The sequence below is a fragment of the Haemaphysalis longicornis genome, unplaced genomic scaffold (genome assembly GCF_048455015.1).
Source record: "Haemaphysalis longicornis isolate Haplotype H1 unplaced genomic scaffold, Haemaphysalis longicornis Haplotype H1 scaffold_13, whole genome shotgun sequence".
In the NCBI taxonomy this organism is placed as follows: Eukaryota; Metazoa; Arthropoda; class Arachnida; order Ixodida; family Ixodidae; genus Haemaphysalis; species Haemaphysalis longicornis.
This window is the reverse complement of record NW_027526233.1, coordinates 75,772,070-75,885,527: the sequence shown is the minus strand read 5'-3', so window position 1 is coordinate 75,885,527 and position 113,458 is coordinate 75,772,070. Positions and strand designations below refer to the sequence as shown.

The following is a 113,458-nucleotide window of genomic DNA, read 5'->3' as shown; positions in this document are numbered from 1 at the left end:
TTTGGACCAATAATTTGAAACGAAATCTCGAATATCGATCTTGTGAATCGGCGTTGTATTTCATATCTTACAACTCTACGGTAGTGTAGAACTTGAAACGGATATGTTATATAGTGATGTTCGCAGTAAAGAAGGACGCGATTTGGAATTTCATCAGAGCGAAGTGCTGAGTTTGGTTGTATGGTTTGAAGAAGCTTTACCATCTCGTAATCACCAATGATAACTTCAGTCATATGCTGAGATATTGCCTGTTCGGAAGGTCGAAATTGCCTAGGCTAAGATTTGGTAAAGATAGATTCTAAACACTTGTTAAAGAATTTTAACTTATCAACACAATTACCGATAGAGCTGTTACTAAAAGTGGGCGGCTATGTTGCTCGCAACACGTTTCGCGAACCGGCTGCTAGAAATAAAGATGCAGTTCAGTCAAAAAAATACTTCTTGGGGCATTTACAGCAAGGCTGGAACTTTTATTGACGTAAGCGTTGTTCCACTTTTAGAGAAATATATTTTTATTGGGTGAAGACGGAAAACTGAAGGAGAACGAAATATTGTTTGTTGCCCGAAATGTCAGTGTGCATGTCAAAGAAAATGTCTCGCTAGCTGTTTGTTGAAACGGCGCTTGTCCTTACTTTTGTTCCTTTGTCATCGTGTCGCTGGAATTTTTAGTAGATGGCTGAAATAGCTTTATTAAATGGCTTTTCAGGCAACAGTCCAACGCTGGATATTTTTTCGGGTAATAATAGAAGTAGCACATAGTTGTGGTAATAGATCACGCACGTGAAGCATGCAAAAAAAAACTCAGTGACCATGTGAAGCGTAATAGTATCTTGAGAACAATAATTTTATGGAGAATTGATTTGCGCGTTGCTACGGTTATATTATATATGACAATCTTGCGGCGACAATCTCCCCGGCTAAAAAGACGGATATTTTCTATTCATGTCGCGGTAGCACCAATGGGTGGTGTGGTTACTGCCTTATCATGGTAAAAAACGGCGAAACGAGCGACAGTACTTCGTATGCATGTGAAGAGCAATCCCGCCAGTGCGACCATCCTAGGCTAGGGTAACAACAAACCTTGCTCGCCTAATTATCAGCCTGCCATGTTTTACTGTGAGCCGGTGACTGATTTTGCGTGCACTATGGTTCCTCCAATATGGGTGACAACCGGCAGAAAGGAGTTGTGTCATGTATGGGAAACAATCTAGAAAGCAATGATGTTTGCGGGAGCGGTATTGTTGAACGTGTGCGTGGTACTGTCGCTCGTTTCGCCTGTGTCTCCACTTATAAGTGACTGCTGCACCCGACGATAAACTTCCCCACAAAATTACTAAAATAATCACCGGCATTTCTAACTACGCATGCGAAGCCATCCCCAAAGCACGGTACCGTATCTGGGCAGTTCACCCGCACTCTTTCGTCTTTGCAGAATTCGCAGAAAAAAATTCCTAGCAGTTAAAGGTAGTACATAGGCGTAGATATACTGGTGATGATAGTAAAGAGAATGACTGGTTTACTGATGATGGTAGTAGAAATTATAAAAAACGTGAAACGTGCCGTGAACCCCCTGCCGCGGCTATGACGCAACGTGAAGCGGCTAGGACGCAACGTGGCGCGACTATGACGCAACATAATCCAACACAATCCACTTTAATCCACTCCAATCCAAATCCAAACCAATCCAATCGAAGCCAAGCCACGCCAATCCAAGCCAATCCAGTCCAATCCAATCCAATGCCCCTCGCGAGAGAGTGTTATAGCGCCGAAATCGCGCCACCACACGACGCGTGATGTTGACGTCACGATCACGCCACAGATGTTAGCGACCGGAGCGCGCACGAACGACAAATTGGGCCCATCTCCCCGCGAGGGGGACTCGAGTAAATGCGTCGCATAGGGGGTGGTTGTATTGCGTTAACGTTTAGTGTTTGGGAAGTTGGTTTGTAGTGAATGCGTTGTATCAGCAGCTTCTTGACGTAGTTTGAATGAATCAAGGAAATTTCGTCATTCTTGCGTGTTGCGCTTTGTTTACAAACAAGAAACGCAAATGATTTCGGAGTTGCTAACTAACTAACTAACTAACTGACTGACTGACTGACTGAATGACTGAATGACTGCAACGGCTTACTTGCACGAATGCTTTGCTCTGTGGACAGCCAATGCAATCGCCATTTCTACAAGTGCGGCACGCACACCTGGCTGGCGCCGCATCTTTTCAAAGTGGTACGAGTTGTGCCGCGCCTCCGCCAGATGGCGCCACGGGTCCCGCGACCGAGACAAGACGAAGTGAAACATCCCCCTCGCGAGGGGCACGATCAAATGCAGAGCATTTCCGGGGGCGCACGACGTTAAGTAGTTTGCGTTACGTTAATGTTGTTGCACTTGTGGCAACTGCTGACGAGAGAGCGCTCGTCAGAAGTAATTTGAATGAGTCAACGATATAAGGCGCGTTCTTAGAGTCCTATTCTGTGTCGGCTTGGTGGCGCAGTGGGTAGAGCACCATGTACATTGCGCTCTGCCCGCAGGGTCGAGGGATCGAAACCGGGCGCCGGATAGTATTTTTTTATATAGAAGGGACAAGGACGTTGCGGACTACGGACGTCAACGCGGATGACATCGTGAGTTACAAAATTGCTCTGCATTTAAAATTCCTGGAAAGTGGCCGTCACAGCAAACCTGAATGCGAGCTTAAAGCGATGATAGAGCACAGAGTTAATTTGGGGGCGCAAACGAGAAAGGGTAGCAATACCCTTGCGAAAAACAAAAGCAGGGCTAAACAGAAACTTCAAGCCATTTCAGCGAGCATCGGTGCTGGGCAGCGGAATTTATTTTGAATATTGTTCTTTGCACTGTGATCCAAACATACCGTTTCTAGCCATGCCTCAACCTACTCCGTGACTCCAAAGACCTCACCCTACAAAACTGACATGGGTGCGAAATGTTTCTTCTGACTACACCAACTAACTCGAATTATAGCTTACCCCTCAAGAAAGAAGAAAAGACTCAGGCTGGGATGAGAAACGATCGAAACGTGCTGTATTTAAAGGGTATACGATGCGAATGACTCTCTATTTATTTGTTTTTTACATCTCAAATATTCCTCGACTCCTACACTACAGGAAGGTTTTTCTACCGAAAAACGCAATGGGATGATGATGATTGTGATGATGCTTAGTGGCTTATCCTTTGTAACGGAGTGGCGTTGCACAGCGGCCTTAGTCGCAACGCCGCTGTAAAATCACCTCGCCAAATATTACAAACAAAACAAATAAAAATATTATCAAAATAAAAAGAAAATACTTTTAAGAAATTCTTGTGCTAGTCTGACTTCGTTGTGCACATGTCTTCCCAGATTGGTCGGTGCTCTTTTCCCACCAACATTCTAACCTTCTTTTACTAACCTTTACTGCTGTCCAATTCACTTTTCCGCTAACCTTAAATCCAAGGGTTTCCGGAAGCTGGATGGCTCCATCACTGAGGACTGGACGAATACTTTTGCACTCTGTTACAAAATGTCGCATGGTTTCTGGCTCATTTGCGTAGCCTGCGCATAGTTCTTCCTCTACCGGCTCGCGGGTAAACGTTTTTGTCCGCAAGCAACCCCTATGTGCAAGGCTGTAAGCAGCGCCATCCTGCGGTTCTTAAATAAATTTTCAATTCGTGAATATGTTGCGGTTTCACGTAAACCAAGCGTTTTCTCACACCCGCAAGCTCCAGATCATATTTAGGCCGAGGTATTGTAGATGTCATAGGTGCTATTCATGAGGGTGTACCAGTAGTGGCCCTGTAGCCTTATGATATTTGTTCACATGTTTCGTTGGAGGTGTCTTCAATCCCTGTCGGAAATTTCTGCCGGATCTTCAATGATTTGTACCAGTGAATAAAATAGTGTTCTTCACCCTTACCACATTGTGTTCGGGGTATTCAAAGACTCGGCGAAGAGCAATCTATGTATTCAACGACGTTTGTGTCAAAGAGACTTTCAATCCTTATCTGGTCACGAACTCCGCCGTAACGCTATGAGAGGAGTTTGTTATGTGGCTGAGGCCGGTGCAGGGCGGCGGTGGTAGGATGGAGGGGGCTGGATGAGACCTGCACGCTGCGTCGACAAAGACTGTTTCCCACAATATGCGGCCGTTCCGGCAGGTTGTTTTGGAAGTTTTAAGTAAACAGTCGACGTCACACCAATTGTCATACTATGCGGTGACACGGGGCGGAAATGTCCAAGAATAACTGCGTACTGGGTTGTCACTCTGGCTAAAGAGGTGTGAGCGAGAAGGTCTTGTTCTGTTTACCAAGTGACGCCGATTAGCGCGAGCAGTAGAAAACTGCGATACCGCGACAGGAAGCCGCCGGCTTTTCTTCTGAATCACAACATGTCCGTGTCCGTGTAAACATTTTGACTCAACCGACGTGGCTTTTTTTATGGTGTTTTTACCGCGGCATGGTGGCTTGTGTTTCCAGCTGAGTGCGAATCCACTACTTCTATCGTAAGCGACCCCAGACGGTCTTCTTTCATAAGAAAAGGGTGTACCATGTCGTCACTAATCCAGACTTCTTATCTCATCGACAATGTTCTCGGTCTGTGTAAAGTTTCTGGAAAGAAAAGCACTCGACACAAGATAATTCGGCAAACTTTCCGGCAACCAATTCACCAACGCTCGAGTGGGCAAGTCACTTAGCTGACTGTTTCTGTGACGTTTCCTCTCTTCTCGCCCTTTGCGAAGTACACGTTCGCTCCAATGATCCTTATTGCTTTCGGGTCCCTAAGTTGACCTTGACTACGTGAAATTACTACGCTGTTCTCTTTATGCTTTTATAGCTTACTATGCAAAACACCAAACGGCTTTATAGTTAGCGACCTATAAAGCCGGCGCCGGAGATAATGGGAGCAGTTGTACGCCAAAAGACTGCCGTGTAGGGACTGCGCGCTCCGTCACATAGGGCTAATTTTAATCCCCAAACTCGCAGCTTCTCTTCGCTGACAGTGCGGCCGGCGACTCCTCGCATAAAAAGTAGCGGTCGTACCTATCAATGCCGATTGTAAAGGTCGCTGCCTATAATACCATCCAAAAACGAGAATTCAAGGTTAAGCCGACGGAACCGTTTGCTTGCTTTGCAATGGTCAACGCATACATGTAAACTACACTGCTAACGTTTCCGCCTGCGCGACTGGCATTCTTTATTTTCCGGCATTTTCTTTGATTTATGCATGCGGAAGCTTTGTAGACTTTCGATTAACGTCGAGGAACCTTCTTTTGACGTAAAGCTCGTCTATGCACGTTCAAAAGTGCACAGATTTGTATAACCACTCCAACAGGGCCCATCCGTGGGTGGAAACACTTCGTTCTAGCCGAAAAATATTGTTTTAGATGCAAAGCATCTCTTGCTCTCGGCTCCTTCGTTCATCGTCCGTCGTCCGTCCATCCACCGGCCCAGGAAGACACCCGCAACTCTGCCGCTCCAGGAGCCCTTTAAGGGGGAGCGTGCTCGCCCCGCTCAGGCCCAGGAAGACACCGGCAACACTGTTGCTCCAGCATCTCATGGTCGGGGCTATGTCCCTCGCTTGCTGTAGCGCCGTCCACACCCCCACTGCGCATGCTCGACTCATCTCGGGCAGGCCCAGGAAGACACTGGAAACACTGTCGCTCCAGAAGCCATTAAAGGGTAAGACACCACCGGGCGTTCAGCAAGCCGAGCATGCGCAGTGGGGGTATGGATAGCGCAACAACGACAAGGGAGGGACATAGCCCCGTCGCATCAAACAAAATTACACCATCTTCCCGTAGGGGGAACCCTGAGTAGTGTGCGAAACAGCCAAGGGCTCAACGCAATTTCCCATTTCGTAGTTCCTGTCAGTGAAAACTGTGGTAGTTACCATGAAAACCAAACTGTAAATATAACGGTAGCTACGTACCTTAACCTAACGGGAACGACGAGTTGAAAACTAATAGGCACTTGAATCGAAGCCATGGCTGCTTTGCATACTACTCAGGGTTCCCCTACGGGAAGATGGTGTAATTTATTTTTCAGCGACGGGAGCGCTAATCGACGCAACCTTTTCAGAGGGTGCGGCGCTTTTTCAACGGAGCACCGCGTTTCTAGTAGCTTCGTCGGGGTACCTAATAAATGGCAAACTTGGGTATGGCAGCCGTCTCCGCTAAAAACTTGCGGTGAGAATCATAGTTATCTTCCGGATATTTTTTGAGCCACTGCCTTCGTACCGAAGGGATCGTAACCTGTACTTTTGGCTAGGTTTGTCGCCGCGCCTCGTGACACGGCCGCGCCAAGAAGGACGCACTCGCGCTCTCATTTAGTGGCCGTGCTCCTCCTCAATTCGACTAGAACCTACCACCTCGGTATCAGACTACCGGAAGCGACGTTTACAAAAAAATCCCTTTTGATGCTACTGATACGCACCCTGCATAAAACGTGAAGTTCTACCAAGACTGCGCGGAAAAGTTTTAACGCACACAGCCTTTTTCTTGTTAGATACTCGGGCTATGTGTCGTAAGGCAATGGGAATCGACCGTGGGCTGAGTGTTTCCTATTCGTGTTTTTCTTTTCTTGCACTATATAAAAAAGTGCGGGCAGAGTCCATCTTCTTGTTAATTTTCTGTTAATGTTTCTCTGTTGAAACGCGCTGAATATTTTAGGCGGGTTTAAGCCCGAACCACATGGACGCGCAATCACGCGTCGCGCGCACGTCAGCGTCGTTCGGACGAACCGCGCGGCCACGCAGGCGAGGGTGAGTAGCCGCATGAGACCGGCGAAGTCCGGCGTCAGTCATTGCATTTACGTGCGTTGGTCGACACATTTGTAAAAACTCTGCCATGAATTTAAAGTTATTTTTGGCCATTTATGAGCACTTGTTTTTCGATTTATTAACCTTAGTGTTCAGGACCCTAGAGGCGCCATAAAAATACACTTGCCTTACTTCATTCATTGCTAAAAATGCTCGCGTGCCAAATTTCAAATCCTGCTAAATGTATTTTAAGTTATCACCATCAAATCTGAACTAAATAAGAGAGCTTGATAAACTCGATATTAACATGGATAACAATCACACAGACCAGCCTGTATTCACGCGAAGAGAGCTTTATCGCTAGCACTTCAAAATTTTGCCGAAGCTGCACGCAATAAGCGCATAGCACTGAAGGTAACAACAGTAAACAGTAACCATGGGACATTTATATGTTTATTGTTGGTACCGCCGCTGCGGCTAACACCAGCCGCGTAACGGTCAGATTGCATATTGCTCGTGCGACCGGCCTGTCCGCAGGACTCGCTCCGCGGCCCACATTTGCGAATTTCGAAATCTCAGGCTTCGGCAGTGTCACAAAACTGAGTAAATACCCTCCGCTTAAAAACGAAGCACAATTTTAGGCGGCCCTAAATAGATATAAAGAAATTCTGCGGCAAAACATACATGCACCGTTGCTGCATATGCCCTATTCGTTCTAATAAAGCGTTGATATCTTGCAAAGGCAAGCGAAAAAAACTTTTCTGCAGATGAATGCAGACACCCCATTTTATGTGAAGCTAAGTATGGGTGACAGCACAGTATTCTCTGGGTTATCAACAACTGCCTCGAACGGGCAGCAGCTTCAGCGGAGCGCCGTCCGCGCGGGTGGTGCGGGCGCAGAATGTACCCTCTCTGTCAGCGGCGGCCCTAGCAGGAGCTTTTGTACCTGCATGAAACGGCGGCCGGGTTTTACTAACCAGAAAAGCATTGATGCACTCTACTGTCAATTGCTAAGTAGTGCTTTCTAAAAATATAATCGAAATTTTTAAGGCCTAAATCCAACCACAGGAGCAGCTGCATCATAGAAGCGACCAGCATTCTTGCTACAACCAATGCTACATTGTACGCAGCTCGTGTAGAAGGACCCATGAGGTCACTGATTGGCAAGCAATGAACTTGCGGGATTTCTAAGGGTTGCTCTAGAGGCCAAACTCATGCATGCTGCATTTTAAAGCATGTATATTGGGTCTTAGTTACGTTTGGAAAAATATATTTACTGAATTTGTTATTTTGAATATGCGTTCATGTTGATCTAAGCGATAATTTAGATTGTGAGTTTATGCGGGAATATGGTAATAGGAGTCTTTCGATAAACCGGACACAATTTCGGCAAGTAAATTTTATTCAATCTCAAATATTCAGGAAAAATAAATGTACTGTGTACGTAAACCAAGGGACGCAAGAGTTCCAGTAGTGGCTTTTTAAAGACAAAACATTATTTAATACCTGCCAATTTTAACTAGAAATTTTGAGACTGTTTTAGTCACAAATGTTTTTTTTTGCTGTCGTGTATATGGTATCGTTTTTGGAAGATGCTGACCACGACCGACAATACTGAAGTAAATTTGGAGTCCTTAAGCATACTTGTGAATCATTCCTTCGCTTGAAGCCAACATGCGACGACTGAGACGTCGATTTAAGAAAGTTTTGTAGCGACATTTGCAAAAACACCAGCGAAGAAAGTCACGCATGTGGGCAAAAAATTGCTTATGCTTGTAGTTTTCTTGACACATTTTTCAGCGAGGGATAGCTGCTCTCGGGGAAAATTGTTTGTGGCATTTCAACTTTCTGGGTTTTAAATGGCGTGTTACGGGCATTTTGTTGCCTAGAAGACGTCTTACAGATGTAGGGTTTATTCTTGCAATTTTAGTACCCTTTCTACCATACGTTCTCGCTCATAAACAACATATATAAGCGCTGCCTTGGGAAAAGGCGATAGCAAGCTTCTAGACACTGCACTATTCGGTGAGGTAAACCAACTAATCTTGTAAAAATCAGATAACATCTTGTTGTACTTGTTGTTCAGTCGAGGTCGCAGTTAGCAGAATATTACTTACGAGCTGCTGACATTATTCGGAGGTTTTAAAACAAGTGACATCTTTTTGAATTAATCAAATACCGGTTGCGGATTTTTTGGCAGCTCCTAAATATATATATATATATATATATATATATATATATATATATATATATATATATATATATATTATCGCTTAATAAGGCTTAAGTGTTGAAGTACAAACCCGATGGGCTTACTTGGCAGCCAAATAATTTTGGAATGCTACAGTGCAAGAGGTGGTCTTTAAAACTGCAAAAAATTCATTCAGTGATAACAAAATGGTTTGCAGCAAAGAAACGTAACAAAGCTTCACCCGACAATGCATCGTATTTTTGAGACTTTCTTGCGTTTTATTTATAGTAGGCAAAATTTATCATAAAATGTATCAGAACGGCTTTTAAACAGCACTGAAGGGGCACGATACGCTACCGGAACGTGTAGGAGTTTTACTTCCAGGTATCCCTGTCGTGTATAAAAAATTAGTTTCATATCAGAATAAAAAATCTGCATAAATACCATTTACCCTATAAAGAAACTTCTGTCTCTTTTTTGCTAGTTGCAAGTATTTATGCGACGGCGACCTCATTTTTTCGTATTATTTAGTTATGCACCAAGAACTGACCAGCTTTCGTGAAGGTTACAGTACGCGTGCACAATATTGCCGGTTCCAGACTGCAAAGAAATTACACGGCATGGAAGTTGTTAGGTAATTCTGAAGAGGAAGCTTGTTTGACATAAACAAATGATATCTGTGAATATTTACCTCATGTCTAACATAACATTTGAAGCCTCTCGCTTATTCAAGCAACGGCATACTTCAATCATGCTTGATCAGTTTTCTGAAAGGTTTCTAACGGGTTCCCGATGAGTTCGTTTCTGAAAATTTTTGCTTTATGTATCCTTTTTTGCATATGAGAGGCTTTCGTAGCCCACAGGCAAATGTAAATGTTTTACTGTGAGTGCTATGAATGCCGGAGACGGTCGTTTGTTGCGTGTAGGCTTTCAGCCTGAGCTCCAGAACCACAGATCAGCTGGACGAATTATTGGTATAAACAGGGCACATTGGATGACTTATAATAGTATAAAACTCCTATTTCTTGAGGAGCTTTTATGACATGTTTGAGGTGCGTATTCTGGAATCGCCGGACATTGGGTGGTAAAATGTGGGGCAGGCACAGGGGTACTTTTTGAAGGCGGCGCAAACCGCATCTTCGCACGTTAGCTGTAGCACATGTAAACATTTAGGCTTCCCGAGATCACATTTGCGACTAACATTTTCTCGGAAGTTAACATAACTGCATGAACAGAAATTCGTCCGTGCAGAGGAATGTTTACTGAAGACGATATTAAGTAGCACGTTCGTGGCTCATGTGTTCTGACACAAAACGACTGTACAGTCACACGGTTTTAAACTGCCGGGCGGAAACAGTTCAAAAGTTTGGGGATCAAAATAACAACGCATTAGACATTGCAAGGGCGTTGAAGATAAACAGTTTTACTTTACATTTCGCATTTCTTAAGTAACACAAAAAAAGATTTCTACGAAAGAATGTAAACGCCCACAACAGTCTCACGCCGGCCTACCAAGGAGAAAGAATCATATTTATTTGCCTAAAGTAAAACGCCGGAGAAACATTAGGGGACAACAACGACAAAAATATGGACGCTGTAAATTGAACGGGTACAACCTCGCAAAGTCAGTTTTTGCAGTGCGGCACACTTAAGGCCAAGAAAAAACCCGTGTCACACTTCAAGACAACATACATCGCAAAGATCGCCAGAGTGGCTGCATTTTGTGCGCGATAAAATCTCAACTTACAGCCATTATAACCAAACGAGCCTATATATTGTACCTAAATTTCCAGTTCAAATATCAAAAAGAACATCACAATAAAGAGAATTAAATCGTCGACATAAGAGCAACCATATCTGCGCAGGAATATTGGATAGATAATGCACAGTTAGTAACAGGGGATCACTGGTAACATGCAAACCCAAAGTTGTATAGGAATTCCAATTCATACTCTGAACGCAATTTATTAAGTGGATAGATATTCCAGTTCCTACACAGAAGCGCACACCTTTTTTGAGAAACAATACGTAAAGCCACAGCTTTGCAAGAAAATTAGAAAAGTGTGAACGATTTCTGGAATCTACTCAATAGCTTCTCTCACTATATTCATATTTCAACAAAGTTACGGCGTTTTCGCAGGGTTTAATTCAAACAGAGATACAAATGCTTAAAATCACAAGTTCATCCGAAACAGTGTTAAAACAGTGTTTTCCCCACCAATCGCCCAACTGGAACAGCAAACAGTAAGCAAGGAGTAATAAATTCAGGTTACAAGTAAAGTACCCTAATCATTACTCCGTCATGTTTCGATTCCAAATTAATTTAGTTCGTGTTCATTGAGCCCGAATCTTTGGAGGAGACGGCCAGCAAATGCAACAAGATAGCCTGCGCACTTCAGACTGATTAGATGCGTTGGGGAGGGAGGAGTCCTGCTCCAGATTTTCCCTTTTTTTCAGTTCGGCTATGTGGTCTAGGCAACTTCCACCTACGATGTATGCAGTGAAATTTTGTTGATACGCTTTTTGGCGTGAACCGGAAAACAAAACATATTATATGAAAGTCGAATTATCACGAAGCCAAAGATGACGTAGTTGGCTTGAAGGGAAAACACGTTTATTGGAGCGAACTTGTGCTGCCCTAACCACTCGAAAAACACAAGGCGGTGAAGCAGCTGTCAACAACGTGACGTGCGTGGACGAGTGTCGGTGAAAATAATGCCGCGGCGTCAGCTGTCCGGCTATTTAATAAATCTTTCGGTGCGAGGGCCTCTCTAACCGTCAAATTATCTGGAGTACACTGTAGATCAACGAAGAATATTCTAGACTAGTGACGTAAGGGCGAAACACTCTCACTGTCAAATGAGATAAAACGCGCGGCATAAAAAATAAAGAATGGAACAAGCTCTTTACTTGTAACAGAGGTAATTATTCTCGGGCGGCAAAAACAAAACATCAACAAACAGATCCAATTCATGGTTCGTGCCATTACTCCTACCCCACCCCCTCTAAGATGGCATTGACCCGCTGCTAAAATAAAACGACTCTCCGAACAAACAAAAATAAAAGTAAGTTATCTTGCGTAGTAAGGTTTTAGGCAAACCACGCGCACGGCTTCGGGCCACCTGCGTCGTCGTGATGTTCGGGAATCACCCAGGGGGAATGTTTATACGCTCCTAGTTTATGCTAACCTTTTATTACAATTCTGTACAAATTTTGAAAAAGCATTTGCAAAGTGGTATTTAGTTATGTCTTGTGGCATTCCCAAGTACTCTTTACGTTAGCAAACAATACTACACTACTTCCTGGGTTGGCGCTTCATTTTGTTGTATGTACTCTCTGCTGAATGCACACATTACGTTAATACCTACATATTTTTGTTAACGTTCCTAATCGGTTTTTGTTCCAGGGAAAATGTGGCTACCACCCGCTATAGCCAAGGTTATTTTCTTTACAATCGCAACAACAATGGGACTCTGGATGAAAGGATATGTTGAATTTCAACGGATATTGCACGGCGACGAAATCTTCATTCCCAAGAATAGAACGATGCCACCTGAATTTGGAAACACCACATTTGGGAGTCACCACTTTGTAAACATTTCTGTACGGCATTGTTTATCTTTCTTCTTGATTTATGGTGGTTTGACGTAATCGGGCTCGGGTAGCGTTTTTCAATTATTCGATTGGAGACGACAAGTTCTTTTCGGTATATTTCCAGAAAACAGTTCTCGTCTCAAGCTGTGACCTACTGCTTGTTGCGAATAATAATGCTAAATGTCTATGGGAAGCATTTGCAGAAATCCCCTTCCGAAATCGGTGGGGGGGATTACAAAGTAGCGTAGGGCAAGTATGAAGTCTGTAAAACAACATTGTTGTGAAATACAGAATTGTGGTATCAGGCTAGCACAAAAATACCACGCCAAATAACGTCAGACATTCAGTTTTTTATCAAAGGTTGAATTCTCCTCCCCAATTCACAAGCCACTTGATCGTCTCAGGTGCACCGACGGCCGCAGTTTCATCACCGCAGATATTTGTTGCAGGCATTTTGCCGCTTTTCAAGGACGCCTGTGCTAAATTCTTTTTGCCTTACTTGGATAAAAGTTTAGAGAATGTGCACACCCAGTTAGGGTGAGGGAAACGTAGCGCCAGCCGTTACCAGAAGAACTGTATGATATACCAAACAAACAGTTGCGATGTAGAAAACACAAACAACAATATTCTAGGCATGCAATTAAAATTCCCTTATGCGCAAGCCGGCCATTTGCCCCAAGAAAACTGCTACTTTGATTAGGAGAAACCGGAATCACCGCCAAACAACTGTTGTTGTCACTTCACGTAACACAGGGCGTCATGAAGCAATGACATTTTATAAAAATTTTGTTACAGAACAATTTATACACCCATACCTTCACACACGTTTGCAAACAGTAATTTTTATTTGGGTCCTGATGGCACACACTACAATATTATGGGCAAAACAGCAATCACCGCATACCCGTATTGCAAGTGGCAAAAAAATGTTTGAAGCGAACGTTTTGGGGACACCAAGGGCTGGGTACTTAAATGACGCTTCATTTCAGCAAAGCATGCTCCCCGGAATGTTTCTATAATGATTTTCTTTTTTAACTGGCTTTTCTCTCGCTTCTTTGCGTCATATTCTTCTAAAAACCACATGATTATGTCACTGCAAAGCTGCCCGCAAGGCAAAAGTTGGCCTTTGCTGCTGCAAAACAACAAAAATAGTGCAACCTATTTTGATGTCGATAGTAGACAGCGACGATTGCTTGAATTTGTGAAAGTCTGAAAAAAATCGTTGATGGCCTTTTTTGAAATGGCTTTCAAAATATACTATAATTCGCAGCCTAGCTACAGCTGAGTGCTTCTTTGAAACGTACCCGTCTTGACGACCTAAACCAAAATTCCCGCGCAAATTAACCAAGAACAGAAGAATAACAAAAAAAAACTTCAATTGCCTGTCTGCTTTAGTTGCCGAGGAAAAGGACCCCACACAATCGCAAGTTTCAGACATTTTTCGAACCAGGCAAATTTTATTTCAAGACATTTGTTCTGAACTCTTAACACGAATACGTTAAGCTATTTGAGAGTGCGCAAAGTTTTCACCTTATGAGAACTAGGGCGATAGCTGCAGCAGTTTTTCTTTTACGGTGGTAGAAATTTTGCATTTTGCACAAGTCGCTCAACGGGCCAGTGTCCCGATCGGACCCTATGATTTCTTTGGGGAACACAAATTTGTTTTCACAAAATAACTGCAGATTTGTTTCCCCTGTGGAGATAAAGTTATACATAAAGTTTTCGTCAAAATTAAAAATGTCCACCAGTCACACCCGTACCATTTCTCGTGAAAAGGCTCTGTGGTGAACGTTAGTGTTTAACTGTCGCGTTCACTGTGGTGAAACGTAGCATCCGTGGTTGTAAACTGCACTCCCGTTGGCTGCAGTAACGTTGAAACATAGTGATTAGGTTTTCCGACACCGGCAACTTTTGTGGATTACCTTGTGGTTTTAAGTATTGGATTATTCAAACTACAGTGCTTTAGCGTCGAATGTGGTACACATGTGCACTATATGTAGTTGTACTTCAACATTTTTTACTCGCCAATTACATTTTATAATAATTTTTTCTACAGTATATAGTCATTTATTTTAAATTGGCAAACTTAGAAAACACATCATTATATTAAAATGCATTCTGAATTTGTAGTGTTTGTCTTTAAACAAAAAATAAACCAAAAGAAATGAACCAAATAGTGTTACCGTTATTAGGCTTCTATTTGAAAAAAAACATCCGAATTTTAAATGTGCGCCTGGGATAATCAACTTGTGCTTGACATTTTAAAATTCCGGATATTGTTTTAACCAGAAGAGTATGTACTAGTGGTTAGTTATCGGGGTCAGGGACCATAATATTTTTGTAATTTTGGACAAAGCTACATGTTCACACATCTGATTGGGTGTCTGCTGTGGATATTTATTGTTTCTAAGGAAAGTGAATTATTTTTAGGTTCTGCATTAAAGCAAGCGTGCCTCTACAATACTGCATGACCAATGTATAATTTCTTGAAATCGGTTTGTTTAAAATATAGGAGAAATGGTACGACTACCTCGTATAGCATTAGACCAGTTTTATGAAAACATAAAGGTGGCAGAACGTCTGAGAAAGAGATTTCGAAACACCTTTATTGCAGCCGAATTCATAGAACTGAAAGCTACACACGTTTCGTAGTCTTCGCAGTTGAACGAAAGATAATCCTCACAGAAACTTACCCTATATTGGCGTTACTTCTGTAGTGGCGGCTTAAAACCCATCTCTCAATACGAGTTGATCAACTGTTTCGCTCGTGACAAACGGGTAGCCTTCTCTATATCTCGGATGGTAGACCGACAGCTATAATCTTGCCCTGGTGCGGATCATATCCTCGATAAGAGCAAATACTTACTTCAATAGGAAGTTTTTGAGAATGATGTATTGGTTTCCTTGGTAGCCATCGGAGTCCACTTTAGGTGTATGTGGAATTCTCTCCCGTTCCAGGTGGATTTCAATATTAAACGGCGTGAAGTTTTATGCTCAATTTGGCCATTTTTAGCAATATGTGAGATCCGCGAAATACACTTACAATTGAGAATAATCGCAAATGGGCGTTCGCACCAGCACTTGCTTTCATAAAAATTCGCGTAAACATACCCCCAATTGTGTGTGTTTACATCAACCAAATCAGAAATTACAGTTGAGTGATGTGGCATAGCGTCGTTTCAACCTTTGTAAACATTTTTCTCACTAAGCCGATGTTCTCCCGCAGGATAAGATAGCGAAACAATCGTTCTGTACACCTTATAAAAAGCGCACACAGAAAATGCACTGCACCAAAATAGTACAAACAAAACACACGCATACGCAGGCATCGGCTCCAGGTTTCGTACACTCCTGCGAATTAAAAAAATGTGGCAAATAACGATACCGAACGCAAGCAAGCTATCATATTCATAATCATCATCATCATCATCTACGCCCACTGCCGGGCAAAAGCCTCTGCCATTATGCTCCAATTACCCCGGTGCTGTGCTAACCGCGACAAATTTATCCCCGCAAACTTCTTTATCTCATCTGCCCATCGAACTTTCTGCCGCCCCCTGCAACGCTTGCCATTTCTAGGGATGCAGTTTGTTACCCTCAATGACCAGCGGTTATCTTGCTTTCGCATTACATGCCCTTGCCAACGTCCATTTTTTCTTAATTTCTACTAATATGCCCTTAACACGCGTTTGTTCCCTGACCCACTCCGCTCTGTTCTTGTCCCTTAATGTTACACCTATCATTTTCCGCTCCATTGCCCTCTGACTCGCCCTCAATTTAAGTTGAACCTTCTTAGTGAGCCTCCAAGTTTCTGCCCCGTAGGTGAGTACCCGTAAGATCGGTAAGATGCAGCTGACATACACTTTCTTCTTAAGGAAAAAGGGCAGGCTGCCATGCATTATCTGAGAATTCCTGCCGAATGCACTCCACCCCATTCTTATCCTTCGAATTATCTCTGCCTCCTGGTTGGAATTCGCATTCACAACTTGGCCTAAGTAGATATATTCGCTTAGTACTTCCACGGCCTCGCCACCTATCTCAAACCGCTGTGCTGTCCCGAGGTGATTGATTATTACTTTAGTTTTCTGCATAATAATTTTCAGGCCCATGGCTGTACTCTGTTTGTCCAGTGCGGTAAACATGCCTTGCAATTCCCCCCTTCCCCGAATTACTTAATTAACAAGGCAATGTCATCAGCACATCGTAGGTTTACTTTCATATAATATATTTTGTTTTCCGGTTCCCGCCAAAAAGCGTATCAACGACATTTCACTGCATACATCGTAGTAGGAAGTTGCCTAGACCACATAGCCGAACTGAACAAAACGGAAATTCTGGAATCTTTACTCCCACCTGTTCACAATCCAATCTTCTGAATACTTCTTGTCAACATGCTGTCAATATCATTAGGGAGATTGGGACTTTTTGACTGTGTCCCTTCCTTATAGGTATTTTACTGCGCTCCCTATGGAGGATGATGGTAGCTGTAGACCCATTGTAGATATTCTCTAGTATTCTTACAAAATGCTCATCTACACTCTGGTTTCGTAGTGCCCGAATGACTGCTAAGGTGTCGACCGAGTCAAATGCTCTGTCAGAATCTTTGAAGGCTACATATAGGGGTTCAGTATACTCAGCGCACTTCTCTATCACCTGATTGATCGGGTGAATATGGTCCGTTGTTGAATAGCCTTTACGGAACCCTGCTTGTTCTTTAGGTTGACTGAAATCTAAGGTTGCAGAATACGGATAGAGAGGACACTTTTCCTTAGGGTTGCTAAACGGAATCATTAAGGATGTACATACGCAGCTTACTGTTGGAAATGCTGACGGAGTAATTGTAAATCGTACAAATGGATAAGCAGAAAATGCAACTGCCCGTGCTTCGTTTTTTTATTATTTTACACGTTTCGGTGGGCATTCATGATTAGAACAGGAAACCGTACTTTATGCCCCCCCCCCCCCTCCGGACGCGTGGTTGAGAACTATTTCTCGATAATTACAGCGTTTCCTGAAAATAAAAAAAAATACTTTCTTGACGCCGCGGAATAATATTTATTGGAGCTGAATGAACAACAACTCATAAAAACTGGTAATTCACATCTTGGGTTTAGTTCATTGCAACTCTAGAAAATACATGTCCGCTAGGCGTCGTTATTGCAGACGTTTTTTACGAAAATGATTTATTTATCTTCAATGGCTGCTCAGCAAAAAGGTGCAAATCTTTGTCAAGATAAATTCATCGCCATCAGATTATTTTGGGTGTGTAGAAACAACGTGACCAAAAACGAAGGCAATTTTTAACGAAATACGTGTTTTACACAAATATATATATTTTTTTCAGAAAGCGAAAATGTGTTTCGGAGGGTTTTATAATTTCTTCTTTGGTATTCTAATACTATATGATTGGAAATGCGTCATCCTGGTAAATCTAAGCACGAAATGCGTGAAGTGACTCGGGTTTGGTTTATAATGACTTTCGTAAGCACACGCCTCGTTTATGGGGAGCTAGAAGTCAGCACCGTATAAAAAAAACTGGCAGTTTGCATTGGTGCGTAAGACCAGGACCTATGAAAAGGTATGCGTACTGTAATTTCGAAATGGGTATATAATTTAAATACACCGAAGTGAATTTAGGGTTCGCTAATACCCCACTTTTTGTCCACGCCAGCATGACAACATCACGTACTGGTTCGTCGCCGTTTGTCCTCTAATAAGCCCCATTCATACTATAACTTCGCAAACTTGTGGAAAACCATGAAAACAGCGCCCAGCTCAATAGTGCCGCCAGGTTATGCCCCTGGTGACTATGTGAGGGGCCCTAGTTAGACTAAACCAGTAGCTAAAACACCTAATCTCCTTATATTAGTTTTCTAGGAATTTTAAGGTCACATAAATTACTGCTTTCTACTACCCAGCTGTACCTTGTATTTTCCTTTATAGAACTATGTCGTACTTACGTTTCAGCTGTTTGAAATTATAATTATTCAGTAGAGATTTGTTTTATTGCAGAAAACTCGCGTTGCACGAAAAACTGTTTCGACTTCCACCAGAGCCTTAACGTAAGGAACCCACCATAATCTCTATAAGTAACTGTTGTTTAGAAATTTTTCTGTTTGAATGAATATGCTTCACCAGTACGTCAAGAGCGTTCAGCAACCAATCCAGATCTTGGGCATCGGTAAAGATGATGTGGGAGGAGCACTATTTGTAATTACCCTAATATCTTTTCTCTTTACAGAATATTACCTTTCATTATGTCAAAACAGGCTGTGATAAAAATGACACCCGTCCAATGATTGTTTTACTGCATGGATTTCTTGATTTCTGGTATATATGGAATAAGCAAATACCAGAACTAAGCAGCAATTTCTGGTAATATTTTACTGTAAATAGACCCGCATTTTATCACGCAGTTACTGGTTTAGTATCTTGAACGATAGCTGGGGCGTACACACACGAGGAAAATAAGTATTAATATTCGGTGTTTCATGCATGCAGTAATTTAAAATTGAAATGTTCGAAAACATATTCCCAGTGTTCTCTTTTATATACCTAACTTGCATTTTTTGTTGCTCGGTGTTAACACCAGTTCATGTTGACTAAATTCGCAATTGTAATTCCAGTGTTTATGCAATGCCGGGAACAAAAAATTCTGTTGTTCACAGGATGTGACACAGTTTGTTGTTTCTGTTGCGCACTCGTTTACATGCTTTTGTTTTTGTTTTGCGTGAAAATTGTAAACAACTGCACCATTCAATGCCTCTACAGCTCTAGGGTGGCTTGGCCCAGTTAAGCATGGTTTACCATTCGCAATATCACCCAAGCCATTTGTGTAATTGTTTCAAAAGATATAAAGAAAGAAAGATATGTGATGTAATGTAGCCCTGCTTTATGATGCGAGAGCACGGCGGTTTGGCCGCAGAATGCAAGTTTGGAGGATGGTTCTCATAAATATTTTTGTCATAAAAGCGCCGTCTTGTATTTTTCCTCTCGTGTCGGTGTCTACTCCCCTCCTATTCCGAGTGCTTATACTTTAATGTACATGTATTTACTATATCTAAATTTACTCATTTTTAAATTTCGCCTAAAAGTACTTCTGCTGTCTCTGGCCATTGCCTCGATGCAACGTGAACCTAGCCAGTATAAGCTTTAAATGCAGAGCATTTTAGGGCTAGGCTTTTCGTCCTAATGCTATGCGGTCGCTCTATCTGGCGGCCGCAGTTTCCGGCGTAAGGAACCAAACCAGAGCAGCCCTGCTGCGTCACCAACCCAAACAGAGACTTTGAAAAGACACCCGCTCTTTTTTTGACTCAGCCTTCCGTCAAAAAGTCGAGAGGAGGCTTAATCAGGATGTTTATAGAGTGGAACCCCGCTTATGCGTTCCTTCTCTTACGGTGACCCGGTTCTTACGATGGAACACCGCGGTGTCAGCATACCCCCGATAGAAACAATGCATTAAAAACCCCTAGAATACTACGCTCGGGTGCACGTGGTCCGCTTCATACGACGCATCCTGGCGGGGATAAACCGGTGTTTTTCTCATTTTTTAAAGCGCTTCGCCGCGTCGTCCCAATCTTGTTTTATTCTTAACATTCATTTGACGCTGCCTTATGTGCGAAGCCCCGCAGACCAGCCGACGCAAGCAAGCTGGCGGGTACTGGTCGGCCGCAGTCAACCAAAGCGCCAACCACCAGAAGTCAAAGTCCAGACAAGTGGCCCGGAAGACCGCCGATTTCAAGCTATCATCGATCCGACGAACGTAAAAACCCATACGACGCAACCCAACAGCCGCTTTCTTGGCCTGGTTGATTCAAGTTATTCTCTTTCGCGGCGTGCTCTGGCCCCCTCTCTCTGCTCCGCTTATCAGTCTCTTCTAAAGCCACGTTGTCGCTCCGCTCCTGTTTCGTACTCCGCCGTCTCCTACTATTGTTCGTTTCGCTTGGTGTTGGCAGTTCCAACTCTCGCCTTTTCCCCTCTCAATTTGGTCTACCACGCTGGCATTATTTAGCGCGCGCGAGGCGCGGGGCTGGCGGGGAATAAATAGCGTCAGGCGCATGGAGGAAAGAAAAGAGGGTATTCTTTTCGCCATGGTCGGACGGCACGGGGTTCGCGTAGCGCGGGGTGCATGGCTGGCGGTCTAGCGTGGACACCGTGGAGGGGTGGAGGGGGCACCAAATAGAGGTTATATTTTTAAAAATTTAGGCACCCCAAACCACATCGTTTGGGAGTGCTCCACACACCGCCACTCACACCAAACCCCAATCCCTCCTTTCAGCAGTGGGTGGATATGCTGACAGGTTCTGACCTCTTCGACCAGCAAACGTTGGTCGAGAGAGCAAAAAAGGCTGGTAGACTCCAAGGGGTCCGGGACTTAGGACTCCTCTCAAGGGGCCGGTGCCCCTGATACCAGCTTGTTGATGTTTAATATAAGTTTATTTCTCCTCGTCCTCGATTTCAGTTAGGGGCTCCAAAATTGCGGGAGTTCTCAAGCACTTTAAATAGGTTCTAAGCCCACCTGTCACGTGAGGCCGTCTATTAAGGCGACAGTTACCCGTACCCCGATCGCACGACGCCCGGTCATACGACGCTTCGCGTGCTCCATTTGAAGGTCGTATTGTCGGTATTGTTTTGTATAAGCAAAACCGAGCGAAACTTCTGTGACCGCTGGCACTGGGCTTAAATGTCCCCGTTAGTTAGCGCAAAGAAAACTGCAGGGAAATTTGAAGCAAAATTATTGTACTTAATCGGCGGTTCCCCATTCCATTAGGTAATAATGCTCAATGGGTTGGTTTTACTGTAGTAACTGAAAAGAAGTAGCCGTGGAAGGAAAGGAAAACTACGTGTTTAAAATGGCGCAGAGATGCTTTAGCACATACACAAAAAAGCTAGCAGCAAAGCAACAGAAACCTCGCTCGGGTTGTTCCAGGCTGGGATCGCGCGGTCACAGCGAGGTGGAAAACTTAAATTGCATTCTACAAAAATCATCAAGAGAGGAGTTAGTCAGTGACGCAAATAGCGTGAGGGGTGGTAGGAATGACCGGCTAATGGCGCCAGATCCCTCTTGCGAATCTCTGCTCTGCATTTCCGGCTGTTTCACTTTGAGTTAAACTGCTTAATTTTTTTTATTTGGAAGCGTTGCGATGTAGTGGGCTTTTCGGCGAGAACAACTGAGTAAGGTCCACAGAAGTCTGAAACTCTATTCAAGCAAAGGCAGTATTTATGTAACGACGCACAGTTTCATGCAAATAAAGAAACGTTTCGCATCACTTTACGATTGCTTACGATAACACGTGGGGAGACTTTATAGGAGCATTGAGTTTATAGTCCCAGTTCCGAAATGCCGTTTTTCCGGAAGAGAAAGCTTTTTTTTTCACCCGATTTGCATTTTTCAGGGTGTCTTCAAACCTCACGAACACAATCCCCCTCCACAAAAAATACGTTACATATAACATTAACCAACGAATGGCATCCCTAATACTATGTAGGGTATACACATTGCCTCAAAAAATTGCCATTATTGGCAGAAAATTTTTTTCAAAAGAATCCATGCGGGCTTACTTGTGGAGGTGACCTACACAGGGCTCTATAAAGAACATGGTGATATTGCAGAAGGCCCGAGTACTGCCTGCTCCCGAGTTTTGAGCTGTGTGAGTTATATAAGTACTGATAGTGTAATATCCCGCACACCTCGAGTGAAACCGGAGCAATTTCGCGCAGCACGCCGGGCATATTCTTTGGGCCATATTTGGCCGCTTACGTTGTGATATCGTCCGCATGCAGCACCCTCACCAAATGATACGCGGTAGTCCGGTATGTAAAGAAGGCACAGTACGATTTATCACGTGCCGTCCAAGCAAGAGAGCGAACTCCAAGCGCGTTACTCTTAGCGTCTTCTTCCTCTTCCCTCTTTGACGATGTTCTAGACTTGATAATGATGTCTCGTAACAATATTATGAAATTCACCTCCAAAACACATTCTCTAGAATAAACTGATAACATCACTACTCCCCCCGACCCCCCGCTCTCAAGCCCCGGTGTTGGCCACAGCCGGCGCGGGGCGGTGCGTGTTTCGCGATGTTCTGAGCTCCCACTGAATTAAAGCTTGCAAAGTCGCTTGAAGGTAGACAAAATGCAGCTCTGCGCAAGTAGAAAAGGGTCTACTGTTAGAAAAGTTAAAAAAAGGTTTACCTGTTAGAAAAGTGTTTACAACCCAGTTAGAAAAGGTTTACTGTAGCACACGGAAGGCGCTTTGCTCCCGGCCATCAAATATGGATTTCGTTTACGCCTTCGTTGAGTGTGCACGGCGGCCGCATACCAGAAATTGTCCCAATCGGCGTGTCAATATAGTGTTTCAGCATTGCCGTGTGTGTTTTAGACGTCGAAGTTGTGTCATTTATCCTCTACTCTGTTTTTACTGTGTTTGAAAAAGGGCCTCGTAGCTTGCTGTTGTGGCCGGCCGCTCGTCTCGGCTTGGGCAAGAGTCAGCCGCAGCTCGGACCGAACCCCTCCCACCCCCTCCGACTGTGGCACCATTGGCGGGCGGTGCACTGGGCACTTCATTTTTGTGTGTTGCTAAGTTTTCGTCCCGGTTAGCTAGCATCGAATAAAGATTTCCTGGCTACGATGCTACGCAATCGAAAAAATCGAGGCCATGGGTGGGAGGCGCTTTATTCGCTGGACCGCGCCCACGAATTGGCTGGGTATCTTTGATTAACATAAGAACTCGGAGAAACTCGGGAATGATTCTGCACTGCAGAGTTGTACTTGTGACGATCATGGCAGCTGCTCGTTCGGCGTGGTTAATTTTTCCTGGTCACCGTAGCAGGCATATTGCAACCCCAACAGCCATTTTAAACGGATGAGAAGTTTGACCTTGTCTTTATATCTACAAAAGTACTGTGCATTGGCTGCGCGGTTACCTGGCGACCGACCCCCGTATGCGACGACTTCAAGGAGGCATTCGCTCGATGAGTGTTGGTTGGTTGGTTGAACTTTATTTGAGCCCATAAAGGGGTCACCATCAAGGCAACCGATGGGGCGGTCCCCTATTCTCGGGGCCCGTATGCTCACAGCACCTCCACGCCTCGAGCCACGAGGGCTATGTGGGTCGGCACGGTAGGGCTGGACCGCAAGATCTCCCATCGCTCTTTGGGTGAAGGGTTGGGTGAGGTGAGGGAGGTGGGTGGTGATGGGCGTTCTTGCTTTCCGTCACCACAACCTCGACGCCGGGTTGAACGAGCGCCAAGGCTATGGCCACTTCTTCCGCAGTCGTGGAGTCCCTGGTCCTCGTCGAAGCCGAGACGACCAGTCGGTCTCTCGTTGTCACAACCGCTGCCGCCCGGTCGCTGCCCTTCTGGAGGGAAGCGTCTGCGTAGAGGACGCGGGAGTTTCCCCCCAATCTTCGCGCTAGAGGTGTTGTGCTGGCTTTTCGTCTGTCATCGTCTACTCCCGGTGTCATGTTTCTTGGGAGAGGCTTCGATGTGAGCGCTTCCCGCCATTTTTCTGGTAGTTTACTTGTCGTTAGTGTGGGTTCGACTGTCCATCCCAACTTCTGGAGTACCTGTCTTCCGTGCTCGGTCTGACCAAGCAGTACTCTCTGACTAGAAAGGTGGGCCTCCACAAGTTCGTCGACGGTGTTGTGGACCCCCATCTGATACAAGCGCTTTGTTGATGAGTATATGGGGAGTCCCAGAGCTTGTTTCATTGCCGTCCGTATTAGTACGTTTAGTGCCTCTCTCTGTGTCCTCGTCATCTGCAGGTACGGTGCTGAATACGTAATCCGCGAGATGACGAAGGCCCGTACTAGACGGATGGCGTCGTCTTCCTTGAAGCCACGGTTGCGGTTTGCTACTCGCCGGAGCATACCCAGCTCTTGCTCGGTCGTTGTTCGGACCTTAGCGATTGCTGCGTCTGCTTTCCCATCGTTCCGTAGCATCAATCCCAGTATACGACACTGTTGAGTTGGCCTGACTTCAACTCCATCGATTTGGACAGTGATACTGCATCTTGTTTTGTTGTTGACACCTGGTTGGACGAGCAAGAGCTCGGACGTCTGCGCTGCGCAGCTCAGGCCACACAATTTGGCATATTCGTGTACCGTCATGGCTGTTTGTTGTAGTGTTTCCTCCATCCACCCTTCAGATCCGGCTCTTGCCGTCCATACCGTAATGTCATCTGCGTAGAAGGCGTGGTTTATTCCTTCGATTTGCTCTAATAGCCCTGGCAGGGGTAAGCGGGCCAGGTTGAAAAGCAAGGGTGAAATCACAGACCCTTGAGGAGGGCCTCTTTCCCCGAGTGTTATGGGGTCTGATTTCGTCCCGCCGATGGCAATTGTCGCAGTCCTGTCAGTGAGGAAGTCTTGAATGTACTTGAATGCTCTGCGCCCGCACCCCGTCTTGTTGAGGTTTCGCAACACGCTGGCGTGCGTCACATTGTCGAACGCTCCTTTGAGGTCTAAGGCTAGGATGGCTCTTGGTCCGTTCTTCGTGGCTTGCTTGACTACCAACTCGTGGAGCTGCACCATGACGTCCTGCGTTCCAAGGTGTTTTCGGAAGCCGAACATTGTAGCTGGAATTTTTCTTGTATCTTCCAGGTATCCCTGTAACCGCCGTAGCACCATTCGCTCCATAACCTTTCCGACGCAGGAGGTCAGCGATATCGGGCGCAGGTTGTCTACTGACGGGGGCTTTCCTGGCTTCGGTATGAATCTTATTTCCGCCTCTTTCCATTTGTTTGGTAGCTTTGAGGTCTCCCAGGCATTGTTGATATACCCAAGGAGTTCGCTCGCTGTCTTGCCGCACATGTTGGAAAGATGCTTGTATGTTATGGTGTCCGTCCCTGGTGCGCTCTTCTTGGTGCTTTCATCTATTGCCAACCAGAGCTCCGCCATGGTGAAGGGTCTGTCTAGCTGGCCGTTTTCCGGTTCCTCATACTCTTCGGGTATTGGGTGAACTCCTTTTTCAATCTGCAGGTATCTCTTCTTGAGTGCCCTGAAGAGTTTGCTTTCGTTACCGTAGTACGTGTTGAGTACCTTGGTAGGGTTTCGGTTGGTTGCCGTCTTGCTCTGTGCCGGGTCTATAAGGGGGCGTAGTTGCTTCCACGTCTTTCCCGCCGATAGCTGTCCCTGTAGACCTTCGCACATCTTGTGCCAGCTCTCTCTACAGAGCTTCGCTGCGTATTCTGCAATCTGCTTGTTCACGAGAGCAATGCGTCGTGCTAGCTTCCTGTTTTTTTGCTGGCGTTTCCATCTGCGAGTCAGCGAATGTCTAGCTGCCCACATGTTGGATAGCCTGGCGTCGACGAACGGTGTGTCCGTCGTTGTCGTGATCTTTTGGGTGAACTGGCCGAGAGTTTCTTGCTGTTTCTTTGCCCACTCCTCGTACTGTTGTAAGCTATGCTCGACATCTGCTCCTGTCTCCTCGGCCGCGTCACGGCCATCTCGAGTGTACTTCCGCATCTTGTCCCAGTCTGTAATCCTTGCCTTGCCAAGCTCGGCCCGGTATTGGGGACCGTGGACTTCGATGCTTATGATTTTGTGGTCGGATCCCAGATCAACGTCGTCGCACCTCCACTCCGCTTCGAGTGTCCCTGCCATCCATGTTAGATCCGGTGTGGTGTCGTTAGTAACACTGTTTCCGTTTCTGGTGGGGACGCCCGGTTCGTTAAGGAGTGTGAGGTCGTGCTTCTCCATCGCTTGTATGAGTTCTTTGCCTCTCTTGGACGCCATCTTGTAGCCCCACATCGGGTGTGGTGCGTTGAAGTCACCTAATACAAGGAGCGATCTGTCTTTCGCGAGCTGTTTTGCTTCCCTCACTATCACGTTAAAATTGCAATAGTGCTTTGCTCCGGGTCTACAGTACACATTCAATATGAACATGTTCCTTGCGCTTCCGATGTCGCGTGCGTGTATCTCTATAAGCGTATGTTCGCATCCGTGTTGCGCCGTGATGTGCTGGGTTGCCGTCACGGTGTTGCGTACGAGGATTGGTGTGCTTATTTCCGATGGGTCTGTGTATGTTATGTATCATGGTAGGCGCGGCTTCCCTCTCGTCTCTTGCAATGCTATGACGACCGGTTGCCGTTGTCGATCTTGTCCTCCCATGTGCAAGATTAGTTCCTTATCCTTATCCCTTATACTTCTGCAGTTCCATTGGTAGATGATGGATACTTCCCTGCTACCCAGCTGCTTCGGCGCCCGCCTATTGTTGGGGTTAGGCGTCATTCTTTGTGTTATCGCCTAAGCGACCTCGCCTCTTCGCGATGGTCTCCTTGAGTCTTTCTGCCCTTTCCTTCTTGAGGGATGCGTATCGGTTGCGGACCTTCATGGCGTTCACTCTGGCTGCTAGGCGATCGTGTTTCGCCTCAAGTGTGGTCATGTGGTCTTCTAGTCTCCCTAGCGCTGCCAGAATGTCCGTCTCTCCAGGTGACATTTGGATCTGTTCTTCTGCCCTCAGCGTCGTGTTTGTCTGCTTGTTGGTACCCTGCGGGACTTCCTCGGCGTCCATCTCCTCTTGTTTCTGCGGTCCTACGTTCTGTGTAGCCGCTGTTGGCTTGGGAACAGCGGGGGGAGGCGACTTTTTCCTCGGCATTTTGCGTGGCCCTTCTCATTTGTCACTCGCTATAGTCTCCTCAGGTTTGTTTGATTCTTTCTGGTGCGATTTATTCTCAATTTTCTCTAGCCTACTCATAAGCTCTCAAATTAGCACGTTCTGTCTTTCGATAACGTTCCTTAACTCTAAGATTGTTGCACTTTCGCTCTGTGTAGCTTGAAAAGGGGTAGGGGATGTGCATGGGGGGGGGGGGGATTCAGGGGGAGAGGGGAATTCAGGGGTTCGAGCTTTGGGAGACCCATTGGGCCAGCCCACCTTTTTGTCGGCGTTCCCTCGCTGGTCTCCGGGTCCGCCCCTCGATCTCGAACGTTCCCGCTCCGCCACGTTCTCCGCACCGCCTCGGCGCCTTGAACCGCTCCCCGCAGTCAACGCTGCTCGTCCAGCTGCTTCCCAGCGCCGGTTCCCTGCCGTCGCCGCCGGCCTTGACCAGGAGCGCCCTTGACGACCGCCTGCGCCGCTATGCCCCCTGGATTGCGGTCCTCGGCTGACGCTTCGCTCTCGTGGCAGCGGTGGGAACTCCTCCTCTTCGTCTTGCGGTTGGTGCTGTTGTCTCTGCTTTCTATCCCACTGGCGCCTCTTAACGACGTATGGGACCTTGAACTTGTTACCGCACTCTCGGTTTCCGGTGGCGTGCTCTCCGCCGCACAACTTACACTTCGTTTTGCAGCGTTCTTGGTGATCTTCGCCGGGATTCCGCTCCCCGCAGGCGACAAAGACCCTCCTATCCGGGTAGGGGCAGACGTCTGTCCTGTGACCGACCTTCCCGCACTGCTTGCACACATCGAAGTGTTTGCGGTACAGGACGCATCGCATCAGCATTGGCCCGTACTTGATGTAGTTTGGCACTTTGGCACCGTCGAATAGCACGATGACCGCTGTTGACGTGCCAATGCGGTGCGCCTGTAGCGCAGTGGGGTTGGTCGGATTCACAATGTTCTCGTTGATGCCCTCGGAGGTGTCTGTGACGTCCACCCCCTTAATTACACCTTTCACTGTTCCTTCAGTAGTAGCCCGGTATGTCCACACTTTATACCCCCGACGACCAGGTTCTTCATTCTGTTGTATGGCCCCGCTCGTCGCTCGTCCGGGGTACTCACGACGATTATGTTCTGAGTCGCGTTAGAACAGATCGTATCTGCTCGCGCTTCTTCCTTGGTTACTCCCGCTTCCGTTATTACGGCCATCATGATGGTCGTGGCTCCCGTGCGAGCGATGTCAAGGCCGCCACGTGGCCGTACAATAATCTTCGCTTCTTCCCTGGGCATTGCTGGCATGCGTGCTGCCCGCGTTATTGCCGCTGTCACTCGCTTCGCATAGCTTGCTCTTTCTCGGGGTCGGGATTGATGTTCTGTCGAAACGGACTCGCCGGCTTTCGGATCGGTGCCGACACGCTTGGCGCGCCTGCCGGGGGCCGTCCACCCCGCCGTGTCGCCGGGCACGAAGTCTTCGCCGGGTACTCCAACGCTTGTCCTCCCTTCATGGCTGCCGAGTTGCAGTCCCATTGTTGTTGTGCCAGTACTCACGTCCATTTCCGTTGTTAGCTCCATAGCGCGCCGGCGGAGGCTGCCCGCTGGGGCAGGGGCCGCCCGAGGCGGTCAGACCTAGCTAAGCCTAAGCGTGGCGTTCGGTGCAAAGAAAGTCCAATAATTCCCAAAATCCGGCTTCCTCCGCGTTGAATCCGGTGTCAATTCGCAGCGGATGATGTTCTGCGACTCGTCGAATACCTTAAAACAGCACAATTCAAGATTTCACTGTGGAAAGAAGCATTTCCTCGGGAGCCGACGTGGAACGCGACCGCTCGCCTCGGCGACCGCCTCGATGAGTGTCGAGGAGCAGGTTTTGTGGACGTTGGAGTTTGTTTGTGACGAGCAGCTTGCCCGGAAGCGTTCTTAGCGACCGAACCGCCAACCGCGTCCAGTAAACAGTAAGCCGGTGTGTGCGAGACATGATCACTGGGGCCCTCTTCTCGACTGCATGAGTTCCGGAATTCCCAGGGAAACTGGGAATTCGCCAAGTCTTTTCAGATTGGCTTTCCGTTTTGGTGACGTGCTTCCGGTTGCCAAAGAGATTGTGTGTGCCTTCGTCATTTTGACGTTTTACGACGTTTACGGCCACCAGTTCTAAATATTGCTTTATTTCTTTTAACTGAAGCGCATAATTCTTGGCCGACAATGAAAAACTAGAATAAATGCACCGGACATGACAACATAGGCCTGTCTTAGCTATTCAACAAGAATACTTGTAAAACACGCCCTCTCTGTGATTGGCTGAGAAGGCGTGACGCAATTTAAACAGTTGGCGGGGACCACATGTTACACATTGGCAACGTCAGCCTGCGCAAAAGTGACGTAATGGTACGTAGCTGCTTGAAAATAGCGGCTGCTTTTGCCGCAAAATAGTGCAAAAATTATCTCCGAACTTCGGCGCCGCGAAGTGTCTGTGAATTTCAAACAGGTGCAGTTTAGTATGACACGCGGTTTAAAGCATATGTTTTTATCTAGGGAAATAGTAGTTTAAACTTGTTTCCAAGTCAGCTTTCACGGAACATACAAATGATATCCAACATTTTGCTTTTATGTTTGGCAATAAAAGAAAGAAATTATTGGTTTGGCGTAACCGCAATCTAAGACGGCAGTACAAGCCTCTTCATGACAAAGCGAACCCAATGCATGGCATTTGTCCGTACATGTCCTAGTAAGCTTCTGGGTCACATGGTTGAACTCAAGAGAAAAATAACAAATAAAAGTTACTCTTTTGTTCATTACAGTGCTCATTGAAGTTGATCTTGACGAATGAGTGAATCGGCGACATCGGTATGCTCTGCGGTTATCAGGCGTAGCGCTTCGCTGTTCTTATGTGTGATACAAACGATGGTCGCGGCCATCTTTTTATGTGATCATGCCATAAGCTTGTAACTTAGCAGGAGACGCTTTCGTGGCGGTGGTGGCGGCCGGGAAGGTGATACTGCAACAAAGCTTCCATTGAAGAAGAGAGCTCAACTATGTTACTAAAAGCGATTAAAAGAAATAGACACGGTAAAAAAAGATTGTGCGATGTTTTTTAAACAACATCCTCCTTTCGCCTGCTTTTTGATCAACGTTACCCGATCGCCTAGTGGTGTTGACGCCAATTTTGACCTGCAGAATTGTGTTTCCCTTGCCAACCTCAGCTACCGTTTAAATTTTATCTTATATTTTATATTTTAAATTTTATATCTCTCATGGGCAGTATTTCATACCTTAGTTGTGATCTTTATGAGTGAAGCGCCAAATCACCCTGCGTGTCGTCAGAGCTATACGTGCATCACGACACTGATTGCTTACTTTGTTCTTACGCAAAAAACATGGCAAAGTGCCTGGAAATTTGTGCAGTCGAGAATAGGGCCCCTCGAGACATGTTTCCCTGACCTCGCCTGTCTTTGACGTAATTCAGCGTAAATGGCTTTTGTAGGTTCTGCCGCGCGTCTACCCGCCTGCAGCGGGAGTGTGCGCTTCAGTTATCGCCTGCTCACAAAGCAATTTCGAACGAGGCGGTGTGTGACCGTGCGTTTTATTTATAGTCACGGTGGCAGAGGCATTGCGTGTTCCACATTTTCTTTTGTGATAAAACAACTGGCAAGATAGCTTATACATGTATACATATACAATCAACGGCGCCTATCTGTTATCACAGGTGATATCTACACATTTCAGCGGGTTTTCTTCAGCGTCACCATCTTATGACAAGAAGCCGAGCAAAGAAAGCGAGTAGAGCGGAGATTTGAGAATTAAAGTAACTGCGTGACGAAAGAGGTACGTAAGCGGGAGTGGGAAGAGGGCGAAAGAAGAGAGGGGAGGAAAAGAACCAGACTGAAAGAAAAAAATCCACTGTAGAAAGCTTGGTCGAACAAGTGCGGTGAAGAGCCAAAGAAAATAAGTCAAACAAATCTGAAAAGTTGTCGTTGTTGCCATTCCTTAGTTCGTGGCCCTCGGCCACTTGGGGGATTGGCCCGCATTTGGGGGCTTTAAGAAGCAAATGTGACCGGTTCGCAAAAATATCCACACTGTGAATTTAAAAAGTAAAAGTTGTAGAATAGTGGATGCCATGGAATACCTGAAGGTAAAGGCACGGGAGAAGGCCTGGTGCACACCAGACTCGAAAAAACCGTATTCTAGGGGGCTGAGGCATGTGCCAATCTGCTTGGTGACAACTTTCATTCAGGCATCATAGAGAAGAAACAGACGCAAACACGGTATGACCGGAAAGAAGCCAGTGGAAGTAATTAGTGCCAGAAGAGAAACAAATGAAAGCAAGTAAAAAGGCGCAACTACAATGTCTCCGTAAAACGTTGTTAAGAAGTATGGCCAAGCTTTGGCCTTAAAATGACGGAAGAAGACTGAAGTGCACCGAACAAATTTGTACCGAAAAGCATAAACACCAAAGAGGAAATATTTTTGATATAGCGCGGTTCCGTTTCCCGCTTTCTTTTTTGCCAGTCGGCCTCATTCACGTGATTGCATTGTGTGCCATCGATGCCATAAATGGGCAGACACTTCTTCTTAAGACGAAAGATTTCAAAACAAAATGCTAATTAGAACGCTGTAAATGAAATAAAATGAATATTGTAGTAAAATTCACTTTAATAAAATAAACGCGATAAAGCAAAGTAGGTAATTTTTCTAGCCCCCAGCAGCCACCAGTGCAACAGTGGAGCGAAAGAACGCACTGTAAAATGCACCACGCCCCAGTTGTGCCTGCTTGCAGCGCGCTTCCCTGGACTGTAACGTAACCTCAATAATCGGCTAACAGCATAATCCGCACTTTGAAAGTTCTTGAACTCCGCCTCAAAACATAATCATCATGTTACGTTGACATCGCAGGAGATCGCGTCTCCCGAGTTCCGCTCAGTCTCATTCGGTGACCTTCTATAATAATGTCACAGTTGGTATGATACTCCTTCAAATTTCTCCGACAGAATACATTGATGTGACAAACATATAACCGATTTTTATAACGTCTAGCACATAGTAGGGCATCTTACGCACTTCTCCGACGCTTAGAAATTTCTGTAATTTGCACTTGTTTCTCCTCGACCATTCACGGGTTACATTTGTAATAAAATACTTCTTGAGAAAGATCTGGGGATACAATTTCACTTTGAATATGTGGCAGAAAATTCTACAATTGAAAGCTAAGTTTAAAAAAGCGCGATGGTTTCCACAGACGCTTTTTAATGGGTTACGAAGGGAGAAACCCCATCAATAAAACTGTTTTAACTCGTGCTTTACAAAACTATATTTAGAAACCAATGATTTGAAGGTGGAATGCAGTAATGTCTTCACTCAGATATAGAGATTTATCTTAACCTTTGTGATGGATAACTGTGACTCCAGGTTTTGAGAAATAAATAGAATCTGCAATACAATTTGAGCATATATAGCCGGTGTGGAAAGTGCAGGTTATGTTTGTTTGCGGGGCAGGACCTATTTTCTGCGGAAGTACCATAATATTAATATGCTTTGACAGATGGTGAACCAGAAATTATAAACTCTACTTTTTTGTTTCTGGCAACCGGTGACCATGATCAGGCACATCCTGTTTTCTAACTGGCACAATGTTTGTACGTTCAATACCTAAACACATTCAAAGCCCCTAATGGATATCTTTTTGGTTGTGAAACTTAAAACATGTATGTCCAGTTTCAAAGATGCATGGTATATTCCAGGCACCCTGTAGACATTGTTAATACATTCCTTTTGAATTACCCTAAGCGTAGCACTTATTTGCAATTAGGGCTTTTGTTAATTTTAAATGTCATTTTTGACGCAAACCATAAGTTGTAAATAGAAAAGTTCACCTGGAATGGAAAGTGGAATTTCTCTTACTGTGGCTGCCACTTCGAGCTCTGTTCATAGCAGCGGGTTACACTTTAATTTTTCCTCTGCAAATGTTTTATTTTGCCCTGCAGCATCATTGCTCCTGATTTGCGGGGATACGGGAACACTTCAAAGCCAGAAGATTCCGCCAAGTACCTAATGGAGGTACTGGTTACCGATGTGAAAAACCTCATCGAGGCACTGAGTGAGTTTATCCGGGGTGATATTTCCCGATGCTTTTACAAGCGTGTCCACCAGTGATTATGTTTGGCTGCAAGCATAACATCGCAACGCTTTTATAAAAATAATATAAAATTGCCTAAATGCTTTGAGTGACACGAAGTTGTTAAAAAATACAATACGCAGGCATATAATCAAGTCGCGTTTATACATATTATGAATGGCGATCATTTTTAGTGCAAAAAACATTTTGGGTAAGTATTTCAGTAAACATCAGGCCATGCCACTAGGCCTGGCAGGTTTGCCGCATGGCGGAACTTTCCATCATCCCGCGAGACAAAAACATTACCTTGTGCGATGATGCAGGCGCATGTGGGCAAGTACTGTCTCGTTTTGCTTGTGGTATTGAAATCGGGCATACAACGGTGGTTTGGGCTAACTTGTGCATACTCAAAGGAACTCAAAGCAGCACTGAAAAACAGTAGGGAAGGACAACACAAGGAGCTTTCTAGAAACTGGTGGTTTTATTCCGCGGCCTGCGTGATACACCGAAGCAGAAGAAGAAAGGATGGCGGGAACGAAATATTTTAGGAACAAAAAAACAGACATACCATTACAAAAAGAAAGAAACACAACATGTTCAATGAGACCACAGTGAGCACTCTAAACCCCGCGTAACAATCAAATGCGTGTGAAGAGGTGAATGCAAGGCAACGTAAGCAAGAAGAGTGCGGCGTCATTTTTTTTATTTTCATATTAGCCATGATGGTGGATTTGCTAACTTGGTAAATCTACAGAAGCTTTCTTAAAGCAATCATCTTCTGCCTTGAATTCACAAACGACTCGCTATTTTCACTGTCCGCTACCGCAATATATCCTTGGACTCGCGTGTCGTGGAATCTGGGCAAGCAACCAATGTGTTTCCAAATTGCTCCATCTGCGGTTTTTAGTGGGTCCCCATACTCTCGAAGTTGGTCATGCATACAGCGCCCGCTCGGTTTATAGGCCTTTTCATATGATGGCTTAACTTCATACACGATGCAGTACATACAATCGTCCACCGCCTCAGCTGGAGCAACGGTTTCTACACTTATTGTCTTCTTCTTTCTTAGCGTAAGGTAATTTTGTGACAACTTTTGCACTGCTCTGAAGTTGAAGGTAGCACTCACGTTCTCCACACAGGTCCGAACCATTTTACGCCAGAGTTAACGAGCTACGCAAAGCTAAACTAGAACATAATGCTGAAGCGAAAACTGTGGACGGCTTTATACTGTACGTAGGGTTTTGTATGGCCTTTCACGCATACGCCGCTCCCCAGCTCATTACTATTCCCTTGTTTGCAATGGCCACTTTGCGGCTGAAAGCACTCTTCCAATTCAAGCACATCCCGCTATCTTCCTCAAGATATGAGGAACACTGCGCACATAGAGGACGACAGCAATGTTTGCCAACCTATCTTTCACGCATACAACTCGTTTAATTTCATTTCATTTATTTTACTTTCACAGCCGTTCAGCGGTTACAGAGAGGAGTGGAGTAAAAACAAGCAAAGTATATAACAATGGAGGGGTCAAAAACAATGACTGGCAAGTGCAGACTTGAACGTTTCAAGTTCTGTTGTAGACACGATGGGGGCAGGAAGGCTGCTCCAGTCGTTGCTGGTTTTCGGGAGGAATGAGTGAAAATAACGGTTGGGGTTGCTGATTGGCACACCTACATTTAAATAGTTGTCAAGGCGGGACGAAATGTATGCAGGCGGCATGAAAAGAGATTGTTTTAGAGTTTCGTTGTTGTAAAAAATTTTGCGGAAGAAGCACAACAGTGAAATGCGGCCTCGAGTAGTTAAAAATGGAGAGCAACTTTTTTTCATCATTGATGTGCTAGCCTTTGGGGCATAATTAGATAGAATGAATCGGGCCGCGCGATTCTGTACAACTTGGAGCTTTTGTATTAATTAGGCAGTTTGCGGGTCTCACACAGATAAGGCATACTCTAACTTGGACCGAACAAGTGTTTTGCAGAGGAGCAGCTTTAGTGAGCTTTATGCAAGTAAGTTCTGGCGAAGGAACCCACGCATGCGATTTGCGTTATTTGTTCAACGTGCATTTGCCAGGAGAGGCTGTTACTAATATGGACGCCAAGGTATTTCTAGCGGCTTACTGCATATAATGGTTAAGAAATTGCGTAACGGCTGTTGTGCTAGTTTTTCAGCTAGTTTCATCGATTTGCATTTACCAGTGTTAACTTGCATTACAAAGTGTCACACGAGTTAGATACGTTATTAAGATCATACTGAAGGACAAAAATATCAAAGGGGTTACAAATTTCTCGGTAGAGCACGCAATCATGGGCGATAAGTCTTCAATGTGAAGTGATAGAGTCACGAACGTTGTTAATATATACCCGAAAAGGAGAGGTACAAGTACCGAGTCCTGCGGGGCACTCGACTTGACTAGACAAAGACCGAATCGTAGCGATTAGCTGAAACGTACTGTATCCGATTGTTCAAGAAATGTTCTAACCATTTTAACGTTGTTCTCAATGTTAAGTTTACTTTGTTTCAGGACGAGTAAATTAGGAGGAATAGTGTCAAATGCTTTTCCAAAGTCACTGAAAATGTCATCAATAAGTGATGAACGATAAAGAGCGGAAAACAAATCATCAGTAAATGCAAGCAGTTGTTTGCGTATATGCGTTTCCTAGTCGGTACAGCCTGCCGTAACCTGAACTTTTATGGGGGTTATATCACTACATAAACGTACCTAAAGCATACAAAATTACCCAAACTGAAGTAAACAACAGCCAAAACGGACCAGCAATGGTTGAAAACCGCGGTGTAGAAAAATGTTCAACAGAAACAGCCGAAACCAGCCTGAAAGGGGAAACCTGCAAAAACGTACAAGACGCAGTCGCTGAAACGGACCAAAAGGCAACGAAAATACCCTAAATGCCATTTATATTGCACATAGATGTCATAAATAGATTATATGCGTGACAACAAATGTTAATATTCAACTATGACAAACCGTTGAAAATAAAAAAAAACTGTAACGGAATTTGAACCCGGGTTAGGATGTTTGCTGCGCAGGAGCGGAATTACTACACTACGAGACCAAGCTGTTCTAAGCGATTGAAGTGAGGGCCACATGCACGTGCACATAGCTTCAAACATGCCCCTAGCTGGCGCTATGCGTCGCTTGGCTGTGCTGACTAGGAAACGCCCGTTTGCGTTGAGTTTCGCATGAGTAGTTTTTACGAAAACCGTGGTGGTATTAAGCAAAAAAAGAGTTAGTCTCAAGAAGTTTACCAAAATATTATAAATAATATGTTCTAGAACTTTGTAGTTGGTCGAGTTTAGGGAAATTGTCCTGTAGTTTCGGGGCCAGTAAGTATCACCGGGCTTGTGGACTGGGACAACTTCCGCAACCGTCGAATCGATGGGCGCCGCGGCACACAGCAATGACAGCGAAAAATATATAGCACAAGATTAAGGAGGAGTGCACTGTTGCTTTAAAAATTTCTAGTGGATGCTATTTACGCCCCCTGAAGATGAAACCTTAATCTTATTTTTCAATTCAGTAATGTCCACCCAGTCGATGATAATAGAATCTATTCGTGGATAGACGAAACTACGGAAACCGGAAAAACAGAAGACACTATTAGTGGAAGATAATGAGAAAGTGTTATTTAAATGTACGCAACACTCTTTATATGGTAAAAAAACTGTCAGTTTTTCCCCTAGTATCGCTCCTGGTGCTTTTATTGAAGACACGCATCAGTTTAGTTGGATTTATTGATAACAGTGAAGGAAGCGTGTTATATAAAAAGATTTGTTTCGCTGCATTGAGACCACGTTTGTATTCACTAGCGGCTGACTGATAAACTGTCCATCTTATGCGCGAAGCGGATTTTTTATATTTATGAAAGATGCGTTTGTTCCTGTTAAGTAAACTTTGAAGGAAATAACAAACCAAGGTGCTCTCTTGGATGCCACTCATACTAGGGGGATATAATTTTTCGTGTCTTATCTATTCTTTTGAAGAGTGCCCATTTGTCGTCAGGAAAGCGCTCCCAAAATGATGTGAATCCCACCTGAAAAAGTAGTTATTTCATCATTGATGGCCTCAAAATTCGCTTTTTGTAGATTCTAATAGGTTTGTACTGTTTAGAATTGCGGGGTATGCGATATGACATAGTAAAATAAACAGCAGAGCTATCGCTTCGACCGGGAAGAACAGTTAGTGACGAAACAGCTTCAGGTGATGTTGTTATTCCTAAGTCAAGAATGTTCTTTAGCGAGTTGAGAGAAGTTGAAAGTTGAGCCTATATCAATAAACGATAGGGATTCAGCTGACCCAGTTGTGACGATGGAGCCAGAATCTTGCCTCGAAAATCCGGGAAAATAAAATCACCCACAAGAAATACTGAGGCTCTCGGATACATAACAGTGACGTTGTTCAGGCAGCCGTGTAAAGCATCAGAAAAAGAGTTCCCACCACACACGGAATATTGTATAGCTCGAGTTGATACTTATTGGAAGGCATATAAATTCAACAGGTGATGAAATGGCAACAATGTTTCATTCTATCTTTGTAGATGCAGCTATCGACATGCCACCCCCAATACGTGTTCCAGGGTCTCATCGATAAATACTGTACTCGTTCTTGCATCAAAATAGCTCACAGTTGTTTACTTTTGCGGATAACCAAGTTTCAGTCAGAACAACGACGCCCGCGACACACGTGTTGATGAGAGCTCAAAATTCATCTCATTTATTTGTGATGCTCCTGATATTTGTGAACAGATAAGTAGAAATTCGCTTTTTTGGGGCCTGGTCCGCCGCGCATGCCTATGTGGTAGCAGCAAGTGATTGTTACCGAGAGGGGCATGTGCGCCACTATCAGAAACGTGTGCTTTAGACGTTTCAACTTTACACACACTATCGCGTTGATGGACATACACATACCGTTTTTTGTCCACAAGAAGTCTGTTGTAGCCTGTTGTAGATGCTTTTCCAAAATCCAAAAGTTTTCCTTTCTTATTACCCGTGTGGTCTTACAAAAGTCTTCTTGTACGTAAACGCTCGCATTTTTAAGTTTTGACCCCTGCGAAAGCACCTTTTCTCCGGCTATAGACGAGGTGAATCTAACAAAAATTGGGAGGCACTCGTTAGAAACAAAACCGCCCACCCGATGGGCGCGAACAATTGCGTCCGCCGTCAGTTCAAGGAAAAGTGCTGCAACTAAAGGCATCGTACTTTTTCTTCAGATTGGGCCCAAGTTTCCCCTGAGTTACATCAATCCCAGAAAAATTAGATTATATCTACAAGAGCGGTCTTTATAGTCACCTAGTCGGGATTGCAATAAAACGTTTTCACCTTTTACTGCCTCAGGTAAAGGTGCTCTATTGCTGGGGTGTTAGATTCAAGCGTGGCGACTTTTTTTTCAACCGCTGCCAAGCGTGGATTGGTATCTTGCATTTTTTCTTCTGATACTTTTTGACTGGAGTTGACTTCGTTTACTGCGGTGAGAACTTCGGTGTAACTAGTTTTCATTTTTTGCTGCAGAGCTTGTATGGCACCTAACACTTCCTTCACAGGTCCGGGGTTTAACTCGTTTAACTCACAGTCACCACGGATATAAAACAATTTTTAGACAAGCACACAATCAGCAACCAGCAGTGACATAGTAAGTGGGCATGGGATGAGCAGCAAGCGCCTGTTACTGTTCCTTTTACAAAAAAGTGAGAGAGCAGGAACAACCTGTACGTAGAACAGAAAAGGTTTTAGCAGAGTCTGAGCCCTTGCTGCTCTCCTCATGCCCACTGACAAGGAGCAGCATCCGCCTATTTCTGGGCGTTGCGCTGGATGCTGCCGGTGGCGATGCGGTTGTCTTGTCGGGCTGGAAGCCGGTCGAAGTTCCCAGTTGCGCTATCCAAGATGCCGTGAGAGGATGCTCGTGCCCGTAGATGACGAGAGCACGAACACTGGCTTTGGGCGAGGAGGCCACTGGTATCGCTGAGTATGTTGCAGGCGGGACTGAGGCAGCAGCCAGCAACTGTTCCTAGGGCAGGAAAGGTTTTAGCAGTATCTGTGCCATTGCTGCTCTCCCCATGCCCACTGACAAGGAGCAGGATCCGCCTATTTATAGCCGTTGCGATGGATGCTGGCCTTGACAATGCGGTTGTCTTGTGGTGCTTGAAGTCGGTCTAAGTTTGCAGTTGCGCCATCAAAGATACCGTGAGCGGATGGTCCTGGCCCGTAGATGACAGGATGTGAAAGCAGGAATAGGCTTTGGGCGAGCAGGCCAGTTGTATCTCTGCGTACACTGGAGGCAGGACTGGCGTAACACTATGCAGACGCCTTTCTCCTGAACAGAGAACTCGATCACTGCTAACTCCGCAAGCAATAGCGAAGGTAGAGGCCCAATTGGTTCAATGAAGTCTCACACCTTCACTCACCCTCTTGGTAGGTTCTCTCCCATCGTCGCGTCGGCCATCGTTGCAGCTTTGCTGCTAGCTCCGGTCTGATGTATGAAGGCAAATTCGCCTTGTGAAGGACCACCTTCTTGCTGCGTGTGTACTAATGTTTCCAGGGTGGGCGGTGCTATTACCTGTATCAGGAGGAACTTGAAACGGCTTTGCAAATATCCGAATTCCTCTAGTGGAGCATACTCTCGAGATGGCTAGATAAAACTTGCTTCTGGGGTAGTTGGCTCTTGGTATTCACGAAGGAGGTTAGCGCTTCAAGAAACAAGGCATACGACAGAAAACAGACCATATGTTCGCTCGTTCCGTCGTATCGGTTTTCTGTCGTGTGTTTTGTTTTATGAAGAGCTACTGCAGACATCCTCCTTCATAGTGTCGAAATTGTTCAAGTAGTCGAGATCACAAGGGCCAGGAAACACTGACTTTTCATGGGAATCCCGTCATTCCGCAATTGTGGAAAAGGGGTTGAAGTTTGGTCCCAAGTTTTTGCGTAACCCCAAGGATGAACAAGATGAACTTTTGGGGCTTCTTCGTGCCATCGGCGCGAGAGCTGATGCTGGCTGTGTCTATCGATGCATTCTAGAGGCGTTTGATGCAATACCAGAAAAATATGAAAGAACTCCTCGCATCAAGACCTCAAGCGTTGTTAATGCACTTCGGTATGTCGAATTCGGACTTGTGTAGACACATCAAGAAGGCGACTTCATTGCCATCCCACCGGCGCTGTTCAACGAGAAATCGCACTTGGAAGTACAGAAAAAATTTTATCACTTCAGACTGATGCATAAAGGCCAAAGGGGAGGCTCTCAGACTATGTCAAGGTGACGCTCTGAGCAGCCCCGCCGCCTCTGTAGGGAAAGCCGATGGACAAGACCTGCCGCTGTTAACTGGGTGGAGGCTTCCCCGAACTGGGTTTCATTGCCTTCATCGAGCAGTGGTAGCGGGCTGGGCGAGCCGACACGAAAAGCTTCTGCCTTGGTGTTCACGACAAAAAGCGGAAGACAAACATAACTGGATTTACTGAATGGGGAGAGGTGAACTGTGATGATACAGAAACATCACCCTTCCAGCGAGTTTACAGCATAATAGCAATATAATGACAGCGGGATTCTATCTTATTAATCAAATTAATTATGCTCCCGGAATAACCGTGTATTTAGCCCTTTAGCCCCCGAACCGTTAATGATCAAACAGCTTTCTTAGTGCGTTACACCCTCTGCGGTGGCTGAGTGGCTAAGGCGTTGCGCTGCTGGGCACGAGGACGCGGGTTCCATTCCCGGCCGCGGCGGCCGCGTTTCGGATGGAGCAGAAAAGCAAAAACGCCCGTGTGTTCGAGATTTATGCTCACGGTAAAGATTCCCAGGTGGTCAAAATTAATTCGGAGCCCTCCACTACAGCACGTCTCTAACCCCTGCGTTGCGTTGGCACGTGAACACACTACAGTCAACCTGAGTGCTTTATACGGGGCGCTACAATAGTACAGAACACAGAAAAACTCTCCCGGGTTGGTGCGAGCCTTCTAAAGTGGCGCTCGTTGAGTGTGGGCAGCGGAAGCGAGATCTCGGTAAGTTGCGTCCTATTGCAGGTTCAAGTGTCTACATGCCAAACAGTTATTTACCTTAATTTAATTTGTAATGGAAACGTCTTGAGCCACCCGCAGCGAGTGCCTGTGCGGCAGACATTCTCCAGCATGTTGTAGGACAAGCTAGTAGGGGGGGGGTTCTTGGACAGCACAAAAGCCTCACCGTAAAGCTCAATGACCTTGCCCGCACTACCCAAAATTCACAACACGCGTGTGAGGTGTAGCGTCGCGCTGAATTTCAACAACGCCCTTTCACAACAAGATGCACAATGAAGGCACACCCTTGCATATCATGGTACCCGAAAAGGGTTCCGGGGAGTGCCTTCTTGGCAAGGTTTCGCAGAGATCGCCTTCACGGGTGACAATCGAGGACCATTTTCTGGTCAGCAGCCCCACCGTGGCATCTAGTTACTTCAAACGGCATTGCCCCTGTAATGTGCATGGGTTCTCCTTAGACATGCAGAACCTTCACTATTCCCTGACACATGCCGAGATAATGGAGGATGTTTCTGAGGGGATAGACAACAACGCATCTGACCGCTTCCGGAATGCATCTGGTCTAACGTCACCAGTTTTTTCGACTTCGGGGCTCTACGTTCGCTTTTCTGGTGTGGAGGTCACTGGTTTGTTTTATGCTCGGAGGAAAATGAGTCCGCATAGGGTCATGCCTTACAGGCTATGCTGAGTGACTCTGGCCTGGCACGATACGACCAGCAACTGGAGCATATGCTTCGTGCCTCTGAAACCGCCTGTGTCTTGCGCTGCGCAAAAGATTTCTTTTAGCTTTTGAGTATCCAGAAGGTACCTTGGGCGAGCAAGTGCACGCAGATATCTTCAAGTCCACAATTGATGGCCTCACGCTTGCAAGGGAAATTCCTTCAGACAATCAGCTGTGGTTTTTGGACCTGCTCCTGCATTTAAAGCCAAGCCATGTCGGTTGGAGGTATCCGCCACGCTCGAAGAAAAGCCTACCTCCGTTCTCAAATGGGCATTCAAAAATCGTAAAACAGAGCAATGACTTGCCGCTATAAAGAGCTCATCTAACTCGTCCTGCCCTCATGAAAGTAAGGTCAGTTTTGTGTGGCAGGCTATGAGGCTTTCGTTAACTGCCCTCCCAGCTGCCTTCTTCGGTGACGTATGAAAGGTTTCATTAGGGCGACTGCGCACAGACAACAGAGGTATATTGGTGAAAGATAGCCTGACGAAAAGCGCTGTTGTCCCCAGTGTGCACACGTTTTCTCAGTTGTAGAAGAAGCTTGCTGGACGTTCTAGAGTTGGAGTGGTGTATTCTGCACCAAAGAACTAAGGGGTTTTTTGCCAAAGAGTAATACTAATGCAGCAAAGAGCGGAATATGCGCGAAGTGGCACCCAGCACCTTGTGTAGAATCTATGTGCTGTGTCGTGTATGAAGTTCGGCTGTCGTGTGGAAAGGCCTATATTTGTCAGACCTGGAGCTGTTTGAATGGTCGACTTCAAGTTTTTGCGAACACTCAAACCTAGCACTGGCAGGAATATTGCAAAATTTTCCCAACCATTGTTGCTTTCGCAGATTCCACAACATGCGGGTCAGAAGAACATATAAAGTGCAGCGTGAGCGTAAACCTTACTAGGCACGCCATATGCCCAAGGCAGAAGAATATTGCGTTAGGAAGGTGTCTGTATATTTTTGCAATAAGGAAATCTGCTGTCTGCAGTACAAAAAAGAAACTCCGATGTTCTTGATTACATTTATTTGCCCTTCACCTTTTTGCATCGTGTTTGATAATTACTCACGTGCAGTGCTCAATTAGTTGTTATCGCAGTGCTTTGTTCCTGTATTTTGTAGCGTAAGCTATACTGGCCGAGGTTGAGCAGTTTCGCGGGGATCTTGAAGGTTCGTGCTGCACAAGCGCGAGGAGCAATGGATTGTATCGAATTGGATTTGATTTCCAACCCAATGGAATTGAAGCACGGGAGTGCAGAGAATTGGGTCTGCACATTTGCCGGTCCGCGTATTCCAGAGGAGTGACGCCATAGCCACGGCACGCGCACTGGTGCCGGCGCGTTCCCAGCTGTGCGCCGCCGTTGCGCAGTAGCCAAGTCTGACGCTGCGCCGTAGCCGCTTGATAGCGGTTCCGCGTGGCTCCTGGAGAGCCGTGCTGCGCATGCGCGAGGAGCAGTGACTGGACTGGACGGCACTGGATTGGATTCGACTGTACTGGATTGGATTGGAAATCATTTTAGCAGCAGTATTCATGATAATCAGCTAATCCTAGAGAACCCGGAATGCTAAGAATAATCAGCTGAACCTTAGCCCACGCTGCGTATATCATGGCATAGCCGAGCTAAGCCATTGCTACTTTTTTCACTACGTTTAAAGAACACCTCGAACTACTCCAGTCCGTGTTCTAAACAATACGGTCCGCCAGACTTCCACTAAAGCTTGAAACATGTAATTTCCCTTCGAGGAAATCGGCCATGTGGTTAGCATTGCCGGAGTTCGAAAGGATCCTGCTAAGACTGAAGCCGTCTCCATGTTCCCCGTGCCTACCAACAAGAAACCCTTGAGGCGCTTTTTCGGGCTATGCTTCTATTACCGACGATTTCCACAGAACATCACCCGCATTGCAGCTCCGCTGAGAAACATTCCCCGGGAAGATGTCACGTTCCTTTGGAATGACGGGCAACACAGGGGGATCGACGAGCTGCGGCAACGGTTGCAAACACCACCGGTGTTAACCCATTTGAACGAAACTGCCACTACCACGCTTCATACCGACGCTAGTAGCGTGGGACTCGGAGCGGTTTCTCTGAAATGGCAGGACGGCACCGAAAGGGCTTACGCCAGCCGTACGCCAGCCGAACACTGTCCTCTTCAGAGTCAACCACTCGGTCCCCGAAAAGGGGTGCCTCACTGTCATTTGGGCAGTACTTAAATTTTTGACAATACCTGTATGGCCGTCCAGTTTCAGTGGTCAATGATCACCACTCACTCTGCTATTTGATGAACCCATACGACCCCTCCTGAGGATTAGCATGGTGGAGCTTTCGGCTTTAAGAATTCGCCGTCGAAGTATTTTACCATTCCGGCAAGCGCATGCCGACGCCGATTCTCTCTAGCGAGCACCAGCTTTCCCTTCATCAGAGAATGGGTACACCGATGACGGCGCTTGTCTTGGTGTGCTGGACTCATCGTCCGTGTCGTAGCAGCAACGGGCAGACTGCGAGCTACCGCCGCTGACTCATGTATTGGAGGGATGTTCGCCCACTGTTCCGCGGGCGTCGTTTTCAAGAGCGCTGTCATCCTTCTATCTTCACGGTTGTGTCCTCTAGAAAGTTAACTTTTGCCCGCGTGGTCAAAGTTTCTACTTGTTGTTTCGCAGTAATTTGTAACGAGGTTCTGCAGGCTTGCCACGATGAGCCGACGGCAGGTCACCCCGCTATACCCGTAAGCTGACTAAGACCCGGATGTCATACTCTTGGCCCAAACTTTTTGCCGCCTTGTGGCATCACGTGCGCACGTGCCGTGAATGCCAACGACGGAAAGCGCCATCGCTCCAGCCAGCGAGCCTCCTACACCCTGTAAAAATCGCCGAAAAATCCATTCAAGAGGTCGCGATTAACTTGTTGGGTTTCCGACATCTTCCGTGGAAAACAAGTCGATTATAGCCGCCACCGACTTCCTCACTCGGAACGCAGAAACCAAAGCTTTCCAACGAGGAATCGAGGCTGCCGAGTTTTGCATTACCAACGTTGTTTTTCGCCACGGTGCCCCGCCATTGTTACTACGGACAGAGGCAAAACCTTTACGGCTGGGCTTGCCGACGCAGTGATCCAACTCAGCGGTACTTCACATCGGACATCGATATCGTAGCACCCGCAGACGAACGCACACGCAGACTGAAGGTCTCAACAAAACAATACCGGCTTTGCTGAGCATGTACAGTGACCCCGAACACAAGACATCGGACGACGTATTGCCACACGTCACAAGCGCTTACAATGCGGCTCAAGAAGACATGAACCGGATGACGCCGTTCTTTCTTCTTTACGGGCGACTCGTGACCACAATGTTGGACGCAATGCTGCCTCCTAACGATAACACGACAACCGCATTGACAACATCCCCCATGACAACACCAAATGTTCAATCAATCAATCAATCAATCAATCAATCAATCAATCAATCAATCAATCAATCAATCAATCAATCAATCAAACAATCAATCAATCAATCAATCAATCAATCAATCAATCAATCAATCAATCAATCAATCAATCAATCAATCAATCAATCAATCAAATGAGTGTACAGAACGAGCGGAAGAGACGCGTAAACTGGCGCGCTTACCTACAAGGCAGCACCAGCGCTATGACACGCACCGTTACAACCTGTCCCAGGACTGCCGCTTTCAAACCCGGCGAAGGAGTATGGGTATGGGCTCCTGTCCGACGTCGAGGACTGTCTGAAAAGCTGCTCAGACGTTACTTTGGTCCTTATAGAGTCTTGCGCAAGGTTAGCGACATAAGCTACGAGGTAGTAGATGACGGCATCGTTTCTTAACGCTGTCATAATCGCTGCCCTGACGTGGTTCATGTCTTGTGTCTGTAGCTTGCACCTCACACCTTGACGGATAATGCCGCAAGCGCATTCATTTTTAAGAGCTTTGTACACATAGGCGCGATACTCTCTCCACCGGTAGGCGATGGACAAATGTCACGTGGATATCAGTCATCCAACGATCCCCTGCTTTCGTTGTGTGTGATCGCTGTGCAGTGTATAATCCCCAGTGAGGCATACGTACCATGCTTTTTGGCCAGCCAGTTAGTTGTTCGAAGATGATGGAATAACCGTGTGGGCCCTCCGCTCGCGTGCACAGCCTCATTCAGCCTTCTTCGCTGAGTCTTGCCGTCATAATACCCTTGCCGCCCGTACCCTTCGGTGTAGCGCCATCTCGTAATAAATAGGTACATCGCCATCCTGCTGTCTACAGCTCCGTCTACTAAGACGCACTTTTATCAGAATTGAGATAAGAAAAAGATATAGACTTGGGCTGACATTTAGTACGACGAACTGACTGCAAGTGGACCCCGAGGGCAATGGAATGAACACGGAGAGACGGGACGAGATGAAGGGGAAGGACATTGACTCGACGGAGAGACGAGATAGTAATATTCTGAGGCAAATAATGGGTTCGTGAAGGTTCCGTGGAGAGGACGAAGGCCTCTCCCATTGACCTCCATCCCCAGCCTGCGGATGGAAGTCAATGGGAGAGGCCTTTGTCCTTCAGTAAACCTTCATAGGCTGGCCTGAATGCTGATGATTTTACACACTGAAAGGCGGTGCTGGAGAGCATCAAAAAAATATCGTTAGCGCTACTAGTAGCGCTAACAAGCTAGGATGAACACGCCCGAATCTTTTTCGTTGTGAAGGTTATCTTAAAGATTTAATGTAGGTTTGAAGAAGTATATATGTACTATTTGCATGCATAGTTAAATATCTTTAATATATGTATTCACGTGTATTCACAAACATAACCTCACGTATAGGAAAGAAGGAGCATGAAACCGCTTTGTGGGCATGTGAACGGTTCTAAACTGTGATTGTGTTTTAGGCAGGGGTGTTTACAGATCATTCCATTGCGCTACAAAACTGGAAGAACTACTTAGGACAGATCAATTATTTATTGTTTAAGACTGCCCGATTCCGGGCAATTTGGTAGTTCTAGGAAATGTTCAATAGAATAGCGGTTGGGACTAAGGGACACCTTTTTTTGGAATCCTTCATTTTTGGGTTTGCAGAACCAAATAACGAGACCAAAGTTGTCCTCGTCGGTCACGACTGGGGTGGAATGATCGCATTTTGCTTTGCATCACTCTACGAAAGTTTAATTGACAAGCTGATCATAATCAATGGAATGCACCCCAATGCCTTCCGAAAGCAGCTTTTCAAAAGTATTACGCAAATGCGGATGTCATGGTAAGTTTTTCGGACGGCTGTTCCCTTATTCCATTGTTTCTGTGTTGGTGTGTCGAAGAACTGTTATGCTAAACCGTAAAATGCTTGCAAACCGGGCAGTAGAGTCTGTGTATATAAGCACGAACGCATGCTTCCATGTAAGTATGAACGTAACTGTGCTTATATGAATATATAGAATGATCAAAATTAAGTCGACAGGTTTTTTTAAAATTAGGCGCTTATCTTTACGTGAAGACCACCTCTAGAGAAAGGCTATGCACCAAAGGGGACACAGAATTATGGGGTAACTATTGATGATGGTGGCGTAATTAACTAAAATTGATTAATTGACTATTTATGACTGCAGTAAGCATGTATGTTTGTATTGAAAAGTTAGACGCAATCGTGTTTCTGCACAGTTTCATTTGGCAGAACTCTTCTAGCACATCTGTATTCTGAGATACTGAACTGCGAAGTTGAAGTGTCCTTCGCATGATTGCGCATGATAGACAGTGAAGACGGGCTCAAAGCTTTCCAAACTTCGACCGAAAGACAGAAACAAAGTGGGTAAAACTGCCTGCCGGGTGGGATCCGAACCCACGACCTCCAGAATACGCGTCTCGACGTGTACCTTGGCCTGAAAAGAATGTACACGTCAAAAACAATGAAAAAGACAAACTGCGTGCATTTTAAATCAAAAGGACAAGCACAAATGCACTCAAAACCAACAGAATCACTTGTCGCCGAAAAGCATGGGAAAACTATATGCACAATGCAACAAATACCCAAAATGACAAAGTAAGCTCCACAAAGCAAGTGGAAATGCCAGCCCAGTTTAGCAGCCAGTCGCCCCGCGCATGAGGCTCTTAAAAACTCCTGTCCCAATCTCTCCATCGGAAGGCTTACTCGGCTACCACCTCGATTTTTTCTAATTCCTGATCACTTTCTCGCTCAACCACCTCTGGCACATTCACGGGCCGCTTCTGCGTAACAAGCAACTGCTCCTCAACAATATTTCCCTCCCTACTTTACCCCATGAGACTTTGCTTACGGTCATTACACGCTCAACGACGCAACCCAGTTTGTAAATCACCGCAAAAAGCAATGAGGCAAGTTAGGCTTCTTTGTCCTGGTTGAACACCGCGTAAGCAAACGCATCCGTGTTTACTCTGTGCCTAAATGCTGCCTTTACATCAATGTCCTCCGAGGTCGGTTAGCTGCAAAGTAAGCAGTGGCCCGCTCACCACAATTAAGTCAGCTCCTCCTCGTTCTATGTGAACCAAGAGATGTGGCACTTTTGATATCCCCACGCGTCTCCAGTCGTGCTAACGCTACCTGACATGCATTACTGTTTGGTGAACCAAATTCTTTGTTATAAAGTTTGTCTATGGGGTACACCGTTGATAGCGTTTGTCAGAGTAACTGAGCTCTCTGCCAATTGTCACGCTATGTTTGGATATGTCTCGTTGTACTCGTCAAATTAATGGTCGCGTTGGCCGTAGCAGAATAATTAGCATGGATGTAGTGGTTTATCTGCCGTCAGCCTTCCATCATGTCTTGTTGCACGGGTCGTACGTCGAACGGGAAGTGACGCAACACAGTGAGGAGAACACGTTTGCTGGCAAGAGATGGCGATGGTGGTGCACATAGTCCAGTATTTGAAGGTGCACCTCCTTCTTCGTCAAATACAGCACAAAAAAGGTCTACAGTAAGTACCTTGCGAAGACGACAACCGCGTGCAGCCGTCATTATGGAAATTTGCCCATAAGGGTCAGTAAAAGCCGTAACAAGTACGCGACCATGTAAACTTCTAGTAAGCTCTAATGTTCCGATATCTGGAAAAGAAGGGTTAAGAATCAGTCAAAAATGCAGCGTCAGCTCAGGTGCTGCATTTATGAGTTTTTCAAGGAGTGGCGTCTACACTGGGTAGGAATTGAGACGGCGAGGTTTTCGTCGAGCAAGACTGGCATCGCTTCTGTGATTCTGATTGCCTGTATTCGGACGTCTGGATGCCATGTTCAGCGTAGTAAGGCGTGGCCGTATTCTATAATGGCATGGTCTGGCATCCACGGGGTATACACGAACAGAGTGTGAAGGTGTGACGAAAACCAGCAGGATCGGGTATGCCGGGCGATAATACGAAGGCTATTCTAATCAACCAGACGGGCTAATGTCCGCATTGCGCCATTAAACAATGTTTTGGCCCAAGAACAACAAATGCTGATGTCATCCTTCAGTTTGACAGGGGTGAAGGGGAAGCACGCATTCTAAAACCGCATGGGGCCGGTGGTAGGGAAGCCCATACTCGCAATTTTTCTACGCATGACGGCGTGAATCAGGGGCAGTATAGGTATACCTTTGTGAGGTACATCATGGGAATACGCTGAGCCATGGCTTTAAGCTCCCACCTCACGTCGTACTATCTTTCGCATCCACTGTCCAGAGCTGGCATATATGAATCCGCAGCTAGGTTGACAACTCTGATAAGCCGCGGTGGCATGCGAAGAGTCTTCCTAACAAGGCAGCAACATTCCTTAATTAATCATTTACTTCACAGTTTTGCACTCCTTAAAAACACGTAGGTTGCAGGCGACACCATAATTTCTGTCAACTGCGCACCAAGTAGTATAGTCATTTGGCTGTCTGCAGCTTACAAATCCAAGCAGGCTAGGTGAACTCTCAGCACGGGAAAATTCGTCCCGTGCATGCATTGCTGTTCACGAATGTTTCCTAGTGCGTCCGCAAGCTTCACTGCCAGGTAGTATTGCAGGTTGCGGATCACCAGGACACAAATTTGCAAACTGTGATACACCTAAGTACTACTACAGGTAAGAAGGGTTGAGGTATACATATACCGTCAATTTGTTTTGGGATATCCAGTTCAACGCAATTGTTAGGTTCAGATTAGTTTTAGGCGTACGTTGTGTGTATACTGAAATATTTGCGAATGACAAGTTAGAGGTAGAAACATATAGTAATATAACTAAAATTGGCCCAATTTATACTAATAATGCAGGTATATGCTACCATTCCGTAAACCGGATATACCAGAGAAGTTCCTGATTATGAAGGATTTTGAGTTTTTTGAAAATATCCACAAGGACGCATTCACTGCAGAAGAGGAGAATGCAACAAAGTTCGTGTTCTCTGAGACTGGTAAGTATATATGCGTATTTTTTTGAGGACGAAGACACCTCTGATAAAAAAACATAAACATGGTTACATTCGACAAACTTAAGAACAATACCTTTGCTAGTTTACGTGCAAGAACGGAAGTATTGCATTAATACTACAGCTGAAAGTCATACGAGCGGAAACATTATTGCGAAACACGCAGAAATATTTTCTCAGAAAGTTTATCAGCAATTAGTCCAACAGAACTGGAAGTGTTACTGAACAAAATTGATTACTGTCCTTGAGAGATTTTGTGCCTGCGTGCTAACGGGTGTGCTGGGAAGCATTTAAAGTTGCGTAATATGTGGGCTAAATACACTTCGGAGCACGCCAACTACTCACTGAACAGAACTGTTCTTAAAGACATGTCAATCTGCGGTTCAGAAACAAACGAAAATTCCTGATGCTGTGATTCACTTTAGTGTGCACATTGTGTAGGTCTAGCCTGCTATCAAACTCTCTGACTTCTTTCTGCAACCACTTAGGTTTTTTTTAAAAATGACATCCGAAATTGACTTTGAGGATGGTAAATCATGATCATGTGGAATGCAGTTATTGTTAAATGGTATCAAAATGTAAGAAAGTAAGCATATGGCCCATTAATCTACACTTTATTTTCGGTGGCTCCCTCGTAACGTTTGCAGAAATATTACGCTAGGATTTTTGGCAGCAAATAAATTATGTAGATAAAGTATTTCTCCCAGAAAATAACAATTTGAACAATATTTTCCTCTCTTCATTTTTAATTACCGACTATGGTACACTCTATGCGAAGTACTACAGGTACGGCAGATGTACAAAAGTATCGCATTTACGGTAAGCCTGCTTTTGGTTGTTGAGGCTGTTTCCTAGTTTTGCAGGGAACATTATTCTGTCATTACTTTGTTATTCATACGATTTGAAAAACAAAACTCCCACCTCCCCTCGCGGGAACCCCTGAGTAGATGCAACGGATAGGGGGTTCACGTTGCACCGTTGGACAGCGGAGGAACAGCGCTGCAACGATGCAGCGGAGCGGCGCAGGCACCGCGTTTTATAGTGTGCATTAAGGGGACGCGCCGGCGCCAGTGGGTCTGCCGTGGTTATGACGCAACACAATCCAACACAATCCATTTTAAGCCAATCCAATCCAAATCCAATCCAATCTAATCTAATCCAATCTAAGCCAAGCCAAGCCAAACCAATCCATTCGAATCCAATCCAATGCCCCTCGCGAGAGAGTGTTCGCTATCGGAGAGGAGCGGGGGTGAGCGGCGGAGAGCGCAGCTCACGCGGCGAGGAGAACGGCGGAGGGGCGAACGCCGACAACAACGCCGACGCCGGATGCAGGGACAAGGCGAGTGAATGAGATGCAGTCGCATCTAAAAATGAGGAAAAGATACATACTGTTTCCCGGCCATGTCAACGGCAGGTACATATATGTCGGAGTTTTTGACAAGCGATCCCAGATTGTGTGCTTGTTTTGAGGAAGTGCTCTTATGTGTAAGTTAGTGCAGCAAGCAGCAAGAAATTTCATAATGGGATGAAGAATTCGAGAAACAGGGTAATATTTTTTTTACTCATCTAGTATCCAAAGTAAAATAGTTTATGCTAACTCGGCCAAAAAAAACACAATATTTCTATAGCTCCCTTTTCGAGAAGAATTCCCCTCAGTCAACAATGTTGACAGTTTGAACAGGCATCAAACATTCAGGCGATGCTCTGTAGTAAAATATATCAGAACAATTAGTATTTCTCCTTCAACCATATTACATTTTTGAGGATAAAAGTTTTATTTAATGTACGTAGATCCGCATTAAAATGCAAAAAAACATCAATTTCTTTAGCCTTGCCGCTCATAGTTCGTAGGATAGCCCTGATGTTAGTGAAGCCACGCTGTGAATAGGGGTGATCAGCGAAAAAGAAAATCGCAGTATGGCTAATTCACCCGAATCAAAACGAAGGAATCCCGCTTGTACGACGGAATTGCGAATGAATTGCCACAATAGCGCGACTGGTGATGTTCGTTTACTCGCTGCTGTAATGTTTCGACTAGCTTTCTATGCCGCCATTGCATTTGGAACGCTCCTTAGGGAACGTGTTTTCCACACAGAAAAGTCACTGCTGTCGTGAACACTAATGCCGCCAGCCCGCTTTTCAGATATTAAGCACATATCTTTCAGGTTATAGGCCATTTCACAATGTGCAATATAAAGCGGCTTCCTACTGCACTGCGTCCCCCGAGAGACAGCTCCTGCCAGGCCTCGTGGGCGTAACTATTTGTTGACCGCTTTGCGGTAGGACCACTGTAAACACTTGTATTGCGTTGGCCTAATTCTGTCTACTAAGTGACTTTTGTCTTTATCTTATCCTTCCTTTCAAAAATAAGTGAAATGTGTTATTACATACTTTTCTATTTTGACATATTATAAATTGTTTTATGAATTCTATAAATAGTTCTATGGACAGTACATCGGGACGTCATTCTAGGGTGTGGTTATGAACAGGCCCTTAAATATAGCTTTTGTTACGTATTTACTTCCGAAAACACCACTATAGGCATCATAACATTAGCAGAAATTATGATTAGTGAACTCGTTATTCTGTTTTTACTAAACAACCTAAAATATGTTCTGCAGTGGATCACTGTGGCTTCACTAACAAAATACTGAAGAATAATCCTGATGGCATCTATCGCAGCTTGTCAGACTTTTTTTTACAATCCTTTTCATCTGGTATAGTCCCTAAACACTAGAGAATAGCAAAAGTAACGTCCATTTTTAAATCCGGCAATTCCTTATGACCACGTAACTAAAAACTCTATCAGTTGAGCAGTTTCGCGTGGACCTTGAAAGGCCGTGCTGCGCAAGCGCGAGGATCATTCGATTAGATTGGCTTAACTTGGCTTGCATTGTATTAAGTTGGATTGCATTGGATTGGAGTTGGAGTACGGGTGTGTAGAGAATTGGGATCTGCACATTCGCCGGTCTGCGCATTCCAAAGGAGTGACGCCATAGCCGTAGCAGACGCACTGGCGCCTGTGCGTGCCCAGCTGTGCGCGTCCATTGCGCAGTAGCCAAGTCTGACGCTGCGCCGGAGCCGCTTGAAAGCAGTTTCGCGTGGCTCCTGTAGAGCCGTGCTGTGCATCCGCGAGGAGCAAGGACTGGACTGGACTAGATTGGATTGGGTTGGATTAGATTGAAACTCCTTTTAGCAGCAGTAGCCGGGATAATCAGCTAATCCTAGACAACCAAGTAACCCAAGAATGACCAGCTGAACCTTAGCTCATGCTACGATAAACCTGGCATAGCCGAGTTACGTCACTGCTAATTTTTTTGTAAACTCTTCGAACATTTTATTCACTCACAAGAGATTCGCTATTAAGATGAACATATTATAGTATTGAAATACCCACACCACTTTAGGAAAGCGTACTTGTGTGACACTCAGCTTGCTTGTTTCATTAACAACATTCATTCACCCCCTGACGCTGTGCTTCAAGTCGACTCAGTGTTTCCATGTTTTCCCAAAGCTTTTGACCGCGGGAACCTCACCATAGAGTGCTAATCAAACTTGTTCAACTCAATATCAACCATCTTGTAATTTCATGGCGTAAAAATTTTCGGTCATGAAGGGTTCAATTCACATCAGCTAATAACGTTAATTCTTGTTTTCGTCAATTGCACTGTGGTGTTCCTCAAGGCAGCGTCCTGGGCATTTCAGTTTCTCTAACTATATCTATGACTAAACAAATTGCGTTTGTTCAAGGATCAGGCCGTTTGCCAATGATTGTGTTATTTATCATAAAATTAACTGCTTTACTGACCAACTAGCTTGTTTTTCTAATTGCTAATTGTCGCTAAATAATTGCCAAATAAACGTGTGTCCTTCACGAACCACACATATCTCATTCGAACTTTTTACTCCCTAAATAACACAACCATTGAGCTAGCAAACATTTCCAAGTACCTGGGAGTTGCACTTGGACCTGACATTGAATCATCATATCAACGTCATCCTTGCATCGACCAACCTCTCATTAGGCTTTCTAAAGCAAAGACTGAAACAAGCTCCATCACACCTCCGGAAACCTTTATACAGAAAGGTTTTCTGACCTAAAATTTAATACGAATCGGCCATTTGGGAGCCTGGCAAAGCATACTTATTTGGCAAAATCGAATCCCTTTCAAATCATGCCGCTCAAATAATCTTTTCAGAATATTCACGTCATATTATCGACGCAAAAAAATCAAACTTTACACATCTTTACCTATTCTATGACACCGGCGTAAACTATCAGATTTTATTGTTTTGTAAACAGTACCATCACTCGTCAGGTCATGCTGATTTCTTTTCTTCGCCACCGACCATTTTTCGCTGATGTAACCGTGCCTTTTTTGCGAGGCATGTATAATGCCACACTTAAAGCTGTTGACACTCATTCATACCTCGCACAATAGTTGATTGGAATGCGCTACCCTCTCATATTGCAAATGTTATGGATCTGACCAATTCCAAAAACTTTTGCGCACTTACATTTTATCTTGACTTCACTAAAAGCGCTTTCTTAGGTTTGTATAAAAGTCCTTATCAGCATTTTTTACTGTATGCTTCTTTTTCCTCACACCAACTGGTACTTACTTTGTTAAGTAATAGCATATGCTGTTAGCCTTGTTTGCGTTGTTCATTTTCGATGTATATTTTCCTTTCTGTAATACCCTCCAGTGAGGGCCTTTAGGGGCATTTTTAAACAAATAAATAAATGAATTAGGAAAATTACCTCTGATTTTAGAGAGAATATTAGGCATATGAAACAAAAGATTTTGCTTGTCTAGAAGTTGAGCGAAGACTTCTGGCGAGATGTTTATAAGAGAAAGCCTGCGGATAGATGTTTATAGAAGCTTTTATTCACTATTTGAGGCATCTCACGTTCCGTTTTGAGGGAGACGGGTCTTGAAATCGTCTTCCCTATTTAAAAATTTCAGCTATGCAGGTCGCCCTTATAATAACACTGCCTTTAACTGTAAGAACGCTACATGTGTTGTCGCTTGCTAGTAAGCATTAAACGACACCATTCCTATGGGTCACACTCGCAGCCTATTTTCTTCTGGTAAAGATGAGTGCTAATATTGAGGTGTAGTTTTTATTCTGAACAGCACGGACAAGTTACCGCTTCCCTTTATTTTAGCGCGTGCTTCACATGTAGATTCCTTTCTGTTACCTGCATATCAAAATAAAAATAACAAATGCACCTATTTTACAAGTGTGTACAGCGAATTTATTGATTATTATTTGAGAACATTCATCTATTCGCTGATGTTGTGTTTGAAAACATGATCTTTGTAAATTTTCTGGGGAGGCGTTGTAATGTGCGTGTTCAAGTAATTGACTTGATGTTAAAAAAGTCAAAATTTTTCAACACAAAAAACGTATTTTTTTTCTTTTTTGTCACTTCAGGAGCCCTGTCTTCAGCTCTAAACTACTACCGGGCCTTCAACAATGACAGCAGTAACCTGGACAGAATCCCATACACAAAAATTAATACAACCACACTGCTACTGTGGGCAGAAGATGACGAATTTCTTACTCCCCCCGTTGCCCGGTTCAATCGGGAGTGGCTCAACAATGCAAGCACTGTCTACTACCCTGACGCTGGGCACTGGGTCCTCCGAGAATGCCCATCCCAGATCAACAGCCATATTCGTGAATTCGCAAGTACAGGAAAAACGAAAGCCAAACTGTACGCAACGCCTATATATCAGACAAAATGTAGGGAGTCGCCAACTCCCCGACGAAGAGGATGGCTGAGAAAGCTTCTGACAGGCATTTCTGCCAAAGTGAAATTGCCAAATCTTCCTAATGGGGAATAAAGTCTTATTTTCCTTTTGAACTACCTCTGCTAACATTCAAGAAGTTTCTTGAACTTTACCGTAACAATTAATATGATTTTTTCTAAAGTATTATTTGCAGATTACACAAAATTACGTTTTTTTACTGTAACCGAACGAAATAATTTTCATTTATTGAACTTTACAGCTCCCAAGCAGCGCTTACAGTTTGAGCAAAGCTGACAAAGAATTTTTAATACCCAATCTTTATAGCTCAAGCTTGCGGGTAGGAGACTCTCCTACCTGGGACTGTACTGCGCCAATTTGTTGAAGATGTAAAGTAAGTATAACATAGGAGTGGTGCAGTTTGGTCCGACTATATGTTTGCAGTTTTAGGTCTCGTTTGAGAAATCTGCTTATAAAAGTTTATTTAAAAGATATTGGAATGCGTGGTTACGAATGCCTCACCTATTTATTAAAAGGAGGTGGAAGGCCGTATACTATTTTTGCGCAACCTAACGATAAAACTTTCTCCGTGAGAGATGATGACTTGAGTACTGTTGAAAAATATGTACCATGGTTTTCTTTTGCTGTTTTCATTTCATTTTTTGAACAATGGTAGCCACCATAACCAAGAGTAAGGGGTGATGCATGGTTCAGGGTGGTATTGCTGGTGAGTCAGTTATTGGCCGGCATACTCAGACTTTTAAGCGCACCTTTCCTTGTAGCTATAAAGACACCTAAGATTGGTCTTTTTTACGCCATCTTTTATGATGGTGCCTCTCCCGCTCAGGAGGGTCAATCTGAGCTTACTAAGACTTGACTAGCCAAGCGTTGTGATCAGGTGCAGCCGTCAAGAAGTAGGCCAAAAAACACCGACAATTTCAAATGATGTTACTACTCTTCCGTTCGGGCAGCGTGGCCGATTAAAAAATGATACTGTATTGTATCGCAGCCTCTTGCGCGTGTATATGCTACAATACTTGGCTTCGGCCGTACCGCGCATGCACTTTTTATAGCATGGTACGGCAAATCTAGGCTTTCCTAAGATATTTTTACTGCAAGAAAATTTTGAGCTTGTTTTCAGGCACCCTTTTCGAAGTTTTTGATGGCTGATACGAGTGCCCTGCAAAAGCACATTTCACGGAAAACATTTTAAGCTCTCCCGTTTTTCTCCTTATTATTTTAACAGGATGCAACGAGAAGCTTTCTTAATATTTTAAACCTAGAATTCACGATTTTTATAGCCCTGTGTACAGTCGTTAAGTGTATGGGCTTCGACACTTGTATTAGCCGTTTCGCAAAGTCTTTGTAAATAACAATGGTATTAGGGTCACTGCTGTACAGTAAACGTGCGCTAAGCGAAATTCGCCTCAACGAAGGCCTCTTAAACTAAGCAGATTAAGAAAAAGTAATTAGCCTACTGTAAAATCACTGCTGATTTGTGCTCGACACTCCGAAAACTGTTTTACAGGCAATGCCTAGAAACAAAACCGAAACCGAGGGTCATGTTGACTTTAGTACTGTCGCTATACACAACAACATTCGATACGATGGGGGTACATCATAGACCTTCTTTCTTCCACACAAATTATGGCCCACTCGTGTTATAAGTGGCATCTAATCAATTCAAAGATGCTTTAGTGATGCGCGTTTCTCCAAGGACGTGGCCAGTATCCAACAGCAGTCGTATGCCGACAGTTTCGAGGCCCACGCTGCTTTTGGTTTGGTAGCTAAAAGGTACACCATTAGCATGGTGATGATAACATTGCCACTTGCCCTGTGGATACTTTAGCAGATACACTAAAGAAAGTTGAAGAATGCCCCGGTGGCGAGAGTAAACAGGACATCGGCAATGACGACCACCAGAGCACCCCACCATCAAACATAGAAGCAAGCTCGGCAGTAGAAGTACTCCAGCGGTACTTCCAGAGAGAGGGCTGGATGGAGCCCGTGCGCATCTTAAGCAATATGAAAGCCTACTTGTTTAAGCAGTGCCGTTCCACGCTAAAGCAAACCACATTGGACATGTTTTTTGGGAGTCACAACCTTCAAACGTAGCTGTTAATAAATGATATGAACGTCACTCTCCCGTCAGGTTTACTTTAAACACAGTGTACTATAGTTGCATTCATAATTCTCTAAGAAAACACTCTGGAACAACTTGCTATGACGCTTCCATGCTCTTGAAGAAAGGTTTTCAGGCACTTCATTCTTCAAATGTAGGTTTATCGTTCCAGACCTTCCTTCCATAACTAGGGGACGACGGCGCAGCTGGAACACGCATAGAAAGGCAGAGCTTTGCGAAACTCTGATTCAGAATCCGCGCGCTGCGAGCACCTCTGCTCCATTGATGCGGAGGGGCAAGTGTTCAGGCACGGCAACAGGGGACTGTACTTCGCAAGACATTTACTTTATAACGCTAGGTAAGAAAATAAACCATTAATTTGAAATAAGGAAACACATTATGCAACATTCACTTAGCTTTCCACGATTTTACCTTTTATGATTAATGGCAGCCACCGCAAGCACTGGAGTGCCGCTTCAACTTTCCACCAACAAATGGCAGGTTTGTGAACTTGTCCCATTCTTGCCCCCAGTGCCTGGGGGCCAACTGGTTTTTGTTACATGGGGCTCATGGGAAGTTTCACAATTGGTGTACATGCAGAGCAACCCTGCACATTCACAATTCTTGCGTACATACTCATCAAGCTGCAGACACATGTACGTGCTAATTACCTCAGCTAAGCCCAGTCACAGCAATGTCCGAGAAGCGTTGGGTCATTTCAAGCCAAACCTCGCAACGAGAGTTTCAGCCAAAGTGCTTCTCTTTGAACCTCTGGCTGTTTTTTGTAACATGTGGGTCTGATAGAAGCACAAAACTGCTTCAATGCAAATTAACACTTTGTGACCTTAATGACTGGCTAAAAAATCTGTTATTTACATTGAAAGAACAAACAACCCGCTTGTTTATTTACACAAATACAACAAACTAAACCAACAACGCCAGTGGTGCCCCGGTGGTACAGAGGATTTGAGTCAGTGCTACACTTTAGTGTGGTCCCTTCTCGGTGCCACGAGCCATTCGGAGGCGCTTGTTCTTTGGCTTTGGCTTGGCTGTGGGCAGTGCTGAAGGTACTCCGTTAGAAGACGCAAGGCTTTCCGTCTCCGTCGCTGTTCTGCAACAAAAGGTCCTGCAAGCTCATTCACTTAGTCTTCTCACTTCCTCCTGGGATGCAGCATTGAACGCAACTGAAAGAAAATGTGCCCGCCCAAATTCTGTTTCAACATGTGGTATACTCCCCAAGCTTCACAATTGCTGCTCCGCCTGCTGCCGCTTCTCCATGGCCTATACGGGGTGAGCGCTGCATGGTAGACAGGGGCATATACAATGTTTTGGTTCTCCTTTGCTTCTATTTGCCTTTCCGCACCCTAAACAACTTCTTACGGTGACGTCGGTAAGCAAATAGTACGGTTAGGGCACTTCAAAAAACAGCTGCTGCATGCACGGGCAGATCACGGTTATTTCTGAGGCAGGGGTCAGCTTCTATCAGCGATGATGATGAGAAGGAGCAGCCATGTTTATTCCCCGATATTTCGGAAAAGCAAAAATTCGAGAAACAAAAAAAATCGTCAACTAGACCTTTTCTACAACCTAAGGGGTCATCTTCTCGTGGGTGTAAATTCAAAAAAAAGGGAGCGGTCAGGACATCCGCACCACCCCTCTGGATCTGCCAATGGCTGCGTGGTAGAGTGCTCAAACGCCAACGAGAGCTATCCCACAATTCTGTACACTTCTTGGCCTCTCTTACGGGCGTCGGCGATGGCAACAGCATATCACCACTGTCAGCACCGAACACGTCAGGCACATGTGAATTCTACTGTCGCCTCGTTTACACGTAATTATTATACCGGCACCGTAAGAGGACGGTTTCGTTTTCCAGCGCCGACAAAGAATGCGGCATTGTTTAGAATATGTACGTTGTAGAACAATATGTTTTGGGGATGCAATTACCCAAAACGTGACACTAACTTCTGTCTATTACAGGAATATAACCCACGCGAAAATCGTTAGCCTATTCAAAGGCTGTGCGTTGTTAAATATGTGCCCACTCATGCCTTATAGTAAGGTCCAAGATGGGTTAATGAAACCAAAGAAAAATAAATGCTCTGCAAGTCCGGACGAAAAAGAATAGCGCAGTACTCATTTCGAGAGTGTTCGTAAAATGTATGCCACAGCAGCTTGCCCAGCGTAGTGATCAATATCTGAGGTAAGATACTCGCAAGCGTAACTGGCATGCTCTCAGGTATGAGTGCTCCGATAGATTAAGTAAGCACACACTGACAAAACCAATTTACATTGTAGTGTATAGCCATAACATGACCACATGAGGAAAAGCTGCTTACGGAGACACTGTTAGTGAATTCAGGGCAGTGGAATTACAACCCAGCTCCATGGACACGCCGGTGTCGCAACGCCAGCAGTTACACACACCTGGCTCTTATACAGACCAAATATACCACTTTTAAGGCTGCGTTCCAATTCGAGGACAACTTGGTAGACAGCCTAAGAAGCAGTCTAACTAGACGTCTAAAGGAGTGAATTGAGAACGGTGCCGTGTTCTCGAACGCAACTCCAGCGCAGACGACAGCCTCCTAGCAAGCATGTTGAGTTACGCAAGCCGCAGGTACCGTAACTGACTTTACTGTTGTTATTACAAACATTATGTAATTTAAAAATAAAGATGGTCATCTACACAACTCTTAAATTATACTAAATATTTTATCAAAAGAAGAAGTGCCTTTGTTCCAACATTATTACGCAAAAAGGTGGCGCTGGCGTAATTTCTTTGTTTAGACAGGAAGGTAGCCTGCATCGTTGCTGACTTTGATGCCGTCTCCTAGAAGCAGTCTTTGTTGACTGCTTCATTCGAATTGGAACGGTGGTTAACATGGCGGGCTGTCCGCGAAGACGGCAACGAAGCCGCCTAAAGGGGAAATTGGACGCACCCTAAGATCACGTTAGAAACAATTACCCACTTGTAAATACACCGCATTTGGAAACCGAGGGACTGCTCCTCATATGTATTTCCAACGCATACGAAGGGTAGACCTCAACAACAAAAGCAGCGGTGACAGTGACGAGCGGGCCAGAGTGAGCCGCGGCTGCTTTCGAAACAAGACGCTAGAGGGATTTAAGTGGCGCTCCTACGAGAGCACTCGAGGTGTATATACCCCTAAATCGTTTTGTGACTTAGTTTTAAACACCACACATGCCCCGTATTTATATAAATACCATTTAAACATTTGGCTGCGTATCTGCACCTTTCGTTGCAAATGTCGACAAAAGACGATAGTCCTTATCGACTTTTGCCAAGTCAATACCCCCTTCGCTTTCCCGCTCACCTCTCATGTTGTTCTTCTTGCGTCGCGTCCTACCAAGGTAAAGACGCCAAAGGTTTGTTTAAATCGTTTTAAATTTACCGCGTTCCACTTCTCAACGACGGGTATTTCGATGCCAACGCTGTGGTACGGCGAAGACACGCGTGAATCGCGGCGCCTTACTTCAACGATTATAGAACCGCGTTTCCCTACTCCACGTGCGTTGCAAACAGAACGTGAAACCTATCTTGTAGAACCTTTCGTAACTGTTGCCGGTTGATTTTTTAAAATGGCGCAAGAAGCTATAGTTGCGCGGGCGACAGCAGGCAAGGCGGAGTGAAATTTTTCTCCAGATGATGAATAAGTTCGCAAAACTGAAGCATGTATGACTTTTTATAAAGGAACACTGCAAATATAACTTGTGCATTATTTGTTGTCTTATGTTTTCGTAATGTCTTGTTCTTTTTCAACAATGTTGACAAGTATGAGCATTACACCGGACCTAGACGGGTAGATTTACCTGTGACTATACATGCTAATACGCAGGCCTTGTTTTACTTTGGCCGAGTTGCTGAATCGAGTCACAAACAGACAGACAGACAGACAGACAGACAGACAGACAGACAGATAGACAGACAGTCCAAAATTTCTGGGTTTAAGTGGCACAAAAAAGACTATCGTCTTTAATACGTGGCACAAGAAAGACTATCGTCTTTAATACACTACGCACCATGCGACGGAGCAGCTGGCGGAGCGCCGGCACAACTAGTCGCCACTGTGGCAAACTCCCGGATGTGACTCCAGTTGCCCCGATCGCTTCTTCTCCGTAGCCCTTTTAGAAGTGGCTTCACGTGAGTGAGCTGCGTAATTCGTGCCTCTTGCATGAATTCGTGCCTCTTGCGTGCTCTCATGCGTTTCCTAAATTCGAGAAGCTGAGGAAGCTCTTGGATAACGACCCAAAAAGAGGAAATTCGAAGAGTGCCGGGGATGGCCGACGGAAGAGCATACGCCATCGGCAGTCGAGTACTGCAGCAGCAGGGTCTCGGTCGGTGTACGAGTACGTGGGACGCGAGTACAGCACGCGTGACAATACGCTTTTGGCGCGGCCAGTCGGCTTGTCGGCATGCGAACGAATACGGCAGCTCTGCAGAGCAGTGTATACTCGCAGTTACACGGCTATATGAGTATGGGTGCACGATACGAGGTGACGGCCGACACGAGACACTCTTGTAGCGGCCGGTTGCGGCGTCAACGAGTACGGCAGCTACGCGGTGCACTACCCGTAATAGATTTATTTCAATGACTTCATCGAAAAATAAAAAAAACTAGCTGCTTTTGCTACCATTTCACTCGCCATGAAAATAAATAGAAAAAACAAGAAGACGAGTTTAGGGTAGGAACCTTGACATTATGTGCTCAAACCGAATTCGTACAAGCTTGATGGTATGGTTCCGCGCTTTCCCCCCATTGGTAACTTTTTCCCTGCTGTTTTCTTTTCTCACAAACGCAGGCCAAGTTAATCAGCTCGGCCGAATATGCCCTGTGCCAACGCCTATTTACTGCTCAACACTGCTTTTTCTGTACCTATTTCCCAGCTCTCAGCTTTGCCACAACGCCGCGCAATGCCTGTGTTTACCTTTGCCTGAGCGGCTATAGGCGCATCCGAGCTGATCACAGTGGCGCAATAATGGTTGCACGGAATTCTCAACCCCTTCTCGCACATGTTTTTAGTTTTTGGAGAAACGGACGACCCGAAACGCATCGAATGCGTGCCGGCCGGCCGTAATGGCCGCCCTTTTGTTCAAGTTTGAAAAAGAGCATTTTGAAAAAGAGCATTTTTTGATGTATGTTTAGAATGCAGCGACAAAATTTTGCGGCTCCAGATTTCACACTTAGTACATTTTACATCAATACTACCGGAAAACAGTGCATTTAAAATACCAAACGTTGTTTGTTGCAGTTCATATTTAAGCTTCATTTGAATGAATATTTCAGTCGATCGGATGCGAAAACAAATTCGTGAAGCTGGCTTGTGGCTACCTCATGTTAGTAAAGCCTTGTTCACTTCTTATTTCACTGTAGAGTGCAAGCCTTCCTACATGTATTTCTAAAGCTAAGAGATAAGAAATTGCCAAGTACGATTTCTGCCCCCCTCAGAAGCTATATATCATGGTATTGTTCGAGTTCACAGCCAGTGAAGATATTCTACAGACACGCAAAAATTCTAACATTAATGCGTAACATTGCTATGATCGAATTTGTGCTCCCAGACAATAAAGTGCTGATCTAATGCTAATCGTAAATATTGTACAGCTGACCAACAATACAAGTTGGTTTGGTACAGTGTACTGTGTACACACAAAATATTAAAAAATCGAAAATATGATTACAGTTTAGCCCAGAGCACACAAGAAATGTGTCAATGTTAAGAGTTTGTAGGATTTACTATAAATGTGTAACACTCACTAGTACTGACCGTCTCTTAAGACTACATTGCCATCGTGCAAGTATGACAAAAACCGAGGACCTCAAGAAAAGGAGCCCGGTGTGGGATTTTCGATACACAGGAAGTTCACCGGAAGCATGCAAGAGTTCATCAGTATCAACTAAAGAGACGGAGTCATTTTAATCAAGCTAAACAAGCGATACAAGTTAGATATTTCAAGCCTATGCGCCAACAGCTAGCTACGATGATAAGGTCGTAGATGGTTTCTACGAAGACGTCGAATCAGCAATGCAGAAGGGAACAACACACTTCATGGTTGGAATGAAGACTTCAACGCAAAAGTTGGTAGGAAGAGAGTAGGAGAAAAGTCAGTTGGGAACTTTGGAATCAGCAGCCACAACGGTCGATGAGATGTACTGGTTGGATTTGTGGAGTGATATACCGTGGCGCTTATCACACATTCCTGTGCAAACGAAAAATGAGGAAATGTACAGGAAAAAGTGACAAAGGCATAACAAAAAAAATTTCTTTTCCAACTTTGTTCACGATACCATATATTCTACATGGAGTGAAGTTTCATCTCACATGGCGACCTCAACCACTGGTGTTTCAGTGTGCATTACTGAAACGAGAGCATCTATTCTAGGGATTCACACATTCCTCTGGTAAAAAACGCGAACGGCAGTCCCATGGTTGTTCAAATCAGTTGTAGGACAGGAACGGTGCACAGGGCAGTGGAAGGCATGAAATTAGCCTGATCTTTAAACCCTCGTCTGCCATGCCCCTCGGGCGTGGCGGTATTGTCCCTCCTGCTTACACTCGTTTCTGGGTCCCTTTCCCACTAGAATTGCACATAAATTTCCTTTATAAAAAACGTTTACACAACTAATTTTGTGCCCATGCGGGAAAATCTAGAATATGGGTTCTGCGGGAAGAGCACTTTACAAATGTGCAAAGCAAACCCTCTTTGCAAGTAACCCTTCTGGTCTACAAAGCTTTACTTGATTCTCTGGGGAAGCGGTGCTGCACAATTTCAAGGCCCGAGTGTTTTATTCTTTCGTACAGTAAAACGAAGCATTCGCCGAATGGTACCTCAGAAAAGCGGGAAACCCCAGAACCAGTAGTAGACAACGCCGGTGGTGCATGTTTGTGAACTTTAAAATAATTACAACTTTAATAAAGTTTTCAAACTGTGCCAGCTGTTTCTAGAACAAATCAACTATTGCTTTATTATCTTCAATCATCTGTGCTTGTGGATATCCACACACCCCTGTCAATCACTCCGCGGAAAGTTCACTTAGGATAAAGAGAAAGGGCCGAGAAGTGGGTACCATCGGGGTTTTGACTTCACCATTAAACGACCACTGAGCCAACAGCTGTGATGCAACCTACTTCTTGCCCCTCCCTGATTTTGAACGAGCTGACTGCCTTGTTGCCCTGTTCACTGGCCTGAATGGTGGGACGTGCAGCTTCACAATTGGCTCTGCCCTTGGAACTCGGAGTAGAACTGAAACGAGCATTTTTGAAGGTTGGAAGTCAGTGCCTAGGACCTCACACCCCTTGTTACACCAGACCTGATGCCTTTCAGACCCTCAACTGATACAAAACATACATGTTTTTTAATCACAAATAAGCTGTTCTAGTAGATGAGTGATGGTGTGTGTTTTTCGCTGACCTTGTGGTTAAAATGATTGTTGCAAGTGCAGTGGAAGTTACTCACAGCACAGGTGCACAAGGCTCCCCTAAGTGTCGTCATCTTCGGCCAGCACTTCCAGGTTCTCCTGGACCTTGTCGGAGCAGATGCGCAAGGCACGGGCCGTGCTGATCTTCACGTGCTCCACGAGGTTGACCTGCGGGGGTGGGAAAGAGAATTGGAATCGACCTTTCACCCCTCGAAGACATTTACACCTTTGACGTCTTGGCTAACTGGATGAGCAGCCTTTTGTGCTGCTCGATGGCGAAGAGACAGAATGTTGGTCACCTCCCTCGACATTGCAGTCTGAATGCGAGGACAAAAAAACCAAGGCCGGTGGGGGGACTGTGCGTCTGAGTACTGGTATCGCTTAGGAAGGAATCAATAAACAGACGAGCCATCAATGCACGTTACGGGTGGACACATGGGCAAGCACTCACGCCATTGCGTAAAAAAACTTCAATTTTGCTACTACGACTATGTGTTTTTTTATTGAAACTCTGGGTGTCAAGTCAGCCTCAAGTTGTTGGATTGTATCGAGTATGCATGCATATCAGCACAAGATTGGCGAGATTGGCTATTCCAAGCAGCAAGCACAGAACTTGCGTGCATGCCATTGAACAGGTAACATGCTCTAGTCTCCAAAGAAAAAAGTTCACATCCACCTCAGTGGAGCCGTACGGCTACAAAGTAAAGCTGTACAGCTTTCTCGGAGACTTCGCAGTTGAAGAATAAAAATTAATCCTGGCCCAGGATTCGAACCCTTCGCAGAAACCACCTTGGTGCTTTCCCGTAAATCTGGTCGATTAAAGCTCCAGCCTGTTTTACTGGGTAGGTTGACTCGTAACTGCCTGGATTCTGGTTTCTGACATTCTGTTTCTGATCTTCAGAAGGGAAAAGGTTTGACTGTCTTGGTACTTAGTTTTTCACAAAGAACAGATACAGTAAAACCACTTTACAGAAGACACTGTTAGAAGGGGTACACAGTTATCGCAGGTATTTGAAAATACTTTGGTTGTGTTTGTATGTACGCCATGTTAGCAGCATTGAACACAAGATGCCTTCGTTAAAACAGACACTCTGTTACCAATGGCAACTATTTTGGCTCCCTAGAGTAAATTCTTCCAATTTGGAAGTGACATAATGCGAGGGGATTCCTTCAATACGAGGAAAATCTACAGTATGGGAATGGTGAAGCGTGGGCCTGCATCCAAAAGACCGCAGAGGTTCCACAATCTTTAATGGAGTTTCTGCCTGCAAATGTGGACTTCTTGTATTTCGATCACATGTGTTTCGTGCAAGTAGATGACGCCCAAGAGGATGAATCAGAGGACCATGACAAGGACATTTCAGGGCTGAAATGGACGGCATCTGAGGCTGACGAAAATCTACATGCACTTCAACCGTATTGTGAGCCGCAGAAAGGCGTGAAAAGTGAAAGTGCTTTACCTCCAGAAGTTGGGAAGTACCCAAAACTAGACTGCTCGCTGACTTCTTGCCATCCTTAGAAAGGTCTTGTAGCAAACACAGTTTCAGGAGTAGGACTAGACCACTTTACAAACACTAGCACCAGCGTTTCTAGACGTTTTGTAACAAGAGACCTTCCCTAAGAGAGACACGTTTCCCAGCTCACTCGAACGTATCCTGTAGCAAGACGATAGCTTTATCTTCACCCGTCACGGAGATGTGGGGGTAACGAGAGCGGACTACAAGACATAATTATGTGGTATATCCTCCAAATAGGCGTAGCTGACCCGAACAATAGCAGGCGAAAATGAGTAATTACCTCACAAAAAAGGCGAACTCAATAGGTGAGGGCGGACGGTTCCAAGACCCTGTCTGCCTTGCAGCTACTTTCGTCGAAAACGGTCGAGTAAACTGAATTTCATCTGCAATACACTACAAACTTTCATGTCAACATTATTTTGTATTCTGTCTGTTTGCATTGTGACACAAAAATATTTCACTCGCTTGTGGTCGTTCTTCGTTGACTTTGGCGCAGCGGCTGGCACCCACAAAAAAAACCATGCGAAACAAATACATTCCATGTGCAGGCAGAGAAGGCGCGTACTGCCTGCGGCCTTACCGCTAAGCGAAAGCCAACTCCCATAACAGCTCATCTATCCTAGCCTTGATAAAAGCGAAACCATAACCGCATTAAAACCTAAAACACAATGTTCCACCCAAGTTTTGAGGCACGGGGCAATATGATAGTATCTCTAGGATCAATTCTGTCTTTACAGTGCAAGATGCCGCTGAAAAACTCTTTTGGTGCAATAAGGGCTCTTTGGCATAGCATGTCACAGGTAAACACGTTTGGTGCTCAATGGCGCAAATGACGCATCTGTGCCACCACTGAAAGAACGAACACGCCCAACGTACTTTCTGAGCTTTGTCTCCCCGTGGTTTTCTGTACAATGGTTCCTTTTCAGACTCCGCATTCTGAAGGAGAACAAGAGAAGCAACGTTTTGGGAAAACGATGCCAGATGCAACAAAAATTGACATGACATTGCTGCACGAGTATACTGTCGGAACACAGATTACAAACGGGCATACCTGCCAACCTAGCAAGATGGAATTTCGGGAGACCGCAGCAGCAGGTGGGGGGGGGAGGAGGCGGCGAGGGGTGATCAGAAATTACTGCGACTCGAGACTTTCCTCCCACTTCGGGAATATTTTTCGAAACAACTGTCCTGCGTGATCCCTAACTGTTTCGCGGCAAGTTGTGTTCCACTGGAAATCCTGTGAATAGGAATTCTGCGCCCATCGAATCATCTTCGCTGCTCTTTTGGAAGAGAATTTCTATGCTGCCCTGCCCTTCCACAGCTCGACCGTAGTTGTGATGCTTCTGTGAAGCGATGTGCACCTTTATGTTGGTCTTGCCGCCGTGAAAAACGCTTTCATCACAGGCGCATGTGGTACAGAATCTGTACTTGTCATTTTTTCACAAAGTCACAAAGCACAGAACTTCAAGTGTGTACGAGTCCAGAAACCCGTGCAAGTACTTCTCTGGTTTTGACACCACCATCGACCTTCCAAACAAACTTGGGGAAACACGCAACCCCCCCCCCCCCCCCCAAACACGTAACAAGCACAATTGACGCCTAGGCCTGCGGCGTAGGCCTAGTGTACAAATAACTCTCAAACATACTGAACCCGGTCGTGCTCCAAACAACGCCTATAGAAAGATGTCGGCCTGCCACGTTCATGCAAGGTCTGTTATCAGTAGTGGTAGCTAGTGATACTTCCAGAGGTCACTTGCAACAGACTGCCGCACACGCGGCCACAGCCGCCTCTATCGGCGCCGCCACCGTGGTGCACACGTCCCATTTCAACCAAACCAACCAATCTCCATTGGCAGTTCGCGAACCGAAGTGGCTGGTTGTGTTACAGTTTTCATGTTGACAACACACCGCATTAACGCAGGCACTCTCGAAGAACTCGCATCAATGCTTCCTGCCAAAACTATGCGTAGAACGTGAACTACGCCAGACAGACGCGAAAGTTGAGGTACCTTTTCCTTGTTAGATACGGTGGCGGCGACGTCTCACGGCTGGAGCAGTACTATAGTGCGCAGAACATACTTAGTGGTACTCAACGTTATGGTTACAATGAACTGTAAATATGGTGGCGAGTGGTCTCCCGCAGCACTGCAACTGTCACAGCAGGAAAAACAGACGTACGCACGTGATTAAAAAAAGACCTCTGCTGTGGCGGCCACCTTTCGGGATATTCAAAATACCATTCGTGCAATCGGGAGACTAGGTGTAAAAATTCAGGAGTCTTCCCGAAAATTCGGGAGAGTTGGTCGGGATGCGATGTGAAAAAAGTGAGTGGATAAGCTCTATAAACTTTCGTGCTGCATGATAGCAATACCAACAATTATATTACCCTTAATACTGCCACATTTATTTCATTATAAAGCAGTCACGATTATAAAGCGAGGATGCAGTTTGGAGCGTCAGAAAAAACGCCATATATGTATATACTGAGCTTCGAACATATTGTGGGGTATGATTTGAGACTATGGACTTGGGAAATAGAAACCTCGCCTTATATTTGAATAAATACGGTAGTTGGTTTGTTAAGAAGGCCGCATCAGACGCTTTGAAAAAAATAAACGCACATTTTTTATGAGGAGGATGGTTAAATAAGACTTGAAGCCTTCTCCTTGGCTAGCTGATCACGATCAAAATACAAAATACAAACTGCTTCGACTACGCCAGAATAGCGTAACTGGATATACGTCGGCTTCACGACAAGGACCCAGGTTTGACACCAACCGTTTAAGGCGTATTTTTTTCCTTTAGGCCCCTGATATTCCGTTGCGGGAACCCATTTTGTGTGTAAGTTGGCTTTCCTGTAGACATTTTGGGATGAAAGATTTGGATTTTGGACTTGGAAGGCATTGGCTTTGGAACAGAGAAAGCTTCACGTGTCAACCATCTTTCGCTTCACCCACAGTCATATCATCGTCGGAGAAAGTTGGCTTTCTTGCATTGCGTCTTGGGGCAATAGTGTCATCAGTGACGCATACAACACCCATCTTTAATAAAATCCTGTGGTTTGCAAGTATCGTTTGCTTCGCCCTAAGCAAAGTACACAGCTATGTCGAGTGAAATATTAAATGCAGTGAAACCCTGATAACGCAACTTTCAAGCAATCGTGAGAAAGCGTCATATAATCGGACTGAATACGACCGGGTTGTTGGTAAATGCCGGCCTAGTAGACGGTACCACGCGACAGGTGGTCTAAGAATGTATTTAAACTACTGAATTTAGCTCATGTTCTCGCGTGATTTGGGAACCTTCAGCTTAAATCCCAATTTAAGAAAAAAAGAGCACCTATGCTGTGGCCCCTGCCCTCCATGGCGTCGAGCTATCCCGCCAGCAAAGCGCCGCGCCATCACGACACCCGTTCCGTTCGGCGCTATTTATGGCCCGCTGGCGCCACGCCTTTCATTAGCAAGATGAGGCCGACATGGTAGAGCAAATTGAGGTGGGAAAGGCGAGTGTGAAGCTTCCGAGGCCAAGGAAAAAGAACAATACTACAGAGCAAAGATTAAAAAAACCATTGGCGGCAATCCACGCTGCTAAGGAAGTTGGAAATCAAGCTGTCAACGACACCCGCAACAATTGCCCACCTGAAGTCACTTGAATTTACACACGTGGCTCTACGAAGACTGAAACCAGATAACATGCCAGCCGTTACCTAGAATTCGTGGGGGCAGAGTCCCTAATGCAGAAGCGTCGGCAGAAAGAAGATGGAGAGGAGCGTCTTTCGAAGTGTAAGACAGGGGAGCCTAGCTATCCAGATGTCTAGGTCGGGGCTACACCACCGCACGACACAAGCGTAAACACCGAAACAATTAGGCAAGAGAACTTAGTTATTCCTATTACCCGCCGCGGTGGCTCAGTGGCTAAGGCGTTGCGCTGCTGAGCACGAGGTCGCGGGTTCGATTCCCGGCCGCGGTGGCCGCTTTTCTGATGGAGGCGAAAAGCAAAAACGCCCGTGTGTGCGAGATTTCGGCGCACGTTAAAGATCCCCAGGTGGTCAAAATTAATCCGGAGCCCTCCACTACGGCGCGCCTCATCGCCTGCGTTGCGTCGGCACGTTAAACCCTACAATCAATCAATTAGTTATTCCTATTTACATCAATTTAAACTGGTTATTTTAGTGGGTTTGAGAATTGCCAGAACGCTGAGAGAACTTTTATAATCGCTATTTATCAGGGCCAGTTTTTCCTTCCGCCTTTTCTAATACAGTTTAACCACGATGTAACGAAGTCAGTAAAATTGGTATTTGACTTTGTTACATTGAAATTTCGCTACACTGAAACTTGCGGTGAAAATGAAGCATTAACCTCGTGAAGCGGTACCTGCAAGCGAAAACGTGACGCCCCTACATGGCCGGCGCGCTGACATCGCTGCGGGGACCACTCACATGATGTGGCAGACGTGGAGCGAGGCAGTGGCAGGTAGTTCCAACTACTTACAATTGCCGGAATGTAACTCTTTGCTTAAAAAAGGGCAACGTGCCGTCATAGCTTAATCGTGTACACACACATCAGCGTGAACCGCATGAAGCGTTTTCTGCAAGCACAAACGCGCCGCGCGAGCTACAGGCGCGCTGAAGAAGTCGCGGCATTTACCCGCGTGGTGCGGGTAGCTCCAGTGACAGCCAATAGCCGCACGTTAAACTATGATAAAAGGGGCAAACAAAGTTGTTCGTCCGCGAAAAAAGCTGATAATATGGGCGAAAACTGCATTGTAAAACGTCATCTGCGCCCCTTAGGAAAGTGCCCATCCAATATCCTCCACAGTGGTAGGCCCAACTGTCTCAGGTATCCCCGAGCCGGCCGTACCCGAGCGCTTCGAAGCTTCCCCCACGCAGTTCCTGCTTCCCTATTGGTGCAAGTCGCCAGGGTCCTCCCATTGCCGCGCGCTACGCAAGTCATTTTCTCGGTCGAGGCAGAAGCCGCCATCGGCGCGAAATCGCGGTCAAATGTGTGAAAAACGCACACACAAGGCTCTTAGCGATCCACAAATGCTTCGCGGCGCACTTGATGGAACAATGCAACCCAACAAGCGCAAGCGACCACGAACGAAAGACAAAGCGGGAGCGCCACCTTACGCAAGTTTGTATGCACTACGCTCGCTCACGGACCCGTGGCTCGTAGCATTGGACGCTGTGTGTCGCCATTCGCAGTTAATTGAGACCGCGTTCCGGCGCTTGCGTCTCCCAGATATACTTCTACAACCAAAATTGTGTGACTAATTGTTAGAAAAACGTCGTTACATTGAAAGTTCAGCTAATGGGACGTCGTTAAACAGCGGTTAAAAATACATGTTATGCATACACTTGAACATGGAAAAATTGTATGGTTCGTTACACCTGGGGTTCGACTGTACCTCTTCAAGGTTCGACTGTACCTCTTAAAGCACCACCGAATTGTTATTCATCAATTTAGAAAACTGAGTCCAATGCCTTCCAAGCAGTGCGCAAAAGTAGTGTTTTTCTAGCGGCCAGATGTCTGTATGTGGTCTCTACTTTTCGTTTTCTCGCCATTCAAACCAATCGTTAACGTATATTTGCTGTGTGATCAGTGTTGTACACGTTCCTCTAAAACTGGAACAAAAGCTCGTTCCTTGCTACTTTTTCATTTTGAAACGAGTTCCCGTTACAAGTTCCTTTATTGCGAAATGAAGGCATTCCAGTTCCACTTCGAACATTGGAACATGTCGTTAAATTAACGTTAAATTTCGTTTTTTCCAAATTAAATTATGGTGTCGGATAATCGTGAGGCGAAATAACGTGAGAAATTTAATTCCCATTGAACTACGTATACTACACGAATGTTAACACCGCCGGCAGCAGATTATCTAGAGATAAAAAGAACCCAAAGAAACGCTCTCGGACAAATTTTTTCAGGAAGCATTGGACAAACTTTAGACATGTCTAACTGCGACTTTGGTGCTTGTCTATTATATGTGCAACAGTTTGATGTCGGCCAGTTGCTTCGAGACGATCAGAGTGATTAAAGGCGCAAGAAAAACGCGGACACTAGAAAAAAAAACTAGCAAACAAACGAAGCGCTCTGTTTGCCTTACTCGTTTTTTTCTTGTGTCCGCATTTTTCTTGCGCCTTTAAACCCTGTAATAATTATAGGTGCAAGACGGTTGTGGGTAAAAATGGTGCCGGAAAAACTGGTCCCAAATCGAAGGTAGAAACAAATGGTGCCGGAAAGATTGGTCCCGAAGCCAAGGCGGGAAAATGTTGTCTTGCTCTGCTAAAGCCGGTTAACCGCACCAAGCATGTTTGTTTTACCGAAATTCACGTTGTAGTGCTGTCATTGCCTCTCCCATATTTATTCTCTATTTGCCGTTAAGCTAGCTTAATCGACCGATGTTTCCCATTGACGATGGCTCAGCCACATATGACATGCAGAAATCTCAGACGAGCTCTGTTTTAAACGCGCACGTTGTGAGGAAAGTAAACGGGTGCCACACAACCTCGACAGGTGAAGGTATACCGACAGGAAAAAGAGGATATTCCTGGTGATGTATTATGAAAGGATCGAGCATCATAGGGGGTTGCCATGGAGACTAATCGAGTGCGGACGTGGCAGCTGTACAGTTAGTACAAACGTTCAAGGCATATCAACATAAAATTTCGCCTCCACATTCTCAGAGAGTTGTAAGCACCCCTGCAATGTTTTACGTTTTTTTTCATTACTTTTTTGTTACAGTAGTTGTTGCTGTTTGTTGCACTGCGGACCGATAAGTTCGCAGACCGAAATGTTCGCACCGAAATGTCCTGCACCGAAACGTCATAGAACCGGGACGACACTGTGCGCTTGTTTAGTGGAGCACCCACGGCGTCTTCTTCAATTTTCACGGATACTGATGTAACCTCGCAGCGTAGAGCTTTAATGACCTTCTATACACTGATATAGCTGTGTTCGACTAAGGTATTAAACTGGCGGTTCCAGGACTCGCAGTTGTTGTTTGTGCTGTTTTAATCGAATACTTGGATTAAAATTTGTACTCGATGCTCAGCCCTACCATCCAACCATGCATCCATCTGTACATACATCGCCCACACATCCATCCATAAAACCATCCGTCGGTCCGTCTATCTGTCTACCCAAATTGCTTTGTTATATTTTAGCCTCCACAAGCGTTAATTTCGGCCCCTTATAGGCATAGTAAAGAATGTCATCTCTTTCTCAACCCTTTAGCTAAAATGCCACGGGACAAAATAAAAACCGCAAAAAAGTCCAGATCTAACTTTATGGGAGGCACGTCGACTGGAGAATGCGACCATTATTTCATAGATGGTCACTGGGACCATTTTTTTCTGGGACCATTTTCTCCGAGACCATTTTCTCAGGGACCATTTTTTTCCTCTTGCGGTGCAACACATACGGCACTTTCCACTTCGGTCTTACAAATGCGCAGTAAGGTTACTGCGCCTCAGATGTGCAAACAGAAAGTTAATCACATGCAGGAACGTAATGAACTTTCTTGCATAAGAAACCACGTCGAAAGGAACAATACATAACCTTTTAATGTCATTCAACGCGAACGACATTAGCTGTAAATCACATTCGCTTTGGCCATGCGGGTCTAAATGGCAAAAAGATGCCGTTCGGTAATCATAGCAGTGGCAATTAAAAAACCCGCAGAATTGCAAGATTGTATCGTAAATGCGTCCAGTATATCATCAACCTTTTACTGTTTTAAAACAAAACGAATTACCTTTCACCGAAAAGGTGTATCTTTATTTTAAGTGACATTCACATCACAAGCCGAGGGAAATTGTGTACTTTAGGTGGACTTGTTCTTGGGAGAGTTTGTGCACAATTTCAAAAGGTGTAAGCTGGGCCGAGGAGGACACCACACAGAGGGAAGTACACGAGGGCTTGGGCAGACATGCAAGTAACTATTATGCCCCGCAGAAACACACATAAATACAGGCGGGCATATCATTGCGCACGGGCGAAAACGAAAAAAGAAAACCATTCTACAAAAATTTCTGGTGAGGATTTTTACAAGTGATCTTCGATAAGCAACTCTGCACGCTGGCCGTCGACTTCAGACGGCCTCTCTCAGGTATTGTTCAAACGGCGCGGGACGAAATAAGGCCAAACAATGACGAAATTGCTGTTCTTTGTCAACACGTCGCGTGCAATACAAAAGGACCTGGCAGTTCCGTTGATCAATTCCCACGAGATTGGCTACCTGCCTCGCCGTGAAGAACTGCGTGCGTTCTTCGTAACAATTCAAGCAGAACAACATCCCGAATAACTGCGGCGCGCCCACCTCTATTGATAGCGAGCGCAACTCTTCCAACAAAAACGCATCCATGCCTCCCGTGCACTAATGCGGTAATTACCCCCTGAAAATATACAGATAGGGTTGTTTCACAAGGTACCTACAGAGCCTCTCGGACTAAGGTAACCTTTGTTCGGTATGATACAATTCTAGCGGCCAAACGCGCATCCTGGCCTCCACAGGCAAGCGGGTAAATGTGAAAAGCATTGATCCGGCTCCGCAATTCACCCGTCGAATGCCGCGTAACGTCAACCGGCATGAAAGCAAGCACAAGCACCGGCCCGCTGCGTCTGTGTCGTTATTCTTTTGCCTTTGACCTTCAAGGAAGCACGTTCCGCTGAAGGGCGGACTAATTGGCCAACTTAAAGGAAGAGAAACACAGTAGTGACTTGTGGATTTTTGCACTCGAGCATTGGTATCAAAAACAGCCAAATCGTAGCGATATAACGTTTGCAGAAGGAACGCCGTTCTTGCCGTTCCTTCAAAACCTAACGAGTTAGCGTTACAGTTACACCGAACCTTAATGGAACGGGGGCGTTCCTTCGTTCCTCCAAAAAGAAACTAGTTCCAGGAACGTCGTTCCCTGGAACTCCGTTTCGTACAACACTGCGTATGACCACTTAATTTCGTCGGGTCCGGGTTACCCAGGAGGCGCTGTCGAACAAGGTAATCAAGCAGTGTGAAGGAAGCGCGCAATGGACGCGAAGCTGTGCCAAAACAGGGCAAAACAACCGTCGCTAAAGCAGTCCACACAGCCGACGGAAGGCTACCGAGCACACGCCCGCCGGGGTGAGCACGGGGAATGCTGGGTAATAGCGCCGCTTCGCCCCTCCGTCTACAGTGTGCTGTGTGAGTGGAAACCGCCCTCTCCCCTTCCAGCCGCGCTCGGGGTTTCTTGTCGCGCAGACCACGATGAACCCGCTTGCTCGTAGAGGTAGAAAGCTTTGCTCAAAATACGCATTGCCTTACAAAGTGGAGACACCATTTGAACGATCCCATGCCGTTGTTATTGGGTCAAAATGCTCAATACCACAAGCACCAGCAACGATAAATAGATAAGATGATTCAAACTTCGTGAGTGAACAGTGTTGCGGTGAAAATTATAGTGCGGTCTTGCTACAGTGACTTGCAGCGGCGGTGTCAATGTGTACGTGTCTGCACCCGTGCGGCGGACGCGCGTTAATTGAGGCCCTCTAGCAAAGAACGGAGTGGAATGAAAGCGCGGCTTAGAAAGACACTGATAAGCAGAAAGCAGACACATAGAGATCGAGCGTGCGAGAAAAGCAGGTATTCGGTAATCGCCGTGGGGCTATATCGTATGTGTTTTCGCATGCATCGTCGGCTCGATGGGAACCTAAAATTCACGGTCCCCCTGTCACCTGAACTTCACGTTCTCGTGGTTGGTGCGTTGGCGTACTGGTGCCACAAGGGGCCGAAAAAGTTCAACTTACGCTCACGAGTACCCGCTTGCTTGCGTGCGGGTGGTCTGGCGCTCCTGCGGACCTTTGCACATCAAGCTATCTCAAGCACGGGTTACGAATAAAGATAGGTCGGTACGAGTTGGTGAAGCGGAGTAAAAGGTGACAAAAACGCCAGTTTATCTGCGCCAGGGTCCATTGTATGAAGCGGACTGCTTTTACCCGAGCTTCATACCATCGGGGTTTTTAATGCATTGTTTTTAAGGCGAGTTTGCCGGGACCGTGGTGATCCGTCGTAAGAAGCTGGTCTGGGCGACGTATCAGCGGGGTTCCACTGTATATGACACGATGGACAGCCAGCTAAGCTGTACTGCATGGTAGCGTCCACGTTATCCCCAGGTTACTGATGTATTCACCCTTTCAACTTGACTCAAGGTTAGGCTATAGGCTACTGTTGCAACTGAAAAAAATTGAGTCGAAGCTGTATTACATAGGTGGTCGGTTTCAGGACACGTGCTGAGGTTGCTCAGTGTTACATACAGTGTAGACCACTTATAACCATCTACAGTGTGGGGCTGGATATAACGTTGGTTTTTGTGACCACCGGTTTGCTTCCCATGGAACTCAATGAATAAGAATACTGCTTTAAGTGTGGTTGCCCGAAGCATAATACCATTAATAGTGTGGTTTTCTGGCGGGTCCGCTGATCAACCAATCGGCCGGTGCTGCTGGGGCATCGTTTTATGGTTGCAAAAAAAAAAGAAAGATAGAATCAGCCATCCCCCGCATGAGTACGCTCCCTGCTCAGCTATATCTTAGACGCAGAAAAAAATCACCACTTCTTGGTTTGCGTGTCCCGTTTACGCTCACGTGATAACCACAAGTGATTTTGCTTTTAGTGCCCTTCTGAAGATAGCGAGCCTCCATGCACGCAGCAGGTTGTATCTATTAGAACGTTGGCAGATTAGCAACCCCCCTTTGTCATTCCTAACCTCTAAAGATAGCCAGATGGGCTGTGAGCGCTGCAGGAGGTTTTCAGTATTGATAACTGTACATTGTACTGATAAGAAATAGCCGTCAGCATCGCCATTGCAATATGAAATATTATTAAAAAGAAATACAAAAAAACACTGCTTTTTGTTTTTATCGCGTTGTCTCACCCCATAAGCTCACCCCTCCCGTGGCATCTAGCCTTCTGGACGATCAGAAACGGAAACTTGCTCCATCCTGCGTTCGGTTAGTAAAATACGCTGGCAGCATCTGAATGTCGGACAGAGTGATGAAATAGACGCTGTTGCACTGTTTTTATGTGGCGCTTGCTTCAGCAATGATGAACTAGAACGACTGAAGCGTAGGTTGTGATGTGGTCGGATTTGCGGTTGTTTTGATTATAGAGCGATACCGCTCATGGTATGGATTTTTGCGGCAGCCGCGAAATACATTATAAGCGGTGAACACTGCACGGTTACATGGCTGCACCAGCCCTTTTTGAAAGCCGAAAAATATTTTCCAAGGGTTGCCGCGACAGTCTCTTCAGAGGTTAAGAGTTCTTCCCCAGTGTACACCCACCTGCAGAAAGGTGACGAGTGCGTAGACGCTCGGGGTCAGCAGGGTGGCCACTGCCTTGACGACCCACTCATACTTGCTGCACAGGCTGCTTAGTCTGGAGTTGTACAGAAACAGGTACTGCGGGGGAAACACACAAGGGAGAAATAAATAGAAAAATTATAGCTTTCAAGAAGTCACCAATCATGCTTCATTCCTCTGCAACTAGCTATTATACCGCATACCAGTGAAAAACCTCTGCGCTGCGGCAGCATGTTGAAAACAAAAAGTGAAGCATGCAAAAGTCGCAAGAATTTGTATTCATTACCATCGATTGGGAAGCTAAGGAAATAAACAGCCACAAGAATGCCTGGTGAAGGCTCGTTTCTCCTCACACCATGTTCAAATGATACAAAGCTGCTAAGAATCATTGGTGAATGGAATTCTATGACAGTTTTATAGCCAACGCTACCGCCTAAACTGCTGCCCTATCATTTGTACCCTTTGTCAAACTAACTAGTCATACCTTCGGCCACAAAGCTTTGTGTGAGTTTGCAATCTTGAACGGACGTCAGAAGCAGGTACCTCCCAAAGTCAAGCAAAATGATTTTACGTTGTTCATGGTGGGACGTCTAATAACCTTCTCACAAAAAGACCTACAACTGAGTTACAACTTAAAACACACTCATGCAAACAACAAACACACACAAACACACAGCTAAATCTCGCTGCCGCAGAATCTATAGGGAATGATCATGTGTTCGCAATTACCATTGGGTTTACTATACCCTAGTAGGGTTGAAGTTTGGCTGAGTTCGTTTAACAAAGCTCAGAGGCGTAGCAAAAAAAAATGCATAAAAACACACAGACAGAACGGCTGCGGAATTAAGTGCACTAGGGCGCTTTCATCCGTTGCTTATCTGTTTTTGTTTCTTGCTGAGGTATCTTGCATGTACTATATCTTTTCAGTGTCATTAAACACTCAGCTGTATTCCAGCACTGCAGATGTCTCTTTCATGTCTTTGTGTGCGTTTTTAGCGCTGCAGCCCCAGTTTGTTACAGCTGCACTTGGACATTTACTCGGAAACATGGGACACGTACAATACGGAGGCACAGAAGTGCGCGTTTCAATCACGTGCTAAACAGACAGCCTACTTAAAAATGGCAATATAGCCTTGTTAAAACTTTTAGCTACAGCATACGTAATTAGCCATACGACCAGAGTGGCTGGTACCTTGCTATGCATTGTACCAGTGGCGAGAGGGAGTTGTAGAGGCGGGTGAGCTGTTTGGCCACGCAGTCGCTGCATCGTACGGTGGGCAGCCGGGACTAGACCAGCTCGACAAAGGAGGCCGCCAGGTAGCCCAGCTGACAGAACATGCCCATCTCCTGGCCGGCCTCGATGTGGAGGGAGGGCACTCTGTTGCGGAGGGCCCGGGGACTTGGTTGAGGCTGGGCCAGTCATCGCACCACCCCGTCTTCCAGGGGCCACGAAGACACAACAGCAGTTGGATTTATTTAAAAGAATGCCTCTCCCGGATAACAATGAAACCAGTTTTGCCGCAAAATTTCTCGTATATTCTCCCTTCAAAAACTCTGTTGGTAGCTGGGATGGAGGTGACTGAGTTATCAAAGGCTAGCTCTTTAAAATCGACGGTCGAAGTTGTATTTTGTCGTCATGGTTCACAGAAAGCCACCAGCTCTTTTCTAAAAGAGAGCAGGAGCACTGGAGCTTTGATGCCTGAATTGATTAACAAACTGTCCTCCTCTTTTTTTTTCTTCCTTAACAGGCAATCCACAGGTGATAAACTGTCCGTAAAGCACTCAGTTATAACGAAGCATGACTCTCGCTTTTAATAATAACTGCAACAGAAATTGTGGAAGTGGCAGTTGATGTTTTTGAGCTCATATTGGAGCCCACACTGACATTTTGGACCAGATACTATGACATACTAAAACGCACCTACACGTGGAAGCATCACGGACACCATCCACAAAAGTTGCGGGACAATGGTACATTGGATGCAGTCTTGGGCATCAGGGCAGTCACCTGTAATGCGTTAGCGGTGACTAGTTGCTTTTTTCAGTTACTTGTAACTGTGTCTAGTCACTTTTTAAGTTCAAGATACTTATAACTGTAACACTGTTACCTTCTGCAACATGAAATACCGTTACAGTTAGTCCCTTTTCTATAAACATTATCCAACACTCATTAAAGGCCGATGCGCAGTTCACGGTTTGCACTTTTCCGGACTTTTTTCTTTGCCATATCGTCTCAATATTTCACCTTTCTACAACGCGGCTTCCCTTGAAGTTTACAAGGGGTGGTTGCTAAGAAGGCTATCTGCACTGATGAAGACGAAGATGATTCCACAACTTTTCCTTCCCTTGCCCTGGGTTGAGCGGAAATAACAAAATAAACTCTGGTAAGGTGGCCTACCCTTGAAAAGAAGTACAGTGCAGAGGGGACCACGTATAACAAGGAACCCACAATGACACCAAGGCGCATCAACAAAAAAGTTGACGCAACAAAATGAGGTGTACGGCACAATTGTTCCTGTTGGGCTTGGGTGCTTCCTCTTTAAGGCTTCCTTCTTCTAGGGATTCACTGGGTGAAATTTAGACAACCCGCATGCCTTCGTACGCCTCTATTAAATAACCTACATCATTTGGTTGTGTGATCTATTACATAGTTTTATACTGTAACCGGAAAGTACTAAGATTTCTTTCTCTACGTAACTGTCACTGCAACAAGTTATTTTGGAAACTGCAACTGCAACACAATTACCCTTTTGGCTTGGATAACTGCAACACAGTTATTTTTACTGGTAACGTGCCTATGACTAATTAGATGTTAATTGACCAAATGGTAATGAGCAGGGTTTTGCACTGAAGAACTCTGTCGCCTGTGTGAACTGTGTGAAGAACTCTGTCCCCTTGGCGCCAGCCAGCTTATCCCCGGCCCCTTCCTCCTCCTTTGTACTAGCCTCGAGGGCGACCTTTCACCGGAGCGGAGCCATCAGCCAGTCTACGTTCTCCTGCACCCTCTGAAGGTGCTCTAGCAGAACGGGCACCACGGAGACGGCCGCCATGGCGTTCACTCCGCTGAACTTCTTTGCCCACGACAGCTGCACCTCCTCAGTGGAGGAAAAGAACAGGAGAGGAGATAAGTGGCCACACGAGGTGGATACCGCATTTGGATGATTCAAATGTTCTCCTGATTGTACCATGCCTGTAAGTTTACATCGAGAAATTAAAAGTTATATACAATGCTCGATTCACCTTGATCTCAGCCTGTAAACGTACATTCCATTTAATGACCATCTCATAGTGACAGCTCTTTGGTGCCATAACGACACGAATGAGGTGCTAATCTTAGATGCAGAAATGTGTGCAACAGCTGGCTATGATATTACAATTGAGAAATGGGACACCAAAAAGAGATGTTGACGAACTGCTTTGGATTGGACTGAGTTGGATTTTAAGAGGAGAGCGTGTGCCTCACAATGCCGCTGGCCGCCATGAAGACAATTTTGGTTTTGATCGTGATTGCAACGCACACACAAATTTGAAGCCTACCTTGTAGCAAAGAAAGTGCACGTTTGAATCGTGCGCATACTGCACTCTTCCCAACAGGGCCAGTTGGTTGTTGCTGAGGGTGAAAAAAGCGAGGAACAAGAACCACCGCAGAGGCAGGCACGATAATGGTGTCTTGCCTATCACCCGTCTTGAGCCTTGTCTAAAGACAATTGTTTTTCTGGGGTACTCAAACGGGAAAATCTTGGTGTGTCTCTCTGTCCGCCCGTTGATTCATTCTTCTGGCCTAAAGATAAAACGAATAGAGTAGAATGTTGTTGATACGATTCGGCATGATACGTTTTTCGGCCGAATGCGCATTCCTCTTCATTATCGGCCGACGTGCCTCGAAAACAATGCATTTCCGTGCGTTTAATAGATCATGTTTTTGCAGAAAATGGGGTAATACAACCGCGAAAGTGGATCACGGCTGACAATTCCAAAATCTTACGTTTATTCTTCACTAAACTAGCTCTAACCGTAATCCAACAAGTCACACTCTGCACTTGCACAGTCGCTAATGCCGCGGAAGTTCCGGTGTTGCAGTGAGAACATCGCGGCAAGGCGTGGCCGCTGTGTCCAATGATGATGATACGTCAGGTGATGCCGTCTAGGGAAATGTATCATAATCAAGCAAAGTTGGCAATGCTCTCGGCAGGCAGCGATTTCATTTCCCGACTCCTCGCCACGCTCCGTGCTGCCCGCGAAGTTGTTTGTTCCATTTCTTCCTTGTTGCAGTGTTCGGTAGCGCTGCCAGGTTTGTGACAATGTTGAGGAAAAGCAATATGCTCGTTTTCACCCTTTCGGACGCTGTATACACACCTGTGTAAATTTCGATCATGGCGGTTTTTACAAAAAAATTCACAGCATATCCACGGGGTGAATGATGGCGAGTGGGCGAAGCTCCTGAGGGGAAATCATCGGTAAAACCGTGACTCTACAGTGAAAGTTCGCCCACTACATCTGTGTCCGAACGTAACGTCTAGAAAGTCTCGCTTAAACCGCGCGTCGGCACCTTGGGGCTGAGCTCGCCTGATGCGTTTTGCAGACGCCTCACGAGCTCTCACTGCATCGGGGTCTGCCTGCCGATACGCGCGCTTTCTCGCCGCTTCCCGTTCTCTGACGTTTTGGAGATCCTCTTCGCGCCGCAGCCGTGCCGCTACGTGTACGGCAGGGTCCTCGCGCAGTTGCCGTGACGCTTGGGCCTCTCGTTCTCGAACGCTGGGACCTTGGCGGCGTCGTCGCGCAGGCAGACGACACGCTTCGGCCTCCCGCTCTCGTACGGCAGGATCTTGGCGGCGGCGTCGCGCAGCTTCACGGAGCGCTTCTGCCTCGCGGGCTCGCACATCTGCAGCCTTATCCATCGGGCGACTCCGAGCGCGCGCCAACAGCGAACGGATTTTATTACAACGCTCCCCGCCATCTAGTAAGCAATCCAAGAACTAAACTAGAGGTAGCCACGCCATCTAGTAAACAATCCAAGCACATCTTTTCATCATATACAAGTACCGCCATCTAGTAAACAATCCAAGAACTAAATTAGAGGTAGCCATGCCATCTAGTAAACAATCCAAGAACTAAACTAGAGGTGGCTACATACATACGTCGAGGATGGACAGACCCACGCCCTAAGGAGCTTCGCCCCTAAAACAAATACCAAAACCTAACCGTTTCGCCAGCTTAGCATAATTTTGTATCCTCCGTCTGACAATAAAGATTATAGGACCATCTGGCAACATGTAAGATTGCTACGACCGTAAGCAAACAAAATGACAGCGCATGCGACTGCTTCAGGTGGTGAGTTTTTTTATCCTTTTTGTTTTCTCAGAGTTTTTTATCCCTTTGTTTTCAATGCATATCACACAAATATATAAGTATGTGGAAATATTCAGCGCTACTACTTGATGCTCCTACCTCTGTGAGGCTATGTACATGATTTGTTACAGTACTGAAAAAAAAAATTTCCTGGGTCAGTAGCCTGTGTCACGTTCGGGACAATATTAAAAATATAATAAACTCTGGAAACGAGACTCTCTGTTTATGTAACCCGAAACCCAAACAAATACACACAGCCAACAGAGATAAACTAAAAAACCGTAGGGAATTAATATATACTGAATAACGGTGAAAAAGCGGTATGGAACACGGTAAAGAGGTCAAGCAAACGGGGAATAGTCAAAGTCCGGAAGACAAGGGCGAGGACTAAGTACGTAATGAAATGTCCAAAATATGCGTTCACTGCCGGAACGAAGCTGTCCTACCTCACGTCCCAGAGGTGCAGTCAAAGCGTTACGGCGATGCAAGGTCTAGCTGATTTCTGTGGCCGTGGTGGTCGAGCGCGCTCCCAGCTCCCGTTGCAGAAAGGTCAACGCAGCTGTCTTGGGCGTCACTGTCTATCACCGACGCACGGCCAGCCGACTTCCTTGCAGAGGAAAAGACCTGGAGGCTGCAGTCGTGGAGGACTTCTTGGGGCGCGGCACGGGTCCGGTCGCCCGACCACCGCGCATCCCGGTCACGCTCCACGCTTCTCAGTCTCCCTTCACTCTCTGTGTTCTTTTTCACGAGAGACCCTCCTGCCTCCGGCCTCCGTTGCTGGATGCTCCCGATTGGCTGGTGGCCGGCGCGAGCTCGTGCCGTGTCCGCGAGCCCTCGGCGCCGTGGACTGTGTTGATGAACTTGGCGCCGCGTGCATTGCGTCTTCTTTGTCGTCGTTTTTTTTTCTTTTCGTCTTGTGTTGGTCCTTTTTGCCGATGCGATTTCTTCGCATGACGGCCTGCCAATTCGTCTTATTATACAAACAACAAAAATATTTAGGGGCAAATAGCGATCGGCGTCTGAAAGGGTTAAAAGAAAAAAAGGACATTGCACGTAAATTCGAAGAGAACTCACAGAGGAAGCACGCGGACTTGGCTGTTAACTCTGTTTGCCTGTTCCAACGCTAAACACAAATCTACGCCAGCAAGAAGAGCTTCGAAATGAGCTGCAAGTTTTAGGCCCCGGTGAAATACAAACGCGACCTGCGGAGCATCAGCAAATGGAGGACATCCTGGGTACATGGTTCAAAGAAGTTATAGTGGAAGGAGTGAACGTCGTTGAGGCAGTCCTATTCGACAAAATTGACAGCATCACGCTCTTCTTGGACATGCAACACTTCTAAAGATCCGTCACCTGGCTTCACTCATTTAAGGCACGGCATGCAATAACGCGGAAAATAGCGTTCGGCGAAGCAAAAAATACCTGCAGTTTTTTTATCTCTTTGTTTCAGAAGAATTTGCTCCTCAGTGTTGAAAGGGGAAATTGCAGCCAGCACAAATTCAACAGCTCTTTTAGTCTTGCTCAATAAAAGTCAGTTCCTCACGTAGTATGAATATTCCTCCTTTTTTAAACCTCTTTCGACATTACAATTTTCGTATAATGCGTTTCATTTTCCGGTTCCCATAAAAAACGTATCAACGAGACTTCACTGTACATAGGTAAACCCTTCTCAGACTAAGTCTCGTGGTCAACCTAATACTCTTCAACATTTTTTCCGAAAAGAAAACATAGGCATGTTACAAACAAAACATAATGCATAGCTGATACTACAAGCATAGCATAAATACGTAACTGATACTAGCACAGTTCTTCTAGTTTGATATAGACTTGGAAATAACTTTTGCATCAGCAAACAGAACAACGTGCTAGGAATAATCTTTCAACCTTAAAATGCACACAATGCTTGCTGTGAAGCCTGGTGCTTGTGGATAGAGGGTCAAGTGAAACACTATCAAAGGGTCCAAACAAATTACGTGCCCGCTGTGCAAATGTATTAAAATTGAATCGAATTCAGCCAACCTCTACTGCGTTTGTGCTGATAGGAGCGTTAGAAGTGGATGAGGGAGAGAAGGAAGCTATCTGGGTGGCAAGGACTGCAGACGACTGTTGTCTTTTAAAGGCATTTACGTGCACGTGAGCAGAGAAACACGACCAATTTCTTTTTTCCCTCTTCGGCTTCACTGCCCAAATGTACTGAACCCTTTCTTGTTAGGATGTCCGCGGAAAAACACCCATACCCCATAGAAGTGAACAAGGGAAAAGCACGGCAGGGTGCTGAATACAAATTGTGTTCACTCCGGTAGTCCCGCAGTCATGCTGCAGCACGCTCAGGTGCTACATTATCTCACCAGTCCCGACAATCTATAGGAGGAAGATTAACGTGACACCACCAACATTTATTTGTGTTCAATATACGCTAGAAACAACCTTCTCGAACAGGCTTTCAACTACACGCACAGCACGAAACAGATCCCGTTCCTTTGAGGAGTCACTCGGCATAAAATACACCATGTGTTCCTACAAGGCCCCAAGAGAGAAACTACGAATCTGTCAATTCAACTGCATCTGCTATAGATTTCAGCTTCGAGGGGGTGCCAGCAACATCAGCAGCCCAAAAACAAAAAGCCCAAAGAGCTGTTTGTTTAACTATAAAAATGAAAACAAGAACAGGTCGGCAGCACATGCATGCGCCAAAAATACACACGTCGTCCACGTCTCCGTGGCAGCAGTGCAGGCTTGCGGTGACACTGGCGAAGCTCTTGAGGCAGTCGTGCCCCTGGTTGTGCAATGTGAGCTAGAACTGCTGCAGGCTGCGGGCAACGGCGGGATTGGCTACAAGAGTGGAGGAAATGAAGGCTTTGTTTCCATTAGAGGAAAATAAACAGCAGTCTCCGTCAAAACAACAGCCCGCAGAGTGGCATGCCTCAGTGATAGACTCTACTTAACTCTAGATGGTTTTGTAAGGTCATGCACGTGTCTAGATGTATTAATTTACCCTACTAGAGGAACCTACAACACCGATGCGTAGGTCACCTACTCGTTACATACAACGACATCCCGCCACACTACATGCTCACACCTTCGCGCCGACGGCCGGCCCGCTGACAAAAGCACAAGAAGTGACCCTCCGACGGCTTCAAACGAGCACATTTCCACACCCCACATTACACTACCCCCAGTGCAGGCACTGCGCCAGCCCGGCTACGTTCTACCGTAAGGTTTGTGCATGCCAGTCAAGCCCAGGCCTCAATACGATCCCCAGTGCGACTCAATAGCACTGCGAGAGTGAGCTTCCCAGCTCACATCTGAGCATGCAGCTTTGGCACGCCGAAAAGGTGAAGACGGCAGGCTGCAACAACAGAGTGCGGAACTGAGGACCCCGCCCACGAACCCGCCCGATTTCACTGTTAAAAAGTTTACCGCTTGGGACAAAGAACCTTTCCGCCTCCACATTTCAACATGTCTCGCGAAGACACGGTCATCTACAGACAGCTACAGACTAACACATTTCCACATGGTACATTACTACACTCAATGCATCCGACACTGCACACATACACTTGTAAATTCTGCGTGGAGCCATGCGCTCTCTACCACATGGTATGGGAGTGCCGCCACACACCATCCCTTGCCCCAAACCCAAATCCCTCACTTGAGCAGTGGGAGGGTCGGTTGACCAGCTCCAACCTGGATCACCAACAACATCTGGTAGACCGGGCGAGACAGGCCGCCAAGACCCAGGGCTTCCTGGACTAAGGAGGTCCCCCACCTGGCGGTCAACCCAACAACATTGACTGCTCAATTAAATGTTTATTCCTCCTCCGCTTCCTCTTTCTGGCCATACGACACAAGTCGGAATACGTGGAAGCTTGGTGATATTCCCCCCTGTTTTACGACAAATCAACACGGTCTCCGGAAACTACGAATAGAAATCATGCAATATAAATCCCGATGATACAACGCTTGCGTGCACGTGGGCCGCTTCAGACGACGGAGCCTGGGGGGGATTAGCCGGCGTTTCTTCAATCTTTTAACACCACTTTGGCTCCTCCTCTTGACCTTTCTTTATCCTTAAGCCCCATTTGACGTTGCTTGAGGTGCGAAGGTCCGCAGGCAGGCCACACCACTTTATGAACAGGTGAAAACGAGCAGGTGGTCGGGTGTTAACTTCCGACGGCCCAACGCGGCACCAGAATGCCAACGCACAAATCGTGAGAAGTCATATTCCCGACAAGCGGCCTGTACGACCATGAATTTGGAGCTCCCATCAAGCCAATGAAATCGAAAGCATACGACGCAACACAAGGGGTGAGAACAAACCCCAAGGCAATGACTGAGCAGCTGCTTTCTTTAGCCGCTCGATCCCAGATTGTTCCATTCACGGCGCTCTTTCTCCTCCTCTCTCTCTCCTGTCTGCTTATCGGTGTCTTCTAAAGCCGTGTTTTTGCACAGCTCCTTTTCTTGCTGCCTTTTTTCTATTTCGGTCCCGTACTATCCCTTGTTTTCCTTGGCCTTGGCAATTTCGCGCTCTCGCCTATTCCTTTATCAGTTTGCTTGACCGCGTCGGCATCATCTTGTCCGTGCGAGGCGCGGTGCTCGAAGGCCATAAATAGCGCCGGTCAGTGCACAGTGGATGGCTGGCGAGCTAGCGCTGATGCTGTGGAAGGGAGGTAGGCACAAAATAGGTGCTTTGTTTTTAGAAACTTCGGCTTCAGCTGGGGGTTCACAAATTGTGTGAGAGTGCACTGAATATAGTAGCTTAAATAAGTTCTTAGCCCACCTTCTTAGCACACCTGTCCCATGACACTGTCTGTTAGGCCTGCATTTACCTGCACCCCAATCATACGACACCCTGGTCATACGACACTTTCGCATGGTCCCTTGGAAGGCATATTATCGGGGTTCAAGTGTGAATGAATTGGCTCAGCTTTAGCCTGTGCAAAATACCTTTAGGAGGCAAAGCACACTTTAAAAATAACTATTTTTATAAAAATTCACGCAAACCTCGTAAAAATTGCATAGTTAAAACTTTGCATTCTAGGATATCTTCTTTTCTGGACAAGATACCCTAAATCTGTTTGCAGATTTGCGATCACCTAATTATAGTGATACACTTTCACACCAATTTGTGTCAGAATAGAGATGTAATTAAAGATTCTAATTGTAGGACCCCCGTTCCTGATGACAGAAAAAAGGTAAGGGAGTGGCAACTCCCCACCACCTTTCCAGTTAAACTCTATAACACCACAGGATCACATTTGTGCGATTGGAAACTGGTCACAAAAGCCACTGCCAAGAAAGTCTAGTCCCATTTGATGCTATAAGTTAAATCCTAAAGGGCAGTTAGGACACTGACAACTGTGCTGTTGGTGCTGGCCCATGATTTTACCACCCCCGCCCATAATACACCACTGTAGCTTGGCGTTTGCAAGATTTCCAGCATTTCTCGTGTGTTTTTGATTAAGAAAAACAGTCATTTTACGGCTGCAATGGAGCTGCGTGAGTTCCCAAAGGCTAGCTATTTCACCTTGAACGATGTTGTATGCTGTCTTCATCATCCCCTGCAGGGTAAACACAGAAGTGAACACGCAGGCCGCCCCACAACTTTTCGTCACCACCCCTACCCTCAACTCCACATGAATGAAGCCTGCCCTCGACCGAAAGAAGGCATCGGGGAACAGGGTAAAGAAAGCGTACTGATGCCCTGATCCCTGCAGACCTCCCTGGCCCAGTCCTACAGCTGGGCAAAGAGCAGGGAGTCCTGCTCGATGAACTGGAACAGCGTGCCACACACGGCTATCAGGAGAACCAGCTCCCGCAGCAGCCTCCCTCCACTGGTGTCCCCACCCTGGGACTGTTCACCAGGGCCTGGAATCGGGGGGCGTGGATTGAACACCAAGGGGTGTCGTCACAGTCGGCCCAGTCACACCTGCGCTGCACGGCCGTTTACGGGGGGACACTGCCCTTTACACATCTTCCTTTAATTGTTAGGTAAGCTATGTGAAACTTGCCAGTCTCGCTGCTTTTTCCCCTCTGATTTCAAATATGCCGTTATTTTGTGAGTCAGGGAGTTAATTTCCAGGATAATTAGAGATAATTAGTAATTTTTCGAGGAAAAATAGACAGAGCAATGCGGGTCACAGAACTGTAATCTTTATATTTTCCAGTACTACAAACTCTGGTGAGTGCAGTAAGAGACGCGGTTTCTTGATGCACCGCTCGGAACTAATTTTACACCCCACTTTGGTGGCACCAGGGGCAGGGAACCATTTGGAATTCCCATTTCGAACATCAAAATTTCATAAGCTGTAAAATTTGTTCCAAGCCTTGCATCTAAAAACCGCTTCTTTTATTGCACTCACCGGGGTTTGTAGTACTGGAAAATATAAAAAGTACAGTTCTGTGACCAGCACTGTTCTGCCTATTGTTGCGCCAAAAACAGCTAATTACCTTTAATTATCTTGGGAAATATTTGACGTACTCAAAAAATAGTGGCACATTTGAAATCAGTCGAAAGAAAGCAGCAGGACTGACACGTTTCACACAGTTTACTTGACCGTTAAAAGAAATTGTTTTAAGAGCCATGTCCCCCCTTAAAGGTGTTCCAACTAAACGTCTATCGTGTGCCCCATTGCACTTCTGAGTGAGCGTTAAACTGCAAACTGGGAGTGGCCACGCTGCACAAGCATCAGATGGGCACCAACGGTCGTGAAAAGAAGAAGAGTTGAAGGAGAACTGCGGTGTTCATCAGAGCATGAAAGCTGCGACTTCCGTGCCCTGACCGAAATTGTCTTCTGTTCAAATTGTTGCACAGCTTGGTTGGTGGTTGATGTGGAAGAGTTACTGGGTCAACCTTTGAAACAGTGAGGAATGAGAAAAACCACAAGAGTGCCGTGGACCCTTGCACTGCAATTGGACTCGATTTCAAGCGACCGAATTTTGCAAATTTCTGCAATTAATGAGCAAGTTCACAATCCCCCTGCCCATAGATCTAATGCTTTCTCAATTTCACAAAGTGGGAATTGAACAAAGCCATTTCCGGGTATCCCGAGATCAGCGAGCCAAGGTTCAACTGCAAATCACATGCCACGAGAACCACCACGCAACACGAGCCCTTGTAAGGCACCAATACCACAGCTCTTTCGTACCACGTTATCAATGTTGGCACAAGCTGTGTTCCTGAAAAACACTCTCCCCACTCTACAAATGTGTGCACCACAGTAGAAACCTCCGCACAGAAATAATTAGCGAGTCATAGAGACTGTTTCACTCACCTATGAGTATTACAGCGCACGACCCATAAGAACAGCACCAGGGAGAACCCAAGAAGGACAGCGCAGTCCTGGCTCCCCTTGTACACAGTGAAGTGGGTCTTCAACAGCTCTGCCAGAGGAGCCCTCCACACCTGAGAAGAAGAAAGACACTGCTCTCGTTAGCAAATGGCAAGGCCTTCTTTTTGGCCAGTATGGGAAACCAAATGACATTTGGCAGTGGCAGTGACTCAAGCGCTCCAACGATGCAACTAGGAAACCATGCATTCACTGCAAAAGTGCATGCCTTGTTTTATTTGTTCGGCCTATCCCGCTGCTCAAGAGAATCTTAGCCATGACACAGCTGCTTTGATTCACCTTTCGCTCGAGTTATGTACCAAATACCGGTGTTCAGTTGCCCAAACTGCTGGTGGAAAAGATGGGGATGCATTAGGGAATCAATCGTAAAGGCACACAACGACCCCTCCTACTGTTGGAAACTGTGGCCAGGTTTCGTGTGCTGCTGTAGGCAATTTCACAGAACCATTACTCTGAATTTTGAATACGATAGAACCCTGCTGATGTGTTTTCCACAGCACCTGCAAAAAGACGTGTAACCGCTGGGAAATGCAAGAGCCAAGAAAATGTGAAGAACGAGAGAATGAGAGGGATAGAAGAGGAGGAGACGAAGCAGGAGCAGGTGAAGATGACAACGAAGTCTGCAATGGTGACCCACACACAACCTCATTGCTTGCTCAGCACTTGAAAAACATCGTGCAGCACTCACTGATTGATAGATTGATTGTACGATTTAACGTAGGGTTTAAGGGCTCCGCAATAATTTCGAACACCTGCAGGATATCTTTAGAGTGCGCCGAAATCTCGTACACACGGGCGTTTCTACTTCTCGCTTCGATCAGAAAAGCGTCCACCGCGGCCGGGAAGCCACTGAGCCACCGCAGTGCATGAAGCACTGTCTGTCACATTTTCTTGACTCCATAGAAGAAAACAAGCGTGCGCTTCCATGGCAGAAAAGCTTCCTCACATGCCCGCACACAAAAAGATAAGCTCCTTACAGCAGCCTACCCACAACCATAACGAGGTGGGAATCACAAGGCCGGAACACAGAGGCAGAAAGTCGGCAAAAACACGGCAAGGGCAAGCCGAGCAACGATGAGCGCACCTGACCATGCAGCCATTGATAATAAGAGCTGATGATAGTACGGCCTTCTCGAACGCCCTTTTATAGCAGCAGTACCCCACCACTTAGTGTGGTTACTCTCGCAGCCAAGACAAGCCAGTCCTGATAAGAAACCCACATGGCTGCCAGTGCTCATCAGTTGGGCAGGGTAGGAGCACAAGTTTTCATCCTAGCATGCTGGAACATCCCTGCGATTAGGATGCAACAGCACTGCCTTGAGACGTAATCAGTATTCATTTTTCGCGTATTGGGAGGACCTGCGACGAGGTCCCTGCCAACGTATTCGTAGAAACTAGCTATGGTCAACAGCATAGCTAGCCCGCGGAAAACAATGGGAATGGAAGTTGACAAAACATGATAAACAACGACAGCGAGTTTTGGGCAAGCAAAGCATGTGGCACTTATGCCTAGCATTCGGCTGACAAGTTCGCATTCCAATTTCGAGCATAACTTTGCACGGGATTATATAATTATAAGTGCATTAACCGAAAGGCACATAGTTCTTGCCACACAAGCTCGCATACAGATTCTCACACCAGCTTCACTATTCAACGCTTACAACATACCGTCATGGGGAAGAAGAACGAAGCACTTGCCGACTACTCATGGCGAGTTCACCGCTGGTAATCGTAGAGCCCCACTATTACGACCATTAACGGGCAGTTTTGAAAGCAAATTAATGTGGTGTTTCCTTTGACATTTGTATGGTATTGTGGTAGCGAGTTAAAGCATGGTTTACGAGTACAGCTTTAAAAAAGGAAGAAAAGAATTGGTAAAAAATACCAAAAAAGCATAAAAAGCGTGATAATGGCAAGAAGGTCAGCACTATGTAGCGGCAATAAGGAGGCCGCTGTGACCAGTGTGTGTTAGTGGGCGGTGGGGCGGGGTGGGGGCGATGGGCGAGTGACATACGCACCCACTACGGTTGCGAGTATCAGTGGCATCTGACCGACGTGTTGCCTAGCCACGCTGCCCAAGAAGCCACCCAGGCTCTCGAGGCAGACCGAGACGACCGTGTCATCACGGTCCAGCAACCCCAGCTTCCCCAAAGCGCCTGTGACCGAGGGCGGAACACGCGCAACGGGCATTCGTGGCAATTCCGACTACAGATACAAGGTAAAAAGAGAGGAAAAGAAAATATCATCCCATGATTACTATAGTCTCCAATGTAAACTTTGTGCGCAGCCCAAACTGCAATCTTCTCAGTCACGGCGCATAGCTGCTGCGTCTCACCGGGTGATTGCGTGACGGGTGAGCGTACAGCAGCGTGTGCTACTCTGCCACTATCTCGCAGCGCGTCGCAACCAAGGCGCACATTTCGCAACGCACCTTAGGCGTACTGCCCCCCTCCCCCCCAAACACACTTACATCATACTTTCCTGCTTGCTCCATCTTCCTTGTCCCCATCGCTCACTCGGTTACACCAAGGCCAGTGTCAACGCGAAAAAACAGGAAGGGAGGCTTAAGAGCTGAAGTCTAAAAACTTGCACTGGGACAGTAGATTCTTTTATAAACTACGAGAAGGTACTGCAGTGTTAGTTTTTGAGCAACACATAAGTTGAGCATTCAGGTTACACTGCTGTTCCAAATACCCCAACAATGCCTTTCTGAATAAGTTTGCGTAAGCTCGGTACTGTATCTATACTCAGCGTTTGTCTAGGTTGATTCAGCTTCTCTTTCAACCGAAACATGCTGTTGCAAATGTAGATATGCAATGCCCAGCAAAGTTGCCAGAAAGTCGGCTGCGCTCGAACCCTGCCACAACAAAATTCACGGCTGCACAGAAAAGTGTACCCCTCTGGAAATTTTGTTGTCCTTGGTTAGGCAGCCAAGTTATGCCCAGGAAAAAATGCAAGGGCTTTGGATTGGAGTAATCGGTCCCATGCTGCTGCTGCTAGTGGAGCTTCTCGGACAGCAGAGGTGTAAAGGGATTAGCACTTGGCGGTTGGTTGCAGAACAGCGGTGCCTGTGTGTGCGCCCCACAAAGGACTCCTACAGCAATTAGTTCAAGCCCAAATAACATGGGAGCGTCGACCAATGAGCCGGTCAGCACATCATCAAGTAGCCACGATACAAAACGAATAAGTGGGCGACACAAAATCTGCTTCAACCGCAAACTGACAAGAAGCCAATCGTAATGGATGTGTGAGAGAGTTGCCCTGTCATCAACCCTTTCAACAACACACGGCTGGCCATTAAAGGGCTCATTTGCAGTTTAAAAAATAAAAACGGTCCGTCATGCTAGCACAAACTTAAAGAGCAGTATTTGCAGTGCCCTCATTGGAATTAGCACACCCTGATCACTATACCGCACTAGGGACATAACTGTATTGTGCACGTTTTTACTTTTTAGGTCAAAGCAACAAGCTGCCATCACAAAACGTAAAAGAAAAGTGAGGGGGTATAGCAGTGCATCATACCCATCAACTTCCAAATCCTGGCCCCATCAGGATCTCAATCTATGTGCAGTGTACTCCATTTATAACCTAACCGCTTTGCGGGACCGGTTATAACGCCAGTTTTTCTGACCACCGATTTGGCTTCCATAGAACTGAATGCATAAGCACACCGCTTAAAATGCGTTTGGCCGAAGCAAAATACAGTTTACAGTGCGGTTTTTCGGCACGTCTGCTGATCAAGCGATGCATCTGGGGCATCGTGCGTTTTAGGGTAGCAAAAGAAAAAGAAAGGATGAAATCGGCCATCTGACGCAGCGTGCACACCTTGGGCCTCCTATAACTTCGACACAGAGGAAAACTCCCACCTCCCCTCGCGGTAACAGCTGTGTAGATGCGACGCATAGGGGTTCAGGGCACGTTTCTATTGAAGGCAGCGTAGGACAGCGGAGGAACGGCGCTGGAACGATGGAGCGGAGCGGCGCAGGCATTGCGTTTTAGAGCGCGCATAACGGTGAGGGGACGCGCCGGCGCAAGTGCGGCTGCCGCGGCTATGACGCAACACGATCCAACACAATCCAATTTAATCCAATCCAATCCAAATCCAATCCAATTCAATCCAAGCCAAGCCAAGCCAATTCAATCCAATCCAATCGAATCCAAGCCAATGCCCCTCGCGAGAGAGTGTTCGCTATCAGAGAGAAGAGGGGGTGAGCGGCGAAGAGCTTAGCTGGCGCGGCGAGGAGAATGGGGGAGGGGTGGACGCCGACAACAACGACGACGACGCCGACGCCGGATGCATTGACAAAACGGGTGAATGAGATGCCTACGCATCTAAAAAAATAGGAACCCTTTAGTTGGTACGTATAGGAACCACAAATAGGAACCACAACTGTCCTTCGTTGGCGCACCTCGGACGATGGCGTTCCCCCTACCCGTCTGCGCGCGGCAGTGAACTGCGAGGCTCGTTCTCACACACGATTCGTGCACGTCGGCATTGCATGTGTTTTTTTTTGTGCTCATGTCGACGATTCTGCGCTCGCAGTGGCTTCTTCGCGAGGCAGTGGGAAGAGCCCGACGACGTGCACCAATGGGGAGACGCGCACATGGAGCGCACATGGCGGCAGCCGGCTCCGAGCCGGCTGGCCGCGAGAGATCTGTAGGCTTACCACAGCGGTATTTTTGATGGGCGCTATTACAATCAATGTGGATGGCAGTTTATATTCCACTTTACGCCAGATTATGAGCTATTTTCTTGCATGAGCATCTTTAGTTGCACCTCGTGCGGCATTTCAGCGAGTGGTTAAAAGCGGCCGCTGGAGCAGCCTGCACCCCTTCACGGCCAGTACCGACGCCATGTTGCGCCTCTTACCGCGCTGCAAACACCACGCCAGTTCTATCCCCGCTGCCGTCGCCGCGCCTGCGGCATGCACTGCACGTTTTAAAAACAAGAAATCGCTCCTTGCGGTTTACGGTTTACAACGTTGTGCAGATAAGTGACCGCGCTTTCCCTTTCCGAACAAGGTGGTGGCGCGAAGTCAAAGAATTCTACCACCAGCACGTTGCACTGATAAGCAGCCTCCTTCTGCATCGTGAACACAAGATGGGTTAAAAAAATCTCGCTGGTGTTCATATTACGTCCTGCGGCATCTGTTCATCAACGTTAAAAACGCAGCCATGGTCTTTCAAAACGCAAACACAATGGAAGTTAAAGCTGCGCACACCCTTTTTAGGACCGCGCTTGCAATGTGTAAGGCCCTGCAGCAGCGGTTGATGTGAAAAAAAAAACTCAATAAAGCTTTGCTTTTAAGTGCTGTGCATTCGAGTGATGACAAATATAGGATGATCTTCAGAGGTAGGTTGCAATGTGGTTGGATTCGCACATGTTTGGGTTTGAACGCGGTACCCCTTATACTGGTGATTTTTGCGGCTCTTCGACATACGTTATAAGTGGTCTACACTGAACATAAATTCGACTTTCTGCTCTAATTGCATTCAATACAGTACTACAGCAACAGCAAAAGTAGAGAACGTACAGTGCGGCGCAACCACGTGTTATTCCCAGAGCGTGCCAAAAAAAAAATCCCAGCATATCCACGGGGTGAATGATGATGAGTGGGCGAAGCTCCTGAGGGGAAATCATCGGTAAAATAGTGACTCTTCAGTGAACGTTCGCCCACTACATCTGTGTCCGAACGTAACGTCCAGAAAGTCTCGCTTAAACCGCGCGTCGGCACCTTGGGGCTGAGCTCGCCTGATGCGTTTTGCAGACGCCTCACGAGCTCTCACTCATCGGGGTCTGCCTGCCGATACGCGCGCTTTCTCGCCGCTTCCCGTTCTCTGACGTTTTGGAGATCCTCTTCGCGCCGCAGCCGTGCCGCTTCGCGTACGGCAGGGTCCTCGCGCCGTTGCCGTGACGCTTGGGCCTCTCGTTCTCGAACGCTGGGATCTCGGTGGCGTCGTCGCGCAGCCAGATGACACGCTTCGGCCTCCCGCTCTCGTACGGCAGGATCTTGGCGGCGGCGTGCGCAGCTTCACGGAGCGCTTCTGCCTCGCGGGCTCGCACATCGGGATTCTGTCTGCGAGCACGCGCTGCTGCCGCCTTGCACGCTCGCCGCTCTGCAGCCTTATCCATCGGGCGACTCCGAGCGCGCGCCAACAGCGAACGGATTTTATTACAACGCTCCCCGCCATCTAGTAAACAATCCAAGAACTAAACTAGAGGTAGCCACGCCATCTAGTAAACAATCCAAGCGCATCTTTTCATCATATACAAGTACCGCCATCTAGTAAACAATCCAAGAACTAAACTAGAAGTGGCTACATACATACGTCGAGGATGGACAGACCCACGCCTTAAAGAGCTTCGTCCCTAAAAGTAAAAAGTGCACAATACAGCCATCTAGTAAACAATCCAAGAACTAAACTAGAGGTGGCTACATACATACGTCGAGGATGGACAGACCCAAGCCTTAAGGAGCTTCGCCCCTAAAAATTCGTTATGATGGAAGTCCCGCTCCCCTCGGCGATGGCGGTCACAGTGCCCTCCCCCCTCCCCCCCCTGGGTTGGTTACCGGGCTATGGAGAAGTGTTATCGCAGCAGACGGCCCCTGTACAGGACCTCAAATGTGCCTGCAGTCTGAGCCCTCGCCAGCACACCTCGGGCCGCGTTCACCACGTACAGCACAAAACCGGCGTCCTCCAAGAGCCCCGACAGGCCGCTGTACTCGGACGGGGAGCTGAGGTAACAGACGGTGGGGTGCAGAACAGTGTCACAACAATAATCATCATCACACACTGGACAAGCCTCCCTTACAACCACTCCTATCCTGTGGGTCATCCGAAATAGGTGTTCTTGTGTTCTTGTTCATGGTGGCTTGTTCTCCACTGGATTGGATTCTATTGAATTAACAATTAACTTTTTTATCTTACGAGCACATTGAGCTGGGCACTGTGCAAGTGAGGTATGAGGCTGACAAAATAGGCAGCACCCCTTTTTGTCTTTAATTTAGTACACTCCAAGAGATTGAGCTAAAGAAACATGGGAGGGTTTCAGTTTTATTTTGGAAGAGAAATACGACGGTGATAAAACAATTTTATTTGATTTATTTATTTTTTTTTCAATGATTGATTGATTGATTGATTGATTGATTGATTGATTGATTGATTGATTTATTGATTGATTGATTGTGGGCTTTATCGCGCCAATGCAACACAGGCAATGCAGCGGGCCGTAGTGGAGGGCTCCGGATTAATTTTGACCACCTGGGAAACTTTAACGTGCGACGAAATCTCAAACACACTGGCTTTTTTGCTTTTCGTCTCCATCAGAAAAGCGGCCGCCGCGGCCGGGAATCGAACCCGCCATGTCCTTGGGCTCAGCAGATAAATGAATTTCAAGGCCATTTTGCAGGACCTGGTAAGGGTGCTAGAATAGCATCGGGGAGCAGTGGCTTCATGTTTGTGCTAAAACTGCAACTTCTGACTATCTGAGATGTTGACAGAGAGAGCAGACCGCATAATTATGCACACATCTCTGGGCAGCCACACGCTGCGTGCTAACATATGAGTGCACACTTTACTTGCATGAAATTGCATTGGAGTGAGAGGTGGTGTGATGTCACGAGTAAATTAAAAGTTACAGACTTTTCGAGCCAGATGGGCTACCACGACTTGCCTATGCTGCACGATTTACTTTTCTTACTTACTTACTTACTTCTACTTACTTTTCTTACTTCCTCACTTACATTTCTTACTTACTTAGTCTTACATTTCTACCAAGCTCTCTCTCCACTCCTGCATCTCATCTCGTTCCTTTCTACCCACTGAGACTCAGGCATTGGTTACCTGTATCCCATTGGTGGCTGCAATAAACAGTCTTTTTTCCCCAACGTCATGTACAGTCGACCCCGAGTAAATTGAACCCGTTTACATCGAATTATCGGTTATATCGATCTATTTGTGAACACAATACATTTACAATGAGAGTATATAGCAAAAATACGCTTATATCAAACAAGAGTATCAGCGACAACCGATATATCAAACGAAAGATGACGCAGAATTGCCCCCGCAGGTTGGCTTTCCCTCGGGCTGGATTAGAAAGTCCCCCGGCACACCTCTGAAAGTTGTTTAGCCCGGCTGCTCATGGGCAGGGGGCGGCTTTTTCTCCTTTCTCACCTCAGTCTCTCTATCGTGACTGCGTCATCCCACCGTGTAGGACGAGGCGTCGACAGCACCCCCTTGCAAAAAATTGACCGCGTATCGCCGCCTTTCATTGCAAATGTCGTCAAAAGACGATAATCTTTGTAGACATTTGCCAAGGAAATGCCCCCCTTTGCTTTCCCACTCACCTCTCATGCTGTTCCTGTACCGTCGCACTCATTCCAAGGTAAACAGACTAAATGTTGGCGCAAGGCGATTTGAATTTGCCGCGTTCCACTGCTACAGGCAGGGTTCCTCGATGCCAGCGCTGCAGTACGGCGGAGACGCGCATGAATGGAGGCGGCGGACTACAAGGTGTATAGAACCACGTGGCCGTGCTCCACGTGCTTTCCAAGCAGCACGTGGAACCTAGCTAGTGGAACCTTTCGTTGCTGTTGCCGCGTGATTTTTCATTTGCCGGCAGGAGGCGGCGATTTCCTGCAGTAGATGTAGAATATCATTTTTTATCGAAAAACTAGGCATCCATGAATTTTTCAATAAAGGAACACTGTAAATATCCCTTGGTACTAATTTCCTGCCTTGTATTTGCGTAATGTCTTGTTCTTGTTCAACAAAGTTGAGAAGTATGAACATATAAACGGGGCTTAGACGTTTACATTTGGCTGAGAGTATATAAGACTATTGCGCAATATAAATTTTACTTTGCCCAGGTGGTTGAATCGAGTTACAGACATACAGACAGACCAAAATGTGTGGGTTTAAGTAGCCCAAGAAAGACTATCGTCTTTAAAAATGATCCCGGCCTGCCCACCATGCTTTTTTTTTCGTTCGTTGTGTTTCCGGCATTCGCTCTTTCTGGGCTTTTACGCAGGTGTAGCTGTGGTGGCTAGCACTATTATCACTAAATAAAGGCCTATTCAGTGGCTCTAGCTAGTGCTAAGTGACCAAATATTCTTTTCAACGTGAAGCTGGCAATCGTGAATCGAGTCTAACTTGGTGAGAAGTCTGACGTCGCCGTGAGGCACAAGGTTCCCCAAGTATACCTTGTCGAATTGGGTTTTGGGCAGATGTTGATTAAGAAACTGCCCAAAATTGCTTTAAATCTGCCAGCTTGTGCGTGCCCGTGGTGACTAGAATCCTGGGGAGTGCAACAAAACCACCGCCTGTGTTGCCAAAGTATGGAGTGGGCTGCCAGATTTTCCATATGCCATTTCCGGATCAATGGTTGGCGAGTTTGTGATTGTTGATAATGGTGTCGCAACCACGGGGGAGTTTGCAGGACTACATTGCCAACATCGTACTGAGCGCTAGTGAGAGTGGGCGCAACGAGGAAAGGAACGACGATCATTTGGTCACAACCTTCGAAGTGATTGGTGCCCTTGCACTAGTCCCGCTTCTTCGCAAACGTGAAAGATTGTGATCTGAGCTTCTCGGACCCTTTAGACAATGTCGAGAAGTGCATACTGTCTCAGGCAGCGAGGTTGTCGAAACACAAGATGATAGCGGACTATTTCGTGCGAAAGCAAGGCAATTGCACAGACATTGTTCGCTTTTCAAATATATTTGCAGCCCAGTTTTGCCCTGTAAGGTATCTTAAGAATTTCGATATTCTGAATTTAGGAAAAATACTACTGCGCCCCTCCGTACATGTGAACATGCCCCAAGAGGCTGGCTTTCTTGCATAACGCCGAAATTGTCAGAGAAATCCTAACACGTGTGATACCCCTGTCAGACGGAAGAAGTAATGACATTTAGAGGCGATATGATTGGGTATACATGTCATTCGTTCGGTGCTACATGAGAATACTAAATTACATTTGTTGTGAACGGCATTTAGCGACTAGATGAGGTCGGCGTGCTCATTCAGCTACCAAATGAGTATCCTGAACAGCAGTGGTGCATCACTAGATAGAAAGTTCAGTAATAAACCAAAGTAATACTCTTTCTAAAAACTGTTTTTCATAAAAAGAAAAAAATAAAGGACTTCCACAAATTACCTTGTGTCAATATGCATACTCCCCCGATACAGATATCTTGCAGACTTGTCTCGGCTTGTAAAGTCTCCTTATACCACCTAAAATGGTGATTTCCGTCTTTTTAATTTAAAAGAAATAAAGTAAAAGTTTGTTAATTTAAACTCCATCTAATTCAAACAATTTTACGGTGCCCTTTCAGTTTTAATTAACAAGCTTTTATTGTATTTATTTTGTTTTAAAGCTATTATGTATATAAACATTCTAGACACACTTGAAGTAAAATTTTCCGCGCTTGCTAATCGTCACCGCTATCACTGCCAAATGCCACTTGTTTCACCGTGTAGACTCGCACGGCCAAGCCAAATGTCAGTAACAGCTGATGTCATTCCCTTTGGATAACTCTTGTGCTAAACAAGTGTGCGCGACCCTGGTGACCGTGAGCTGAAGTTTACTGCTACTTGTGTTAAAAGTAGAAGAGGGAGTTACCCGGTAATATAAAGGTGTGAGTGTGCAATTGCTGATATGACTTTTCACTGTGCGTTAAGGGTATACGAACAATTGCGTTGCCATCCTTTGTCAATTCTTTATTTCTAATTTTTCATACAATTTTTTTACCAAACACGAGCGCGTGAACACTTGGATGTGTCCGGTTGTGACTGCCCAAGCTATATTTTTATGTAGCTATGCTTTGGAGGCTGTACACAAACCAAAGCAATGATATTTGTATATGATTCAGCTCAATGCGGTTAATTTTTAGTATTTCTAGTGGAATATATTCGATTATATTTACAGTTCATAATTTGATATTCGCACAATTCAAGTTTTTACACAAATTATGAGAATGAATTATCTACAGCTGCGTTATATAGCATGATAGGTTGGTTGGCCCGCAAAAACGCAGAACTTGGTGTACAGCATTTATGTATAGGTATATTGAATCATAGCTTATGAAACCAGAAAGATTTGGTATATCTTAGAACCCCTAAATAATTTTTAGGCTCAGTAAAATCGCCTAAGTCTGTTTTGTGAATGTTTTTTGCGCATTGTTTTGTTTGTTTGACCAATAAACTAATAATAACTTCTTTCGCAAAACTGCCGTTACGTGTTTGAAAGAGGAGTCTGTAAGCCACAATTTCCTGCATAGCAATGCTAAATGTGTGCAGTAGCTAAAGCGAAAAAAATGTTTCCTTGAAGCACTCAAAATTGCCCAGTTTTTCACAGTTGAAAAAGACTTAAGGGATTGCGCGAGTGCATGTCCATTTGTCCTTCACGAGCCCCCGAAGTAATTGCTGGATACAAGGCTTGGTTGCCGTTAGAAGCAAAGCTCTGCTGCCCTGACTTCTGTTCCCCACATAACAGCGATAGCACTGCACGAGGCTTTGGTGCTCCGAAGTTCTCGGCAACGAGCGAGCGAATCCCACAGCAGAGCTCCCTACATTCTCACCTTGTAGAGCAGTTGTCGCAAAGGCCCCTGCTAGGTGAGGCTCTTGTTTGGGAGGCCCGGCAGTTCCGCACAGAGGGACCGGTGGCTGACGGGACCACTGGGCTCCTCCCCGACCTGCACGCAAAGCTGCAGGCATTCACGTGTGTGAGTGGTCGGCCGACCCCTCAGGGTGACACTGAACAGCCCTCGAACACCCCCGATGCAGCACTGGTGTGACCTGTCCAGAATACGTTCCAAGCTAGCACGACACCGCCCCGACCAATCGAATGGGCAGACTCGTTACTCCCTCTGAATTACTCAACTACAGCCTGGTTGACGACTACATAGGTGGCGTGTCCCTTTCACAGAGCATGCCAGCATCTTTTGCCAGTTGTTGTTTAAGCTCATTTGGCAAAGCTTATGTGCTTAAGAAGGCAGGCTTACAAGTGAGGAAGCCTAAAAGCCTGACAAGGTTTTGAAGGGACACACGCACACCCTCAATAACTAGGGTGCCACATTGCCTACTCGCACCACTCAGGGCAACAAGAATGCTCAATACACCGCTCCTGCATCAACATCAAACATTTCTTGATTTTCGGTTGCTCGCATTGTGGAGAAACAAAGTAGAAGGCATAAACGAGGTAAGGTCAGCTTCGCATTAACGCCGAGAAATCGACCCATTTCAGAGAAGGAAGAGGATAAGGAGGGAACAGGAATGAACAACCAGTGTTGCATCCTCTCGCATTCGTTTCTAGGCATATGCGTGGAATTTTTTAAGAAAGCGCGGGGTTCAGTGCAGGAACCTTTAAAAGGGTACGACTCAGGTGCTCAGTTTCTCAACAGCATGGCTGTTTTGTTGCATTGCGAGCCACGTAATAGGCGGCGTATCCACCAATAAACACAGTAAGCCAACAAGCAAAGCAAACATGAGGGGGTTCGTCCAATCGCACGGGCCAATTGGGAGGGGGGGCTGTCCAGCCGGGTAACAGTGAGGGGCAGGGATTGCTACAATCCCGCTCTGTCCACAGTGCTGCAAAAGGGAGCAGCAACCGATGCCAGGTGCCTGCCTCAAAAGCTCACTACACAGCCTTGCCTTACGCAATGATGTGATGCCCAGTGGTTGAAAATTATTTTGACCATCACACAACACAGAACGGTGGCCTCCGAGGAAGGGTAGGTGGCCAGAGCGCAGACCTTTTGAGAAGCGGGCACCAATGCCTGGAGCCACTTGACGTTAAGATTTGTGCGTATATACAAAACGGAACAAAAGGGTGGGTCTCTCTTTCAGCTTGCGAACTGCTGGTGGACGTCGTCTCTCTCCTTGTGGGCTCGGGCCGCTCCATGCTCCTGCACGATCCTTTGGCACCAGCCACGCGACAGCTACCAGCATCGCCCAGTCCACAAGCAGAAGGGCACAGCTTCTCCCATCACCTTCCAGGACTGTGCACACCATCATCAGCAGCAGCAGCCAACTAATAAAGAGACACTGAAGTGAATTGGTCAAGCTCCCGTTTTTCCTTGCACTGTGTAGGCTGGCTCAAATTAACACAGTTTTCTTCGTTTATCTGGTTGATAAGTCGGTAATTATTTTATAGCGCGAAAGAAGAAAAACTGCCATGCGCGGTCTGCGGCGGCAGCACTAACTAAATGCTGTGATGTCGTGAGGGGGTGCACCTTGATTGGACGATGCCCAAGATTAGCATTCAAACAAGTTTCGGTTTGGGTACTGTAAAACAACATGCGTGACATCCGACGGCACGTTGGATGGGCATTCTCCATATCTCGGTAATCGTCGTACCGCGCTTATGCCATGTTGTGTGAGGTAAAAAGCCTAAAATCAGCCTCACAGGAGGGCTTGGAATCGTACGAATCACTAGCCGAGGCCTAGGCAGTGGATGAACGCCCTCCGCATCACCGCAGACGCTCATATGCCATGCGCTTTTCCCGCATATTTGGAGCTTGCCTCACTTATGCCTGTATCGTCAAAAGTGTGTTCGCCACAGGCCAAGGGTCTCCTGATTCTGGGCTTTGTCCACTGTCCGCAAGCAGCCGGTGCTTATGACAACAGCACGCCATAGAGAACTTGCTAGCGTGTCAGTATCAGTCGGCGCGCATTCTGCGAACTCGTTCGTAGAGCAGTGGCCCAAAAATGGTGAGCTCAATACAGAAAACATCGGCCGAAAACAAAAAAATCAACTTACAAAGAAAAGAACCTATGCTCGGGAATTCGAACTTGCAACCTGCAAAATAATATTTCTAGCTCTCCAGACCACTTGCCCATGGGCCAGCGCTACCGGCGATGGAAATATCAGGTATATAATTTATAACCAGTTCACACTTTTATTTAATTTTAGCATTTCAAGCAGTTTGTGTGACTATTTGTTGCATAGCGCTTGTTTAGTAAGCGTCCCCCAAATTTCCACAACATTTCACGTCTAGCAATTGCATTTATTAGACGGAAAAGCGTTCGCAGATGTGGTCGTGCGGCTGACCGCTGTGCTTGTTCACCCTGCGCAAAAACGTGCTTTCTGCTCCCTAATTTTGCGCTGTACGGTAAAAGTTTCAGTTGATTTTATTTTTTTAGTACCTATATTTACTTCGCTGACATCTCCCGCCTTGAAGTAGCCTTAGATTTTCCTACTAGCGTACCAGTCAGGGAAGCGTCGCGAGTGCGCTTGTGCAGTGCTTGTGGAGAGCGACCTGGACTTGGAGCTTGATACAGTGTACAAACTAACAAAGTAAAGAAAGGTACACTCTTCCATTCACAAATGTGTCATGGCTTAGTTTCAACTGAGTGAACGAATTGCGACGACCAGTCGACGGCTGGCGGACTAACGCTGTGCCGACTGATGAGGCATGCAGCTGCGCAGTCAAGCCAAGTCATCTCCTCCTGACGTCACACGAAAACGCCACAAAAAATGGTCGAGGATGCTGAGAGGAGGACAGCATTTTTAATTTGATTTTTTTACTAAATAAATTCGCCTAAACGCACTCAGAGTGGTCTAAACATGGCCTATGGACTCCGGACTACAATTTGCGCTAGCAATCCCGAAAGTTTTGCAAATCACTTGAGTGTCTCTTTAAGGTTTAATGCAGGAGCAAGGCCTCTCTCATTGACCTTCATCCTATCCTGTTTTGAGTCTACTCCTTGTCACCGAATCTTCTTATTAACTCCTTTTGTACGATTACTGGCCTTCCCCTCCTCCTAGACCTGTCTCTGTTACCCTGTAGTTTTCCGCTGGTTGTCATTTCGACTGAGTACTTGGCCACCCGAAGCCCATTGCATTTTCTTTATTTCGACCATGATATACTCTCCTGCTCTCCATAAGGAAGGGCATCAGACAAGGAGAGACACAGTCTCTGCAATGTTATACCCCTGTCAAACGTTCCTATTTAAGTGCACTTACTCCAAGTGCACTCAGGCTCTGCGAGTGACAGTTTGGCTGCGCGCTGCTAAACGACGAAACCTAGTGCTCTTAGTCATGGTGTCAGTGACGATAGAGACGATATTACGCAAACTACTTCAATTTCGCCCTCTTCATACGTGAGGAGTAATGTAATCATTTCATCGTGTTGTGTCGTTGGCTCGCACAAGTCCAAAAAAACAGAGTCGGGACGCGACTGAACACCGGCCACCGGCGCAGATATGTTCAGTGTTGCTCAATGCGCAGCGAATAATAGCAGCATCATCATTTGGGGGAAATTGTCTGAAAGCGTGGAAAATAAAAGAGTAGGCTGAAGGGGGATGACCATCAAAGGGCCACAATAAACAACTTACAAGAATACCGCAGGGAACGGCTGCCATAGAGCAAAACTCCGCCAGGCAGAGCTGGCACGCCGTTTAGAGAGAGATTATTGTCTTGTTTTCCGCCGCTGCTTCTGTTTTTGTAAAAGTAAATGATCAATATATCTACATTTATATTTAACGTTACTTATTATCATCTAAACGCTCGCGGGTTTAGGATATTTTTCCCCATTTTCGGACTTCTGCTCACGAGATTACACACTCGGCGGTCTGGCCCAGGTAAAGTGTGTTTGCGGAACACACTCAGATTAATGTGGGTTCCTTGTAAAGCGTCGTTCGTGTTTACCGTTCAGCTGCTCCCGAATGACATTTAAGCCGAGTGCACTCTGTGGAAGTGCCCTTTAATGGGCACATTTGACAGGGGTATTATTCACAGCCACTTTACAAACGGTATTCAGAACATTGGATTGGGAACAGGTGGGCGTAAGTATAATGGAGAATACCTCAGTAACCTAAGATGTGCTGATGACGTTCCCTTGCTAAGTAACTCGGGGGACGAATTGAAAAGCATGCTTACCGCACCGCACAAGCAGAGTAGATTCCAGGGCCTGGAAATCAAAAATTCAGACAACTAAATTAATGTCCATTAGTGTTGGGAAAGCACAGTGGTTTCAGATAGGTTGCAAGGCAGCAGAAGTGGTAAGCAAATATACGTACTTATGCCAAGTACTGATCCTGGATCTCAACTATGATCCAGAGATAATTACAAGGATGAGAATAGGGTGGAGTGAATTAGGAAGCCATTATCAGATCATTATGGCAGCCTACCATTGTCCCTGAAGAAGAAAGTGTATGACACCTGCATCTTGCTGGTACTCACCTACAGGGCAGAAACATGAAGGCACAAAAAATGGGTTCAACTCAAATAATGACGACTTAAATTGACCAAGGAGAGAGCGGAGTGGGTCAGGGAACAAACACATGTTAAGCGGGGACATGGCTCTTAAAACCATTTCTTTAAATTTTTAAGTAAACACTGTGAAACTTCTCAGCCTTGCTGATTTTTTCCACTGATTTCAAATATGGCATTACTTTTTGAGTAAGTCAATTAGTTGCAAAGGTAATTATATATGATTAGCCATTTTTGGAGGAACATTAGGCAGAACAGTGTTAGCCATAAAACTGTAACCTTTATATTTTCCAATATTATGAACACTGGTGAGTGCAGTAAGAGCCGCGGTTTTTCGATGCATCACTTAGATTTAATTTTACAGCTTATTAAACTTTGGCGTCTGAAATGTACACTCGGAATGGTTCCTTGCAACTGGTGTCGCCAAAGGTTAGTGAGCTGTAAAATTAGTTCAAAGCAGTCGATGAAAAAAACCGATTCTCTTATTGCAGTCAACAGGGTTCATAGTATTGGAAAATATAAACATTACCGTTTTATGGCTAACACTGTTATTTATATTGATCCCCAAAAAGGGGTAATTACTACAGACCGGAAGTTTAGGCAAAATGCCTTTTTTTCCTTCAGTCCGTATCAAGCCTATTTAACATATAAGTACGAACTCCGGCAAGTGGGCATTTTAAGTAATAGTTTATTGTGGCAATAGTGCCTACTTTGATTATATGGGCTTTTTAGTGCCTATTTTGACAATATGGGATTTTTGGATCCTAAAAAAGTCGTTTGTGTTATATATGCGTTTTCTTGTATTTTTTTGTCGATGTACTCCAGAGACTGTTCTCGCTTCAGCAGCCCGCTACGCAGTTTTTTCTTCGCGCCGTTTGCGAGAAAAACCTACGAGCCGTGCCAAACGCGCAAAAAGCCCAAACCGTGCCCAAGCCACCAACACTTGGAACTTACCACTTCGGCCGAGCCGCCAGAAACCCGTGCGCAGCGACACGGGAGCCAAGCTCACCGACGACAATCCGGTGCGAGCGAACTCTTTTGTTCTGTGTCCTTCTGACGTGCTGTGTAAACAGACCAACAGGAAAAAATTCTCTCGACGGGCCCTACCTATAGCTAAGAGAATAAAAAGGCAGCAAATAAAAAATGAACGCGACACAGCCACGTACATGCCGCTCAAGCTCAAACACGCCTGCTGGGGGAAAGCACGTGCAAAAACGTAGAAACCAAAGTTTCAGGGTGATGCCACGAACACGTACACTGTGAGCCGCCGATAATTGGTGCACCGTCGTCTGGCAAGATGCAGTACGCGTACCACGAAGAAGGAACGAGAAACGGAGTTTAGGAAAGGGGATCTCAGCACTTTACAAGTACTCTAGTCGTGAGACCCGTCATCTGCCGCGGCCGGGTAATCTTTAAGGGCATTTGGAAACCTAGTACTACGGGAATTAGTTGCGAAGAATGTTGCACGCTGTCTAATATTGATATTCGGTGTATAGAGCATAGTTACTGAATGGTGTTATTCCCTCAGCCTCATTATTCATCCGCCTCTGCAGAACAGAATAGCTCAGTATTTCTGTACAGAATTATGGCCCTTCCCTGTACTATCCATCGGATTAATCGGTGTTGTAAAGAGTTTAGGAGGTCCTTCTGCTCCCTCAATGAATAATAAGTTGCAGTAAAGATCTTTCTTCGACGCACAGTTATGTCTTCAACGGGTAGTTACCGATTGTGCCTCTTCCACCAGAGCTCGTTGTTACACCTTCAGGAACTCGGCTGAGGGCAGAAAACTACACCAAAAACACTCCGGTTTCTATCAATAGCCTTGCAACGGACAAAAGCGTCGCACCTTAACATATTTGCCTCATGCTACACTTCAACGTGACATGACACATTCGTGTGCTTATTTCGCACTCTTAGCAGAAAGCATTTCAGCCGCGGAGAGAGTTGGCGCCACTTTAAGAATGCTAAGTTCTTGTGAGAGGTTCAGGACAGATCTGCCACTACGCCAGAAGGATCAGTTGATTAAATCTGCCTGACATAAAATTTCTGGATTCCACGTGCTTAAATACCTTCCCGATGTTTTCAGCAGCAAAAATTGTGATATTCCAGATGGAATTAGATCATGGAGTGTCCCAAAGTACAAGAACGCTCCGCCACCTTCAATGAAGGTGGAGCATTCTGTTTGTCGCACACCATTATCGACTAAAAGGGGGTACAACTTCAGGCAGCAAACCATTGAAATTGCGGTGGTTTTCCATGGCTTTCAATGTTTTCTTTTGGTGTTGAATCAATGTATATTTCGCGTACATTTTGAAATATAAACTCTTGTGCTGCTTATTTACCGGAAAAAAATAAGCCTACTTTCCCGCAGCTCATTATTTGTCGTCGGTTTCACTGCAAGTTAAAAATTTGTGCTAAACGATGCTTCAGAAGCAAATAAAAATTGAGCATATTTATCCCTAATTGAGTGTATTTGGTGCCTATATATGCCTAAATGGCACTTCCCAGTGGCTATTACAGCCGCCTAAAACCTGAATTTTTCATGCCTCAAGTTGCGGTCTCTACTAATTACTCATAATTATCTTGGAAATTAACTGACTGACTCAAAAAATAATGCCATATTTGAAATCAGTAGGGAAAAAAAACAGCAAGACTGACCAGCTTGACATAGTTTACTTAACTTAAAGGAAGCTGTTTTAAGAGCAGTGTTCCCAGTTAAGGACATAATAGTAGACGTTAAGAAGAAGAAATGGGCGTGGGCATGGCATGTGATGCTAAGGCCAGTTAACCGTTGGTCATTAGGGGAAACAGTGTAGATCCCTAGAGAAGGCAAGAGTGTCTAAGGGCGGCACAAAGTCAGGTTGGCAGATGAGATCAAGAAGTTTGCGATGATAAATTGGTCACAGTTAGCACACGACCGGGATAATTGGAGACGCACGGGAGAGGGCTTAGCTCGAAGTGAGCGTAGATAGGCTGGCTATGATGGTGATGATACTTTACTCAAGTTTGCTTCCTGGTGCAAAAAGCTCGTTTCCTGTCCCAGAGTGTTTTTAACTCCCACCATCCTTCGTTGCAGTGCCAGTAGCGTTTCGTAAGAGGAAAAGATCTCTTTCGTCCTCATGGGCCACTGGGCGAAAGTGATGCCCCCCAAGGAGAAAGTACGAACGAGCAGCAACGGGTGACGCTGCAGTCCAACCTGCTCACCAGGCTTAGGCTGAAGTCCCCGAGGTGGCCGGATTCCGCGGGCAGTCGCAGGTTGCGCAAGAGCACAAGGATGCCCGACACCGCCCCCTTGCGCCACTCCAGCTTCCTGCATGTGTCAAACAATGGGGCAGAAGAAATGGAGCGCTCTCTGGGCATCTGCGTGTGGTATCAGTATCCCACTTGGCAGGTGCACAGTTACCACTGCTCATAATCTGAAAGTAAAGTTCGTTTGATGCCACCTTCTGCGTTTTCCCACCCTAGCAGCGTTTCCTGCATTGTTGTACCCTGTATACATGTATCACCGCATTTACTCGACGGTAGCGCCAGTTTTTTTCTAATTTTTGCAACCCGCACTCAACCACCCGTTACTATCGGATACTAAAAAAGTGCGATGATGCTCCCAATTCTCATCGACGGGTACAGTTTTGGCCCTTTCCTCATCTATGCTTGAAATATAAGCCAGAACCATTTAGACCCACTCCAAGGCATACTGGCTCTCTTCTTTTTCTCGTTTTTAAATCAAAGCTTTTTACCTCTACCCCCCAAGGGTTATTTTGCGACCGTTGGTGTCAACAGAAAACTCCCCCCGACATACAAATAATTTACTGGCGCCACCACAAATCTAACCTGGAACTAATAGAGTACCAATGCCGGAGGCCGTTGTCTTACCGATTTAGCTTCGAGCCCACGCGGAGACGGGGAAGGCAGGTGGTGTACTCACCGAGTGCATCTATACGGTTTACCCCTTGCATTCTCGCTTATTGCCACGTGATAGCGTCACGCGACCTCTCGCGCTGCTGTGCGCTCCGCCCACGGCACGTCAAACAGCATCTATACGGTTTACCCCCTGCATTCCCGCTTATTGCCATGTGATAGCGTCACGCGACCTCTCACGCCGCTGTGCGCTCCGCCCACGACACGTCAAACAGCCATGCGCGCGCGACGTGCGTGCGCTATAAATTACACTATTAAAGGACGTTCGCACGAGCACATAGCGTCTCACTTCTAGTACGCAAATGTCCTAAAGCCTGTATCCTCCAGTGTTCACATAAAAATCACAGCTCCTTGTCGTCCACCCTCACACCAAACGGCACATAAACAAGCACATTCAAATACTCCTTGATGGACGGCACAGAATGCCACTCCACATGATGTACTGCTTGAGTCTTGGCGACAAGAACTAAAGCTTTGGTTGCCATTGTGTTGGCTTCTACCAATCTCCCGATGATAATGCAAGTAACGGTGTGCATGCACCTTGGGCCTTTTTCTTTGTCTCATAACTCCGTAATGCAAGAGGTATCATTGGCATTGGAAGTAGGACAAGGTGGTGTCTGTCTGGTTTTAGTTTAACTTCCAGTGAAATTGGGGGGTGGCACGCACAGGTAGAAGGAAATGCTTGTGGCCAATCTTTCCAGATCCTGCTAAAGCATTACTTGCGATATCGGTTGCAGAAAAAAGCTAGCTCGTGTACTGCCCACAGGGATAGAATGAAGCACCCAAACTTAAACCCATAACAATATCCCAGGCCGCACAAAGAAGGATTAAAATACAAACATGACATACACAGCACTACACCACAATCCACCCTCCTCGACTGGACGCCACGGAATGTGGACTGTACAGCATTATCCGGAGTCCTTCAAGCACCCCCGTAGTGCCTGCCAGCTAACACATCAAACTCGGCTACATGCTAACTCCAACGCAAATGAATATACCCACAAGGCTCAGAAGAGTACAACACACGCTATATATATATATAAATAAATATATATATATATATATATATATATATATATATATATATAGCACGCCCACCGAACAGATTTGAAAAAAATTAGGATATTTCATTTATTGGCACTTTGGATACAAACAAACGTATTGATACATCATTAGTGCGAAAATACGTAATCCACGTAAGAAATAAATCGTATCATATTTGATACAGTGGGCTTTGACTGTTTGCCTTGGGAGAAACATCAAGGTCACTGTTCAGAGCCTGTGATAGTCGAAAAAGCCGTTTTTTTTCCTTGTTGAGGCCATACAGCGTGTGTGGTGCTCTAGAGCAAACAGCGAAATGCATCTCGCCCAAGAAATTGCAACGCCTCGATGCCCCCTTGCCCTGCGCCCTAGAGCAATCGCCGTCCAAGTAAAGCCCACTGTATAAATTATGATACGGCGAAAATACCACGATATCAGGCAGCCCAAATGCACCACCCATCACTGAAAATTACTCGTTGGGATCAAAAAACATTCAAGGAACCACGTCTGTATAAAAATTCAGGAATAATATTTCATATTTATCTTTGGCAGAGTAAAACGATCCAGGCAGAATTGCGTCGTGTGGACTGCTCGAAGCTGCCATCTTTGAAACTCCGATAGCACACCTCTGGTGGCAGGAATGCGAAGCTTCGAGAAGCAAATAGCCTCTTCGATGTTTTGAGAGCGCCGCGAACCAATTCTTGAGCTTTCAGTTTCGGTTTTCAACCCAGGGTGCAGTTTCAATTTGGGCGTATAAAATATGATACTTTGGGCGTGGTATATTGCTACGGGCAATTATTAACAAGCACACATGATTCAACGAGAACACCGCACTAGCTTAATCACACGTGCGAAGCAGTCAGTCCCGCGATCCCCTTCTTGGTCTTCCTCTTCCGCATCCCCCAGCCCATCTCTCCATCGAACTGGCTCACAGCCCTAGAGGGAATGTCCGCCTCCCCTGGTTTATTTAAATTGTCGTCTTAATCCACAATAAAATGAATCACAGTTACGCTGTCAGTAGGTACAAAACCTTTAATCACAGAGTGTGATG

General features: G+C 46.0%; 1 protein-coding gene across 1 annotated transcript; it reads left to right on the top strand.

The window, feature by feature from the left end:
* Positions 1 to 8,754: 8,754 nt before the first annotated feature.
* Positions 8,755 to 56,209, top strand: LOC144163894 (AB hydrolase superfamily protein YfhM-like). Its single transcript, XM_077694561.1, has 7 exons — positions 8,755 to 8,773; positions 12,346 to 12,542; positions 18,775 to 18,908; positions 33,093 to 33,205; positions 47,030 to 47,207; positions 50,203 to 50,342; positions 55,797 to 56,209. The coding sequence occupies exons 2-7, from the start codon at positions 12,351 to 12,353 to the stop codon at positions 56,207 to 56,209; spliced, it is 1,170 nt and encodes a 389-aa protein (XP_077550687.1). The 5' UTR covers positions 8,755 to 8,773; positions 12,346 to 12,350.
* The last annotated feature ends 57,249 nt before the right edge of the window (positions 56,210 to 113,458 follow it).

What these genes read in the sequence shown, in the direction of transcription:
- LOC144163894 (XM_077694561.1), top strand. Translation starts at nt 12,351, where the DNA reads ATGTGGCTACCACCCGCTATAGCCAAGGTTATTTTCTTTACAATCGCA. An exon ending in GAACTAAGCAGCAATTTCTG is followed by an intron (nt 18,909 to 33,092) that starts GTAATATTTTAC and finishes TTTGCCCTGCAG; the next exon opens with CATCATTGCTCCTGATTTGC. An exon ending in GTTCGTGTTCTCTGAGACTG is followed by an intron (nt 50,343 to 55,796) that starts GTAAGTATATAT and finishes TTGTCACTTCAG; the next exon opens with GAGCCCTGTCTTCAGCTCTA.